We start from the raw sequence: 113,619 nt of genomic DNA, 5'->3' as shown, positions 1-113,619 counted from the left end.
CGCATTCTATTTCAGGTGGCGGGGATTCCCAAGTTGCGGCACCAATAATGGGGCCCTCGCACTGGACAACAGGTTGAATTGAATACATAACAAAGCGTGTCGCCGCTCAATAGTCAAATGCTGTATACACTCAACGTCCTCAACCTGCCCGTGTTAAAGCAAGTGCAAAAACAAACAAACAAACAATCAAACAAACATTCGTACATTCCCGCGAATAATATTATGAATGAAGCGGATGCGGGGGAACAGCAATGAATTTTCGAATACCAGTAAACGCTATTAAGATCATGACAGAACCATCTCACAAATGCATTTCTTCACATATTTCTACACACTGACATTTACAAAATTACACCAGTAATTGATCTCTATAGGGATCAACGATTTTTTTTCTTTAAAGGACATGTTCACCTTCATAGACATGTGGGTTGAGTGAAATTTAAGCAGCAATATTAGTAGAACACATCAGTGAGAGTTTGAGGAAAATCCGACAATCCGTTCAAAAGTTATGAATTTTTAAAGTTTCTGCTCAGTCATGGCTGGATGAGAAGACTACTATATCTTGTGATGTCACATGAGTACAACGGTATAAAGAAAGTATGAAGAAAATTCACCTTATTTTCACTTTTCTCGCATAACAAAAGAGCACTCGACTTCTCTCTTTCAGAAGGCAAGGGAAATGATATTATCCTTAACATACCCGGTACATCAGTAACAAGTCTAAGAAACGTGCACTTTATTCAAAAAGTAAAATTTTGTCAAATTCTCTTTTTATTTTTATTATATCGTTGTACGCATGTGACATCACACACTGTAGTAGTCTTCTCATCCAGCAGTAATTGCGCAGATACTTAAAAAATTCATAACTTTTGAACGGATTGTCGAATTTTCCTCAAACTTTCACTGCTGTGTTCTACTAATATTGTTGCATTCACTCAATCCACGTGTACATGAAGGTGAACTTGTCCTTTAAAGGGAAGGTAAACCCAAAGAGCAATGTGGATTGAGTGAAAGCAACAACATTAGCAAAGCACATCAGTGAAAGTTTGAGGAAAATCGGACAATCGATGCAAAAGTTATGAATTTTTAAAGTTTTGGTGTTTGAACCGCTGGATGAGGAGACTTCTAGAGGTTATGACGTATGAGTGGACAGCAATATAAAGAAAATATAAAGGAAAATCAACAAAAATTCACTTTTCTAGCATTATGAAAAGGCACTTGCCTAACCGCTTTCAGAAAGCAGGGGGAATAATTGCTACCCTTAACATATGTCAGCATCAAGTTGATGGAATTTGTGGTTTTCATGAAAAATGAATTTTTGTGAAAATGTCTTTATATAGCCTTTATATTGTTGTCCTCTCATACGTCATAACCTCTTGTAGTCTCCTCATCCAGCAGTTCCAACAGCAAAACTTTAAAAATTCATAACTTTTGCATCGATTGTCCGATTTTCTTCAAACTTTCACTGATGTGTTCTACTAATGTTGCTGCTTTCATTCAATCCACATTGCTCTTTGGGTTTACCTTCCCTTTAATTCTTGTGACGCAATATATCCCGCTTGTGCCGAAAGGGTGGGTTGGGTGGTGGTGCGTCGCGTTAATGGGAACACCACCCTTCGTCCAAAGCCTATGTATATGGGGTGGCATATGTAATGAAATTATCACTGATTCCAAAAGAAAGTGTTTCAATAGAATTGGAGAATAGTATATAAAATGAAATAAAGTAGCAAATGGAGGATGTACATAAATTGATGTATGGAAATATAAGAATGTACTCATGCACTAAAAAAAAAAAACAAAAAAAAAAAACAAGTGAAAATGTTCAGTCTTGAAGAAGTGAATAACAGAAAAGAGTGAGTTTTGGGTCAGTGAAATGGGAGTGAAATTTGAGTGAAAATGTTCATTTTCACTCATTTACCTTTGAAGTGACCTCAGGGATCACTCAAAGATTCTAGATTTTAGATCACTCCAAAATAGTGAAAATGACAATTTTCACTCAAAATTCACTTCTGTTGCACTCTAAACTCACCCTTTTCTGTTATTCACCCCTTCAAGAGTAAGCATTTTTACTCTATTTTCTTAGAGAGTATGTTGAGAGATACAGATCGAGAGATGTTTATCATATGTCATTCTATATATGGCTTTCAATAGTACACTCTTTCAGAAGCTGCCCTTGAATCAAATAAAGCCCATGTCTGGCAACTTGCTGGTGGTGTTGTGAGGCAAGGTCACACATAGAGAGAGAGAGAGAGATAAAAAAAATGGATTTGTGTATGAGCGCGTTGTGAACCTCACCCACAATGTTAATCTACTACAAAATGTGATTTCCGTCGTAGTTTTCCCCAAAAAGAGGAAGCTATTCTTCAAATATTTCATGTGTATCAACTTAAACTCCACACATTTTTTGTGCCCCATGGTCACGCTAATCAATTCACCAGAGCTAGTCGGCATCCATGCTTTCACTATCAGCCTCTGATGGTAAACAGAGGCTGTTTTAATCAGAGTAAAAGATTAGAAAAAGGGACTTCACCTGCTTCTCTTCATACCTTTCTGAATTTTGTTGACCTTGCTGTTCATTTCTGTCTCTGTATACTGTACCCAGTAATATCTTGGTAGCATTTTTCTTCAAAGTTTTTATCTTGGCACTAAGCGCTAGCTTTGTTTAAAATCATATAAATAAAAAAGCTTTGTTTAAAATGTTAAGTTATTGCTGTTAGAGATTCATTATTTCAAGCATGTGAACCTCTCTTACACACACACACACACACACACACAAACACAGACACAAAATGCATGCTTGCAGCTTTACTTAATCATTTTTTCAGAACTAAACATAGGTGAGAAGACTGGTAAGATTCTCTTTCTCACAACTTTTCCAACTCAATTTTCCTTTTAAGCAAAACTGCAATGCCTTTCATTCATTAAAGTATCATGGCATAGTACGTGTGCCTGGTTGATACCGTTTCATCTGGGGCAAACACGAGGGGTCGGCATCATTTGCCTGTTTTCTTGTTTGCCTGAAACTCAGCGGTGAAGAATCTCATGGAACCTATACTTTATAATGTAAAATGTGACAGCAAGATTGCCCATACTGGTTTAACTCTTTATTGATCCAAGTTTCACACATTGAAACCTTAAAGATCTATAGTGTGATGAAGTACAAAATTTATAATGAGAATCAGCATTTGTGTCTGCATGAGCTATACATACATTCTTATAACCGTACATACCACACTCATATAACTACATTCGGATTATGTTTATTTCAGGGAAAAAAAAAACCATGGTGATGATAGGTTTTCATGTTTTGACAACAAAAATCAAAATCAAAGTACATGTACATGTCAAGTTCAAAGTGGTCAGAAACACATGAGCCCAATTAAATTCATCAGTTGCTATGATAGCAACTCTTGCTAGAGTGGCAATTGTCATGGTAACGACAAGAATCCAGCTTCCTGATTGGCTGTTGCTATAATTATGGAAGTTGCCATCCCAGCAAAAGTTGCTATCTTATCTTTTATGAAATGGGCCCAATGGGATTGTAGCAAAGTGAGTGAAAAGACGAGCAATCTGCACCAGTTTCCTTGGTGTTCTTTTGTGTCATGGTTTGGGGGGCCTTTAAGTGGAGTTGCCTATTATCTAATGTAGGAAAGGAATGTTGATGGTAAACGAGGTTGTGTGTGGGTAGAGGTTTGTGTTTGGGGACCAATGAACCATGGCAAGACCATTGACAATGTCACAATACTACAATGTTATTGACATAGAAAAAGGGGTGTTATACATATTTTTGTTAATAGCAACCAAAGTTAAAGTCAATACAAGGAAATTTGTGACCGTGCATCACAAAACCAACCAATAGTCGCATAACACAATTTTACGTGGAAACTCAAAACAGATGAAATTGGCAAACCTAGCAAATAATTCTCTAGGGTGTTTTTTTTTTCCTCTATGTAATTCTTAAGTTTGGGATCATAATGTCATGGACCTTGTAGGGTCCATGATAAAACAAATTGAAAACTTTTTTCAGTTTTTCTGGAACTTTTTCTTGAATAATGTGATACCGTAAGTCATCCTTGAAGCCCCCTTTATTTTATTTTTTTTTTGAAAACCCTCCACACGCTCTTTACTTTCAACTCTAATCAGCTTTGAAAGGATGATGCTACTGTAATTTAAGTTGTTGCTAGTCATGACAAGAATATTGGTTGATGAGTGTGGGCAATCAAGCTTAATCCAATAACATCTTTATTGTGTTTCCCACTGAGTTTTTATATCCTGCATGTTTTCTGTTTCATTCATTGTACAGAGTACCCCTGGGTGAGATTATGCATTTGAATGGACCCTGAACTTCAAAGCCTCCATTCTCAGTAACAGTTTTCATAAGGGAGTAGTGTCTTTCAATTATTTAGATAGGTTTACAGGAGAGTCCATTTGTGTTGAATATAAGTACATCGTAATCTAAAGCTCAGAGTCTGCTTCTCCAAAATGTACCCTTAATTAGAAATCCATGTCTAGTGACTTTGTTGGTTCTGTGATGCAGGGTCACATTTATTGTACATGTACATCCTTCATGATCCAAGTATCCATGTATGATCTATACATTGGCCAATTCTTGCCCAGATATTCTTAAAATACATTGGCCAATTCTTGCCCAGATATTCTTAAAGGTGCGTAGTCCTGGTAGTGTAGAGGCCGCTGTTGATGATACTGCCGATCACCGTTAACATTGATACGAAGATTACCGAAGTTGAGCTGTCATCAAGAGTAAAGTGCGTAGGTGTTGCTAAGTAACGTTGCCTTCCTTGTCTTCTCTGCGCATCGCGCAGTCTGTAGTAATGCCAGGGTGCGTGCATATGTGCTTGTTATTATGACATCACAAAAGAAGTTTGCTAAAGGTGTCAACCCCCTCAGCCGAATCATGAGCCGAACTGTGATCGGACCACTGACTATAGTGGATCGGACTTCTTCGGACTCGGGGAAGTGGGCCAAAGCGTAAGCGCTAAAGAGGAGTCGATAGCTTAGGTCTCTATAGGAAACTTGCGCTGTGCGCCCGCGTATGCATTTGCCTAAAACACAGGGACCATGCACCTTTAAGTCCACCAGAATTATGATTTCTACATCACATGATTTTCACTCAGCAAAAATTATAAGAAAGAGAATTCTAGATGCATGTTTTTGTTTTCTGCCAATAAGTAAACTCTACATGATGTGACCACTAATTGTTACGAAGTACTGTACAGATCGAATTTCTTGCATCTACAAGGACACACACACACACACACACACACACACACACACTATGATAGGAATTTACAAAATTTGAAATTATTTGAAAATATTGAACAATTTCATCACACATGTATAAGCACATGCTTTTGTCGGCACATCTTCAAGGTGATAAATCATAAAGAAATTGCAACCATGCACATGTCATTTCTTTTCTACAAATCAGCCAATCTTTTTATTAATATCACAGGTGACCAAGTTTATAGAGGAGAACCTTGTTATAACAAGTAGCCAGGGACCAAAGAAATTCCCTTCTTATTACAAGTTTCTTATCATACCAGAGACAAAATCAAAAGAATGTCAAAGGAATTGAACTACAGAGCAAAATTACCTCACGACATCAGGTATCTCTTTATATCCAACCTAATTATAACCAGGTTTCACTGTATGCTGTACACAAACTATACACAGTATCTGCGAGAAGATCTACATGTAGCTGTAGCTTTGGAGTATTGTACATACAAAAGAAATTGAAATGTGACGAGTTCAGTGGCATGCTATTCCTACTGATAACACAACCCTTGTTATATTCCTATTCTCAAAATTCTATATGTGTGTGCCAACTTTTGCTAATGATGCATGTCATCTCACAAAGTTGTAAACTTCAAGAACAACTAAAAGTATAGTATACATGTACACATTACATTAGTCTAATTATTTGACATCAACATAAACACTTGAATGTACCAACAAGCATTTCTATGGCAATGCCTGAAAAATGACTTTGTCTTGCCAAATAAGTTTGCCAGGTACTGTAATCTGTTCCTATATTTGTATTTAAATCAACACATCAATTGTAATCAAGTACATACAAAATTTTCACAAGCATAGAATAAGTCTGAAATGAAATCATTACTTGCTACTGAAAGAAAGACTGCTCTTGTGTTTTATGCTGGTTCATGTTGTATGGTATAAACCATTCAAGCACAAACACACACAATGCAGATTTTTGAAAGCTGCCTTTCCTACTTTAAATAGCTCTTCTCCACATTGATTTCTACAATTTACACATTTTGTTCCATGAATATCAGAATGTGACAGTCAATTCAGCAAGTACCCCACTACTCTTTTTGCCATTATGTTAACACAATCAACTATCTCATGAACATGTTCCTATATTGACTTTTTTCTCTGCTTTTTTTTTCTTTGTGTACCTTCACATATCTTCTTCCTATTGTTGCTTTTATTAAGGGGAAACAGCAAGACCATACTTGCTTACTTATACACATTCTTTCTTACATAATACCATCAGTGCTATAAAAAAAAAAAACAACAAACACTGTGACTCCTTAACAAAGAAGTAAACAGATGTCAAAAAAAAGAAAGACATGGTAACATGTAATAAAGAAGTTAAACAACTCACAAAAGTCCTATTATTCCTGAAGTTTTTAGCAGAGAGGACAATGGATCATAAAAGTGACTCAATCAAGTGAAAATAAGTACAAGTAAAACTTATATGTCAAAAGGAAATACACCATGTCTTCGTGTTGGAATATAACATATGGAATGAGGTTTTTACAATCAATATGTACGTCTATGCCTTCTGATAAGCTTGTTATATACAGAAACACTGCAAACAGATCTACAATCCAAAATGATTGAGAATGAGTTGTTGTATGTAAACTATGACTATACATGTACGATGTCACAGTTAATTATGATACATTTGTAGGCATTAGGTGAATGTCTCATGTAAATAAGTGTTGATCATTAGGAATACGGTGGTCTCTGTTTCATCTAAATTTCTATAAAAGCAAATCCACTAAACTTAGAAACAATTAAAGTTCATGCTATTCTAATTATTACAGTGGCATTGCAGATATATAGCACAATTTCTTGCAATGCCAGTTTCATCCTTTGTATAAAGTCATATGATACATTCAAAATTACTTGTACATATGTATATATGTGGTTGTGTGTCAGTAATACAGAAATCAGGATGATTAATTGAACTATGATGTGTTTGTTACAAACTTAAATGTACAGTTGTCCTCATGAATGTAATTGAATCAGGAAAATGCTGCCAGGCAGAAATGATGAGAGAATGTAAGAAAGAGTGATTGTTTACATGCATGCAATTTATGTGAGTATGGTGTGTTCTGGCCTATAGAGGGCGTCCCCTTCAGCAGCAACTGCCGCAGCAGCAGCAGCCCTCCTTGCTTGACTCTATTTTGTCTCTTGTGTCACGCTGATTAGAGTAGAACATCAAATCTGAATACATCTGCTGTACCTACGCTACAAGATTACACTTGCTTCATTGACATGTACATCTAAATGAGTGCCAGTATGTACACTGTACATCCTCTTTTGTGAAAGCAATTCACTTTTTCACAAGCTAACTTTTCACTGGAACCTTAAAATTATTGTTCTGAATTATATTTCTTGAGTAACTTTAAACACACAAAAGCAATGGAGCTGGTAGGAATGTTAGTTAGTGGGTGTGATGGTTCATTTGAATTCCTCTGCAACTTTGAAAATTCATATGTTGAGAGAAAAGCACCCGATATATTTGCCACAATATTACAAGGTCCATATAAGCACACTGCTGCATCTTGCAAGCTCCAGTCCAAAAATGATAATGATTATAATAATTAGAATGAAGTGTGATTTTGTCATTGCAATACTGAAGATACACTCCTCTGACATGCTTTGGGTTATGAAAATTGTAGGGTCAGTATGGTTTCACCAATACATTCTTTTTTTTAATCCCAGCATTAATCACACTGACCTTTCCTGCGATGAATGTTTTCATGATACAGTTGTATTGCTCAAATAAGTTCTTCCTGGACAATATATAATTTAACATACATAACTTGTAATCCATTGTGTTTTTAAACATAAAACTGGAAAAAGGGAGCAATACAAATGAAATACATGTATGCAGATAAATGAGGGTTCACATCAATGGGGTGGGAATAGAATTTGTTGTGTATTCCTGCATGCTGACATCAGTCAGGGAATTATTAAGGCACTCCACTGGCAAGTAAACTTCTAGAAATTAGCCACACACAAATGAAATATAACAATTTTGTCTGTTTGCAGAATGATCATACTAATGTCCAATCTCAAGTTACAAGTCCTATTCAGTCTGTTACCCTCTTATAATTGAAAAGAATTGACCAATTGCAGTAGATATAAAATAAAACTACAATTTGTCACACAAACCAAAAAAATCTTTCAAAATATTGTGACAATAAAATTCAGAATTTTGTGTCCTTCATCAGCTATACAAAATTCCCATCAAGTAATTCGTAAAATTTGTATGCAAGATATTTATAATGGTGATAGGATGAAGGCATTTTCATTTGTTAGATTGGAAGACTCTAAGATTTCAGATTTCAACTAGAGAACACATGTCTAATATGTGATTTTGTCCTTGATTCATACCTACCTGCATCATGAATGATTGTATTAATAAAAGGCAGTATTTCAGATCATATTCTCAGTACACATTGGTAGCCCAGTCTACCTATGTCCATTCAATCCTGATGGCACTTTGTGCATCACTAGGGGGAGAAGTATATCACTTAATCAAAATTAACTGTTGATTTTAGTTTTAGTAGCATATGTATGCTAAGATTTCTTATAAATATTTTCCATTTTATAACATCAAATAACTTGCAGATAGACATATGACTTTCAAAATATAACAATTATTCTGGACAAGATTTCTCCCTGCTTACTGTACTGTAGCAAAACACAAACCTACAATGCAAAAACATTATTATTCATTAAGTGCCATTCAAACCTCTTTTCAATTAATCCAGACAGAACAAGTTGATAGAGGATTATTACCAAGATATGACATTACCACAAGCAAATAAAGTAACCAGTGCATCAGGCAGCAGAATTAAACAAACAACCAACAAGGAATGTGAGACACAGTTTACTGTTTGTAAATTCGACCCATTGGTAAAGACATCTTCATGTACTGATTAACGGAACAGCACATACACTTGTAGTTCCAAACAAAAAAGTAAGTGGTGTCTTCTTTACTAAATTGATAACTCATGTCTGCCATCAATATTGTGTGTGTGTTAGAGTGTTGGGGGGGGGGGGGTAAGGGGGTTACGGATCTGATCATTCAGAATCTGACAAAGAGGTATAAGGCTAAGAAATTCTGCTGGAATAAAGTCATCTATTTTACCTGAGCTCTGTGCCTTAACTCCTTGATAAATCTAAATTGATGAAATATTCAGTCACTATGCCACGTGGCCCCAGAGAATTGATATGATTGGTATTCAGTCACTCTGCCATGTGGCCCAAGAGAAGAAAGTAATACGACAGACAAGTCCACTTGTCTTGTATGCAGCTTGCAATCAAATCCAGCTTCTGTCATTAATTGCTAGGTCTCAGTCCAGCAGGTATGAGGGCAAGACCACAAGATGTCAGGAGGTTACAGCTACTCAAGGTCCAATCCACTGTGAGGGTCCCATCTTACAGAGGAGAATTTAAAGGCATCACTGTGTCAGTATTCATTTTCTACCTACAGCTAGTATGCCCTCTACTCGTCTGTTTATTACTTTTTAACCCCTTGGTGTAACTTTATTCCAGTCCTTGTCGATAGCACTAATTGTTATAGAATGATGAAGTAAACCCTTATCAAATGATTGATTGACAGCATACATGTGACCAGGCATTTATTTCACCTAACATCCAATTTTGCTTATGACCAGTCATAAGGAAAGTATGACCACTCATGAGCACTTTTCATGATGCGACAGTGACTGGCTGGGTGAGATTTCCTTGATTTAGTTACGCACAAAACTGACTGCTGCGTGATTTAGGGTGGATTATCAAACAACAAGGATCTGCTTCATCATTTTATAAAACATATAAAACACATCACTTTGTTTGGGTATGGCATCCACACTCAGTTCCTTTGAAACAATCCAAGCACAACACTATCGGCAATTGCCCTGGGTACGTTAGACTGTTCAAAAGGTACCTTGCCCTCACTGATATATCATTTGTATATTAGAGCATTCAGATTAAGAACTCAACCTACAACTGGTATACTCACTCTGGCATTAGGACTGGGTGAACTCAAAATCTGTACCCATAGTATTCATTGTAGCGATAGGCTTGCGCTACTTCCAAGGCCTTTGCCAGGTTCTGTGATTTACGTGACTGACGGGCTCGCTTCTTGGACTCGAGAGATGTTGCCCTTTGGAAGGAATGGGCCTGGCGCAAACTAGCATTCTTAGACCGCACCCATCTGCAATAGAAAAGAAGTAAAAAAATAGGCATACAACATAAGTGATGACTATTATTTGAAAGATTTGTTAGTTGGGAAATTTGTTATTCAGAAGGTTCATTATTCCAAACGTTTGTTATTTCTGAACACACAAAGTCCATATGCCTAGATGTTTGTTGGTCCAACAATGAAAGAGGATTTAATAATCCGAACATGCGTAGTGTTAGTCTGAAGGTTCAATGGCTCAAAATGAAATACAGTTCAGACTAAAAACCTTTTTTTTTCTTCATTTTCAGACTAATGAATTTTCAGAATAATGAACTTTCAGAATATCAAATTCTAAACATTAAGACATCATACTTCCATTGGAATGTACCTGTACTCAGTATCATTACATGTATGGCAAGTTTAAAACATTGTAAAAATATTCAGAGCTTGCCAACAAGATTCAATCAAAACATATGGTTGTAAAGCAGGAAGCAAATACTGCCATGTTTAGAGAGAGTAAATTAGAATATAGAAGACACTGATAATATGCAATCATCAATTTTCTTTTACATAATCTGAACTTTAATACCCCAAAGTGTCTCTAGTCACATAAGTGCATATAGCCACATAAGACATCACTACATGGGAACCAGGTATCTTTCATGTACAGAAAGATGTTGGAACATTTCAATGCATCAGAAGAATTCACCTTTTTGCTAACAAAGACACAGGAGCTGATTTTGAGCCATTTGTCATGAATTTTGTATGATGTGCTGGAAAACACAAATCACACTCACATGTCCCCTGACTGTCCAACGTAATCTTAGTTTGAATCTGAGAAGTGTGATAGGGATTTCAGCATCCAGTACCTAAAATCATCTAGTACCTAATATAGAAAAAAGCTCCCCCCCCCCCACCCCATCCCCAAATGACAAACAGGTAGTACTCACTGTTTAAAGGCTCTCTCACAATCTTCTCTGCTCCTGAGGAAATAGGCTTCTCTCTCCTCTGCAGTCAAACGTTGCATTACAGCTTTCTCAGCTTTCTTCTGATCTTTCTTCCTTTCCATCCATGCAGTAAAAGCTTCTTCAGGAAACCTCTCTTCCTGTACATATGAAAGAATGGAGGAGGCTAGAATGTCAGCCACATGATTAAGGAGGATCAATCCAGGAATATACATGTATTTGACAAATCATATCAGAAAACAACAATGTTGGGATGGTATCTCTGACTAATAAGGTCTACCCTCCTGAGATTTTTTTTTTTTCTCATTTATCAATTTTACAGTAGTTAAGAATACTTTTCATGTGCATGCCTGAAAAATAGTGAGGAATAGATAATCATAGGATCTTGTAGCATAAGATCTTCCTGAGAAACTGATCTAGATTATTATCAACACCATAAACGTATTAAAGATATGTGTCTGAACTTGGAAGTAAAACTGCTTTGATAAGTTTCAAACTTACTTTATTTTCCATCTCTGCCTTTCTTCTTTCTTTTTCCTCCTGTCTACGTTTGGCAGCTTCGTCTCTCTTTTTCTCAAGCCAAGCCTTGAATACTCCGTCACATGTCTCTTCCTTTTCTCTTTTCTCCCTTTCTTCTCTCTCTTTTTCCTCAGCTGCCTTTTGGGCCCTCAGCCTTGCTTGCTCCCGACGAAATTGTTTCTGCTCTGGGGTCATTCCATATCTTGACCTTACATTCCCAAAGGGCTCTTCATAAATGGCAGCTTGGCGCTCCTGTCTGTCATATTCCTTGCTTGTCTTAGCTGACATAGCACGAGGTGGTGTTGACCTCTGATGCCTCAGACTTGAGCTGCCTCCAGTTGCTGTTGCCGGGCGGGGTTTTTCTGGTGGCTTTGGCTGTACTACAGGGAATACAGTTTTGTTTTCACTTGGCTCTGACTGAACTCCAGGCAGTATCACACCTAAGCTTTCCCTTTCTTCTGGACTCAAGTCTTGAACATTGACATAGAAGAATTTCCCTCCTCGCTCGATCAGGACATGTTCATCATCTCCTAAATCTTTCCCAGTGCTCTCCTCAGAAGAGTTCAAGCTTGGATTTCTATTACTCTGCTGCTGTGGTCTATCAAGAAGTCTTAACTTTTCCAACTCAATATCATTTGGATCACCACTACCACTGACAACATTAGTACTCTCCACATTAGTCACTGTCTGATCAGGTGCACTGGATTGCTGAGAAGTTGAATCCTCCTTGTTCACAGGATCTGTTGTTTCAGTTGCTGCAGCATGTTGTACCTGTTCCTGCTCTTGGTGACTGCTATTTTCTGGTGTCACACTTCGCCCATCCCCCTCAGTTCTGTTTGGCAAACTCTCATTATTATTTTGTGATGGGGTCTTCTGGTCTGCCTCATCACTTTTGATTTCTTGCCTAGATATGCCATCAGCTGTCTTGTCGGTATCTGGTAGAATGTTCTTGATGCTGTCCTCTTCCACTGTCCTCTGGGTTTGGTTTTCCTCGCTCTCAGTCTCTTGCTGCTGAGGAGATTTCTGGCTAGTTTCTTCAGCTTCCTTGATGTCATTTTGACCAGACTCTCTCCCATTCTCTCCAATGTTCCCATCTCCTCCTTCACCATCCAGCCTCCCTGCCTCTTCATTTGCCATGGCAACCTCATCCTCAGTGTATTCTGGAGGAGGAACTGCCATGCTGACAACATTCTCATGAAAGAACACTTTCCTGTTCTTCTTCTCCTCTACAGGTCCTTCTTTGGCTAGTTCCTCATTGAGTTGTTTAACCCTGGCTGCCACATCATACTCTTCCTCCATGTCATCTGGGGAGTTGGATAGAAGTTCTTCCCGTAGTTTGCGTAACTCCTCATCAATAGCTCGCTGTCGAGCATCAATATCTCCTTTTTCAGCAGCATCCTGAGCAAATGAAGGAAATAGGCAGTAATGAAATGACTACTTGATTGACATCAGGAAATTAACAATCACATTAAAAAAGCCATTCTGTAAGTCCATTAAAGAATGACCTTGAGTTTGAGAACTTTGATGAGCATTATAATTGGCAATCTTTGCTATGGGACTTCAGCCAATTAATACATCACATCATCGCTGCTTTTTTGTTTTATTTTATTTTATTTTATTTTATTTTATTTTATTTTGTTTTGTCTTGTCTTGTTTTGCTTTTTCCTCATGGATTGGGAGGCTCCCAAAACATCTTATTATTTCTAACTTTTTGACATACCATATATTCCCCTCTACTGGTCATTCCTGGGTCCTCTGGTGCCACTTTTAACAATATCAAATAAGGTTGTGTGTTTTTTTTTTTGTTCGTTTTTTTTTCTTGTTGTTCTTCTTCATTCAGAGTAATCCTTGTAAAGTTTTGATAAAAATTCATGTGTCTACTCAAGATTAAGATAACATTCAGAATAAATGGACATACGTTGTACAGTGTAATTGTGTACTGTCTGCTGTTCAATCTATCCACAACTGTATTGAAGCATGATACTATGTGATAACAGTGACTCGCTTGAGTCTTTAGCTTGAGAGAGCCAAAAATACTGACAATTTCTCTTCTTTTTCTAGACTATACACTGGAGCCATGCTTCTCAACCAATGGGCAGCAGCCCACTAATGGGCTGCAAAGCTTGCACATTGGCTACAATGTTGGCCAAAATTCAATAAAAAAAAAAGACTCATGATATATTGATCCAAACTGTAATACAATACTGTACATGTATGAGCCTCCAAAAAGTATGTAGAAATGTACATGTCTTGTAGGAGCCTTTAAGTGGGCCTTGGGCTACAAAAGGTTGAGAAGCACAGCAACAACAGGATCCATGACATTCCAGCATAGAATGAAGAGTTTGCTCCATCATTCAAAAGAATATCAACATTGAAGAACTGATACAATTTTCATGCAACAGACCCAAAATGCATGATTGTACACACCTACAATGTATATTGTAGAATATCCACACTGATGTTGGAACTTTTTACTAGTCCACAGCAAGCTTGTACATACCATGTACGAGTGTTTCTATTATGCTGGTCTAAATTATCAAACAATCACAAGACCTCATGTGATAAAGAATAGAAAAGATTCAAAAGGCAAATTTCTTTCACAATACATCTTTGTCCCAAACTACATGTAACAGCAGAACTACATGTACAAAGATAATATCCTCACAGAATCCTGACAAACTTATTTTTAGAAGGAAAAACAAATTGCCACAAAATGCTTACTTACACGGTAACTTACATTGTATCTTTACTATCAAAACTGACTGTAACAAAGAAAGGGGCTTTTGTTTGCATTTTAAATCCAAAAGTGAAGCATTTGGTTATGAGTTGTAAATTGTAGCAGCATGAATGAAAGATACTTGATATTGATTTAATACTTTGTTGTTGTTTTTTTTAATTAGTGCTGGTATTCTACTTGGAAATCTGAATTCTTTGCTTCAGTGACACACAAGATAGAAAATGACCTACCATTTGAAACATGTAATACAATGTACTGCATACGCCGAAAATTTCGCGAGGTTTTCATTTTCCTGAATTTCGCAAGTCAGGTGCTATTCGCGAAATTAAAGACACGCGAAAATAAAAACTCTGATCCCAATATGAATGTGACACACACCTTCTCCATTCAGCACCGTGCTTCACTATCGCAAGTTTAACCACTTGTGAAATTGTCGGGAAGTCCTAATTCATGAAAATTAAGACTCGTTAAATGGCATATACAGTATTTCCTCTTTGAATGCTTACATATGTAGGAAGTGCTCGTAATCCCCTGAAATGTGCAGCACACTGTTCATTTCTGACTGAGACCAAGTATACATTGCACATCACTGGTTGGCATGTTTTGTTTTCTTTTCTTTTGTTCTGTTTTGTTTTTTGGCTTTCCTGAATATTTAAACATTTTTTAATACAAGGTCGTATTGCCCCAACAATATGCAATGTAATAAGCACTTTCTATTGCCAGGTGTTAGAAGAACAATGTTTAAAACAGACATCGTAACAGGGTCTGGAACTGCATCTAGTCATCATGGATTTATTGATCTGCATTCTATGAGTTGAATAATCTGTTATTCTCACAGGCTTTCTCAGCATTTCAGCTATTTGTATGGGCATGGTAATCAATCATTGGCCAACATTTCATTGTGTGCATTTCTGATTTTCATCAACCAAAGAGATGCATTTTGCTTTGGGATAGCAGTCTTTTGGTTCTCATTACCATGCTACAGTGTCATAAAGATTAGATTAGATTTACATGCAGACTTCCATCTGGGCAAGGCATGTTCCGCATACTATAACCAATGCCTGGGATAACCCATATATCTCACTGCACTATCATAAGGCTGCGTTCACATAGAAGTATTCGCTATTCGCTATTCGCTATTCGCTATTCGGGCACCGAATAAACCATCACCCGCACCGTCAACTCACCATCCCATGCAGTGAGGATTTCTTCCTCCTACATCCCAGCAAATCTTGTTAACAATTTCTAAACTGCATCAGAACGTCAGTCTACATGCTTATTTTTGCTAAAGGGCAAATCCAGACCAAAAGTGTCACTATTTCATAAACGAGAGACGGTATACGCTGCAAGAAAATTGAACAAGCTCGATTCCCACTTTGCTATACTTTTTGCAGCTATTCGTACTTTCGAATAGTGCCCTCTTATGTGAACCGGTGTGAGGAAATCCTATCGTTCGATTCAAGCTATTCGCGTGCCCTCAAAAAACGAGCCCGAATACCCGAATAGTATACTTCTATGTGAACGCAGCCTAATGCAGCCAGTCTTCCATGAAAACAACCCAGTGTGTGTATTTGGAATGGACCACCTCTTCAGAATAAAGCCCTGCGCTATGGTTGTGATGGATGAATGAATGAAGTGAGATCTTTTTACATGGATTATGACTCATTCATACACAGGACCTCAATTTTTGTGAGTGCTATTGGAGGGACAGAGTGACTCGCCTCAACTACAGACTGTACAGAAGAGATGGAATGATAACATGTCACAACATTGCTCAGCAAGACTCACTAGGCTTTGAATCTGAGCCGCCTGACTGCAAGGCAGTACGCTACTGCCTGAGCCACTTTGCCAAGATGTGAAATACTGTACACTTACAACTTACATTACTTACAATTATAATTAATAAACATCCCTAATAATTTCATGCACTTTGGTCTGACAAGCAATGCATTTATTTTTTTTTCTATGATTGTTTTATTATGATTATAATCATTATTATTAATATCATTATTATCATCATCATCATCATAATTATTCATACATCTGGACTAGGCGTCTTCATAGGGCAAGGTTTTGTTTTTCAACATGTGTTTCACACTGCTGTACAATTGTACATAGTTACAGTGCAGTAAATTAGCTATTTCCATACGATCAGTTCTGCTGGGTAATATTTGAGGTGTACATTCTTTTCACTCCCCAGGATAAAGTGATATTTCACATTTAATTTTCAAGTGATAGTAGGTAAGAGGATAACAAAATAGATTTGCCTTAATGTTTTTTTATCAGCAGTAATCTTGAGTGCTGGGATTAGGAAAGAATCATGAAGGAGAACATATTCCCGAAATTTGACTGGATAACTTTGAATGTTGAATTTACAATGACTGATTCATTAGCATCATGCATTTTGTTGGAGAATTAAGAAACAAGAAGAATACAATAACATCTATTACCTCTTCATCATCCAGTTCCTTGTCGACAAGCCTTTCCAGCTCCTCATCTGTCTGAGGTTCATCCAGGGCACCATTTTCTCCGGATTTCTCTCTCTCCATCTCAGCTTTCTCAGTGTCTGCCATTTTTTAGTCATCAACGTCTGGAGTGGAAATTTAGCTCAGCATACATGTACCAGCGATGTCATCCCAAGGGTGAAAGGTACCATTCCTGTGTCAACATTTAAAACACGGCAAAACCGATAACTACACCAGTAGTACGGCTACACATATACTACCGTACATGTATCAAGGTATTTTCGACGAAGTTTAGGTTAGCATAGAAAATGTGAAGGGGAGAGAGGAGAACAAAATGAATGAATGAAAGAATTTGGCTTTGAGCTGCTTCATTGTGCATAAAATCATCTTTAATTTGTATGTTTACATTGTATTAATGGTACTGATTGATTACAGGTTTAAGCACAATACAACCTTAATATCACTGCCTACTGTATTGGGTTAAAATTGTATTTTCACTCATATCCATGTGCAGTTATCCTACTGACTGACCTTTTTTTTTTTTCAATTGGGATCAGTAATGCTGTACACTGTAGTCTGGACATGTAAAGTTTTCTGCATTTTGTAAATTGTATTTCACAATGGTTTTTGTGATTTTTTTTTCTAGTCTGTTTTAGAGAGTGCACTGCACAACATAGATCTAGGCAAGCACAACTGGAAGTGAGTAATTAATAAATCCAAATGCTTGAAACGCACTTGCAGTGTTTAACTTGCACGAGTTTTGAACATGTTTTAATTAAGGCAAAACCCTTCTACATGTACACCATGGCGTGGTTCCATAGTGTATTAACACAACAGAACTGCTGTAATCTACGCACAGCCAATGTAAATGATGAGATTGTCAACTGCTGCAGAGATTACTACTCAACCAAGCAGTGGTTTATATAGGCCTACGTTGTATCTAGTAGTAGTGCTGGTTAGTCATCAGCCTTTCCTCTCATCAGCTTCTAAAGTTACTTGTTACTTGTTGCAGTAATCCCATTCGCAGCTCCAAGGAAGCTATGTTCTTGTTATATGTAAATGACATTCCTGATATTATTTGTAACACTACATCAGAAGTCAAGCTATTTGCAGATGATACCAAAATTTTCTCGTCAATTCGCTCTCCATTGGTTGGTAAAAATCTACAAGCCGATCTGGCAAGACTCTTAAAATGGTCCCAACAGTGGCAACTACCATTTAATCAAGAGAAGTGCAAGGTCATCCACTATGGTCGAAGTAATCCTCGTTAATATAAATTACTACATGTCAGACGAGAATACACCTATTCCCGCCGTCGAAGTTGAGACAGACCTTGGTGTAATATTTGACAAACAATTGAAGTTTTCACATCATGTGGATAGTGTATGTGCTGCTGCAAATCGCAAGCTTGGGATCATCAATAGGACTTTTTCTAATTTGGACAGAACAGGCTTTATGCATTTATACAAAGCAATCGTCAGACCCAGGCTTGAGTACTGTTCAACTGTGTGGCATCTAGTGTTGAAAAAAGACATTACAAAAATAGAAAAAGTGCAGCGTAGAGCAACTCGCCAAATACAGATGCTACAACACCTGAGTTATGAGAAGAGATTACAACATCTCAAATTGCCATCTCTTGCCTACAGACGCCATAGAGCAGATATGATTCAGATGTACAAAATAATGCATGGCTTAGATGATCTTGATCCGGCACACTTCTTTGACCATCCAACTGATAGTAGAACCCGTGGCCATCGATATAGGATTGCCAAGAAGAGAGTTTACTCAAAGCTTAGACATGGATCCTTTTCTCAGAGATGTATTAATGAATGGAACAACCTCCCATCTGCTGTGGTGGAGAGTACATCAATTAATACTTTCAAGTCCAACTTGTTGAAATTTTGGTCGTTAAGGAAAGACCAATTTGACCCAGAAGAGTCCTTGGCTTTGCCTGTCCATGTTCATCAACTGCTGTACAGCGCCACTGGGCACTAGACTTGTGTCCTAATCTGGATTCTTCGTCCTGATGATAACGAGAGGCAAATAAGTTATTAACTTTAAATGCCTACTCCAAGGTATATATCCAAGGTATATATACCGGAGTTCTAGAAGAGAAGCTGCTTTCATTTCTTTTATACTCATAGTTCAATCATTAAATTCATACTGCGACCGAATGTTTGTCTCAATAATAATGAAAGCAAATTTAATTGCTGATTTCAGATTTTAATTATAATCTAAGTAGGCCCTAGGCCTAGTAAGTTATGCACAAGTTTGTCAATTGAAGTCCCGGCCCATGGGTACCCGGGGATGGCCGGGACTTGCAACCAAGTTGGGCGGGGATTTCAGCATTTTTTTCGCCCGGGTGGGTCGGGAATAGACCGGGCTTTGTAGGGGGAAATTCACTTAATTTGCCCCGGTGGGCAGGGGATGTACCGGGGTGTTGTCGGGGGAAATTCAATTATTTTGCCCCGGTGGGTCGGGAATGGACCGGGGTTTGTCGGGGGAGATTCACTTATTTTGCCCCGGTGGGTGGGGAATAAACCGGGGTTTGTCGGGGGAAATTCGCTCCAACCAAATGGCAGGCATTTGGGGTGGGAATTTTGGCCGGGATTGAGCCAGATTTTGCTTGAGAGTTGATTATGACTTGTACCATTTCCAGTACGGTAATGTGACCATAAATTATTTCGCTCGACTAGCAATTCCCCGCTATTGAGGACTCCGTAACGTTGCCCAAAAGTTGCGTAAACGCATGAATCACGTAAAGAGCCTAGCGCGAAACATCCGCGATTTGCGCATTTCATGAATTTTTCTGACGTGGAACCTTCGATCGTATTGTCCGCGGATGTGCGCCGGATCGGCGCTTTACGCGATTCCACGCGGGCGGGCTCGGTCACACTGCCCAAAAGTTGCGTAATCACATAAATCACGTACCAGTAACTAAGAAATTTGGTTTTGTGTGCTTGTCCGTCGAGAATTTTACCATTTTCGCTGATTTACGCAATGAAAAATCACCGATGAATTGCGCAAGAACTACGGAAAGATCACGCAAAAATATAGTGCCACAATCATACGTGAGTTGTTAGTGATACATTAGTGATTCCTCGATCAGTATTTCGTGAGTATTTACCGTGTTCTGTTAGAGATACATAGGCCTACGCCAATATTTTTTTTTCACTGATTTTCAGTGATACGTAGGTGTTTCAAGCGCGAAACATGCGTCATTATTTATAGTCTGCTTTTTTGTCAGTGGAGAGTCGTTGGTGAACGTGATAGCGGCAACATTTTTGCGAACAATCGCTGATATTCCACGCATATTTCGCGCATTGTTCGCGTAAGAACCACGCAAACTACGCAAAAATTACGTAAAACAGCGCAATACTGCGTAAAAATTTTTACGCGAAGCCGAGTTTTGAGCTCCTCAAAACATGGAACTGCGTAAAGTGCCGATCCGGCGCACATCGGCTGACAACTACTAAGGTTCAAAATTGTATAGACAAACTCATGAAATGCGCAAATCGCGCATCGTATCGTGTAAAATAAGGCTCGAATTTCTTACGTGATTCATGCGTTTACGTGACTTTTGGGCAGTGTGACAGGTCCTCAAAAGCCAGGTTTTTGAGCAGCTCAAACGCGCGAAATATGCGTGGAATATCAGTGATCGTTTGCGAAAATGTTGCCGCTATCACGTTTATGTGCGATTCATACGCAGTTAATTGTGATAAAGCGCAGATTATGCGTGATTTTCCGTGGACCTCTGTCATCAGGCGTCGCGCACAATCACGAATTCGCCCTTTTGGGGCCTTTGCGTGCCTATGCGCTGATTTTTTGAGTGATATTTCCGTAGTTCTTGCGCAATTCATCGGTGATTTTCATCGCGTAAATCAGCGAAAATTCTCAACGGACAAGCACGCGCAAAACCAAATTTCTTGCGTGATTCACGCAAACTTACGCGACTTTTGGGCAGTGTGACCGGGCCTTGAGGGTCGGGACTTGGCCGGGGATTTCTATACAAATATGCCCGACTTGTCGGGGACTTGGCCGGGGATTTCTGCACAAATATTGCCCGGACTGTCGGGGAATTGGCCGGGGATTTCAACTTCAATTTTGCCCGGCCTGCCGGGGACTTAGCGGGGGATTTCCGTAAAAATTTTGCCCGACCTGTCGGAGACTTGGCCGGGACTTGGCCGGGTAGTGTAACATGCAAAATTGCAAGTGGGATGCAAGTCCCGGCCATCCCCGGGTACCCATGGGCCGGGACTACAATTGACAAGTGCATTAGGGTCTAACATTAGACCTAACGTTAATAGTCTCTAGACTAGTCTAGAAGGCCTATTGTTGGGTAACGTTAGTCATTAGAAATGTCTAGATCTACCAAGATTTTACATGAATTGTGACTATGACGTCGTCATGAATGAGTAGTAATAGTAATGACACTATCTCCTTGAAATTACAGCTATCATTTATGGCGCATGTTTATGAACATACTAGTAAGATAGCATACACTTGCCACAAGAGTAGGCCGTAGGCGTACATTGTAGGCTACATGGTAAACTTTACATCACATTTTTATTTATAAATGCGTTTAATGAGCGAAATTTCGCATTACGCAGATAGAAGCCTTCGGGACTACACGAGAGCTGTCGGGCCGACATTTTGCTATTGCACACTTATCAAAAATTCGTCTAAAATCGCCATGATGGCATACAGTATTGCTGTAAAACAGTAATCATTCACATGAACTTACCTTATTGTATGATATTCTCTATCATATCCTAGATTTAAGCTTGATCACTGTCCAAAATAATCAAATTTCGGTCGTCACTCGGACTTTGCTTTCACGGTTTCTATGGAGGTCGTCCAATCAATGTTTATGGGGCAACGCGAAAACGTACAGTGTGATACTCGAATGCATTGAGCTGAGCTCTGCTGCGAGCCGTCGCGACGACTCAGTACGGCACACACACACACGACACACACACAACAACTCAAACGTTCACAGCGTGAAGTGAAAACTGTGGACACACAAACCGACGATGATGAAGTGGGCAGACAAACTCTGCGAATACTCGTAGCGTGTTTGAAGTTTGAAGTTTGAAGTTTATTTGAACAATTTCTAGCGACCCCTTTCGGAGTGTGAGAAATTTACAATGTCTTTGTAACAGTAAAATACAACAAACATGATGATAACATATATACATACATGTATGAACAAATATAATACACTGTAAAGTACATTGAAAACACAATGCAAAGGGATGCCTGACACAAAAAGGACATCAAGGTACCCATGTACACCCATTATGTGTGTATCCATAGCATACATAAAACATGTATTCATATAATTATGCATTGTGTACACACAAACAACAAAATTTCCAGGTCCAGAAGACATCGCTGTAACAAGCTACCACTGCAGTTCTGTAGTGTGCCATATTTTAAACAGTCGTGTAAAAATAAAAGGTGTAACAGTGCATTCAGTATCTAAATCACTCATCAATTATACCTATCATATACCAAGTAAATGTCAGGTGAATTTTGTTAGCATGATACATGTACCAGATGCAGAATGCAGTACTGTTTCATGTCATTTCTGCCATGAACCTAGGATGGAAAGTTTTAACTAAGGGCTTGGGAAAAGGGGATGATGACACCCACCTGAATAGATATTGACATACGGTGACAATATTTATCTTGAGATTATGAAGTCAAAGGCTTATAATACCGCGATCTCTCTCTTTTCCCTAGACGTGTTCATACTGACATAATAATGATAATGTTAATTATTCCCCGACTTTCTGAAAGAGGTATGTCAAGTACTCTTTCTTTTTTTAAAGCCTATTCTAGAAAACCGAAATTGCGTCAAACTTTCTTTATGTATTCTTTACATCGTTTTCCATACTTGACGTCACAAAGTGCGTGACAGCACCGAAACTTTTTTTTTTAGTCATACTTCAAAATGTTGTAACATTCCTATTTTTTCTCGATTTTTATTAAATGTTTATTGTTGTGCTTCTCAAATTTTATTCTTTCTTTTCAGACTAACTTTTGACTGGCCAGGAATTGCTATGAAAGCAAAGTTCAGTCATTAATTTATGTATAGTGAATTTGAAAGTTGATCATCATAGACTGATGGTCTCATTTGACCATGAGCATGCTACAAAGTCTGGTATAAGACTATAGCTTTGATCTGCATGCTCTATACAGAGGACCTACATGTCATGGTTGTTACTATACCCCATTTCTGCATTATACCACGCATCCTATCACTCTTGATTAAAAAGTGTAAAATTGATCAACATTCTGTATGTTGTCACTTCCCAAACATTTTGTAAAAATTAAGTTTAACACTCAGAATGTTTGATTTATCATTGCTGAAATGGTAGTTAAACATTTTTAGTGTTAAATTTGTTCACAAAAATGTTCACAAAGGTTCGCGGAGTGATATTTAAAACGTTGGGTTTATCAATACCATTTCATTGCTTGAGTGGTTCGAGGCCTGGTTGAAGAGGGACAATGTGGGCAAAGTCATTGTTCAAAGACTTCCAAGCCTTATCCAGGGCAGGATTGGAATCCTATACGGGACCTGTTTAAATGAAATCCATACTTAACCACATTAGACCTATTATCATTTTTTTATACTCCAAAAAGGAGAAACGAGAAATGTAATCCGGGGGTTAAGATTTAGCTTTCACCCTCTTTATCTCCTAACAGTTCTCCTGAAATGTCACCTTTTCACGATGCTTTTGCAAACCCTCTCGTTATGTTTCATGTGCATGATAATCGAAAGCGAAATACAGCCACGTCATATCTTTTAGCTGACATTTTTTTCTTGTACGGTCCCTGCGTAAACTGTATACTATACGCCTCGAAATGAGCTCCATCACAATGCATTGTATACTGGACAGAACTCCTATTGGCCTAGATTGCTCTCTCATCAGCACAAAGCAACAGCCGCCGAATACATCCGAATATATAAGTTAATGAGTACATGCTAGTCCGACATTGTTTCATTTTCAGTGGCATTGAACTCAATGAATTCAGGCAGCCTTGATGGCTGGTCATATCACACTGCCAGCCTAATGGACTAACTATGATTGTATGCATGCCATATAGGCTACTGACTCGAAATGACATCGTTAATCATTTTTGGACAGTGGAATAAAAAAAAAATGATAATGATTTGAAATTGTATCAATGCTATCTATACGCGATAATCGCATTTGTATAGGCTAGTATAATGTATAGTGGACGATTAGGAAGGATAACCATAAATCATCTGTCATAATAAGAGAGGGGGAGGGGAGGAGGAGGAGGAGGAGGGGAGAGGGAGAGGGAGAGGGAGAGGGGGATATATACAGATAAAGGGGGAGGAAGGGAAAGAAACATAATCAAAACACTCTGAATCACAGTGTGGTGCATGTGTGTTTGTTCAAGAGATATGGGCAATATGTACAGTCATTTGCAGTTTGTCTATATTGCTCTCTTAATTTTATATTTTTATACATTACCAAAATGGCACCATTATCAAAAATTAACATCTTATTAAAAGATACCGAGAACGGAGCAGGGATACCGTCTCCAGAAACTTAACCTCGGCAATGCATGTCTCCCCTCGTGACAATATAGGCCTAAATAGATATGTGTTCAGAAACTTCCTAGGCCCTGTAAATGCGTTTCGATACAGCCTCTTGATGTGTGCATGAAGATTAACGCTCTTTGGCGTAGTTTGACATAACGACAGGTTGATTGTTTCACATGCAGATACTTGAATTACAAATTGTTAATATTGTCAATGATGCATCATCATGCGCATCTGTTGCGATTCTATAATGGTAACATTAGGCCTACTGACAGGGATTTAAATGAAAATTACGAATTTGAAGGAGACAGTGATTGTGCTGTGCACATATTATATGAAGAGTTTGTTCGCAAAAACCGATAAGTCCATTTTTGAAGATTTTAAAGTACGGTCACTGTCATAAAGTGCAAAATAACACCTTTTAAAGGATATATTGGTCACTACATAAGGTACCGTGGTTATGGTTAAAAGAAGCATAAAATTTTCTTATTATTCTCTTTTATTTTTCTTGACCTTTAAACGCAATCTCCATTTGGCAAATCTATGGACTCATCGGTTTTTGCGAACAAACTCTTCATATTTCAAATGTATTTAACATGTAGTTTAACTCTTGTGTGATTCAATTTGACCTGATTTATAATGATCTAGAGTTACAACTGAAATTATACGAATATAATTTTGGCGATTTACTTCATGAAGAAACAATAATGTCAAATTAGGTGAATCATAATAATGATTTGTCTATATATAAGACTGCCTTCAGCTGCCAAAAGGCATGTCAGACTATTATAAACAAAACATCACATTTGACAGTTTTCACTGCAAGTATAATGTTACAAACACAATGCGACTGATGTCAGATTGATGCTAAACGTTAATTATTTATTAAAACAAACATTAATTATTCAATCGTTAAAATAAATGTTCCAGGACTCGACATTAGCGGTAGCCCGGTGACCAAGATGGGCAACTAAAAATTGGCGTATAGGGCCACCAAATGTATCTTTTTGTGGCCTGATTCAAAGATTCAAAGGATTCAAAATGGATTGTTACTTTTGCTTCTATTTCCGGCCATACATGGCCTAGCCACAAACTTCTTTGGGCTACCAGACAAAAAATTCAAACACTGTTGTTTGGTGCATGAGATGCAACGTGGAAACATCCTTTTCGTCTACTCAAACTTCATAATCATGAGTCTGTGGAATATATAAAAAAAAATAAAATCACTCATTTAATTTTGTAATAACGTGTGGATCAATAATCGATGCATGGGTACGTAAGCCTTTGTAAGACAAAACAATCAGTCATTCATTTCCGTAATATCGGTGAGCGCACAAAAAAAAAATGATGCACATGCACATTGATAAACTTCATTATGAGGACATAATCAATAACAATGTGGTTCACATCGGATCATACCCCCACAATATGATATAACACCCCCCCCCCCGAATTCCTTGAGTTATGTATTAAATTTGTTTATTATTTATACTGCATTAAACATCCAATCTTTCGGGGCCTGTACGGTGGAAGGGATAAGAGTTTTCAAAATGGGATTACAGTAGAGACCTTTAATTTTTTTCTCGTATTTTAGTGATAAATCATGTTTTTCTGCATATCAGATTGCAAGACACGTGTCTGAATGAATATCAAAGAAGTATATTTTTTCTGCAATGTATTGGAGTAGGCTCTACAGGTCATGTTATGTAGAAGTACTATTTTCCAGTGACAGTGATTTTCACAAGGACAATGCGAACGGACAAAAATCAAATTCTATACGCAGATTTATTGTATTTAAATGTATAATAATCAGGTTAGGCTCATATACAAGGATCTGCGGATATCCTGGTTCCACAGCTTATAGCTTGTGTTTGAATTGAACAAAATATTTTCCAACATGCATTATAATTTCTTATCCAGACTTTCATTATATGAACGACATGCGATCACGGAAAACGTCGTTTTTAAGCTTTTATTATCATATTTTATGTCTAACTCCTTATCTTTTTGACACAAGACCGCCACGTGGTTTGAACGTAAGATACTCCAGTAGCCAACTTTTTTTTATTAGCCGACCACTTTATCGATTATCATAGCTGCAAACGACGTTGTTCAAATTTATGTGAGTGACTCCATGATAGTAAAGCATGCGCGATTTAGTTTGGCCGTGCGGGCGTTGATATCCGCTTGGATACAAATGAACTTATTGCATTAGAGCCTTAAAAAAGAAAGACAAAAAAACAACGAATGAATACAAAAGTTTTAAAAAAGTAGACAAGCACTGATCTCGGAGAGCATTACCTCTGAGAGGGCGATAAGGGCACCATTTCATGAATATTATTATGATGGCAACTGTTGCTGGAACGGCAATCGTTATAGGGTAACGACATAGTATTGGCTGTAGATTGATTTGGGATACTGGAGTATTGCCATTCCAACAAGAGTTGCTTCCGGTTTTTCATTTCCCCTCTCCCCTTGATGGAGGACTGAAGGTCAAATGTACCTGTACTTTGCTGGCTTTTTTCTCTTTTTCTCTTAGGGTGTTCTCGCTAAATTATTGTTCTTGTTTGTGTTATATGTATACCATAATTAGAAATGATTTATGTTTGTATTCCAATATAGTTGAAATCAATAAAACATATAAAGAAAAAAAATAGAGTTGCTATCCTAACATTTTTTATAGAATGGGACCCGGTCATTACCAAAATTTAATCATGTGATTTTTGTGTCATTATAAACTTTTCCTGAAAATTTAAACCTAGCGGTTCGTAGATTTTTTTTTATTGTTTTCCCCCACAAACAGATAGATAAACAAACATAAGAGGGGAAAACTGAAAAAGAAGAGAGGTACTAGTACGTACGCGTGTAAAGGGAAAGTCTTAGTAGGCCCTCTACGGTCATGAATCTATAATTTTTTGACCGCCATGATCGGTCGGCCACCGCAAGTAGCTTCTATTTCCGCCTGCAGTGTTGGGTGTAACTTCGAAACATCCGCGTATCAGTCGCTGAAAGTGGAGGAATTTATTCGCCCTGGAAGTGGTGGCTATATTTGCACAATACAGTGAATGGTAAGTATTTTAGATCAATGATTACATTACGGACTCGTAAATGCAATTGCACCTCTAGCTTTAGCTGAAATGTAGCTGCTGCTTGGTCTCTCTCTCCCCAGTGCCAGTGCGCAGGAAGGGAAAGCTGCAGTGGAGTGTAAATTACAGTAGAGGGTACGTACTCAGCTCACAGTACAGTAGTAGTCGAGCCGTCTATTCGCTCGCGTACTCACACACCCACATTTATACATTGTACGATACGATACGTGACACCTTCCCGTGCCGTGCCGATGGCGATAGCTAGCGTATAGCGTTGCCTGCATCCATCTGTGAGATGTACAAATGTAAACTAAAAAAAAAAAAAAGTATGGTGTGCAAGAAGTGTGTAGTGTACATTGTAATGTAGCTTTGTTTCGTGCCAGTGACAAGTGTAGTGGGTGATGCATGGTGCATATCAGTTAGATCTAAAACTCTAGAAAAAACTAAGTCTAATGCACTTGTCAATTGAAGTCCCGGCCCATGGGTACCCGGGACTTGCAACCAAGTTGGGCGGGGATTTCAGCATTTTTTTCGCCCGAGTGGGTCGGGAATAGACCGGGCTTTGTAGGGGGAAATTCACTTAATTTGCCCCGGTGGGCCGGGGATGTACCGCGGTGTTGTCGGGGGAAATTCAATTATTTTGCCCCAGTGGGTCGGGAATGGACCGGGGTTTGTCGGGGGAGATTCACGTATTTTGCCCCGGTGGGTGGGGAATAAACCGGGGTTTGTCGGGGGAAATTCGCTCCAACCAAATGGCAGGCATTTGGGGCGGGAATTTTGGCCGGGATTGAGCCAGATTTTGCTCGAGAGTTGATTATGACTTGTACCATTTCCAGTACGGTAATGTGATCATAAATTATTTCGCTTGACTAGCAATTCCCCGCTATTGAGGACTCCGTAACGTTGCCCAAAAGTTGCTTAAACGCATGAATCACGTAAAGAGCCTGGCGCGAAACATGCGCGATTTGCGCATTTCATGAATTTTTCTGACGTGGAACCTTCGATCGTATTGTCCGCGGATGTGCGCCGGATCGGCGCTTACGCGATTCCACGCGGGCGGGCTCGGTCACACTGCCCAAAAGTTGCGTAATCGCGTAAATCACGTACCGGTAACTAAGAAATTTGGTTTTGTGTGCTTGTCCGTCGAGAATTTTACAATTTTCGCTGATTTACGCAATGAAAAATCACCGATGAATTGCGCAAGAACTACGGAAAGATCACGCAAAAATATAGCGCCACAATCATATGTGAGTTGTTACTAATGTTAGTGATACATTAGTGATTCCTCGATCAGTATTTCGTGAGTATTTACCGTGTTCTGTTAGAGATACATAGGCCTACGCCAATATTTTTTTTTCAGTGATTTTCAGTGATACGTAGGTGTTTCAAGCGCGAAACATGCGTCATTATTATAGTCTGCTTTTTTGTCAGTGGAGAGTTGTTGGTGAACGCGATAGCGGCAACATTTTTGCGAACAATCGCTGATATTCCACGCATATTTCGCGCATTGTTCGCGTAAGAACCACGCAAACTACGCAAAAAATGACGTAAAAAAGCGCAATACTGCGTAAAATTTTTACGCGAAGCCGAGTTTTGAGCTCCTCAAAACATGGAATTGCGTAAAGTGCCGATCCGGCGCACATCGGCTGACAACTACGAAGGTTCAAAATTGTAGACAAACTCATGAAATGCGCAAATCGCGCATCGTATCGCGTAAAATAAGGCTCGAATTTCTTACGCGATTCATGCGTTTACGTGACTTTTGGGCAGTGTGACAGGTCCTCAAAAGCCAGGTTTTTGAGCAGCTCAAAACTCGGCTTCGCGTAAAAGTTTACACACTTCTAGGCAGTATTGCGCTGTTTTAGTTTTTACATAATTTTTGCGTAGTTCGCGTTGTTCTTACGCGAACAACGCGCGAAATATGCGTGGAATATCAGTGATTGTTTGCGAAAATGTTGCCGCTATCACGTTTATGTGCGATTCATACGCAGTTAATTGTGATAAAGAGCAGATTATGCGTGATTTTCCGTGGACCTCTGTCGTCAGGCTTCGCGCACAATCACGAATTCGCCCTATTTGGGGCCTTTGCATGCCTATGCGCTGATTAGTGATTTTTGAGTGATATTTCCGTAGTTCTTGCGCAATTCATCGGTGATTTTCATCGCGTAAATCAGCGAAAATTCTCAACGGACAAGCACGCGCAAAACCAAATTTCTTGCGTGATTCACGCAAACTTACGCGACTTTTGGGCAGTGCGACCGGGCCTTGAGGGTCGGGACTTGGCCGGGGATTTCTATACAAATATGCCCGACTTGTCGGGGACTTGGCCGGGGATTTCTGCACAAATATTGCCCGGTCTGTCGGGGAATTGGCCGGGGATTTCAACTTCAATTTTGCCCGGCCTGCCGGGGACTTAGCGGGGGATTTCCGTGAAAATTTTGCCCGACCTGTCGGAGACTTGACCGGGACTTGGCCGGGTAGTGTAACTCCCAAAATTGCAAGTGGGATGCAAGTCCCGGCCATCCCCGGGTACCCATGGGCTGGGACTACAATTGACAAGTGCATAACGTTAGACAACAGAACACTGCACTTTTACTTCACTAATCGCTAATGTTAGGGTGTCTGGTAGATTTTTGCAACTGGAGAAATACAAGTCATTTCACACAAAAACATACATATCCATAATGTCCATAGTTAACATACCTAATACATGTGCAAAATTTTTCACCATAATCATAAATAATGCACTTGTCAATGTAATGACACACCCCACTACCCCCGGACATGGGTGCGTCATGGTCATTTTTTGACTGACCACACAGGGTTTTTGACGGACACCACAGTCACTTTTTTGTCGGACAAAATGCTGCAAGTGACGAACACCACAGTCACTTTTTTGACGGACAACACGTTGAAAGTGACACACACCTCGGTCACTTTTTTGACGGACATCCTCGGTACATTTGACGCACCCCCGTAAATACTGAAATGATTTTTGCATACGTTTTTTTTCAAGCAATTTCATTTTCTTTTGGTTCGTAAACATAATTTGTAAAAGTTTCGGCAAGTTTCCCTTACCATGGCCCTGTAAGCACCGTACCGTCATTCACCGTACATCACGCTGCTGCTACGATGTTCCGTACAGTAGTATTCTGTGCATGCAATCCATACATGACAATCACATGTGTGCAGATGCGCTGTGTGTGCGCGGCCTTTGCTAGTCCGGTGGATGCATACTGCTGCAGCGCAGGTACACACCACGCCACAGCATTCCCGCGAGTAACTACATATAGCCCAGTCGCTGTACGTAGAGATTCGCACCGCTAACAGCGTCGCGTGTCTGCTGGTCGGGCTATCCCGCGAGCAGAAAATGGCATGCGGCAGGCAGTTTCTTCTGCTGCCGCTTCTTTTACTGTCAAAAATTCGCCTTTGTCACCACAGAACATCATTTAGACGCACATTGTATTGGAATGTAAACAAACTTTCTTCGATAGCAATGTGTGTTGGTGTTGCATCGCAATATGCAATAGGCACTTAGAAGCGTTCGACAGTAAAGGTTGAACTAAGTTGTTAAATCGCTGAACAGTCCCTGGTTTGAGATCGAGTATGCATGATTTCATGGGTTTGTTGGAGGGAAAATGTAAGGAGAAAGGGTGGCTTTTAAATTATTTGCTTGCCAGATTCTGGCAAGCATTTTTCCCTCTTATTCCAAAACGCTTCCCGACTTTGATTTTCACTTGCCATGGGAAAGCGCTCACTGTAATTTCACTCGCGGTATGTGTATCCGGTACTGGTAGCGTGCAAAAATGCGTGCAGTTTTCCATAGCCAAGTGACGTACCATGACGCACCCCTCGGATCAAAATAATGCGTGTTATTTTCCATAGCCATGTGACGTACCATGACGCACCCCTCGGTCAAAATTTTGACCGACAATGATGGGATTTTGACGCACCCCTCGGTCAAAAATTTGACGGACAAAGCTGGTAAAATGACGAACACCTGCGTCACAAATTTGACGGACCAAGCGAGGAAATGACACACCCATGTCCGGGGGTAGTAGGGTGAGTCATTACATTGACAAGTGCATAATGGTGAAGTTAAGAGCAAATAAAAACAGGGTATTTTTCATCCTCACGCTGTTAAAACCTTGGCGAAAAAGTGGGTCGCAAGCGCTACAGCGAGCTACCTGTGTGTGTGTGTGTGTATGTGTGTATGCGGCCGATCAGTGAGCAGCTGCAGGAAACTGAGCTGTCGCTTGCGATAGCTCTTTAACACACATCACACATAGCACACTGTACATTTGGATACAGTCACACTCACAAATCATGTACCGTGGCTAATCAGTTTGAAAACGGAGAACATCTAGCTCTAGACTCTACTAAAGTTCTATCTACTGGTACTAGTATTAGTTTACGGTATTATGTGGATTGGTAATGTTCTTATCGTTGTTTATTCATTTTTCGAAAGTGCACTCGTGATGCTCGAGTCTAGACTGGTACGGAGAAGTCGATTGTAAATGTCCGCTTGCCAACATACGTACTGTACTACTGTGGTAGCTTGCGGTACTCTACAATAGGGCATGCAAAAGATTTCGGAAAACTTGTATTTGGTCATTCATGCAGGTACGAATTTCACGCGAGCTGCTTGCACCTGCTCTCGACAGTTGGCTACATTTTCTTCGAACCGTGTTCGCCAAGCCAGCTGCCCTGGCCGCCATGCTGCCGACAAATCGCGATGTTCTCCGCTCAGCTACCCGCATTTTACCGGTGGGGCTAGCTACGCCTAGCGCCTGCGATACGACCATGTACCATAGTGAGCACGTATGAACGCACGCAGCGCGCTAGCACACAGGGGTATGACAACACAATTAGGGGGAGTGGCTTCTGCGCTGGTTACGCGTTTTAGCTTACCGCTGTGCGCTCATTAACCTCTCGCTCGAGATCCGCACGCTCAAGCAGCTTCTCAGCGCTATTTGCGAACATGATTTGTGCCGTGTTTTGCTTGTTCTCAGCGAGAAAAAGTTTTAATATTGGCGTAATTTCAAAGCTTAATTTCTCAAGATAGGATCATCATTTCGTCATGAAATTTGAAATAATGTCTTAGACATGATTCGAAATGTCGGCGGCACTGCGAATGATGGGCAAAGGGGGCGCTGTCGACCATGCGGGCGGTACAAACTCTGCAGCGCGCACAAAAGAGATCGACAAGGGGTGTTGACCCCATCAGCACACACGCCGCCCTCGCTACGAAGCACTTCCGGTTACGCATGTGCAATTTGCATCGCTCAAAGCTAGGGTAGCGAGCATCATGAACGCGCGAGAGGGCGCACTTGCTTTGGTGACCCTCGGAGCCATTGCGCGTTTGGCCACAAATAACACGGTGGATGCAGCGAGGGCTGGTCGGGAGTGAAATGGAGGGGCGCATTGATCTCGGCTTTTTCCAACATGTTATCAGTCCCCTTCATAGGGTTATGTACAAATCGGATCGCTGCGACACTACCTTGCAAATTTCCGAGACGACACTCTTCAAAGCCAGAAATTAGCTTTAAGAAACGCCTGAAAATCGAGGCGTAACTAGAAATTTAACGAAAGTTTATGTGTTATGTGATATTCAAGGTTGAAATGAGGTATGTGTCCGCCTGGAATGAAGTGAAATATGTGTAATTTTTAAAATTTCAGATCGTACTGTAATTTTTTACAAGGTCATGATCGTGGTGACATCAAGCGCTTTATAGTACAATAAACGTATGAGCTTACCCTTGTTAATTGGTCATGTGGCCAATATCGAGCAACTTGGGGTTTGGATTTCCGCGGGCGCGGAAGTTTCACCGTGCGTACGTCTGTGCAGTCTTATGTATTATAAGTCGCCATTCGTTTGTATGTAATCCTGACTGAAATGATAAATCGAATGGATGAGAAGTTGTTACATAGATTGTAATCCTATTTTGACAAAAGACATAAGTCTGTTTACATATCTATGAAATTTGTCTGTCTGTACATGAAATTAAAAAGGTTCGCGCCGCCGTTTTCTCAGCCCGTCTACTGCTCCGTCGGCGCTACCAAGTTTGTGTCTGGGGGTCGCTCGCTATGCGTCAATGGCAATGCACATTGGCATGCATGCATGCTACAGCGCGCTAGCAGCCGACACATTTTTCTGCGCGCGTATAACGGATGCAAATGATGACGAAATGGTTACAAAGTGCGTGTGGCCTGTGAAAGCATGCTAGAATTAAAATTAAAAAATCATTAGAAAAAAATTGACTAAGTTTGTGAAGTGACAGTGTCAGAGATGTATTTTGGAGTACGTAAGCTTCTTATACGTGAAATTTCAGCATTAGTGAGTATGATTTAGTTTCTTTGTGATGGTACCTAGCTAGGGAAGATTTATTTTGAGTCACCCAGCGATGATCAGCATTCCGGTTAAAATTTGACTTTTTTGCTCAGTGTATGTTGCATGAGGACTCACTATGGATTGATATACCATGTTCATAGTCCAAGCATTTCAATTCACGTGAGTGATTCGTAAAATTTGTGATAAGAATGTTGAAATTTTCAACAGTTTTGTGGTTGTGTGTCCGTGTTCGAGGGGTTTGTGTATGGGGTTTAGTACTACCGTCAGACGCTGTGCTAGTGCCGGCATCTAACTTCATACACCAGCAGAACTTCTGCAGAAGGTCTAGCCCGACCAGACTAAACATTGCTATAACTCAGCTGTTCCGTCGACTGTGAAACACATAAGGCTGGTGTAGGAGAATTCAATGGTGCTGAATCCAAAAATAGTAACAGTATCAGCGAACAAAGTGAGGCGGGGCCTACAAGTCTTAGACACGTACATGTAGTTACACGCCATGACTCATAGTTATGGCGCACACTTACGCGAAGCTCCAGAACAGTCGAGTCGGTTTTGCATGCATAGGTACGATTGTTCAGCCTCCGCACAGCATAGCGCACCGCCGGTACGTAATGTGAGTACATGTGCGCGTCTCCATGCAATCTGTAGACCAAAAGCTACAGCGATGCACATGCACCACTGACTACTGTGTGCGCTATTACTCTGCCGCGCTGTTAGACCGACGTTTATACGTACTGCATACTGGGTATCGGTCTCGTAAACCCGTGTACAAATCGGTCTGTGTCCAGAAATATGTTCCGCGGAGACTACACTGTACGTCTAGCTTCACGGAATCCTTTCTCATAGAAGAGAATCGTGAATGTAAAACGTCACGAGTAAAAATTCCTCCGGACCAAGAAATTTTTCTGTATGCAACCTAGGTTGCTCACTTTCCGTGTTGTATTTGCCCAGCTGCTAGTATTTAAGCGTAAGTGCATGCAGTAGGGTAGTTAGCGCGATAGCGCAGTACCATGCATGTACTGCTGGCATGCATACACAATGTATATTATGACATCACAGAGAAAACCAGTGCATGCGAGTGCAAGTGCGTGCCGCGGGGGATCGAAGCGGGCCTCGCAGCTAGCTGGGTAGGTGTGCTAGCTGACAAGGATGCGCGCTTAGCCTTAGAAACATGCACGCTTTGAATGTGATAAACGCAGTGAATAGCACCGCCCACTGGAGTACGTTTGACAGTGAATTTTCATTACGCTCGCGACCCACTTTTTCGTCAAGGTTTTAACAGCGTGAGGATGAAAAATACCCTGTTTTTATTTGCTCATAACTTCACCGTTACCCATGATTATGGTGAGAAATTTTGCACATGTATTATGTTAACTATGGACATCATGGATATATCATATGTTTTTGTGTGAAATGACGTGTATTTCTCCAGTTGCAAAAATCTACCAGACACCCTAATCTGAATGTAGCTATCTCAGCTCACAGCGATCAGATTAAGTATGGTATCCTTAAAAAGATAATACTTGTTTTGCCTTTCTCTCAGCAGCCGAGTCGCGGAAGCGCAGCGATTGATTGAAGATTGGGGTTGTTCGTGTTGTATGTATTGCGTGTGCATGTGTGCGCGTACATGGGTATGAATTGATGGAATGTATTATAATTAAATGTGTATTATTTTGCAATTAATTAATTTGTATTATTGTTTGTATGAAAAGAAAAAAAAGATTGACAAAATCAAACTAGACTCGGAATTTGTCAACACTGACAAATTAGGTGATCCGATCTATTCGGAAATCAATGATTTGAGTCCTGATCCCAACAGGCATGACCATACAGGTTTCATCTGTGTTTAGGGGACATTGGCCGTGTGATGTTTGGATTCTCATTTAGGAAAGGGAGTCATACCGTATCTGCCATCTTTGGTACCAAATTCCGTATACACTATAACGAAGACACAGAATGAAGTATATTTGACCTTTGACCCACCTTTGCACTCCCAAAATGGCATCTGAGGAAAAAGTGGTTATTTTGCGAAATGATTCTTGCGACATCGTCTATACGTGTGCAAAATATGGCAAAGATAGGACACATATTCACCAAGATACAAGATAAAACATTTATGACCTTTGACCCTACTTTACATATACCCAAGATGGTGTCCGATCAAGTAGTTGCTATTTTATGAAATAATGTACATGACATGAACAAACATGAACTAAACATGTGCAAAATATAGGGGTGATAGGGTATGTTTTTCTTGAGTTATTGCAAAGAAAGTTGCAGAAAGAAAGAAATATATCAATACATCGAAGATAAGCTTTAATTTCAACCAAGTTTTTGACGTGATCCTGACACGGTATGAAAAAATGGAGAGCACATCTGTGATAGCGCAAAGTCTCAGCTACAACATATTAAAATCTGGGAGAAATTCACCAAAGGGTAAGTGAGCTAGTGCTCGATAAAGACAATCATGTCAATTTTCACATCTAGAAAAATTCCCTCCCATAGAGATAACACGTCATAACGAAGATAAAGAAAGAAGTATATATGACCTTTGACCCCACTTTACACAGACAATATATCATCTGAGCAAAAAGTGCTTATTTTGTGAAATGATCCTTGTAACATGGTCTTTGAGTGTGCAAAATATGAGAAAGATAGGACATGTATTCACCAAGATACAGGATGAAACATTTATGACCTTTGACCCTAATTTACATACCCAAGATGGCGTCTGATCAAGTAGTTGTTATTTTATGAAATAATGTACATGACATGAACTAAACATGTGCAAAATATGGTGGTGATAGGGGCTGTTTTTCTTGAGTTATTGCAAAGAAAGTTGCAGAAAGAAAGAAATATCTCAATACATTGAAGATAAGCTTTAATTTCAACCAAGTTTTTAGACGTGATGTCGACGTCATATGAAAAAATGGAGGGCACACTTATGATAGCCCAAAGTCTCAGCTACGACATATTTAAATCTGGGAGAAATTCACCGAAGCATAAGTGAGCTAGTGCTCGAAAAAGATAGTCATGTCAATTTTCATTTCCAGAAAAACTGCACTCTCATAGAGATAACACGTAAACTGGTCAAATTTGACAAGGTTACTTTCAAACCATTTTTACGAGGTGATGCCGTCATCCAATCAAAATTGTGTAATTACATTAATGAAAGAACATTAAATAAGCTACAACATACTGAAATCTGGGTGAAAATCGGCAAAGGATTAGTGAGATAGTGTGAGTGACCTTGAAATTTGATGACGTCATTTTGAAAATTTACTTTCTTTATTTTATTAAGAAATTTGATATCTTTTAATCATTATCCCAGCATTGCCAACCCATGAAATGACATGTACAATTCATGAACAAGAAAAAAAAAAAACAATTATGAACAATGTCAAACTAAGAATTAAATTCATTTATTGCGTTAATTTTTAACCTCCTGTCTGTATTTCTTTTAAACTAACTACTTTTATCCCTCACTGCTCGACAGAAAAAGAAATTATATCAAACTAAAAATTAGACTTATTATGTCGCTTTAAATATTTCTCTCCTTTTCTATATAGTTGCTTTTCTGATGTGAAAAAAACAACAACAACAAACCTCAAAACAGCCAATGGAAGGCACCAATATTGCCAAACAACAGATTTCCAAATAGTGGAAAACAAACACATCTTTTTCTATTTTGTTTTTCTCTAACTTGGTCATATTGTACCTACACCAAATGTTGGTGAAATAATAATATTTCATTTTTGTGCGTCATTCTTTTCCATGTTTCCTTCTTTTTCATGGCACAAAAATCAACGCATTTTCTGTCCTTGACAATAACATTTCACTCAATTCAAGTAACATGTCAGCAGCATCTCCACGAGTTGCAATTCTGCGTGTGTCGGCGTGCTGTTATATTTTGTTTAGCTGAAAAAAAAAGAAGAAGGATGTGTTTAATACATGGGTGTGATTAATACGTGTACCCTTGTTACCCAAAAGTAATGATATGTTTAGTAACTCATAACTATGTAAATTTTGTACTTTAATCTAATCTGTATAATTTTTGCTATGTTGTCTTAGGAGTTAACGATTTTGAAAAATTTACAACTTGCCTGAAAGCAATGATTTATTGCTTCATCCGCACACATTACGTCACTTTTCTCCACTTATGCCCTACATACAATGTATGTGCAGAGGGTATTCATAGTCTGGGAGCTAGCGACCACTCAATTTACCCCATCAAGCCCAAAAGGTTTGACCCCTCAGAGTTGTTGGGGCCACCCTCCTCATTCACAAAATGCGCGTCAGCCTGATCCCTGAGGGTGGGTTCGGCCCCCAGGGACCCCCCTAAAAGGGCCCTTGGCGGGTGTAATTTACCCCATGGAGCCCATGGACCAAACTTGGTGTAAAAGAATGTCCTATGGGTGTACATCATAAAAATATAAAAACTGACAAAATATCTGGTTGGGAAAGGGGTTGCCAGACCGCTAGTTTGCAGGCACAAACCCTTGTTGGTGGTGAATGAGTCTGCGCCAAGACTACACTTTCCCATAGGCCCTGTACTGTAGCATCTCCCAACAGTCCGAGGGACAGTGTCAGTTTAGTGCATGTAGTAGTCTTGGCGCAGACCCCTATACTCCTAACAAGGGTTTGGCCTATATCCTGGGACCCAGGGTAGTATGGAGGCACAAATTGACCAGGCACAAATTGACCAGGCACAATAGAACACACGCACACACACACACACACACACACACACAACTCACGCGCACACATTTATGTTCCGCACATGACTCTATATACATTGTACAAGTACACAAAACATGTCACTTGAATTGGTAATCTAATTCTACAGCCACAGCACCTGCACATAATACAGGTCAGACCTAATTAAAGATGTTCATACTTTTTGAATGTTTTACATGGATACTATCAATGAACCTTCAAGCAAGAACTCGAAAGCAAGATCTCAACCGAGATGTAGTTGTTATGTTTTACTGGCCACGCAGCCTGCTTATCCTTCATTATGTTTCCATATATTAGCATGTATGTCACAAATAGTTTTTGGAAATGCTGAAACAAGCCCTTTGTTGTCTACCCTATATAATATGATGCATGACTTGATTTGTAATTGCCAGGGTCAATGACAACTAAATTATACGCATGAACTGCATTATAACTGCATAACTATTCGTGACACCCTGAAGGTAGTGAAAGTTGATTTTTTTTTTTGGGGGGGGGGGGGTGTAGGCAAAGTATCTCACAAATGAGTTGATAAAAAATGTTGATATAAACATGTTAAGAGAACACAAGAACAATCATGTGGATGCTCTCAACATGCATGCTATAGTTTAAAGAAATCAAGCTAGCATTTCATTCAGTTGGTAATTTGATGTTTCAATTTTGCGTGTAATGTCAAGGGTTAATGACAATCATAATATGCTATCGTTGCAGTATGTGACACCATAGATTGAGTTTTGTTTGTGTGGGGATGGAAAATTTTAAGATGATTATAGAAATGAGGAGTTGACAAAAGTGCTGACATAAAGAGAACACATCAAGACAGTTAGTTAACACTCTCAACCTGCATGATAGAGCTTAGCGTTTCATTCAAGTGATGATTCAGTGTTTCAACTTGGTGTGTAATACTGGCCAGGGTCAATGGCAGTGCAGTTTGCAGTATGTGATACAATTGAGTTTCATTTGTGTTGGGGCTGGGAATTATTATAAAGTTATAATGTATCTCCAGAATTATCATAAAGTTATAATGTATCTCCATTATAAAGTATCTCCAGGAACAAAAAGTCCGGCGACAAAAGTGCTGAAATAAGTGTTCTATAGTAAACCTTATTATTTAATGTTTCAAGGAAGTTCAGGAATACATCTGATTTGGAATTTATTAAAATCAAATAAAGGAAATACTGGCATGAATGTTGTAATCCTTGCCATTTTTCGTGATATCCATTAGCCAAAACCTCCAAAAATTTTTTTTTTTTAGGTTTTCAAAAAAAAAAAAAATCATGTAAGGATTGAGAGTTGGTTTTTGCATTTTAAACATAAAATCATGAGAAAAAAGAAGTACTCCAAGCTGTATCTGACTTCCTTTTGTTGACACGAACTTTATAAAAGTTATATTGAACACTGTTGATAATATGGTTTACTTCAATGTGCTATATAACTGGTCTTTAGTGCTTTTGTGGTTGGTCTGAAACTGAAGTCTCTACTCACAACACAGGGTTCATTTCAGCATTTTCTGAAAAGCTATGGTGTCTCATGAGGTGAATACATAATAGATGCAGGGCCAGTATAACATAATACAACTTCACACAAATTCTACATTCTCTTAAGTGTTCCTGCTTGAATGTACATTAATAGCATCCATGTAAAACATTCAAAAATAGTGAATTTCCTATAGGTCTGACATTTATTATACATGTGCAAGGTATCATGGCTGTAGAAACCTGTGAGATGTGTTTTGTGTAAAGGTATGTAGGTACATGAAGAAATATGTGAACGCGTGTGCGTGTGTGTGTGTGTGTGTGTGTGTGTGTGCATGTTCTATTGTGCCTGGTCAATTTGTGCCTGCAAACTACCCTGGGTCCCAGGATATAGGCCAAACCCTTGTTAGGAGTATAGGGGTCTGCGCCAAGACTACTGCATGCACTAAACTGGCACTGTCCCTCGGACTGTTGGGAGACGCTACAGTACAGGACCTATGGGAAAGTGTAGTCTTGGTGCAGACTCATTCACCACCAACAAGGGTTTGTGCCTGCAAACTAGCGGTCTGGCAACCCCTTTCCCAACCAGATATTTTGTCAGTTTTTATATTTTTATGATGTACACCCATAGGACATTCTTTTACACCAAGTTTGGTCCATGGGCTCCATGGGGTAAATTACACCCGCCAAGGGCCCTTTTAGGGGGGTCCCTGGGGGCCGAACCCACCCTCAGGGATCAGGCTGACGCGCATTTTGTGAATGAGGAGGGTGGCCCCAACAACTCTGAGGGGTCAAACCTTTTGGGCTTGATGGGGTAAATTGAGTGGTCGCTAGCTCCCAGATTTTTTTTTTCATTTACGGATTGAGCTACAGAGTACAGTGTATGTGTTTTGAGCTGAGTGTAACATTGCTCAAAGCACATATGTTGTAAGAGGCAGGAGGGGCCAATACGATAATCTACAATGCGCCATCTTATCCTTCAAAGTCCAAATATATATGTATACATCCATGCTAGAATCTTGTGAGAAAGGAGAGCACAAAAAGTAAACAGGTGTACGATCCAAATACATGCACAATGTACCTGCCCATTTTCATTGCAATTTCATATATAAAGAAATGAAAACTCTAGTACTTGTGAATAGCAAAAACAGAACCATTGTGTACACGTATTAGATTCCATTCATTCTATTCAACTCTACTTCATGTCATTGAATAGAATGGTTAAACTTGCATGCTCATGCTACAGTAGGGTGTCTGGAGCATTTTTGTAACTTTTGAAATTCTCTGAAAAACGAATTGTGAACTATTTTATATGAAAGAGGATTACAACATTAAGAACACATTTCAAATTTCATGGCGAAACGATGTTTCTTATCTCGAGAAATTTAACTTTCAAATCACAGCAATATTACCCCACTTTTCTCCGAGAACGCTCCAAAATGTGTCCAAATCAGTACGCCGGAAAGTTGCATTCGCGTGTGGATCTCGAGCAATCGGATAATGAGCGTACAGCGGTTAGAAAATACGCGTAACAAGCGCTGAAGCCACTCCCCCACAATGTCGTCACACGCATGTGGTGTTTGTGTATATGTGTGTGTGTGTGTGTGTACACATTTGTATGTGCTCGCTACCCTTACCGTGCCACACAGCGCAGTTGTTTACACTACAGACCCACAAAACCCCCCCCCCCCAATCATCGCGATAAAGCTAGCGCGAAAGCATGCTCTTGTCGGCGTGCGAGAATTATGCGCCAGCTAGCCGCGCAGTGCTACCTTGGGCAGCTAGCCTCGCAATCGCGCTGCAGTATCAGTACATTAGCAGCTCGCGGATATGGGATATCGCCACGCACATGCACGCACCGTGACCATGCATGTGAGTGATGCCAGCGCTGTACAGGAAGCATGTCGTCCAGCAGCTTCTTGCGTGAAAATGATGCCAAATTACCACCATCCATAAAAGCATTAAAGAGCCTACAGGCTATAGTAATCTTTTGAAAAAACCTCGATTTGAAGTTCAGTAACAAATATCGGTATTCGTAATAGGTCTACTCGATCGTACTCACAGTTTCCCGTTCAATCGTGTCTTCTACGCGTAGGCCTGGGAAGAAATTGCTCATTTACGATTGAGCTGTGGCTCTACGGCCTACGTATGCATACAACTTATTTGTTTGCGATAACTGCCACATCGGCTGTCTGAGAAAAGCGAGAGTCAATGTTGTCAATAGTGTTTTGTTTGTGACTGTGGTTGTAGTTATTGAGTCTACACGAAGGCACGTGGCATTTAGCATTGTCCATTTGTAAACTGTGGTGTGGAATCGGTGTGTATAGTTAACATCGTGCGTTGCACAATCATGCTGTCGACCGGGGTAGCGCGCGCTGTAGCAACACAAGCTAGCTAGGTCGACAGCGCGTGCCCGGCTATGCCATGCATGCCTGCTGCGTAGCTGGCATGTTCCTGCTGCTGCGCTGCCTAGCCTGGCTGCGCTGTGCAGCGATAGCGAGTAGCACTGCATGCACTAGACGGGGTCGTATGTATACGTATGTACACACACACACACACACACACACACACACAGGCGTTCTACATACACACATCATACACACGCAATCCAGCTTCGCGCCGCGAACGCCATGTGGCTGCGTTGCATGTTGAATTTAAATATGCATGACCCCAAATACGCGAAGTTACCATGGATCCTTGCATACGAAGCCACGCCTTGAACGTTCGCTAGAGCCGAAAAATTATTGCAAGGGGTGCTTTCAAGGCAAAAATCCACAGTCGAAGACGTGGAGCTAGCGAAAAACTAACCACACCATCGGATTCAGCATATCCTAAACTACTCACATGCTACACCTGGTGCAAGTACCGAAGCAGATGCTGAGATATGGGGATAAACGTGTTTCTAACGACATTTACACCTATTTATTGGCGGATTTATGTACCAGCGCTCTAATACATGATGGAGACAAACTCCTTCTTTCATATGATACCAAATTTGTTAGGATTTGAGGTCGGCATCGACTGTGGAAAACTCAATAAAGGCGAAATCCGGCTCAAAATCGCTTGCCAAAATCGGCGCACCTCGCGTTTGCGCGGCGTCCTATGGGAGTTGCGTGTTGTGAGATAGGGCGCGCAATGGTCCGAAGGTAGGAAGGGCACGATCCGACACCCTAGTTACAGATTGTATGTTCGAAACCATTGCTCTCATAAACATTGAATATAATGCACTTTGACCACTGAGCTACAGTATATGAAAATAATGATTTTTTGTGAGAGGCATTGTACAACACTGTACTGTTGAAGATATGCAGTATTTGATCAAAAATCTGATTGCCACTTAGAGACAGTTTTTGCTTTTGATGGACAGATCCTGAGGATGCCAAATCATTGAAATAATCCACACAAACATGGACCATTTTTATCTAATACTTTTTCTCATGATCCTAAACCTGCTCTATTTTTGCTTTGATACAGTGTAATACAATAATGATAATGATGATCCACAGCATTTGTATAGTGCCATACACCCCCCTGTTGTAGAAACATTCAAAGGTGCAGACTCTTTCAAGAGAGTTTAGAATAGCAATTGAATGCGTGGTGAAAAATGTGAGTCTTGAGTGAGGCTTTGAAGTGATCCAGTTTGTCAATTTCACAGAGAAAAGATGGGAAGGAGTTCCATAGGCGAGGAGCGGTAGAGGAAAATGCCTGTCTCCGTATCCCTTGAGACGTGTGATGGGCATTTGGAGAGTAAGGCCAGATGAACAAAGGCCAGGGCGAGGCTGCCACCTCTTGATTAGGGAAGACAGGTATCCTATGGCCAGACCATCAATGGCCTTAAATGTGAGCAGTAGGATCTTGAAATCAATTCTGTTCTTGATGGGAAGCAGGGAGGTGGGATGTCCCCACCTCCCTGTGGGAAGCCAGTGCAGCTCAGCCAGGACAGGGGTGATGTGATCATGAATACTTCCTCAGTCCAGTGAGCAAACAGTGCCACTGCATTCTGTAGGGCCGACTACTTGAAGTCTGCTCAAGGTTGCAGATCATGGAAAGCAGCTAGAATAATGTATTCAGTAAGCAATTTAACACAATGCTCATGAAAATTGACAGAACCTCTCTTTATGTGGCAGTATGAATAAATTTTGGAATAAAAAATGCATTGTCAGATGCTTAAATTTGGGTGTACTGTTAATATGAAATTCAACAAAAGATCTTCAGTTTCAAAGTTTAATATCAATGAAACTTGTACACAGACTATACTTTGGTCATAATACATTGTATATTGGAATACTGCCACCCAAGAACCAGTATTACAATTGGAGAGATGAAAATATAATTGTTTTAGCCTCTACAAGTTCTATCAATATCTGTCAGCACTACCAGTATTTCTTTCTAGTGTGGAGTGTAATAAGACTGAATTGTCTAGTATATCTGCCTTAATTAATTGTAGGTGATCCGAGTATCCTCTCGGATCACCTTCTGTATCTGTACGGATTCTTTGTTGGTTCTTCTTCTTCTTTATTTCTGGACAAAAGTTGTGTATCTACGTACTCAGAAAGTACTCAGAGTATCAACTTCAAACTCATACCATATATGTATCATGTCCAAAGACGACAATTTATAAAATCATAGTGATCAGTCGACCGTGACGTCACTATGACGTCATTATATGAAAACACATTTTCACTCCTATCTCATTAATGGAATGGAATTTTTCAATGAAATTTACGTCACATATAGTTCAAGTCAAGCGCATTCTACTCATATAATCAAAATTCATATTTTCTCTTAAAACATGCGCGTACGCGCGCGTTGAAATATTTGTATGCTCAAATCGAGCTCAAATTTATTTTGCACACGTTTCAGACCAATCGGAGCATTTTTTGAAAAATTGAAAAAATTGGACGGACGCGTACGCGCGCGCACATATACGCACGCACAGCTCTTATGCAATAGAAATTTCCCATTTTTTCACATTTATCGGATGCCTATAATGTCAAGGAATATTTCTACCAGTTTCAAGTCAATCCGACTCAATATGACGTCACACGGGCCCGTCAAAGTTGAAAATTCCGCGCGCGCGTCATGGTGATATACAGTGCAACAATGCAAAAAAAAACGCCAATTTTGAATCCGATTTTACTCGTCAGGATGGACGGTGACCCCCCATTTTTTTTACATATTCTGAAAGCTGATGAGTTTTACATGTCATTTCATGGGTTGGCGATGCTGGAAAAATGATGAAAAGATATCAAATTTCTTAATAAAATAAAAAAAGTAAATTTTCAAAATGACGTCATCGAATTTTAAGTTCACTCAAGCATATCTCACTTATTCTTTTGTTGATTTTCATCCAAATTTCAATATGTTGTAGCTTATTAAATGGTATTTCAGTCATATAATAACAACATTTTGATTGGATGACGGCATCACCTCTTAAAAAGGGATTAAAAGTAACATTGTCAAATTTGACCAGTTTACGTGTTATCTCTATGGAGTGCAGTTTTTCTGGAAATGAAAACTGACATGACTATCTTTATCGAGCACTAGCTCACTTATGCTTCGGTGAATTTCTCCCATATTTTAGTATGTTGTAGCTGAGACTTTGGGGCTATCGTAAGTGTGCCCTTCGTTTTTCATACGGAGTCGGCATCACGTCAAAAAACTTGGTTGAAATTAAAGCTTATCTTCGATGTATTGAAATATTTCTTCCTTTTCTGCAACTTTCTTTGCAATAACTCAAGAAAAACATACCTATCACCACCATATTTTGCACATGTTTAGTTCATGTCACGTACATTATTTCACAAAATGACAACTACTTGATCAGACACCATCTTGGGTATGTATATTAGGGTCAAAGGTCATAGATGTTTTTATCCTGTATCTTGGTGAATACATGTCCTATCTTTCCCATATTTTGCACACGTAAAGACCATGTTACAAGGATCATTTCACAAATAACCATTTTTGGCTTAGAGGTCATCTTGTCTGTGCAAAGTGGGGTCAAAGGTCATATGTACTTTTTCCCTGTATCTTCGTTATGACGTGTTATCTTTATGGGAAGGTAAATTTTTCTAGATGTAAAAATTGACCTGATTGTCTTTATCGACGACTAGCTCACTTACCCTTCGGTGAATTTCTCCCAGATTTTAGTATGTTGTAGCCAATTTAATACTCTTTAAGTTTTGTTCAATCAAAGTTTTAATCGGATGATGTCTTCACCTCGTGAAAATGGATATAATGTAACCTTGTCAAATTTAACCAGTTTACGTGTTATCTCTATGGGAGGGAATTTTTCTGGAAATGAAAATTGACATGACGGTCTTTACGAGCACTAGCTCACTACTCTTCGGTGAATTTCTCCCAGATTTTAGTATGTTGTAGCTGAGACTTTGAGCTGTCGTCGAGGTTCTCTCTATTTTTCATACGACGCCGAGATTACGTCAAAAAACTTGGTTGAAATCAAACTTATCTTCGATGCATTGAGATATTTCATTCTTTCTGCAACTTTCTCTGCAATAACTCAAGAAAAACACCCCCTATCATCCCCATATTTTGCACATGTTTAGTTCATGTCATGTACATTATTTCATAAAATAACAACTACTTGATCAGACGTCATCTTGGGTATGTAAATTAGGGTCAAAGGTCATAAATGTATCATCTTGTATCTTAGTAAATACATGTCTTATCTTTTCCATATTTTGCACACGTAAAGACCATGTTACAAGGGATCATTTCACAAAATAACCACTTTTTGCCTCAGATGCCATCTTTGGCTGTGCAAAGTGGGGTCAAAGGTCATATGTACTTCATTTTGTATCTTCGTTATAGTGTATACGGAATTTTGGTACCAAAGATGGCAGACCTGACTCCCTTTTCTAAATGAGAATCCAAACATCACACGGCCAATGTTCCTAAACACAGATGAAACCTGTATGGTCATGCCTATATTGGGATCAGAACTCAAATCATTGATTTTCGAAAAGATCGGATCACCTAATTTGTCAGTGTTGACAAATTCCAAGTCTAGTTTTCTTTTTGGATTTATTTCAAATTATTCTCTTCAGAGAAAATTTGCTTTGTAAAGTATCATGAGGTTCACTTTCTACATGTAGTAATATGAGTTCCGACGAATGTAAATTTGTGTTAAAAGGTCGCTACAACATTCATCTGTATTTACCCACCAACACAAAATGAGAAAGAGAACCTGTTACATGTACAGTGCATGTATAATATTTTCATCAATGATATAAAGCGATGTACAATGTACACGGTTCTGGGATCCGGTTTCATGAAGTCATCACATGAATGTCTTTTACATAAATCTCAGATGGCACAGTTGTTCATAAATGTTACATTGTAGCTACAGTACATGTATGAGAGAAGTAAAATTTTGTCCATTTCATGAGTCTCTCATGCTACTAAGTGTGACTTATGAGCAAAAAATCTCTCATACGGGCTGTACATTTGTACAAAGACTTTCATGAAATGGACCCCTGGAGCTTGTCATAAACCGTTCAGCATCCTGTACATTGAGTAGAATACTTTAACTACTCTTTCAAATATCTTTAGAATGATTGTTATTCTGTACATTGTACACTACTTCACACTCCAACCTGAAGCATGTGTCATGGCATATGATGTGTCTCAGCATCAGTGTAGGACTCTGCCTAGCTGAGAAGGTGTCCTTGTGCCTCCTTGTCCCATCTTTCATCTCAGTCTCCTGTGGCAAAGGGCATGAATACCCCTCAGCAACGCAACATATCAATTGCAATTACAATTTAGGGACTGACGATGAAGTAGTGTAGCAACCGTCAAAACAGTACTGTAGAAAGGAAGCATCAAGTCTTCTTTTACGTCAGCCCAAACTTTGCCAAGAAGTGGGGAGAAAAAAAAAAGGCTAGAAGCATAGCCTTGTACTCCTGGCTAGGAAAAACGTACATCATGGTGTTGGGGATCCAGAGAGCTAGAGAGTAGCAAGTGTGATTTTTTCTCTAAGCCTGCCCAATACTGTTGATGAGGATGAACAACTTTTAATGTTCCACAGCCGTACGTGATTCCTTTAATGGGGGTACCGTATTCTTTTTGTTTTTGTATGGTTATCTGCAATCACAGTGCTTCTTTTTTTTTCAGACCAAGAAAATATCAGATCATGTCATATTGTATTTTAGTTTTTACAATGTGCATGTTGATAATTTTGAGTGCAGACTTTTGTCATTCATTATTTCATAAGCCCAAACCAGTAGTCTTTCTTGTTTTATTTTCTGTGACTGATGAATTCTTCCAAGGCAAAACGGAAATGAAAGACTGAAGATATCACTGCCATCCAAGTCACTCACAGCGAGAGGCTCTGAAGAATTCCCTCTACCTCACCTACATGTAATGGGAGTACAGCATGCAGTATTAAGACTCCTCCATCTCTCCCCCCTTTCTTTTCCCTCTTCTCACATCACCTCATGCCTGAGCAGGGACTTGTAATCATGCTGTACCCTACAAGATGCCTCTACAACGTGTGTGAAATAAAAGACAATGTACTGAATATTTAGCTCTTACCAGTACCTTCACCCTTATGGCTCATTTCAATTTGCTCTATCATGTATCCCCTACAAGGCACCAGAGAGAAATCTCTACTGTAGGTTAGCTATCTTGAATGCAGTTATGAAGATTACTCCAGTCCATATAAATACTCACTGTAATACTGTAAAACACAATATTTTGCGGCATATAATTTTTGCGAATCGGAGTCGATGGCCTGTTTCGCAGCATGAAATTTTCAATGCATAGTGTAGACAAGAACTTTCAGGTGCATTTAATTTCACAAATCTTGGCTCTCATGAAATTCGCAAATCTAAAATGCACGCGAACATTCCTCATTTTATAGTATGCTAATATGACGCAATTTAAGGATTGTTTGAGAAAGGGGAGGTAGCCCAGTCAACTGTTAAAGGTGCTATGCTGTCCAAAGTGCTCTAGTTTCACCAATGTAAATGGACTAGTGTAGGAGTCTGCTATTGTACATGTATCCGATGTGGTATTTACTTTAAAGTGATGGAATTTCTATTTGCTGGGAAATGAACTGTTGCCTACCCTGCAAGGTCAAACTATTGTGTTACCCCTCAGAATGAATGCAGGAATGCCCATAAACATGCAATCAATATTGCTCAATTCATACCCATTCTTCCCTCTATACATCAACAAATTGTATTTCATCATGAAAAAAAAAGAAGCTTTGTAAACACAGGAAATAGAACATAAAAAAAAAAAGATTACAGCGTCCACATGATATTATGGTCGTCCTGATATCAAAGAGAAAATGATAGTTAGATTCATACTGTGCTGGCTTAACTTCAAAAACACTACCCTCCAAATTTCCTGGATTTGATGAAATCTTTATTTTTTTTTTTGTGCTTTGTTTTGTTTTTGTTCTTTTTACTTTACTTTTATTTTGAAAGTCAATTTAGGTACAGTGGATTTTCCTATGAAGAAAAGATGAATATTGTTCATGTCAGACACCTTGTTGGAACTGGAAGTGTTAAGATATTGAAAGTGTGTGTTCCTTTCATTCATTTGGCGTCGCCCTGGCATGGCCCTGCTGGAAGAGAGGACAACACTTTGTTCCTTATAAAGGTCTCAAGAATATACCTGTCGGTAGCATTGTACACATCATAGAGTAATAACAATTCAAATCGCCCTCCGCGATTTGCGTTTGCATAAACCGGTATGCAGCCAAAATGCATAATTTGAATCGTGTTTTTAGTGATGCATCATCAGAATTGTGATTCAAGTTATGCAGTCTTGGTACGTGTGAAAACAGTCTCAGCCTTGATTCGTGAAGTTCAGAGTTGTGATCTAAACAAGAGGAAGGAAAGCACATGATTGAAAAACAGAACTTTCTATTTTCTCCTACTTAATATTGTGGTTGTGGATGTGCATTGGGGAGTCCGAGTGTGCACATGACTGTAGCAAACATGGACTTTGCTGCCTTTCTACAGTACCCTTCAATCCCATACAGTGTACTCCAGACATGTACAGGTACAATGTCCAGACGAGAGTCAGAGTACAACACAATGTATTTTCTCATTGCTTGTCTGCCTATGGCACATATTCATTACAGGGATTTTCCTGAGTAACCATACACAAGGAAGTAATTAACCAACTTGGCAGCTCTATTATACAACTCAATCCTTGCCAAATACCCTCTCTACTGAGTATCAGTCACAAATGGCATTTTAAGTTTGGCTGACATTGACTAGTACAGTGTGTGATACAAAGTTTAATTTGGATGTTCATAGTCATCCATCACTACTACATGTACTATGGTTCATTTATTAGTGTTGAGTGCATTATGCTCCAGATGTTGCCTCTGTAATGTACAATTTTTGACATTATGCCAATAATGTATGGAGAATGCAGCCCTTTCCATATGATGCTCCTACATTGTTACATAAGAAGTGAATGACAAAATCTGAATTATAGTACATCATAGAATTACAATAAATATCGGAGCAACTTGGTCAGTCAGGAGTTGACCATGAACATGAACGGCCTTTCCACTTGGTCGTTCATGAGGTGGTCAAGATGAGACCTTTCCACTTTAATAGTCATTAATGAGCCAGTTACGATAGAGCTGTTCATCTTGTTTATTACATGTACTGTATATTGTATCAGGATTACATGTATTATGCTGGTGTGCTTCGGATAACTCCTCATGCTCAGTCCATCATTCACATTGTATGTACATACAGCTATGGCCTCAGATCATACAGTAGATAATGAAGACAGTACCTAGTGAAATCTGCACAGATTCAGGGTGCTACATAACTTTATTTCACCACTTGCCCAGTCAGGCAAGCAGATTTTCAAATTTGATGCAAAACACTTGCCCAAATATCAATTTTACTTGCCCGAAAAAAGCCCAAAATATAAGAAAATATAGAAAGTCATGTGTACAGGTAAGTTAAGGACTTAATAAAATACAATCATTTGAATAAACAGCACACATTGATTTGCAAGCTTAAAGGGTGTGTACAGTTCTGGTTGAGGTGAGAATTTCGCATTTAACGTTTTGGGAGATATTCAAAATCCACTTTATTTGATGAAAATCAGTTTTGGAATGGCCGAGATATCCAAAAACAAGGTGAAACAAAGATCCTAATAAAAGGCGTGGCCTGTCACCTTTTATTATTATCACTTTTTTGGAAACCAATTTTCATCAAATAAATGTTGAATCCTTCTTAGAATTACATGCTCTTTCATATTTCATAAGAAGTTTCTCACTTAGGAATGTTCAAAACATGAATCCCCACCTCACCCAGTATTGTACAGTTCCTTTAAACGCAATGTTATGGAGTAACAAACTTGGTCCGATCAAGTGTTGCCTTTGCATTGCTTTGGGACTTCTTCACGTACAGTGTTAGTGTGGGAAAGTTGCTAAAATGAAATATTAAGTGTGTTGCGTCACTTAACAGCCATTATCTTTGGGCTTCTGTATGGTTAATTTTGTGGGCTTGTTGGGGGATTTAAGTGAAAAAAAGTAGCTTCAAAGTTTTTGCTTGCCCAATTCGGGCAAGCATTTGTTCTTATTGTTCAAAACACTTGCCGGAATCTGATTTTCACTTGCCCTGGGCAATCAGGCAAGTGCTTATGTAGCACCCTGAGATTATAATAAAAAGTACCACATTTGTAACTGATAGAAGCTTTTGACATTACAGAGCTAAAGCATTGTGGTACTTCAGCTTTTGTATTCTTTTTACTAATACTATAAATACCAAATATGTTTGTTTTTATGCTTTGACTTTCACATGCTTACTGTATATGGATATGTGTTTTATGTTTTTTGAAACATGGCTGTTACTCATACCACACTGTTTTGTTCCCCCTACCTTTTACAGGTATGCATTGAACCCAGCCCAGGGAGCTCCAACCAGCCAACATGCCTCTAATCAAGAGAGAGGTTGAACCTGTCTTGGTTAGCAGGGTGGACATCGGCCGAGAAATCTCCAATGAGCTGGAGTGTGTCACAAACTTCACATTGGCCAGTATTATTCGCCAGCTGAGTAACCTAGGCAAGCATGCAGAAGACATCTTTGGGGAGCTGTACCGGGAGGCCATGGGGCTGTCACACCGTGCCAACACACTACAGGATCGCATTGATAAACTCTCCGACAAGGTTACAAAGCTGGATGCCACTAGAGATCAAGGTAATACTAACATCACACCTAGAAATACAAGACACTTCTATAGTGATTCTCTGTTTACCAACACAAATTATTTTCTCCATTTACCAAGCTACAGTTGAGTCACACGACTTTTTTTTTCTAATTCAGACTTTCAAAATTTGTAAACCATAACAGCTTTTTTGGACAAGTCCTGTGCTAGCCTTTTGTCAAGGCCCTCTCGCTGTATGGTGAAGAGAGCCCGGCTGAGTGGGGTTGCGCGAGGGCCTTTTGAGATCTGCTTCGCATCCTTTTGTTAGCCCTTTGAATTACCGACTTTTGCTCCCCGATTTCGGGAGCAAAAGTCGGGGTCCAATCAGCGTGTCTGTCTGCTCGAACCCGATTTGAATAGAGCGAATGCACGCCGCTGCCGCAGACCTCACAGAACTCTACACACAGAGTGTGTAGAGTTCCGTGGCAGACCTCCTCGGGTGGTCAGTGATGCATGCGAACAGGCATGACCACCAAGGCTGAGGATGCGGGGAGCGCGCCATTCCATTGGTTGACCGGAAGCCATTAAAATGAGTATTCAGAAGGGTTCACGTGTCATGAATAATAATGTGTGAAGCAGATCTCAAAAGGCCCTCGCGCTGGCGCGCTCGGCTGGGCTCGCTTCGCTCGCCCATTACAGCGAGAGGGCCTTGACAAAAGGCTAGTCCTGTGCAGACAATTGTATGTTTATTATTAATGTTTTTGTATTATGTAAAATTTTGAATTTCTTAGGGCTAGCAGATTTATGTAATCTGTAATAGTTAAACCACATCTTCATAATTGTATACTTGTCTATCTTGGCCTATGAAGTCCAAATTTGTGCAGGAAATGGAAAAAAAGTATCGTCTGTAGGGATTTGAATGGGTGGTCACCTCAGTTGCTTTGGTACACTAACTTACTTCCTTGTACTAAAGTGAACACTGTTATGCATGAAATAAATGAGAATCCCTCAGATATTTACATACAATGGATCCCCATTTGGCGTGGCCAGGGATTGTAGTGTGATGTCATCAGCAGCACTCATTGTACACCAACACGAATATTGTACGCCTGAAGAAAGAGTCCCCTCTACTGTTACAACCCTATGATAGTCAACAAGAACTGCAATGACAGATCTATGCAAAGGATGACTTATATTATTTTGATCACTATTTTCAAAGACACTGAATTTCAACAGAATATCGTGATGAGGTCTAAATGTGTTTCTGCAATGCATAATTTACCTTGGTACACTTATAGTACATGTATGTAGAAGGCTGAATGTGCAGTGCACAAATTGTACAGTGTAGAGTGTCTCATTCATATTTTTCTTTCTCCAGACCGGAAATCCAAGTTACACAAAGATTCCTGCTGAACAAGCATGATCTAAAAATGTTCATACATTTATACAATAGTATCTTGTGCATCACATCCTGTATCTATGGGTCACTTACAAGTACCGGTACAAATGTACCTGCATCCTTTATGTGGTTTGCTAATGTGGACATTTTCACAAAAGTAAAAATTTACTCTGTGTAATTTGTAACTCAGTGGAATATTTAACATATTAAACTATTATGGATTAGAATAAATAAACCAACAATCCATGGTGTTGCACTTCCCAGTGGCCCCATGTTTTTGTCCGTTGAATATTGTCAGCACACATACAGTACAGGTATGATACATTAGTATGCATACAATCATCCCAAACTAGGCAACATTTTCACCTCAAGCCCATTTTCAATAGGGAAATATTGCACCATTTTGTAATTTTCTATAGTTTTCCCTTCCATTCTCACTACGGTACTCTGAAAAATGATGATATCCCACTTGAGAAGAGATGTGAATTTTTGTCACTGCGATGTGCTCAGTGCATGCATTCATTATGCTCAAGAGTCGGTGGCCAACAACACTGGCTGCAGTATACACCGTAGAAGCAATACAGTAGGCTGGTTGGCTTCACAACAACACTGGCTGCAGTATACACCGTAGAAGCAATACAGTAGGCTGGTTGGCTTCACAACAACACTGGCTGCAGTATACACCGTAGAAGCAATACAGTAGGCTGGCTGGCTTGCTTCCATTTCACTTGTTGCCATGAAGTGGAAGTCACATGACAGAAAGCGGAGAAGGTTCACACTGCAAATTGTGTAATGCAGTTTAAGCAAAGGTTTAATAAAAAGTCATGCACCTGTGTGCAATTTCTCTGCCAATATTTTTGGTGAATTTTGGCAAAGTTACTTGTAAGATTTTTCTAATGTTTGTCATGTTTTCCTATTTGTGCGAATGACCCTCTCTACTGGGTACAGTTATTTCCTGAAAAAGAATGTTAATCCTTTCTAAAACAGGTCATGTGCCTATAAAGGTGTCTCAGTGATCACTATGGGCAACTATATCACTGGAGGTACATTGTACATGTATCAAGCAGCAAGTGATGATGCACAGTGTGTACATTGCACATTGTACACCCTGTACACATGTACATTACTTCTGATACTGTATAGACCTTATGCATATGACGTCACACGGTCTTACCAACTGAAGGGCGCCCTCCCTCAGAGGGCAAGCAATGCGTTGCTAGAGCGTGCTTTTACACGCGAGGCAATGGGCATTTACACACAACATCGGTGTTTCTTTTACTGTCTTTTCTATTGCATGTAATCTACAGTGTACAGCCCTAGATCGGGAAATTCAAGCTTGTATAGCAAAATCGACATTTGAGGTATGCATTGCACTCACCAGGTTAATGATATATCCACCATTTTGGCACAATTTTCATGAAAAAAGATGCAACTACCAGCGGTCGTAACAGCTCATCAACCTACGAATCCGTTAGCCAATCACATGTGAGGTAGATTTCTACGTGTTTTTTTTTACTTAAACACGTACCTCGCATGTGATTGGCTAATGAAATTCAAAACGGCGATGTTGCAGTATGGATACAAATTTCTGCGATATAATCTAGGAATTCTCTAGTTACTGTGAGTATTTCGATTGCACAATGTGAGAAAATTATCCTAATATTGCTGCATAATGTGTCATGTCATACATGTCAAACTTGTTTGATGGTAAAAAAAAAAACTGCCACTGGCCTGAGGACTGGCGGCGAGTGAGGCGATCGCCGCTAGCGCGCATAAGAAAAGCACATAGGTAGCTGCATGCCTGCATTGTCAAGGACTTCGCTTGCCCTCTAAAGATGGCGTCGCGAGAGGTTGTCAGTGAGTGATGACGTAAATGCATAAGGTCTATTTTGTGAGCATTGTACAAATATTCTGTTTCATACAATGTAGGTAGGGACTTCTGTAGCAATTTTACAAGTGTTTGAATTTGTGATCAAGAACCTCAGAGACAAAATGAGAAATACTACACACCTGTAGAATCATATCCCACATAAAGAAAAGAGTAAGTCAGAAAATATATGTTTGGCTTTTCTACAGGTACCTTACAGTTTTGCTGATGTACAGTTGTACAACTGTACTTGTAGCATTAAGCCAGCAGAAAAGTCGTATTCAGGTAGTTCATGGTTTATTTTGAAATCTTATAGAATGGCCATCAGTCATTGTTATAAGTTACATTGTACACTGTACAAAAACATACGGTGAATTGTTGGTGTGTTCAGGAAAGTCACTTAAGAATTTAGACAGCCTTGCTTCCGAGGATCAACTTTCCAAATCAAGTCGTTGAGAAATAATTCCTTCATTATGTTTTGCATTAGTCCTTAGTACTGCTGTACAAGTACAGGATTTGCTATCAAGTCTCAAAGATCACGAGAGTTTATCGTAGTAGTTTTAAGAAGGTTGCTATTCTTGAAGTCTACAGCAAGCTATGGAATGCAGGAAAGAGCTGTTTGAAGCAGGAAATGGAAGCTCCAGCGTGTGCTGCTCTCTCCCATCTAAAAGGGAAGGCACCAAAAGAGCCCTAAATGTCATTGAAGGTGACATGTGTAAATGTGATTTCCTGGTAGATGATATTTTCTGACTTAGGAAGGAAGGCTGTCTAGGAGAAGTCGTATCTGGTAATTATTGCAGTTTGAGGCACATTGCAGATTAGTGCTCGCTGTTCCTGTGGGGCTGTGTGCATTTTGATCATTCCAATGTGGGCTATGATTGCTATTGATGGTGCATTGTCTCCCTTGAAATATCCCGTTCAGAGTTTACCGGTACTCCAGTACAACGTGCAGTACAAGCTGTACAATGTATAGTGTGCTCCACCCACAATGTACAACTGTACATACGCTTTCCTGGTTATGACATGTTGATTTGAGGCACACATCATTTAATTAGTACATTTACTTGAAAGATTTCCCTTGCTACGTACGTAGTGTAGTGGGAATATTCAATTTGTCTAGCTAGCAGCACAAATCATTTCTAATAACCTAAAAACAGTTGATACAAGATGAATACATGCAGTGTACTGTACATAAAGTATGTAGGTGCATGGTTTATTTTAACAATATTTCCTTTTCATGATATAATTCTTCAGCATATTAACATTACTGTACATACTACATGTAATTACTACATTGTATGTACATGTACCTTGTACAGTATGATGTCGCATGTTGAAGAAATGCCTAGCTTAGAATTTTTTCCTTTAATTGTATCCCCCTACTGATAAAAAAAAAACAACAACAACAACACCAAAACAAAAACAAAATCAATGATATTTTGATTCATATTATTGTTCTGATGATACAGGAAGTACACCTATCAGTTTCGTTTAAAATTGTACAGGATGTCCGAAGATGATATTAAAGTTTGCTCTTTCGTGTACAGTGTACATATTGTTCATGACATTTTCTTTTGTATCAAAGGTACTGTATCAAGGAAAAGCCACCTTCTTGCCAGATCTGATTCTGTAAATTTTATACATAGGTGTAAATATTATGTACAAGTGTACACATTGCAAGTTCGGTGCTGGTGGTACAGTAGTGCTAGTGCTGACCGGTGATAAAACCGAACTTGAAATCAGTCAGTGTTGGAAGGTTGACCTAAAAACTTATTTATGATGTATTTCCGGTTGCTGGTGCTGGGCTCAGTGTTGAATGTCGTCTGCTGAACTGAGCTCCCCCATTTGTGATAGCAATTTACAATAAATGTACATGTTTCGTTTTGTTTTTTTTCCCCATTGGCTAACACTAGCCCCTACTAAGGCGTGGGGATTTGCGATTATCATCTTTGTCATTTCAAGTTCGGTGCTGTTGTTATAGCATTGCCGAGAGAGACCCACATTCACTTCCATTAGATGCATGTTTTACGTTCAAAGTTTAGATGCTAATGTGATGGTCACCCATACAACGTACACAAACACTCTAGACAAGTCCACAGTTTACATAGATCTGAGCATGGGAGCAAAATTAATTTGTTGTATTATAAAGACAGGTTGGAATTTGTGGTGTTTTAATCTGTCTTCCTCACTATGTGAATAAAATTAAGCAGTCACGGCTACCTTAATCTTTTACTGTTTGACTGTAATCACACACAATCACTTTTTTCGTCACACAATTCCTGTGGACTTTGTGATGGTTTGATACCAATACCTTGTGCCAGGGGATTGATAATTGTGATTAGTATCGTTGTGTTAATCTGACCGTCAGTGTTGGAGCTCGATAAATTATAAGGCAGTTGTTTTTAGGAGCTAGCACTAGCACTAGCACTAGCACTACACCGAACTTGGGATCACTCATTGTGTGCCTGCAGATCTTTACACATCTACAATGTCTTGTTATTTTACTCTTTACATTGAAGAAACTGTCGCAAGGCCAACCAGCTTAGACAAACTGCCTGCAATAATTCAGTTTAACTGTATTTATTTCAGATAGCCCCAACAGGCAGTGATTACAATGTAAGTATATGTCACGCATACGTACAGCCCCTGTACAGTGTAAACACTGTATGTGCCACACTACAAGTAGTTGATCAGTAGGCCTTCTCCTTGAATTGCTGAAAGACAAAGTACATTTGTATACATTTGTAGGCCTAAAAATGTAAAAGGCATTTTGGAGTTAATAAAATTCTTCCTCAGATCTTACTTCACCAAAAAAAAAAGAAAAAAAAATATTTATATACTTTGTAGGCCTACATGTGCTTGTAGCTCACTGAAGTTCCATTGTGTAACTGTATGGTACAGTAAATTATTTTGCTTAAATCTACTTTTTAGTGATGTAAAAGAGGAATTTCTTCTTTAGTTTGTTAAGACTTTATAATTGCACTTGCCAGTTGAACCAACAGGGTATAATTACTGTATGATAAAATCTCCATTCTTATAGCACCAGTGATGGATAGTTGAAAAGCTGTTCCTACAGGTACTGCATGCAATGCTACAATTGTAACAAACGGTTTACTAGCAATATCATGCTACAATGGTACAATATATAGACATTTACAGTTGTACCTCATTGTCTGTCTGTACGAAATACAAATACAGTGTACATTGATAGAAAATATTTTGTGTAATAATCCAAATGAACATGAAGAACATACATTGTAATTGGTCTGTCATTAGGCCTATACCGGTAGTTTTTGTTGAAGATGTATGATTGTAAAGTGTACATGTGTCTAATTGTAGTGCAGTTGTAGGCACATTTTGTATTGCTCTACAGTGTAATTGATTTCTTCGCACACTCTACAAGGAGCACAATTGTTTTCCAGCACTTTGAGCATCTATTACAGTAAAAGGCGAAGTTGTTGTTGTTGTTGGGGCCTTATGTATTTCCTGTTTGGTCTACATGTATCTCCTCCCGAGCCGTCGGCTCCAGGCCCCCGAGACCGGTGCCGTCGGCAGCGGGAGGGTCTCTTACATACATGCCTTCGACTGGGTTTCGTCCGCGCTCCGCCTCCGTGTCGACGTTGAGGACGAAAAAGAAAAATTAATTAGATAGATGCATAATGCATTTTTGTGCATGACGACAGAGCCGAGCGTTTAAATATTCACCGATCCTGCGCTGGACTCCTGCTTTCTCGATCGTCCATCTTTTAGCTTGCAGAGACAGTGGGGATACTAGAGATGATGGCGTGCAGCGAAATCTCTGTCATCTTCCAGCGGACACGCACGCACGCACACATATACTCTCGGGTACGGTATGCCAGTGTGTGGCCTGCGCCTGTGTATGTATTGACGATGGTTACACGAAACACTATCTGCGTGCACGTGATTGGACACTCATTATGGTATAATACACGGCGCGGTCATATAAGTACAAGGGCATTTACGCACAGCGATGTCGCCATTCGTGTGCCCAAATGAAAACAACGAATGCTGTTATTTAATTTTATTTTGCACAACTGCAGGATACTATGCAACTCAGGTACGTCATTTAGTTTACTCTCAAGTCGGGTATCATTGTACTCAGACTGTTCAGGACGGCTAAATATCCACTTAAATTTTGTCCTTGCCGATCGTACCCTTCCATATCAGAGTACACGCGCCGCTGTTCATTCGTTTACTGCATGGCTGCTGTAAACATGAATATTCATAAGACGAGCGGACGTGTGGGAAACCCTCGCTTTGCTGACCGCCAATTTTTGAAGTTACAAGTGGACATCAAATGTGTGGTTCTATGTTGCATCAAGCCAAGTTTTGGTGATAAAAATAAAAAAGAGGGAGCAAATGACGACAAAAATATTCTTCTTTCTCCTATAACGTTGGAAAAGAAATATTTAAGAAAAAATACGAGGCCCTGAGACCCATTCCCACGGGTGCGTACTTATTAAACCTAATGACTATGATCTCCCCCTCCCCAATTATATCACTGATGATAATAATGATAATATGATGATAATAATAATAATAATAATAATAATAATAATAATAATAATAATAATAATAATAATAATAATAATAATGATAATGATAATGATAATGATAATGATAATGATGATAATAATAATAATAATAATGATAGTTATAATACTAATAATAACAATAATGATGATAATAATGATGATAATGTACAGTCTGAAGCAGAAGAAGAAGGACATTAATGATTACATTGTATGATAATAATGGTAATAAAAATGTACAGTCTGAAGCAGATAAACGGGTGGTTCTATGATCCATCAAACCAAGGTTTGGTGATAAAAACAAAAAGAAGAGAGCAAACGAAGACGAAAATATTTTATTTCTCTCAGCACAATAGTAACAAAAACACTAGGGTCTGAGTATATGAAGTAGTCCTACTCAGCAATGTTAGTGCAGTGAAGCAGTTTTGGACAGTTTGCGCAGGACTGTCTTCAGAAAAGCTTTTTATCAAGAGCAGAAAATGGGGGAAACAGATTTGTACAATTCTTAACAAATTAACATTTCCGCCTCCCTTGGTTGATCATCCCTATATTATGACTCTACTCTCTCCTCTCCCCTAAATAATAATGATAATGTTGGTAATAATGATAATGATAATAACAATAATAATACACTGAAATAATGATAGTAATACAATAGGCCAATGCAAATGAATGGGGAGGGGGTGCTATGATCCATAACTTAAGAGTGGGTGGAAGAGACACAGACAGGTACTGGATTGTTTTGATGTTTAAAATGAAATAGCAATGATAATGAAGCTATTTGAAACGTCTATCAGTCGTAGAGTAACCTTGACATGACGGGAAAAAAAAGACATTCACTATCCTTGACCGATAAACTTTTTTCCTTAATTCCCTTGATTCATCCCCATGTCAATGAATAATATAAAATAGTAATAAAACCGAATGACTATGATCTCCCCTCCCACAAAATAACAATAACAATAACAATAACAATAATAATGATAATGCTAATCATTATGATAATAAAAACAATGAACAGTATCAATGAGATAAACGGGTGGTTCTAGATCCATTAAACCAAGTTTTTGATTATGAAAACAGAAATGAGGGAGCAAATGAAGACGAAAATATTCTTTGTGTATTTCTTCTCTCATAACGTGGTTGAAGAATATTAAAGGAAAAATACGAAGCCCTGAGACCCGAGGATTCCCACGGGTGCCTAATACTTATAAAACCTAATGACTATGATCCCCCTCCCCAAATAACAATAATAATTATAATAGCAATATAACAATAGGGGCCTAATAAGAATAATAATATGATAATAATGATGATGTTTAGTCTGAAGCAGATAAACGGATGGTTCTATGATATATCAAACCAGGGAGGTGACCTCCTGATCAAACCAAGTTTTGGTGATAAAAAACAAAAAGGAGGGAGCAATTGAAGACGATCAAAAATATTATATTTTTCTCTCATAACGTGGGAAAAGAAATAGGAATGAAAAAAAAAATGCTAGGCCTTGAGACCAGCCATGGATTCCCTCGGGTGCCTGCATGGATGCAAGAGCAGGGGGTATAATTAATATCAAAGTCATAGTGTCAATAGTATCTCCCCATTTCGACGGGAAGAATCTGTGGGCAGAACTTCCGGAGAATCTCATGAGCGTTTTTGGTGATTTTGCCCTGAATGTTTGTTTTTGGGTTTTGTTTTGTTTTTTGTTTGTTTGTTGTTGTAGTTGTTGTTGTTTTTTTTTTGTTCTACGGGGGTGGAAATGTGTGTGTGTTTGGGGGGGGGGGGTTGGTGATCATGGGTAGAAGAGATCAAGCACAAGTAACGAAAGAATGAGAAAAAAATTTCTTTTTATTTCATCAATAAAAATGTGCAAAATCGTATCTGTGAGAAAAAAAAATAAAACCCCTCAGACCCGTGGATTTCCACGGGTGCTGTTAGTACAGGTAGGATGATGTATATATTCAGTAAAGTGTGCAAGGGAGTACCAGTGATCACTAGACTGAAATACATTGTGATGTATGATCTACTGTATGCCATATAATAAGCAAGTCTAGATTTTCACAAATTGGGACTTCCCTATGATTTCTCGAGTGGTTTAATTTGCAATCGTGGAGTACAGTACATTACTGAACAGAGAAATGTAGGCCTACATATTGTACAGTATGTGCATGTCACATCGGGATCGGAGTCAATATTTTCGCTGTGTCTTTAAATTCGTGAATAGCACCAGACTTCAGGAAATTCAGGAAAACAAAACCTCTCAAAAGGTTAGTAGGGCCAAGGAGGTTCTCTCATACCTCCTTGGTAGGGCCTACAGTATGCACACATTTATGCTGCAGTTGTACAAGTGGTGGCAAATTAATGTTGATTACAGTGGATCTGCTTGCATCATAGGCTGCGTTCATGCGAAACTAGAATTGCGTTTCTAAACACGTTCATGCGATTTTTCCATTTAAATTTTTAAATTTTTAAATTTTTTAAATTTCAAAACGCCAATCTGAAATGCAGAAAAAAGGGCGTTTTGAATCATGATTCTGCCAGAATCACGATCGCCGAAACCGCACGAACGCAACCGTGATTTCAATCATGATTCTATGACGTCATTGTGCGCTGTGCGCATGCGTGTCTCTTGGGGCATCCCACAGCTTCTTGTTCTGTTCGCTTGCTTGTGTACATCTTATGAATCGTGTGTTTCGATACCATACTTGCACTTGTTTGTTTACATCGCCATACACCGATTCTTTAGTATCTAGCTGTTTAATATAATAATACATGTAATTACTGTCCGATTGAGTTGATAATAGTAATGGCTGCAGCGCTGTGTCTACCAAGGGAAAACAATTGGAGAGACAAAGAATGAAGAGTATTCCTCGATCTGTGAGCAGAGCCTGAATGCCACAGCTTATTGGAAAGTATTCACCGAAATAAAAACGTAAAGGCCTAAAACTGGCTGATCAGTTGGCATAAGGAGGCGTACTGGCTCGAGTTGCAGAGACATGGTCAAACTGCGCAGTGCGCTGCGCAATGGCAAAGGATGAGCAGAGCCAGAATCAGTGTTGCAAAAGCCCGCATGAACGCTCTTCCGCTGAGACCGTGATTTGAAACGCCATTTTGAATCATGATTCATGTTTGTGATTCTGGCTATGAAATTTGCATGAACGTGGCCATACATGTAGAGTACAAGTGTACAATTAGGCTGTACTACGGCACTCATATACATGTACACCTGGGTATTTAGGGCTATTTGAATACACAGCAGTTGATACATACACAGACCTACAGTACATAGTACATGTACAATGTATGTGTACAGAAGGATTCTTGTTTGAAATGTCAGTGCTCCAATGTTAGAACTATCATATCAATCATATCAAAATTTTGTCATGCATACAAACTGTGCAAGGTTCACCTACAATGTACATACTACAATTTGTACACTGTGCAGCTGTACATTGTTCACTCACGAGTGTACAAACTACAGTATGTACAATGTATGATTGTACAATTGTACGTGCATACACCAGTTGTACATGTACATTGTCAGTGCAGTACTTGTAAGTGTGATCACGTACAGTGTACACACATGTTCACTGTACATACACCCCTTGGTTGTATCTCCCTGGTTACTAGTATATTTGTAGGCCTACATGTACAATGTATACAATTGTAATGTGCAATTTACAAAATGTACTTTGAGTACAACTGTGTACATGAAGGTCAGTATGAGGAGTATAGACAAAGTATAAAAAGGTGTTTAATGTACAGTTGTACAGTAATGACATTGTAACTTTACATTGCTCTGTTTAAATAGTCACTTACATACGTACAGTGCAGTTTGTATTTTATGAAAACTATCCATACTTGACCTGAGACCACAGTATCGGATGACTCATCAACCTGCTTAATGACTCAGGTGACGTAATGCTCTCGTCGTTTAATTAGCTCTCAGTTTGACACTTGATTCTCATCGTACTAACACTGTACAGGAGGGGTGGGACCGCTGTAGATCTCGCTGGACCGTGACTGAATACAGTTTGGGTCTCTTCCCCATCCCCACTGCTGCACTAGGATGCTGGAATGTGTGATTGTGGTCATGTGACCAATTGCGTACATGTATTATCATCTTGCCTGTTTCCTGTCCCCTCTTTACATGTACTATAGCTTGTTGCCAGTGGTAATGGCTGATAGCTGTAATTGCAAAATGAAAACATCCTGCAGAAGAGTATGATAAGCTATTAAAATGTCAATAAAACCCCACCCAATACATACATGTATGTGTACATTATGTATGAAAGTAAATATTATTTGTGTTTTTGCAGAGTGTACTACATGTAAGCTTTCTGAATTAGTAGAATATAAAGACCCGGCAGCATTGGGAGAAAAAGGTGGCCTGATTGAATCTATCTTCATTTGCTGCCCACTGAAATATTAAAAAAACATGACTAGTGCAGACCTGCTAGAATAGAATTGCCCTCAGCGAAAACACAGTGTACACAAACTATGTACGTGCATCAAAATGTATTCAGCTCTTGGTACACATACACTGTACATACAAGTGTACATACACTGTATATCATTTGACTCCAGTCAGGATTATTTGGCCATGTGTGTACACTTTTCTACTTGCATAGCTTGTTCTAAAGAGACATTGTAGAATAGAATTTCATTGTATTGTATGTTTCTGTTCAACATCTTTTGTATCATGATTTTCACAATTTTTCATAAATCCTGCCATTGTCGGGATCTGGGCTGTGGTTGTACTTGTAGGTTTTGTGATTTTATTTTCCTGAATTTTTTAAACACACAGATAAGATTCACTGTAGGGTACATTGTACATGTACATGTACATTATGTATGTTCAATAATTTGAAATTGTTTTACAGCTGTCAATTATCATTTACATCTACTGATAGTAATGAGAATAATTTCATTGTTAAAGTACTGTAGAACATTTGTTGCAATTCTCATGGAACATCATATTGTCAATTTTTAATAGTGTTTTAACCTTGGTACACTTTGTACTTTGTTGAATGAAAAGCACCACGAATTTTCAACATTTCATCTCAGATGATTTGGTTTTAGTGTGTCTGAAGAGGAGATTTCTGTTCACATAACATAAAACAAAGCAACAGATTGGTTTACAGTTTTAAAAAAAAAAAGGACATCAAGACAGTTGATTGTTTATTAGTTTGCATTGATTCTTTGTGACAACGTACTTTGAAATAATTATTCACATTTTTGGATTATGTCACTTCATGGAATGCACACGTACAAACGTACTTATCAATTATTTGCCTACACAAGTTATGATCATGATTTTGCATATACGTGTACATGTATTCTTCAGGAATTAATATGCAGAAGATGCATTTCTATGTGACTGTGTTCAAGACGTACCAAATACATTTTAGTTGACTACATGAAAACTGGGGGAGTTGATTTGTTGTACTGTAATAATCTGTAGGCAAATCATTTTCAATAATTATCTCCTTTTCTTTTTGGTCAAAGATGTGGACAAATCTGTAGAGGACATGCTGCCACTCAAATTGTTCAAATTTTTCTGATACATGTATGTACACTGTAAGTGTCCACACTTTCACAGAAAGTATCTGTTGCTTTGACTTCAGTGATGTACAAGTGTAGTTAACAGCTACACTGTAGATGTGAGTAGATGTTTTCTTTCAAAATATTTCATAGTATCATTTTTTTTTGTTTTGTTATCATGTTATGATTTTGTTCATTTACCAGCTTTGCTCTCTGATCTCCACTCTCCATTCCACCCTTCCTTCTCTCATACCCTTCCTCTCCATTAGTCTCTCTTCAAGACATTCACATGCGCAAAGCCTTCAAAAGTTCATTGGCCCTTGATACTGAGGTGGTATCCTCACCCACCATGCCGTCAGCTATGAGGGAGACCTACATGAGATGTGAGAAGCCACCCAAGCTTTCTCTACTCAACCAATTCAGGTAGCTGGGACTCACTGTATGATGGCATGTCATCATTCTTTTATTTGCAATGCAAGACATGGGAGATTTCTGCAGATGGTGTTCATTATATTAGAACTCTTATTTCATGGGAGAACAGAAAGACTTCTGGGCAATGTCAAGATTCTTTTCGTCCCACAAAATCTAAATTCTTCAGATTGTATACAAGTTAATTTAAGATAAAAAAATCATACAAAACTACTGTGCAAGTGATGAAATATATTATAGTATAACTGGAACTGGTATTGTGTTCATTTGCACATAATATTGCAATTATTTTAGTGTTCTGATTTTGCACTGTTCAAGAAAATGAATGCAAACTCTATCATTAAGAAATGTATTAAGTGGTTTTAATGATTATTCTTTGTTTTGATTAATTATATTGTACCTTGATCGCTTTTTCTAATTTTGTTCAATCAAACAAAAGTTTGATGCACTTCTTGAGAGGTTTAAGAACTCCTGAACAATGAAACCAAGTGTATGGAGCACTCCCATGTCTAGTATTGCTGTCACATAGAGTTAACAATGTTTGTCCTCACAACATGCATGTTTGATCTTGAATAACATTGTCTGGATGGTGAAGTTTCATTGAATTTCCTCAGTACATTTTGCATGAGAATGCCATCCATGCAAAGCTGGCGTTCCATGATGAGGTGAGTTGTCATGGCAATGGTGATAAACACACAAATGTTTTACAAGGCAGTAGCCATGATGTTCAAGTTGTACATGTCTTAATCCCCCTGCTGCCAATACCCTCAGGAATAGTTTTCTATGATGAGGAGGCCATGCCTTACCAGAACTCAGAGAAACCTGACACTATGTTGCTTGGACTTGAAACACGTCCAATTGCTCTTCATGAGATGTATAGTAAAGCTGACCCCACTCCAGCACTTCAAGGTCTTAATCGGTTCAGGTAAAGCAGTCACAGTGCATGTGATGGGTAGATATCTGATTCACTGGGAGAGTCAGATCTTGATAACATTTAATGTTAAATGATATGTTTTATTAAATAGAGATGAATTACATGTTTCCTCCGATTTTCCAAAAGCACTAACTTTGTGACAACACAAAGGATTCTATGTAAATATGTAAAGTTTTTTTTTTTTTTTTTGAAAACTTGCTGCAGAGATCAAACAATGACTTCAGTTTGAAAATACATGTATGTGCTCTCAGAGTGTGAAGTTCACTCCCAGTGGGCTATTAATATCTAATCGAAACAAGCAAACAGGCGAGCAGATAAACCAATCAGGTATAGAGTAATGATTAGATAAGACACAAACGCAGCATCTTTTTAGTGAATAGCCCATGATATTGAACATTATTGAGTTTATGAACAATACAGATTTAAAGTTTCAACAAAGCACTAGAAGTGTTTCAAGTTCTTAATGTGTCTTCACCCAGCCAGCCATGTTTGATGTGTGTGAAATGTGGTACAAACAGAACTCCTGTCCAGAATGTCTTGACTTACTTTGATTGGCATTATTTGACTCTGCAGGGAAGATGGCAAGGATGGCTTGAAGTTCTACACAGATCCCAAATTCTTCTTTGAGAGATGGTGTAATGAACAACGAAAAGATATTGAAAACAACATCCGCAAACGGAAGAGAAAGCGGGTAAGTGATAGGAATGCTGGCATGACTCTTTGCTTATGGCAAGATTTTTCTACCTCATGTTCATGGCATCGACTTTTCAGCATGGACCTTTCCTCTCTCGATCTTTTTTAATTGTGATATCAGCATTCCCCTTTCAAATGTGTCAAATGAGAAAGTCTATGAATAAAACTAAGCTGAGGAGTTACGAGTAGCAAACCAAAAGTAATACAACATTCATCTGGCAATGCTGTTTGGGAGGGTTATTGTCATTTGATTTGCTGTTTTTACTTACAAACAACTTGTACTTTGAAATGTAATAGAGTTCGTATACAGTTTGTGTACATTGTAAATGGTATCACTTTACTCTAAGTCCTATGTAATGTTGCTATTCCATGTTATGTGGTTGTGTATTGTCTGAAGTTTTTAAAGGATAAATAACTTACTGTATTTGGTCAATGATAGCTTGCCTCCAGCAAACTAGTGTGGAAAGACACAGCTGTTACAAGCCATTATCTACAGAATGATATGTTTAAATACTTCTATACAGTATGTCCAAAAAAAAAAGAAAAAAAAAGAATTACAATCAAAATTTCGCATTGATAACACCCAATATGATTAAACTGTCTAAATGCTATTTCAGGGTCTTAAAATATAACATCTTAGCTCTATTTTGCAGAAATCCCTATTCAATTTGGTTAAGCGGTCACAGAGAAATGTGAACTGTTGTAAAGCATGTCATAAGTCTGATTCTTCCAAGTTTAGCACTTGGATGCTCTTCTGTTTGAACACAATAGACAGAACTTGGAGGGAAGAGATTCCTGATATGCTCTACAAATTTCCTCATTTGTCATTGGCCACTGAAGCAAATCGAATGGGTATTCTGTAAGATGTGGGAAATGAGTTATAGTTTCATACCCTGAAATTGTATTTGGATTGATTCACTATTTTTAAAGTTATCATTGCAAAGGGTCCCGTTGTAATTTTTTTTTTTTTTTTTGACATACAAATGTGTACAGTAGTTCTACTGGGGCCTGTTTCATAAAACTTGTCATCAGTGACAACTGCCACATTTCTATGACAAATTTGCTCTCAGCCAATCAGATGTAAGGATTTCAGTAGCTTGTCACATCTATGACAACTTGTCACTGATGACAAGTTTTATGAAACAGGCCCTCATTTTGTTTTTTTGAACCTGATGATTCCCCACAACAGACACAGGTCTGTCCTGGGCCCCATTTCGTAAAACTTGTTATCAGTGACAAGTTGTCATAGTTGTTTATAGGCTACTAAAATCCTTGCATCTGATTGGTTAAGAGCAAATTTGTGATAGAAATGTGGCAGTTGTCACTGATAACAAGTTTTATGAAATGGGACCCTGTTCCGTGTGAGAAATCAAAGTATAAAAAGACAGGCTTGTAATGAGTGAATTCAGGAATGGAAAGTGAAAGTACAGTGTATATGTTGATTTTGTGAAAGCATCAGGATATGAGACAGGAAGAATGCTAGTCACAGAGTGTTTGTTTCACACTTTCCCTAGACTTGGTCCTTACTTGCTACAGATTTATTTATCCCTCACATATTCACTCACATTATACAGAACTCCACTTTTTTTTTTCCTTTGGTAAAATTTATTGGCACTTGAAGCATGTGAATCAAGCTCAGATTTCAGTTTAAATAGGAAATGAACATGCTGGAATGGATGAGTATTGGCACCAACATGCCTTTACTTTATGAATGTAACCAGGGAGGCATTATAAAAAGGAGTGGAATCTCTTCACAATATGTGCAAATTTATGCGTAGGTTCTATAGCATGACAAAATGTTGAAATTCTGTGTGGAACTTGATGGTAATATGGTGTGGAACAAATCCTTCCAGCCTTTCTTCAAATCTTCTTGTAGCAAATACCTCAGGACTGAAAAAAAAAGGAATATTAAAATATCTTTAAAAGTTAAAGATAATAAAAAGTTTTGGTACCTCAAAAGTGTCCTTGAATTTCCTTGTCTTAGTTTGTGTTTCAGGTTAAAGTACCTTTCATATAACTAACACTGTGAGACTTACTCGCCCCAAAGTGCTCTCATGTCTTAGTAATCATGCAATTAACTGCGATCAGCAGCCCCATACGCATAGCGAACAGCAGTCCCATACGCATAGCGTAATCGGGCTTCGCATTGTAGCATTCAGGATCATGACAGATTTAGTATCGCAGGGTAAATGTCGACTTCAAATCCCATAAATTCTTCAATATGAAGACTTACCAATTAAGTTGAAGTATTGAAAACAGGCTTCGGGCAACGTTTGGTTCTGCCTATAGTCCCTTTCTGTTCGAATTGATGACTGAATGTGACTCGGTCGACAGGACCTTAGGAGAGCTACATACAGTACACTGAATACTACAGCCAGTGCATGCGAACACATCACATGCACACGAATTTCAAATCCATGAACGGATAAGATGTTTGTGTGCGCATGCGCTGGCCATGGTATCCAGTGTATGTAGCTCTCCCAAGGTCCTCTCGACCGAGTCACATTCAGTCATCAATTCGAACAGAAAGGGACTATTGGCAGAACCAAACGTTGTTCGAAGCCTGTTTTCAATACTTCAACTTAATTGGTAAGTCTTCAAATCGAAGAAATTTTTGGATTTTAAGTTGACATTTACCCGCGATACTAATTCTGTCATGATCCTGAATGCTACAATGCGAAGCCCCATTACGCTATGCGTATGGGGCTGCTGGTCGCAGTTAGCTAAGCGTACAATGGGCTGCATGCTGCTGGTCGCAGTCAGTGGTTTCGTACAATATTTATCGACGCTGTACAGCGTCGGCTCTGGTACGAAACCATTATTGCATGATTACTAAGACATGAGAGCACTTTGGGGCGAGTAATTCTCACAGACAACGTACTTTAACCTGAAACACAAACCAAGACAAGGAAATTCAGGGAAGCTTTTGAGGTACCAAAACTTTTTATTATCTTTAACCTTTAACCATCTTGTGCAAATTTCTGGATAATTTGTTCTGTAGGTTTAGCACTTTAATGTTAAATCTTCAGATTAAAGAAATGGGCTAATGGGTGTTTCTGCGTGTTTAGCAGCATGTTACAAATTTTTTTTTTTTACTATTTTTTGTGGGCATATCCTGTTCCCTACACATTTTGCTGCTGAAAGTGTTAAAATGGATCAAAAGGGGCCTTAACTTTTAACCCTAGCAGAATCTTTGTCAGCGGTAAAATGACAAACAGGCACGGAAACGTAATGCCCCAGTCACATAGACATCCCGGATCACCCCGGACCACCCCGGATCTGATCCGGGGAGAGATCCGTGTTGACGCCGGGAGGCCAACACGGCAACTTTTGGAGGTCAAAAACATCCGGCGTCATCCGGGGATTGCCGTGTTGGCAGAGCAGTCCGGGGTGGTCCGTGTGGCTGCCGTGTAGCTGCCGTGTTGATCCGTGTAGATGCCGTGTTTGTCCGTGTAGACGCCGCGCTCTTCCGGCCTTATCCGTGTAGCTGCCGTGTTGATACCGTGTGTACAGTCATACCAAAATCCCGGATCTCCCCGGATATTATAATAATAATGATAATAATAATAATAATAATAATAATAATAATAATAATAATAATAATAATAATAATAATAATAATAATAATAATAATAATAATAATAATAATAATGATAATAATAATAATAATAATAATAATAATAATAATAATGATAATAATAATAATAGTGATAATGATAATAATAATAATAATAATAATTTGATAAAACGGATAGCGAACAGCCGCTTACTGGTTTTGTTGTAATGGGGAGTGATGCATACTTAAACAGAAGTGCTGCCTTTTGTCAAAGCAATTAATCAGCATATAGTGCAGAACTTCTCTACAGCACAAAGCATGGTTGCAAAGGAGAGATTCTACAATTTAGTTTCTTCTCCTTCTCTACCACTTCTGTTTTTAAACAAACAAATGCAACAATAGCAACAATAATACAGTCAAACTCGGATACCTCGACGTCGGATAAGCCGAATATCACTTACCTCGGGGGCAACATGAAAGTCCCGATTGTTCCTATGGAGTTTCCGTGTATTAAAATTCGCATAGCTCGAAAAAGATAACTCGAAGTTCGGTTACCTCGAAGGGAAATCTAATGTCCCGATCTTAATTAACTTATTGTTTTTCCCAGCATGTTGCTCGAATCGAAATTGCAAGCATCACTCAGCATCTCCGATTAAGCGCGCGTGGACCGCGAAGACATGTCACAAATGTTTTCACACTCGATTGTAATCTGATAATCGCGCGCCCAAAGAAATACCCGGTACACAGCTGACAAGAAAAATCCCCAACACCTACCAACACACGTACATGGTATGCACATAGCACCCGTGCCAATGGAGTGCTTACGAAAGCACTACGCGCTGTCCCATCATCTGCTTTTCTTTAACCACTGTGTTTTGATTTTTGATCGAGATAGTCATACCGTGCGCGTAGATTTCTCAACCGTCGGGAGCACCTGCTTACGTTTTTGCCATTAATCACGCTCCACTGTCAAAACATCAATCTTCTGCGTATAGTGCCTTTTTTAGCTATTTTTTTTTTTGCCTTTCACGAAGTTTGTTTCATTTATTCTTCCCCGAGAACGCAAGCACTGAAACTTTTTTTTTTTCTTCCAGCAATGCGATTATGAAAATCTGGAAGTATAGGCCGATCACAATGAAGAATAGAATACACAGGGCTCCGCACTAACTTTTATCGGGCCACCAATATCATTGATTTTTATTTTCTGGTGGTCGAAAGTAAAATCTGGTGACACACAAAAAAAATCAGGAAAAACATTAGAAAAACTAAATCGGTCCTACTAAACATAGAAAATTGATATTAAGCATTACTGAAGTGATACAGATGCCCATGTCTAAAACAAATGAATAGAAAATTCAATCATCTTACTCTGTTTTTGACAAATAGGCGTGGAGATTATTATAAAAGTTGATGCCTATATATTTAGGAGGTCAAAACTTACGTTTGAAATGAGAAAATGGGAGCATTTGCTGACATTTGTTAGCATCCGACATTTGTTTTAGCATTGTAAAAAGCCGAAAGTTACCGTTATTCATTTTTAAATGTAAAAGCAAACAACCGACATTCATTTTAGAATCATACGGAGTTTAATGCTATCCTAATCCATTTCCAAACGTGAAAGCAAACATCCGCTATTTGTTTTAGCATCTAACTGAGCGGATTAATGCCATTAATCATTTCCAAATGTTAAAGCAACAATCTGTTATTTATTTTTGCATCGTACGGAGCAGAATATTACCGTTATTCATTTCAAACATCCGACATTATTTCATTATCGAATGGAGCCGAATGTTACTGCTGTCCACTTCCGACAGTGAAATGAATCATCTGACAATTATTTTATCATCGCACGGAGCCGAATGTTACTGTTTTTCATTTTTGAACGTCAAGGCAGACATCAGACATTTTGGACCATCAAGCGTATAGCTGAATGTTACTGATATTTATTTCGAAATGTACCATAGCAAATATCCAATATTTTTTTATCATCGTATGGGGCAGAATGTTACTGCTATTCACTTCCAAACATGCCAAACGTAAAAGCAATCATTCGACATGTATTTTAGCATCTTCCGGAGCTGAATGTTATTGACATTTACTTTCGAATGTAAAAGCACACATCCGGCATTTATTTTATCAGCGTACCGAGTTGAATATTATTGTTATTCATTTCAAAACATCAAAGCAAACATTCGACATTTATTTTAGCATCTTCCGGAGCTAAATGTTATTGCAATTTACTTTCGAACGTCAAAGCAAACATCCAGCATTTATTTTATCATCGTAAGGAGTTGAATATTATTGTTACTCTTTTCCGAACGTCAAAGCAAACATCAAACATTAATTGTACCATTAAACGCAGCTGAATGTTACTGATATTCATTTCGAAATTTAAAAGCAAACATCAGACAGTTATTTCAGCATCGTATGGACATGATGGAGCAGAATATTACTGCTATTCACTTCCGAACATAAAAACGATAATCTGACATCTATTTTGGCATCTTCCGGAGCCGAATAATATTGCTATTTCCTTTCGAAAGTATAAGGAAACATCCGACATTTATTTAACCATCGTACGGAGTTTAATGTTATTGTTTTTCATTTCCAAACGTCATAGCAAAAATTCGACATTTATTTCAGCGTCTTCCGGAGCCGAATGTTATCCTTATTCATTTCCGAACGCAAAATCAAATATCTGACATTAGTTTTAGCACCATACGGAGCTGAGTCTTATCGTTTTTCATTTCCAAAAGTATGAGCAAACATCCGACATCTATTTTAGTATCATACCGAGTCGAATATTACCGTCATTCATTTCCACAATTAAACGCAAACCTCTGACATTTATTTTAGCATCTTACGGAGCCGATTGTTACCGCTGTTCATTTCAAAAGTAAAGGCAAACATCCGACTTTTCTTTCTTTTTTTTTGGTGGCGCGATCGGGCCACCAAAATCTTTATTTCTGAAATCTTGATTTCATTTCCAATTTTCACTCAATTCATTCATATAAAAGTTTATTCAATTCCAGTTGACAAGCATGCAAATAATCAGCAGGCACTGTAACAGACACCATGTTGTACATCGATAAACGTCGAACATCGATAAACATCGGATAAGTCGAAGAAAATTCGACGTACGCGTACCTCGAAATTCGCGTACCTCGAACCATTTTCTTCAGTCCCGACGAATTCGAGGTATCCGAGTTTGACTGTAGTATAAAGTAGGTCAACCTCTATAGGAGAAAAAAAACAAACAAACCCAAACACATTTATGGGCAGGTGTGAAAGCATACCATGTCTGATCTTAGCTCTTAGCCTTCATTGCTCCATATTAAAATCTGTGTCAATTGTTTCACTAAGTTTCACTATAATTGAGTAGCATGAAATTTTGGCACAAAGGGTAGTGTTTTGAGAACAGTGTTTGAAAAAAAAAATTGTAACAAGAGTAAATGTAAATGTATATGATAAGATACTGTGACACAATAGTGTGCTTTCTTTTTGATACTAAAGACACTGAAAGTACCATCTGTAATACACTTTTCTAGCTTTGGTATCATTTATTTACTGAAAGTAGTTATTTGTTGTCCGTGTAAGGGAAACATTTGTCACATGAAGTTCATTCATTTTACCGTTCAAGTAGGTCTTGATGCTATTATGAGACTTGCATTTGTTTATCAGTTCTATTTCTTCTTCATCATCTTTGTCTTTCTTTTCTTTGTACAACAGAAAAAGCCTGCAGCAGAAAAAGGCCAGCAGCCAAAGGTCCCAGTCAATACGCGTAAGGCTCGCTATCAGATGTATGCTGGTGGAGTGGAGTTTGCAGACAAAAGACCATCACAAAGTATATCAAACAGTCATGTCTCTTCCAATGAGATTGATCATGACCAAAACAAGCCAAGGATTACACACTCGGATTCAATCATTTCCAGTACACCCTCTGACGACTCTGGTATCAATGGGCAGACACAGAGAAAGAAAGCTTCCCATGGGCCGCCGGCCCAGGGACCACCTCCACCACCCCCTGCTTCACAGCAGCCCTTACCGGGCCAGCAACCCATGAATGGAGATGTGGTGCTTAGACCGGTCAGACCCGCACCCGCTCGGCCAGCCAGCCAGCAACAGCAGCCGGCAGCTCAGATCCCATACAACATGCCACCTCCTCCACCTGATGTGCCTCACCACAACTCCCTCAGCTCAGCAACATCTGGTCACTCCAGCATCGCATCGAATGACCTACCGCCTCCTCCCCCTCCCCCACAACCTATGGCAGTCAACAACCAAGTTCCTGCACCACCTCCACCACCTGTCTCGGCTCAGCCTCTTCCAAACAACATTCCTCCTCCCCCTCCCCCGCCTCCTTTGGGGGGTCCAGCCGCACCCCCTCCACCGCCCATTGGAGGTATACAGAATAAGGCACCTGCGCAAAACAACGTCCCAATACCACCACCACCACCAGGCCCAGCACCAAGCTTTCAGCTTCCTGCAGCCCCACAGACACCATCACTGAACTCGGAGACACCAGCCGTCAACTCGCCAAACAGACCACCACCTGTTCAGGCCAGTGATCCAAGGAGTGATTTACTGGCAGCCATCAAAGAAGGTCAGAGCTTTGCCCAGTTAGAATTTTATTTTTACCTTTTTCATTCTCAGACACCTTGTCAGATAGCTTACTCACACTAAAGCTGCTAAATATCAAAATATTTTGAGCCTGACAGACAGAAACTCAAAACTGTAGTAAAAAAGATGTGTGCTCATTTTGTATGAATTTTTGTGCGCTGGAGTATCACAGGAGACATTTATACTTTCAGGTCGTCTGTCTGTCTGTCCGTAATCAATTTTGTGGATGACGTATTAACTTAAATACTAGTTGAGGTATCCAAATGAAACTTGGCATATGTTTGAATGAGTGGACGAATCCTGTGCCTATCAACTAGTTGAGTAAAAGGTGTCAGAGGTGAGGTTAAAATGCTAAAATTACTCTATTTACTGCTGAAATCACACTATTTTCTACATACTCTTGAAATGACTTACTTTGTACATTTGATTGAAGCTGAAATATACACTCATCGCTATACAATGCTTCTTTGGGGAAAGATGTTGTCCAAGGGGGTCAAAGGTCAGTTCACTTATATAAAACTGGTGTCACACATTGTCTGGATGTACTGCAGAAGCATTGGGAGAATAGTGCAATATAGCAGGGGCGTACCAGTCACCATAGCAACATTTCTAGTTTGTGTGTGTGTTTGTTTGTTTGTTTGGTTTTTTTTTTTTTGGGGGGGGGGGGGGGCGAGGGTGAGAGGGAGGGTGGGGGAGGGTGGTTTCATGTTCATCAAAGATGTACATACTTGTGTAGAATCATCCAATACCTACACTCAGTATACCAGGATCACTCCTGCAATTGTCATCATCATGGAACATAGCAGAACTATGATAATGCTTGCAATTCAGCTTGACAATAACCATATATCCTGAAAGGTGGAGCTTGTTATGGGGCATGTCAACCTGTTCTTTCAAGGATTCTCACTCAAAAACTTCAGTCCAGCTCTCAGTTAAGTTAAACAAGAATGCTTATGCTTTGGAGATTTAAATGTATCGTCCATTTACCCTTGAAATAAAACAAACATTTGTTACACTGAACTGGTAACTTGAGCATGATGATGGTATATTTTATTTCACATATCACCTACACACAAATTGTTCTTGTTGAATTTTATTTTTTCTTAATTTTTGGTGGGGAAATTTGGGCATTTGTGGGTGGGTACCAACTCAGGCTTTAATAAAAGCACACATTTTTCTGATCCTCTATATTGTGATGTCACCATTGCAGGTATGAAGCTACGGAAGGTGGAGGTCCAGGAAGAAAAGCAGCGTCACAGTGAGCCAGCACCCAACAGTGTGGAGGCCATCCTGAGACGACGTATTGCAGTAGAGCTCAGCTCAGATGAAGAGGACAGCCAAGTATCCAGTGACTATGAAGCAGAGTGGTCAGATGAAGACTAAGACGTGTGACAGCCTCCACTCTACACACCAGCCTACAGTGATATCGTCTCATGCCCACATTCATGTCACTATGGATTAGTCTTTCATCAGACACACAACAGCCTCTGTGTGGGTATAACACGCATTCTCAAGCATTCACAGTGACAGGTCTCATGCATTTGAATGACATCATTTTGCATGTTGTAGAGTGGCCATTAAAACTAAACTGTAAAACCTCTCATCCTGGACTGGGGTGGAACCAGAACATATTCAATGAAGCATTTTATCCTAGGCATGTAATAAGCTGTCACTGTAATTGTGGATGTGTCACTTATTCTATCACTGCTTTTACTATTGCAATGACGGTGATATTTCCTGCATATTTGTTCACATACAATTCTGTGATATTATGGGATAGTATCCCATCAGATAACTGCCTTGTATGCACTTGAAACGTGTAGGGTAGAAAGCTAAGCAGAGATGGAGTGCATTGCAAAGTAGAATTAGTGGCACATCAGTGTCAGCATACAAGTACACGTAATTCATGTATTTGAAGAGTGTTTTCATGCAGTCCTTTTTCTCAAAGTCTGATGCACACAAATGTGAATATATAAAAGCTTGATCTTCGTGCTGAGAATTTTTTGGAACCTGCAAAGATCAGTAGAGGAATATAGTCTCACTGAGTGGGAAACTGCTCAGCTTCATTTATTTTGGGTATGTTGAAATGATTATTTTTAACTCTTGGAAAATATTGAGAACTCTCATCAAATTGAATTTAAGGAAAAAAGACAGTAAATCTAATGTATGTTTATGTAACTTTCTATGTAAATTTTGTGAAATATAAAGTATGTATCTTGATTATGAATTGTATTGTAAATACAAACTTATATTTACACATTTTGGTGAATCTTTTTGGAAGGAATTTTGTACATTACAGAGAAAGTGAGTCAGAAGCAAGATACATCTTGTAATGGTAATGCCCATTGGTCTTCACATGTTTGATAATTCATGTAATTTCCATATATATATATATATATATATATATATATATATATATATATATATATATATATATATCAGTTTGATCCTGTTTAGTTTGTCCTGTAATCGTTGAAAGAGATGTGTAACTTTTTTAGGAAGTCAAAAGAGTTTTATGTTACACAAAGACAGGAGTATTAGTCTGTTCACATACTGAAGTTTTCACTGTTATTACACACATATGCATCTACATGCTGCTTGCACACTCACTAATATACAATTCTAACTGATATGATAGCTGAAGCAGGCAAAACCTTTTATGGAAGAGAAGAAACAAAAACATTAAAATGTTGCCCATGCAGGTTTTATAGTTGATGCTGGCGACAGCATTACGTACGGCAAATATATTGTGGACATTCAGTCTACATGAAAGAGTAGTCTTACCAAAATCTGCTGTTGTATTCTATTGCCTGTAAACAATCACACATCATCATGTAGACCAAATCTTGAAAGGCTACATATATTACTCAGATGAAGTATGGGAGGCAAAAGAGGCACCAACTACATACAGAGTATTAATTGCACAAACAAATGCTATGGAGTTTAGTTAATTCTGAGGAAAAAAGAAATAATATCAAAGGTTGATAATTTTCAACAAATTTATTTCTAGAGCCAGAATTTGAGGAGGTATTTTTACTTTAAAGCAGAAAAGTGAATATTTGACTATTTTTCTAAGTACAAGGTTTTCATGAGAACAAATAGCTGCAATCATAATTGAGTCTGGCCATATGGGAAGCAGGGCATTGTGTGCTTGAAAATTTCTGTCCACTCTTGTGTCAACAGTGAAGGTAATTTTTTTTATTTTTTATTTTTAATTTTTTTAGGTGTAAGATTCAAATGTGTGGAACTAGTCCAATGAACAAAACCTAGTGTGAATGGGGGATTGATACAGTATTAACACCTTTCATACTAAGATTGCATGAAAAAGCTTGTACTCCCTTGTCTCTGCCATTACTGTGACTAGTCAGCCACCCTCATCGTACCACGGGGGTGTGAATCACCCCCCCCCCCTACATACCAGGGAGGTGTGAATCAGACCCCTCCTCCCCCTCCCCCCTCCCCCTTCCAATCATACCATCCTCTACACCCATTCTTCTCTCTTCTCTCTACTCTCTGTATTCATGCATTAACAAGGCATGTATATAAATTGACTACAAAATGTCTACACTGTGTATTACCATACATGTATGCCATGCTTCCAGCTGTTGTTCTTGTAATATAGACTTAAAGTTACTTCCCTGTGTGTTCTTCTTAGTGTTATTTTATAAGAGACATAAATAAGCTGAAAACCCATTTAAACATATATTTTGCTTTTGATCATGATATTGGCTTGTGAAGATATTTCATATATTTGCAGTTATTCAATGTATTTGTATTTTCCATGAGTGGAGCTGTTATTTGACCATTTTAAGCCTAAATATCATAATCTTAGTCCTTCTTAAATTCTGTGCAGCTTCAAACAGACATAGACACGTTCATCAAGCGTACTTGTCATTTTCTTGCACTTTCACAATCTGTTGAGAGCATGGCCTTCCTGACCTGTGATTAGTCAGGACTTGATATGTTAGTGTAGATCCACTGAGTAGAAATTGTCTATTTCATTTATTTAGTTGAACACACAGATAACAGATGTGTTTGTGGCACCTACCAACATATTTTTTTTTCTGCTAATTTTGTCCTTGCCTGTGAAACACATGGCATGCTATTCTGTCATTGACTTGAATTGAATTGACCCCATGTTGACACTCTGCCAAGGGCTGGAAACAAGGCTTAAAAGGAGGTTGATCTATTTTGCCTGTTGTACTACAGACTTTGATTGTAGAAAAGGAACTCATCTTATCCAACCTGACAACACATTCATGAATATCTTTGTGGCTTAGTCTACGAAGAGACGTGATAGTAAGTGAATCTAAATCATCTACCAGAAAAATTGCCCTTTAGACTGAATAACAAGAGAACAACCTGTTTTTTACCCTTTTCTTTTTCAAAAAGGTTCCATTTTCACAAGAGTATTAATGTGGAATGGTTTAATATGAATAATGAAGTAATAGTGGTCACTTTTCATGTGTTGAAAAAGACAATATCCACTTAAGGGAGAGATCACAAAAGGTAAAGAATGCCTCATGGGGTGATCAGTCATCTCACACTGGGCTCCATAGGATGCTTGTCAAGTCTCTCATAGTGACAAGTATAATCACAAGACTAAACTTGATTGTAATAGGTGCACTCAGTGTTTATACCAACGATGAGCAGAGAATAGTTTCTCATAAATTATCATAATTACCCTAATTCAATTAACTTTTATGGCGTACATTTTGTTTTGTTTTTTACTTTATCTTCATAGCCAAAACAATTAGTGGTACCAGATGTTGTAAGTTACATAAAGTAGTATGCTATATTGAGTTTATGTTTCTTTATACAAGTTAATGTTGATATGTTGATTTAAGCAATAAAATGTAACTAGTTTGACAGAGTCATCGAATATTATGTTGGTTCCTAGAACATTGCATTCTTTTTCACAAGTGTTTCGCCTCATATTTAGATGCTGTTGTGTAGTGATTATTTGAGGGTAGGTCATTTTATCATCTAGTCTGGGCCCTGTGATTTGATCAGTCCATTCTCATTCATTTTAAAGTGCTAGATGATGATAAATAATCTTGACAAATAGAGCAAAGAAAAAAAAATCTGATCTTTCCAACATTTTATTCAAATACCTACAGAATTATTGACACTATTCTGTCACTGTCTAATCTTATCTACTTTGGCCATCTCCTCTCTGGACAGCGTTAATCAAATCCAAAGCTTTAATGACTTTTTAATTTTCTCATTTGCTTGCATATTTTTGTGAATACAATACCTCTCTACTAGTGCTTCATAAAATGCCTTCCTTAAAATAATCATCAACTTGAGATAGGTCAGATTACTCATCTAAACAAAATCTTGTATTGGTTTCTGGTATGAGGAAGTACACTGTCTAGCCAGATATAATGGTTCTCACCAGTCAGTCAAGTAATCTCAGGCATCTTAGTTACCGACAAGTACAGGTAGAGCCCTAACATTTTCATCATTGAGGGACAATTTTCCCCTAGAAGGTATGAAGTGTTTACATGGACTGCCAGCTATTCCTCCAGGGGATATGATAGGAGAATGCTCCAGATTCTGTGTACATCTTATAAATGCAAATGCAATTTTCAGTGCAACCTGTAATTTTCTGAACATTTTCATCTTTTGTTTCTTTTTTTTTATAGCCAGTATATATCTGTATACATAGTGTGCTGTAATAATGTGCATTGTACATTCTACGGTGCAAGACCGATGCACAGCATTCAACTAGCCTAGTATAATGTGTGATGTGAACACACACAGAGCGATCCTCTTTCATACTCACCAGGTCATTTGATACACGCCATCCATGGTCATAACCAGAAACAGCCACTTATGTCTGTAGTGCAAGTCTTAACATACCACTGCTTGCGTGCTTGTTCAATGGATTTTGTTTTGTTTCTTTCTTCCTTCTAATTTCTCTATGGTATATGGAATTCATTTATGCTAGCTGTTTGTACTATCATGCTATTGTAATAAAATGAGACTAACATGGGGAATGTAAAAGTGTGTGTCTTCCATTTGTAAAATACCTGTATTGATCAAACCTATCAATACAGGAAGAGATGAAATGAAGAATGGTTCAGAGTTATTGTCTCTGTGTGTGTTTACATAGCCACATGTAAACCACCCACACTTTTGTCTATCATTCCAGGGGCCTGTTTCATAAAGAGCGGGGTTTAGATTGATTTACACTCAATATATCAAGCCTAACTCGGTGAATTGCACATATGATCAATACTGATCGTAAGTTTGTTTTAGAAAAATACCTGTGCTTTTTGTAAAGCACAGATTTGATAGCATATCAAGTGCAACTGTTTTGAATTTCATTAGTGGTAAGATCAATCGTAAGATTAATCTTTATGAAACAGGCCCCTGTTCAGGCAAATCCCATTTGAACTACCACTGAACAAAATTTTATTGCAAGATTTTCCCAGATACAGATTTTAATGCACATCAATCAGCATAGACATGGCATGTCCATGCAGAACTCCAGCTAATTTCAGAAACATACCAAAAGATTTTGATAGTGCACATGAGGATTTTACCTGTAAAATTGTCATTATTCCTGTTACATGTATTTGCTTTGTCAGGCAATTGCAAAATAAAACAGGAAGTGAGATGGAGTACTTCTCAATATCAGCTTAAAACATTCAGAACCAAGCATCTCATACATGTTACACACACACACACACACACACACACACACAAACCCACAAACGTGGCATATAGTGCAGGCTATATTCAGTCAACATTCCACAAGTCAAAAAATTGGCCAAGGTACATGTATGAAGAAAAATTCTCTCCTTGATAGATGTAAACATTTGTAACCCTTATTGTACCAGGGATCTCAAACAGTGTGTTCAGTGCTATGAGGTTTTCTGTGCTAAACATTACTCAAAGCACACAAAGGGTCAAACTCTATTGTGTGAGTAAAAATTTATGCAAGTTAAAGAATTTTTAATGGTCCCTTTAGATTTGATTATGGCTAGGTTGGCTGCCACTACATGTTTCATGTCTGTAGCATGTAGGACAATTTATGCACATGGTTGTAGGAGAGGATCCTAATAGTTAGGACTGATTCTTTGGCTATGACAGAGATTCTAACCCCAAGCACCTGATCTAGAGATTCTCCCGATTGAAACCCCTAGCAAACGGGAGACTCCAACTTGATGTGCGCGAAGATGTATCTCTCCTGCAAGTGGGGCTTAATACTGTATATCATGACCATCTGTAGTCATACATGTGCCAATTCTGGGTGTCTGTCTTGGGATTTTGTCGGGAGAAAATTCTTGCAGTCTTAGCTACAGTATCTTTAACAGGGTTTGCCAGTCTCGGTGGACTCCCATAATAACAAAGTCCTCAGAACGAGCAGTTTTCTTTCGTTATATCGAAATTTAGTTACGTGTATAACCGAACAAACAAACAATAAAAGTACATGGAATGGATAATGCTGCCGCCTGATTTTTTACTTCGTAGCAACCGGAATTTCTTTATAACTGTGTTTGTTATAACGCGAGTGCACCGTATTGTGCTCTGATATCCACCTTGTGTTGTTTTTTGAGATGGTATTAAACTACGCCATACTAAGGGACTGTATACCCTTAGAGTCGATGATAAAAATTTTATCGGCCCTTCTGTCATGACTGGACTTGTGGCAATTTGCAGTGCCCAGGGGAATCACACTGCAAGTCAGAAGCACTGTGGCTCCTTTGGGTTCAAACATGCCACTCACTACCTGTAGGACATCAGGCCCCATTCTTAGTCCAAGGTGTATCTAAACAACATAGAAATAACTTCAATCACTGTGAACCAAAGGTTACAAAACAATATGAAATTTATTTCTACAATGTTTCAAAAACATTTCTACCTAGTGGACATTATTTTTTTTTCATAATCCACATAACACTTCTGTACATAGTCCCACTGACAATGATCAAGGTACACAAACAGTAATTTTCATGTTTAGAACATAGACTTCATCATATAGGGTTACACAGTCACATTAAAACAAACCACCAAAACCTCAACATGCACTTAATAGCCTAAGTAGACTGACAGTTGTATACCAAGTAACAGTGAAACAAAACGATAATGATTTAAAGGTGCATGGTCCCGGTGTTTTAGTCAACTGCGTATGTGGGAGCACGGCGCAAGTTTCCAATAGAGACCTATGCTATCGACTCCTCTTTGGCGCTTACGCTTTGGCCCACTTCCCCAAGTCCGAAGAAGTCCGATCCACTGTAGTCAGTGGTCCGATCACAGTTCGGCTCATGATTCGGCTGAGGGGGATGACAGCTTTAGCAAACTTCTTTTGTGATGTCATAATAAGAAGCACATATGCATGCACCTTGGCATTACTACAGACTGCGTGATGCGCAGAGAAGACAACGAAGGCAACGTTACTTAGCAACACCTACGCGCTTTACTCTTGATGACAGCTCAACTTCGGCAATCTTCGTATCAATGCTAACGGTGATCGACAGTATCATCAACAGCGCCCTCTACACTACCAGGACTATGCACCTTTAAGATATGACAAGAGAGTCCTCTGCAAAATACAATGTGAATTCATTAAATGCAGAAGTTCAAGGTATCACCACCAGCTTAAAATGTATCTTTTCTCTTTATTTCAAAGGGCTATGCAGCCCATCATAAAAATGATCATGTGTGGATTGGTAGGCAGGTGGGCCACCCCTAAAAAGACTGGGCTATTTTGGTGGTTCGAAAGACGGGGGGGGGGGGGGCTAAAGGGCCCCCCTTAAAGATCTCGGCCGTGGATTGCGCGATTGCCACAGAAATTTGTACAATGGTAGTGTGCGATGTAATCTACAAGATCGTATATTTAAATTTTCCAAAATAGTCTTCTTTATTTTATTTTGATTAATTATGCTAATTTATGCGAGAAATCACTCTTTGATCTAAATCAGTAAATAAAGCTCCAAAAGTGCTCATTTTTGGTCTAATTATTCTTTGTGGCATTCTTAGCAAATGTACTTGAATAAAAATTCGGTATCAAAATTAATTTCTTATTTATTTTATTGTTTTATGAATTTCTTATGTATTTCATTATTTTTTTGACCTTTTGTTTTTGTTGTTTTTTTAACAAAATTTGTGGCAGACACTTTTTGAAGCATAATACTCCTAAAACAAATTAATTTTAGCTATTGAGAGTAAAAATAAACATATTTATATGAACCATGTGAAAAACCTCAATTTGCATCGACTTTGTACACAAAATCACATTTTTGAGCCATTTTTGGCCTCACGTGCATGTACAAAAAATGATGTAACTTCATAACCGTACCCCCGGGCATCACAAATTTGGTGTCAAAATGTGCGGGAAACTCGAAAGAAAAAAGTCACAGAGCATCGCAGCGAGAGCATTGCGTGTTGCAGAGTAATCGCGCGAAATGTCGAGGGGGGGGGCTTTTAGGCCCCCCCCCCCTTCTTTTTAAGGTTAATAGCACCCTGTTCATTACAATGAATGAATGAAGTGGGATCTTACGTGCATGGGTTGTGACTCTCTCTCACACACGGGATCTCTATTTAATGTCCTATCTGAGGGACAGAGTGCTTTGCCTCTTACTAGAGTGGAAGGAATGCTTGCACACAACATTGTTCAGCTGGACTCGGGAATCGAACCTGGGTCATTTGGATTGGGAGGCACACGCGGTACCCACTGAGCCAAACTACCACCCATGTAAATGGACAACAAATCCAAGACACAATGTCCAAGTTTAGTTAATTTCAGGAAGTCTTTACTCTGCCCATGTGAGATGGTAACTGTGATGTCATGGGTGCATCATGCCATTTCTTTTGCTTGTTTGGTTTGGTTTGTTTAGGTTTTTTTTTTAGCAGGTCATCAAACACATTTTGTTGGAAATAGGGAGAGTTGTTGAGCCAACTCTGTTTACAAAGCATGCACAATGATTTGTCACCAACCACCTGATAAAAAAAAAACAAACAAACAAACATGGGGAATTGGCATTTTTGTAGACTTTGGTGACATATCCAATGGAGAAGAGTGGATCAAGGGCAGTACATTTACCAACTTAGGGTGGTGTACAGATTTCAATGAATTGAATTACAATTTTCACAGGGCAGATATTTACAAGAATTGTCCACGTCTGTCCACATTTTTACAATCCATATGATTTTCTGACAATTGTGCCATGTTAATGATGGCAAACTGCAATGTATCATCTCAAATGGAGAGTGACTCTCTAGTTGACTTGACATGATACCATCACCAGGCTGGCGATTATTTCTAAGACTGAATTCTCATCTCTTCAATCATAATGAAAGGTGATTATCGTTGTTCATGTCATACAAGCACTAGAAATGTCCATTGTCATGCAACAAAAACTATGTATCCCCAGAATTGTTGCAAGGGCTAAGTCTCTGCCATACATTATAACCTGATTTCACTACAATAAACATCTGTATTAAAAAAGAAATCAAAATCCTTCAAGAAATGTGGCTACTAGAGTGCACAAGAGCAGATCCTCAAAATCAAGCTTCTTGTGAATAAAGACAGAACAAGTGAGGGCGCTATCAACAAAAAGAACAGGCAGCTATGATACACCTCAATACTAAATTTGGCAATGATTCGTCTAGAAACGTGGCCATTCTTGCACACAAAATGTGACATGGCGGCAACAGCTGCGGAGTACATAACCCTTTTACATCCAAAGTATCCTCCAGTACAAAGTACATGTGCCAAGGGATTACAACAATCCTCTCAATTACAAGTACCAATTAGAAATAATCCATGAAGGATGATTACTGACTGATGATGATCACAACTAATTCTACATGGACTGAGAAAGAATCGGTCACATACAGCATGATGGCCGAGTCTGAAGGGTCTTACATTTTTCCACTGGACAATGTACAGGTAAGGTTCTACAGCTTTATGACAAGTCAAAATCATCCAATATTGTCAATATTGATTGATTGCTAATTTCTGTACATCAATGTCATTTCTACAAGGCTGGTCACATGGGTGTAATACTCCAGACATAAAAAAAAAGCAAAACATATGCATTTGTGCCACTGCTACAACAAACTTTCAGTTGACAACATCATAATCAACTTATGTTGATTATAATGTTGATTATAATCAACTTATGTTGATTATGATGTTGATTATGATATGTGTGAGCTTATATTACCTCGGTATTAAGATACCTAACACACTAAAATTCATCACTCAACAAACCGTTCTCCTTGGTCACAGTGGAATTTTCCTCTTATTTGAATTGGTACTGATCCCAAATACTGGATGAAATCAGTGCAATTTCTTTGTCCCCAAGATAACCTTTTTTAAACTGAGTTTCCATCAGTAATTTGACGTAAACAAACGTTTTGTACATCACATGGTGCTTTGACAATAATATTCTGAAGTACTCTGCATTTATGGGGATGTGGGTTTTTAAAGTATACATTTAGCTGAGACAGTCTCTAATAAGATAATCCCAGTGATACACAAATACATCCTTTACTTCAAATTTATGTTCATCATAAATGAGGGTGCAATAATGGCCCAAAATAGAATATCCACGTAATAATTGTGGACAGCTTACAGATGTACACACCATAAATACTTCATCATTTCCTGTGCAGACACAAGTTACCCAATACAGTATTGATACCAATGGATCTACAAAGAAATACAATCTTATCTTAACAGCTTTCTATAGTGTGTCATGTGAAGACTACTATAAGCAGTAGCTCAAAAATCGAACTTGTACATGCTAAATAGAAGCAGCCATCATTCAAAGCTATCTCCTTCTTTCTCACGCTAACACGATGAAGATACACATGTAGCACTTCCAATAACTGCCACGTATCTATAGAAACAAATGAACTGATTGCTGTAAATGTACATGTCATTCACCCTCATACCTTCTTACCTATTACTAGCTGACATGAACTTTGTCCTCAAAGTATCCATGATAATGAGTATTCTTGAACACTGACTTAAACAGCAACTAAAGGATGCAATGGTGCAAGTATTTATTTCACTCAATCTGAAATAGCTAATATCCTGATTTTATTATGTTTTAGATCACATTAACTGTCTGCAATCAAGAGTCAAATCATCTGCAAATTACCTAGAAAGGAAAAACAAAATTGCAGTTTGCATTTTGTTTCTGTTCATTACAACAACAAAAAAGGGAAAGAAATCACATCTGATAAAGCTATATTTATGTATTTTGTTGGACTGAACTTGACACAGAAATCCAAACCCGAGTACCCCAGCAACTGCTACAGCTTACAGGAGACAAACCTACACACCCACTGGTCACTGTCGGTATAGTGCCAAAAACAAAGCAACAAAATGAGAGTTAGCAATCTGAAATTAATTACAATCTGTGGACTTAACTGTCATTTTGCCCACATTAGAAGGGATCACCTCTCGAGAATAAAGATGGATTGGAGATGAGTTTTCTCAGTAGCATGAACACAATATTGGGCCAATTATATGCAGACAAGTGTATTAAAATTCATCAAACTAATTTGCTATCAAGAAGAATGCTCAGTCACTGAAATAATCTGTATTAAATTCCTGTCAGCACATTACCATTTGCTCTAAGATGTGGTGCATGGCAAAATGTGAAATGTTTCAACTGAAAGGCAGAGTACTAATATCAACGTTCACATTTACACAAACATGCAATATGTTTGGGTTTAGTTTTGTATACACAATTACAAAAAGAAAAAAAAAAATCAATGATCAAAATCCCCACCCCCCAAATAAAAACCCTAAAATTATGGTGTGTGTGTTTTTTGTTTGTTTGTTTGTTTTTTTTTCCATACAGATCAAAGCCACAGCATGAGAATGTTGTGGTGAAAAATCGGTAGTATCAATTGACTATAGTACTCTTAGCAGTTGGATAATTTAAATAGTGATGAAGATGGTGATGAGACAATACGATGGACAGAGTAACCACGGTAATGATGACAAGATGACAATGGTGAGCTGGAGGACAGCCATGACTGGAAGATGGTGATGAGGAGGATCAAGTTGATGAGATATAGGTTGACTCGTCGGTCACTGAAGATCACATGGCCAGATAGACCACAATCGGACAGTGGTCACTCCCAAAAGTCTGTGTCCTCATAGCATGGTCACACAGTTTGGGTACTAAAGCCTTGGACACCACAGCATAGTCCAGTCGCCTGGGTGAGTAAACCATAAACAGTACAATTAGTGTTAATCAATTCCGGCAACAAATGCCATGTGGGAATAAACAAATTAACAAGATAAGATAACACACACACATCTACATACCACAAAGCTTCCAGCCAAATGACATAGAAGTGCTGCATGGATAACAATAATGTACAGACTTACATAAACAACATTCACTGACCCGAATTCACACTCACACACACACAAAAAAAAAAACCCACAATGAACAGCACACATGTATACCATGGGTCCCATCTGCTTTAGACAAAATGAAACAGTCATGCTATCAGCTGGTGATTTTCACTTTCTCTATACTACAAATTTAATGCAGGTGAAAAAAGAACTTGATGTTTTCATATGAGTAAATTCCAAGGACTTTTACAATTTCACATAATGGCATGGTCTTTGTGGCGGGGAAAATAGACTCAAGACTCAATGCTATTTTGTGTCAGGTTTAAGGTAGCTACACATGATCCAACCACAAAACTAGCCACTCTCCTTCAATTAGTACAATCACAAATAATATTTCACTGACATGTAAAGCTGAGGTCAACTTCTGCTTCTTTTCGCTCAATCTTACCATCCCACATTCTTTGCCCGACAGTTTCCCATGTAGGTCCAAAATGAGTAGACATCTTTTCTGTCTGGGTAGAGATGTCGAAAGGAATCCACGAAGCCTTCATTCAGGAGATTACTGAAACCCTCACGCTCCTTGTCAGAGAACCCCGGGGTCTTGTTGCGGTTGCTCTTGGGGTTTTTCAGATCTAAAGAGTGAAACAGATTTGATAGTTCATAGGAACGATAAATAGAAAACTGATTTATTTCAAGGGTTATGTCTCCTGCTCCAAGACTGCATTGAAACTCAACATTCAATATCAAACATGTCAAAAAAAGTCACTGATATCGCTCACAAACTAACAAAGAGAAGAATAAACATCCAATGGCCTGTCTCCTTTTGAAGAATGTTGAAGATGTATCTGTAAGGTAGTTAAAGTGTGTTTTTAATTTTTTTTTTTTTTTTTTTTAAGTTATACTTTATGCTAAACAGGAATTATCTTGGAATTCCTTCAAGGCTTTCCTTTACTTCAGTAACTAAGACAAGAGGAAAGACAATCTCTACGGCTTAGTATCACTATGTGGTCTTGAAATAATATACATATAAACTTTGCCTTGAGAGTTTCTGGTTAAAACTATGGGCAGAGGTGACTCCAATATAGTACTATTCACTGGGGGGTGCAAACCTGAAGTGAAGAGTTCTGTTGGAGGCACCGGGGCCAATACTTCTAACCCGAAACTTGACATTAGAATTAGGAGGGATCCTACAGTGACCTGAAGAGGTGCACAATGTCAGGCTTGTTTTGTGATATCACAATTGTTTTGTGAGAAATCATTACACATCACAGAGTGACAGTGCAAAGAAGCCTGCGATGTTAGACTTGCTTTGTGATGTCACAATTGTTTTGATAGAATGATAGAAGTTGTTAATTTCAGAGTGACAGTAAAAAGCAGTGTACGATGTCACGATCGCTTTGTGATGTCACAATTGTTTTGTTAGAAATTGTTACATTTCGAGTGACAGTACGAAGCAGTGTATGATGTCAGGATTGCTTTGTGACATCTCACTTTGCAAACAGTGCCCTATTTGGAAAATATTGTCATAAACAATGACATCATTTTCTAAATAGTATACCATAAAGTGCGAGACAAGCCATCATTCTGAAATAGCTGAAAATACATAATCATTATGATCATGTAAAGCTCTCTCAACCAATCACTAGGGGACTGATTTTTTATCCAAAACATAATTATCACTTTGCTTTGTTCTATGTTACAAGGTTATGATAGAGCTGGCTTGTGATGGCTCATTCAAGTCAGAAAAAGAAAACTGTCACAAGTTGGACGTTTTACGAAGTCTCTCAATCACAATTCAGTAATGCTGTCTCCACAAACAGCCTGTTGGTGCAAACTGCAGAGTTTTCTTACCAATTTCCTCATGAGCGACATTCATATCCCCACAGATGATGACTGGTTTCTTCTCATCAAGTTTTTTGAGATATTTCAGGAAATCCTTGTCCCACTGTTCCCTGTAATCCAACCTATAGACAGTGGTGAACACATTATATCACTATTCATTATTACCTGGCTGATCACACTACATTTCACACTGCAAAGAATGTTTTACATGAAGTCATTTAAGGGGGAAAGTAGACACATGGCATTAATATCAATATAGACACTTTTGTGTGCAAATCATACAAAACATATGTATTGTAGCACATCATTTTGTTACCTTGAATAAATATCTGATTCAAGAGGATGCCCAATAAAGTGAACTAAACACTAAACAAAAAGTAAGTTCCCCTAAAACAAACCTCTGTAATTATTGAATCAGGAACCTTTGAGGAAATCTGAATACATGATTATGTAGCTGTATTTCTCGGCTACCTTTCATGTGAAATTCAGTGGATATCACTTGGTCACGCTTGAGTGAGCATGACTTAAAGTCAAAATGGTCACTTTTTGAAGTTCACAAGGCCAATTTTGCAACTTTGATTTGGTGATATCGAAACAAATTTCAATTTTCCAGGATAAAAATGCATGCAACGTATAATTTATGTGCTTCTTATTGTACAATGTGACTTGTGCGCAAAATTTCATGGTTGATTGAACACGGGTGAAAATTACCAAAATGGCCGATTTGACATGTTTCTTGCGGTAATTTCTGTCAATTGAGGTTGAATTCGTGTGTTGAATAGTTTTTACACACAATTCACGTAATTTCACGGTTGAATGAGCACATTAAAAACAAAGAAAAATAACAATTTAAATTGTGCAGTAAGAATTGCAATAATTTGCTCACTAATATCAACTGTATGATGCTTTTTTCATATTGTGCTAATACCCACACGCATATCAGTGACCACCTGACATTTCAGTCACGCTTCAATAAGCACGTGAGGCTGGAAACCCTTTTTGTACCCTACATAATGAAATATTGGCATTTTGGCCATAATCCCCATGGTAAGTTCATGTGAAGATGAGGAATAATGTTTTTGAAAGCTAACAATGGCTTATGCACGCAGTGTGGTTTATTTTATGGTTGAATGACCACATTATGAAACAATGATTTATCTTATTGAAATCATCCAGCAGGTGTTGCTTTAATATTCTGCATTTAAAATCAACTGAAAAACATTTCATTATTGCGTTTTACGACCGATATAAATGTCTCAGTGATCCTTGGCATTCCTTCAAAATTTTACACGTCAAAGGGTACCTGGGGCCGGAAACCCCCCTTATAATCCATGGCTACCTTTGATTAAATATTGAAGTATTCCTGGGAAATTGGTCTGCCTTTAGTTTGATGACATTCCCTTGTTGGGGCAGAGATGAGAAATTATGCAAATTAAATCTCTGGGCCTTTGTCCTCGCTACTGAATACTGATTTTGGCATTAAATTCTTGATGTCTTTGTGACGTCATGAAGTCATGCATTAACTCAAGGGAAAATAAATGCAATTGGTCATTGACATGGTACCAAATTTCACTTTTGTTAAACATCAATATCCTCCCTTGCTGTAAATATGCACTGAGAGTCTGGAGACAGATATTGATTGTGGTGAGATAGTGGCCTTTGTTGTTCATGTGGTGTTGATGATTGTGATGGTAATGATAGTTGCTTAAAATGTTGGTTGACTATTATGCGATCGTTATGGCAATAAACACAGATTGGGTAGCATCTTCATTCACTTTTTAGGCTCTATCCGCTAACACCGCTGAATACGTCTTCATAAACAAAACAAATGTAAATCTTATGATAATTTCAGCCACGAAAAATGGTTTTGACCCGCACACTTTGCTCATCTTATGTGCTCACTAAAGCATGTCACCATGTAATTTTTTCATTGAAATCAGAATAATTTCCCAACATTGCAACTAAAACATAAAAAAACAATGAATACTTTTTATTATATAGGGTAAAACGGGTTTTCCAGCCCCACATGCTCATTGAAGCGTGACTGAAATGTCAGGTGATTGCTGTTTGCACAGTGCCATTAAACACAATACAAAAAGCATTAAACACTTGATTTCAGTGCACAAAATTATCGCAATTCTTACTGCACAACTTAAGTTGTTATTTTTCTTTGTTTTTAATGTGCTCATTTAACCGTGAAATTACGCGAATTGTGTGTAAAAACTGTTCAACATACGAATTCAATCTCAATTGACCGAAATTACCACGAGAAACATGTCAAATCGGCCATTTTGGTAATTTTCACCCCGTGTTCACTCAACCGTGAAATTTTGTGCACAAGTCACACGGTACGATAAGAAGCACATAAATTATACGTTGCATGCATTTTTATCCTGGAAAATTGAAATTTGTTTCGATATCACCAAATCAAAGTTGCAAAATTGGCCTTGTGAACTTCAAAAAGTGACCATTTTGACTTTAAGTCATGCTCACTCAAGCGTGACCAAGTGATATCCACTGAATTTCACATGAAAGGTAGCCGAGAAATACAGCTACATAATCATGTATTCAGATTTCCTCAAAGGTTCCCGATTCATAAATTACAGAGATTTGTTTTAGGGGGAACTTACTTTTTGTTTAGTGTTTATTAAAAAAAAGAAAAAATAAAGCTTTTATCAAATAACTAGAAATGTCGCTATGGCGACTGATGCCTCCGCCATAATGCATGATTCTCCCAATAGGCGTATAGTACAATGTCTTCACAATGTGTGATCCATGACAGTTTCACATAACTGGCAAAATATTGAAATGACAGGTTTGTCAGAAATGTCTTGAACTGGGTTTGCTATAATTTTCTTAGAGTGCAGGTACGCATATTTGGGGAATTTTGGAAAGTTTATGCATTGAGTTATTTCCAAGGTACGAAGAAAGAGTGTGATGACGATACAAAACAGATTTTTTTTTTTTTTTTTTTTTTTTGGGGGGGGGGGCATTGAAACCTGGCCTTTGACCCTTAACCTTTGACCTTTGACCTTCTGGCTGGAAATTTCCCTTGAGAATCTCAATTAGGTAATGCATGTATTAAGTTTTGAAACTAATAATGCAAGCATTGCATATACTAGTATATGAGGGAAATAGTAAAATTTTGAGGAGTTGACCTTGACCTTTGACCCCTGACTATTGACCCATGACCCCTAAATTCCCTAGATAATCCCTGCCAGACAACTACAACGGTACATGCATATGTACCAAGTTCCACAAAGATACATTGAACCATTTGCGAGAAAATATTGCAACATTTTCACCTAACCTTTGACCTTTTGACCTTTGACCTTATGACATGAAACTCTCTCTCTGGAGAATCTTTACGCAGTAGTACATGTCCACACCAAGTTTCAAGAAAATACCTTCGGGCATTGCATAGATATGGGGGAAATTGCAACATTTGTAGCATTTGACCTTGACCTTTTGACCTTTGACCTCTTGCCAATGTCACTAAAATCTACTCAACTAATTGTCCCATCACCCTTGGACCAAGTTTGGTGAAAGCTGCTTCATCCAGTTTTGAGTTATCACGTAAACGGATAAATTTTAGGATTTGACCTTGATCTTTGACCTTTGACCTCTGTCCGATTTCACTGAAAAACTAAGCAAGTAATTGTCCCATCATACATCATCCTCCAACAAAGTTTGGTGAAATTTGCTCCATCCAGTCTTGAGTTATCGCGTAAACGGATACAATTTCATGATTTGACCTTGACCTTTGACCTTTAGCCAATTTCACCCAAAATCTAATCAAATAATTGCCCCATCATATTTCATACTTGGACCAAGTTTGGTAAAATTCCAGTAAATATTACTTAAGTTATCGTGTAAACGAAAGCGGACGGACGTACGTACGGATGTACGTACGGACGTACGGACAGACGGACAACCCGAAAACATAATGCCTCCGGCACCACTTCGTGGCGGAGGCATAAAAAGAATGATGTTTCACCAATTTTTGGAAATTTGACAAGTCTGAATACATGAGATTATGTCATGTCAACCGCATAGAGAAATCACAAAATTCATCCAGTCAAATTTCATACAAAACAAAACACTCAAATATATACACACAATATAGTAATAGCATCTATTTATAAAACCTGGGAGTAACAATAAAACGTTTGTTGGACTTAACATGTATTCCATTAATTTTTTTTTTTTTCTGTTGGTTCTACAAATGGTCATCTTGTGTTTATCTAACAGATGGCATTTGACTGCATCCTTTGTGCAGAAATTTTCACTCATCTACATTTCTTTGGTGTCATGCTTTATTACTATTTCTATGTTGATTTCTTGAAAATGAAATGGGTTGAATCAGATCTGTTGGGGATCTGTTGGGAGATAAAATCAAACTCACCTTACAAGCTTTCTTCCAGAATTGGGTACATCTGCAACAGTAAAATTACAGTAGAGGAAAATTTGGAGAGTCATAAACATATCAAACCAGAATGATGGAACACTAGTTCTCTTCTTCAAACACATCTTGTATGGAATAAACACACTGTGTACAGAGTACACACAGATCTGATCAAAACCCATTGAAGATGGACTGATTTTCCTAAAACATTCATTTTTCACTTATCCCAGTCCAAGAATACTAACAAGTCTTAGACGGATTAAACTAATTGACCGACTAACACAGTCAATCCTCCTCTACATCCCAAACTTTAACCACATAGTCTTCTTTAATTGCACTCTGACTCATTAACACAAAGTAGGTTTCATTTAAAGATTTTTCTTCAGTCTAATGGAATTAAGCTACAATGGGTTGACTGCATGAAACATTTCTCTATGTTAAATGGGTTTGTCAAATACTGGTTAGTGATTGGCTAAACACAGTCATGTGATGGAGGAACATTGGTTATGTTCGCCCATGGGAGAATATTTTTGTAATGTTCTCCCATGGGAAATCATTTTCACGTAACAAATGACAGAAGGACCCGCGCAGAGTGAATTTGGCTCTGCGCGAGCGATCGAGTACGTTGTGATGGTGGTTGACGTTGACGTATTTGACTAAATAACATAATATAACAGATGATGACTTTTCTTGTCGGGAACATGTACCAAACATTCCACCCTCAGGGTTTGAAATGCTATTTCGGGAGGTTATAAGTCCCTCGACTTCGTCTTGGGACTTATAATCTCCCTCAATAGCATTTCTAACCCTTCGGGTGGAACATTCGGTATGTTCCCTCCCCCGCCAGTCATCATCTATATAATAACTACTCTTACTGTATGTAATTATCAAACATTTCATTATCATATAACACATGAATCAATGAAATCCCCAAACAAATATAGTCCTGAGGTTTAAAAAAATCACTCATGCAAGGTATTAAGATCATAGCAATATCAATGCAATAATCACAATAACTGTATTTTATTTGTGTCAAAAAATTATAAGCAAATGTACTATAGTCTACATTCAAGGAATACTGACTGCTACAAAACTTACAGACACCAACGAAGTAGAAGGAATCAAACTCAGCAGTAATCAAACGACCTTCCTTGTCATGCTCCTCCACACCTGGAAAGGGAGGGGAAAATAAAAAATCTTTGACAAGATATTTGTTGAACTATTTTCAGGATGGTTAAAGACATAATTTACCATCTGCAAATGAAACAAAAACCTAGCATTAGTGCTTTAAAATATTTTTAAAATGTGAGTTAGGGATAGGAACAACCACTGTAAAAATTTAAATCTGTATAATTGTATAAAGTATTGTTAAATACACAAAATGTGAGCAATAGTTATGATAACATGCTTCCAGACTAAACTGTCTACGATTGCGGTTTATTGAGAAAAATACTGATATCTCCTTATATTTTAGGCTTTATTGCAAACATTTTATATGGTAGGATGTTTTGTGATACAACAGACCTACACATAATTACATCATAATGTGACATCTTGAACATTTCCAAAATCACTGCTTTCAATGGCAAACCGCACCTTTAAAGGGAAGCAGTCCTCACGAAATAAAAAAAAATATGTTGTTGTTGGTACCTCCAATGAACTACTTTCACCGAAAACAAACTTTCAAATCACCAAATAAGTTCATAAATTTTGGTTGAAAAAGTGTGAATCTGCATGGTGAATATGCTAATGAGCAAGTCCTGGCGGAGAGTCAGACGTCACCGAGGCACAACTCTTCCCAGCCGTGTTCTGCTCGTTATCCGTACGCTCCCTAGTTACCCGGATGCATGAAGACGTCGGTGGCTACTACTGGTAGTATTTGACATTGTTTCTACGTTGTGTGTGTGTGTGTGTATGTATTGTGTATTACATTCGCAAAGTACACGTGTGGACGGTACAACTACAGTCAACCTCGCGTAAGTCGACATAATCGGGACTGAGCAAAACACGTCGACTTACGCGAATGTCGACTTACGCGTAAGTCGACATTTTGTCGACTTATAAATGAAAACTAATTTCCCCTGTGCATATTAAGATTTGAAGAGTTTGTTTGCAAAAACCGATAAGTCCATATTTGCCAAATGGAGATATTTGCGATGAAAGGTCAAGAAAAATAAAGAGAATAATAAGAAAATTTTTGCTTCTTTTGACCATAACTTCAAAAATATACCTTTATAATTATGTAGTGACCAATATATCATTTAAAAGGTATTATTTTGTACTTTATGACAAAGATCGTACTTCAAAATCTTCAAAAATGGACTTATCGGTTTTTGCAAACAAACCCTTCATTTGGATCACGATGCGGATCGCTACCCAAATCTTACTTTTTTGCCTCCAAAACATACCTACTGACATCAGCAACAATACTGTTTTAGTTCATGCAAAAATCTCGCGCGGGTTAGTAACGACAACGCACAACTCCCAAATCTCTAGAGAGATTTTGTGAGAGCGGGATCGGAAACCTAGGCCCGTTTCTAGACACTTTACATTTTAAACTTGATTTGAAATATCAAACGCAAATTCCCCCAAATTGCATTAAACTTTGCGATTTAAATTCAAGTGCGTTGCTGCGAAGATATGCGTGTGATTTCACATGATTCTGTCAAGATAATTTTTCAGTGCCGACTGAGTTGAACTATGTGTGATTTTCCTTCCCTAAGTCGCCATATTTGTTCTGTTTAAATTTGTATTGCCATACTCTGAAAATGATCTGAAAATGAATTGTTCTCACGCTCCGATTCGCAACATTACCGCTCTGTACAACGCGGGCCCGTCTGAAATAAAAAGAAGAAGAAACGTTTGATTGAAAACGACATCTTTCGGACTACTATAACCTTCGTAAAAACAAACCTCTTTCTAATTCTCTTTTACTAATTTCACTTATGGACTGAGATTTAAACCTTCGGCATTGCGAACTTTAATAATAATTCGTTGTCATTTTTTCATTGACATTTTGTGACGCAGCATGCGTTTCGGCAGTTTGAAACGTGTGGATGTTGCGATGTCTTTCCCCTGCAAATGCAGACTAAGTTCGGTCACGGCGAAAGTTCCGTTACGAAATAAAAAAATAATGCGAGCCTTTTCAACCATAATGCACTTCCGCAAATTTTTATGCGTTTAAACGCAGTTTCTAGTTTCGGACAAAAATCGCAAGTCTTTTCTGCAACGCTCTTGCTTTTTAAATACAGCGTTGCTTGTGATTTGACGGACTTGCATTTGATTTTTAGAGTTGCGTTTAAACGCAGTTGAGTTTAAATTTCATACAATTAATTTCTAGTTTCGTATGATTATCAAACGCAAGTCTTTTCAGCGTTCCGTGTGATTTGATGGACTTGCATTTGATTTTCAGAATTGCGTTTAATTTTTCTTACGAAATGAAAAATAATGCAAGTCTTTTAAACAATAACACACTTCCGCAGATGTTTAGAGATGCGTTTAAACGCAGTTTCTTATAGTTTCGTAGAGCAAGTCTTTTCTGCAACGCTCTTGCGTTTAACTACAGCGTTACGTGTGACTTGATGGACTTGCATTTGATTTTTAGAGTTGCGTTTTAACGCAATTGAATTTAAAAAAGTTCCCTACAATTTTCTAGTTTCGTATGATTATCAACCGCAAGTCTTTTCAGCGTTCCGTGTGATTTGACGGACTTGCATTTGATTTTTAGAGTTGCGTTTAAACGCAGTTGAGTTTAAATTTCATACAATTAATTTCTAGTTTCGTATGATTATCAAACGCAAGTCTTTTCAGCGTTCCGTGTGATTTGATGGACTTGCATTTGATTTTCAGAATTGCGTTTAATTTTTAATTTTGCTTACGAAATGAAAAATAATGCAAGTCTTTTAAACAATAACACACTTCCGCAGATGTTTAGAGATGCGTTTAAACGCAGTTTCTTCTAGTTTCGTAGAAAAACCGCAAGTCTTTTCTGCAACGCTCTTGCGTTTAAATACAGCGTTACGTGTGATTTGATGGACTTGCATTTGATTTTTAGAGTTGCGTTTAAACGCAATTGAGTTTAAAAAAGTTCCCTACAATTTTCTAGTTTCATATGATTATCAACCGCAAGTCTTTTCAGCGTTCCGTGTGATTTGATGGACTTGCATTTGATTTTTAGAGTTGCGTTTAACGCAGTTGAGTTTAAGTTTCCTACAATTTTCTAGTTTCGTATGATTATCAAACGCAAGTCTTTTCAGCGTTCCGTGTGATTTGATGGACTTGCATTTGATTTTCAGAGTTGCGTTTGATTTCTTATTTTGCTTACGAAATAAAAAATAATGCAAGTCTTTTAAACAATAACACAACTCCGTATAGATGTTTAGAGATGCGTTTAAACACAGTTTTATAGTTCCGTACAAAAACCGCAAGTCTTCTCTGCACCGCTCTTACGTTTAAATACAGCGTTTCGTGTGATTTGATGGACTTGCATTTGATTTTTAGAGTTGCGTTTAAACGCAATTGAGTTTAAAAAAGTTCCCTACAATTTTCTAGTTTCGTATGATTATCAACCGCAAGTCTTTTCAGCGTTTCGTGTGATTTGATGGACTTGCATTTGATTTTTAGAGTTGCGTTTAAACGCAATTGAGTTAAAAAAAGTTCCCTACAATTTTCTAGTTTCGTATGATTATCAAAGGCACGTCTTTCAGCTTTCCGTGTGATTTGATGGACTTGCACTGGATTTTCAGAGTTGCGTTTAATTTCTAATATTGCTTACGAAATAAAAAAGTAATGCAAGTCTTTTCAACAATAACGCACTTCCGTAGATGTATAGAGATGTTTTTAAACGCAGTTTCTAGTTTCGTACAAAACCGCAAGTCTTCTTTGCAATGCTCTTGCGTTTAAATACATCGTTGCGTGTGATTTGATGGACTTGCATTTGATTTTTAGAGTTGCGTTTAAACGCAATTGAGTTTCAGGTTCGTACAATTATTTTCTAGTTTCATATGATTATCAGACGCAAGTCTTTTCAGCAACGCACTTGCGTTTAAATGCAAAAGTTGCGTGTGATTTGATACACCTGTATTTGATTTTTTTTTTTAGTTGCATTATTAGTTGCATTGTAATAAATTTTCTAGAAAGGACCCAGGTTTTAATACCGCTTCAAAATAATTAACGTCAGAATATTCAGATCTACAAAAATATTTCATGTTCGGATAATGAATACCTACTGGGACATAGTTAAGTGTACAAAATTTTTGCGTTTTGAGAAAAACGAGAGGGAGAAAAGGGGTAAAGTGAACTGCCTTGGGTACTACATGTAATACTCCATTGTAAATGAGTGTATGCCCTTTCTATTCTGGCATACAAGACAATGGACGCATGGCGCGAACGCTACCGCGCCGTACACTATAGCGAATTACCGAGTAGAAATGCTGCGCATCGGAGCGGGAAAACAACTCTTTTTCAGAGAATGGCGTTAAGATTTTGAGCGAAAAATTATGTCGACTTAGACGAGGGAATTAACACGTATTTCAGCTCAGTTGGCACTGAAAAATCAGGTCGACTTACGCGAGTTGTCGACTTATAAATGTCGACAAAGACGAGGAAATTTTCAAGGAATAACAAAGGCAAAAATCGGGACTTTTTTATTGTGTCGACTTATGCGATGTCGACTTAGGCGAGGTCTACTGTATATCTACGGTAGATATCCCGTACGCGGTTTGCCCTTCACACTTTTCCAGTCTATCACAAGCGCAGCTGCAGCCCTGTCGCCGCTCATGCATGTTCTAGTACGTACAGATTGTAGGTAGACACGGTTCTACACATTTTTTCTGTCCCAGACCCACAAAAGTATCATGAAAGGTGAGCTGTATAGCTGGGAAATCTCGGTACAACGATGCCGAACATAAGAAACTTAGGGCCTACAAAATCTCGATATCGTGTTGTGACCTACCTGTGCGTTTACCATTTGAGAAGCGATGTTTTTACATGGACCGGCAGGCTGTGGCCCTCGGTTATAAACCGAGAAAACTCCTGAAGCCAGATACAATCCCGACCATTTGCTCACATGAGTTATAAAACAGAAACACCTCGAGCATCGACTTCGAAGAGAACCGAGGGAAAAAAGCGTAGAGAGGTAAGGAAAGTGGCTAGCTATGTTTCATTTACTGTGGGGCTGCAGCCGGGGTTGGACTGCAGTACAGTGCCACTGAGCTAGCTGCTGCCAGTGCCGACTGGACATGCACGGCAAAGAGGAGCGAAATCATATCCCTACGACCCCCTGTGTTTACCCTTCCCGGCTCACGTCACAGTTATTTTTTCGAGGAAAGGCGATATCTGACTACTTACAGAAATATTGAGATACAAACAATATTTTCTTTGAAGAATTCGACTCTCTCATGCACAGGTTATCTTTGGCAAAATCAGCTAGACGGAGTACTGTGTACATTAGTATGGTAAGAATTCGCGCATGAGAGTGGTTTCTACGCTAAGAAGTATGCAACACGGACGGAAGCTAGAAAAGGACCGCGCCCATTTGATGTCAAGTTCATTGTATATTTGGTTTAAAAATACAAATAAATTTATGTTAACAATATCAATTTTTCATGAATTATATATATCTAAGCTTAAAATGTTTTGTTTGAAATAATAAAACCACAAACTTTCACATTATATGATAAAATTGCAACTAATCATTTCAACACTTAAATTGGTTTTTAGAGGCACGGCTGTCAACTTGGTGAGTAGGGCATGCATGATGTACCATCTTTTTGCCGGCTCTTACATGGTCGCTTGCAGGAATTATTTTTCAAAAATCGCGTACGGAGACAGTTTTTCATTTCCACGTGTATAAACTGGTGAAAGGTTATGTTTTTTACTCTTCTTAATTATTATTACAGTGAAAATCTCAGGACTGCTTCCCTTTAAGAATGAAATACTTAAATCACAGTACCAATGATCATTCAATCTCAGATACACTTTGGGGGAAAAAAAAGCAAAACAAAACAAGCACACACATAACATGACTGACTAACAAACAGCCAACATATGACACACCACATGCTGAATGATTGTGATATCTGAACATGGTTTTACACATTCATTCTCTCCAGTCATATACATTGCACTGACAACCACAAATTTATCAAAGAGAATGAAACATTTTTACAAGGAAATACATCAATTTCAACTAATCAAAATATAACTAGAAAGGTAACACTTTTACAATATATGATGTGTCATTTCTTTTCTTGTGCTGAAGTTGAAAGTTGAAAGGCTCACAATAACTATTAAACCTTGGGTGAGTCACAGCACAAATTCACCTTACAGTATTAACTCAAGATGACAGAATGACAAATAGAAAAATGGAAACTTCTGTGAGGTGGAAACAAAACACAGTCCATTATTTTTAGCTCACCCATGCCCTTCATGACTGAGAGTGGTTTTTTCTTGGAGTAGACTGCCACACCAGAGTAACCTGCCTTCTCAGCTGCATTATAGGTAACATGGTAACCTTCAATGTCTGCTTCAGGGGGTGGCTTATTAGCATCAATCTTGGTTTCTTGGGCTAGAAAGATGTCTGGGGACTCCTTGACTACGTAGTCAATACCTCCTTTCTGGAATGAAACAGAATGAACACAAAACAGGGTCTTGTTTAAAATACAAAGCTTTACTGATACAGCAAAGAAAAACAACAGCCACAATAGAAAGATGCAGTATGTACAGTAGCTAAAATCCCGTGTGTCAATACAGGGCTGCAAGCAATGTAGGAGCTTTGACACCTGAAATGGATAGTTCTTGCTCAAGGTCAATATTTTGTGAAAAGTTGCCCTATTAAAAATTTAGAGATTTGCACATGAAGAGTAAAAGGGAAATTCTACCAAAATATTGACACCATTTCTACTACACTGCTCCCATTGTCTTACCAAATATTGTGTAACCTTGAATCTAGTTTCTTGTGTGATATACACATTAACCTGTTGTTTGATACACATGTACCATAAAGTTTATCTTACAAGCAGCAGTTTTACAAATTGACACTGTTCCCAAAGCACTCAGATGTCAAACTCTCGGCCACAGCAATACACTGCTGTGAATATCTCTGACGACTACATCAAATTGATCTACAACAGTGTATTAGATACATTTATCACAGAATTTGCCTCTGATCTCTCAACTTTGACCAAATTGACAAAAATATAAAGCCTCAAAGTAGCCTTCTACTACACTGATTCAATTAAAATTCATAATATGCTGCCAGAATCACCACTCAACATTTTGTATTCTTTGTATGCCTTTGATATTGTTTGTTTGATTTAGAATCCATTTGAATCAATCTTTGAATTACATTTCACAGATACACCATATCTCAGCAAGATACCTCACTTCATTCTCAAGCTTTACATGTATCACACAAAGATGACAAGAATACACAATGACAGAGAATCAGAATGTGTATGGAACCATAAAAAGGCAGAAACATTAATCAAAGTCTGGACTTTGTGTGATTTAATCACACATGCTTAACTACTGGATAGTTTGTCACTCATCACTGCTTTTTAATACTATGAGAAAGCGGCATGTTGAAATCAAACTTAAAGGTAGGGAATACCATTTGCATGCCTTAAATAAAGAGTTGTATAAATACAGTGGTATGTTGAAGAGAGTATCATTTTAGAAACTCCCATAAAGTATTGAAAGTGGAAGGTAACATTTAGTACATTTTTATTGACCGTTAGATTTTGAATTGAATTTTTTTCGGGGCTCACCGTAAATTCCAGTACATTACTGGGCTACCTTTGCAGACCCATGCACTGCATATGTGTCCATCATGTATATTTTGTGAAGAAAGTTCATCAAAACTTACGAACATTTCTATATACATTCTTGCCACACACTCTATACATCAGCTCTTACACTTTTAAAATTGTGTTTATAGATAAAAAAATACAGAAGACTGCAACAAAAAGGCTAAAGTGTGGCTGACACACAGAACTACTGAGTAGTTGAGTTTTGTGCATTATTCAAATTGTAGATAACTGTTGACTTCCAAAATTCTCAGCAGTTGCCTAAACAAGTCCCCTGAGGTTCATATTTAATGTTTTGCTGCATTTTGGGAGGTCTGTAAAAGGTATCCCCTACCTTTAAAGTTTAAAACAGGCTTGCTGGAAGAGCCTAGATACTGATGGCTGTCTTGTGTGTGTTCCAACTCAGTAAATTCTACTAATGCACTTACATTGTCTCATAAAACACCCAACAACACTAAAGTATATAAAAAAAGAGCATCTTAGTACCGGACATATTTCAGTTCATTAATCTGTTCTATGTGCCAGAGTTCTAGAAGGATACTCACCTTTATCCAGGCCTTCATTCCACCTATGTTCCAAGCAGAAATTTTCAGGTTGTATGCTCTGAGACAAGAAGAGAAAAAGATAAATTTGATCAAGACTACTGGATAATCACAAACACTGACATTCAACTTCCCTTCACAACAAAATATTTTCCAGACAAAGCTCAGTTTGGATGAGACAAGATATAATTTGTGAAAACCAGTTCTTATCACACAAATTATGCATTCACAAAGTAACACACTGTATGAAAATGTTTGACATCGAGCAGTCCCATACAGCCATATCATGTGACATCTGGGTCTTGTATCTTTTTAAAGCAGAACTGGCTGTATGTTGATTCCACAAATAATAGCCATTGAATAAAAAAATGGGTACAATCAATAGCAGGTGTTATGATACTGAACTAATTAGAACTGAAATGAAAGCATAAAACTCTTTGAATGATGCTTTTAATGACAAAGTGACATTACTGAGGAACAAAGTGTTACTGTTGTTGTGGGTGTGTGTTTTTTATTTTTATTTTTTTTACTTCATTGACATAATAAAATTACATGTATACTGTATGTAGGTAGTTCAGTGAATTAATGGCTATCATCAAAAATTTAGAAGTCTGATCAAGCTGAACTCACTGTCCAGTCTCAGATTTCTTCTCTGTGGTGTAGACTTCTTCCTTGGTTTCCTCCTGACCTGTAGCTGTCTCCTGCTGACATCAAACAAACAAGTCACATGAACAATGTTTCTCATTAAATCACAACATAGCTTAGCATGACATGGCAAAACGGAGCTTCTTAATTTCTTTTACTGTTTGCAGATTACAATTAATAAGCATTTCACATCTCAAATTTTGTTGGTTGCAGTTTTGTGTTTGCATTTCTATGCAATGTTGAAATATCCTTGTGCTTGATATTCTGGCTACTAAATGTTAGAACAGTGCGAACATTTAGTAGCCAGAATATCAAGCACAAGGATATGATGCAGTGAATCTTGATGAAATGAATCTTACTTGGGTGGGGGGGATAGGTAGACATGAAGGAAGGTGTCTTTCTGGGCCTTTATAAAGATAATGCGATCTTTAACCCTATATTCTTACTCTCAATTCATTTTGAATGCAAACAAGGGAAAACTGACCAGAAATGTACCGTATGTCCAAAAAAAAAAAATTACAACGGGGCCCTACGCCATGATATCTTTAAAAATATTGCATCAATCTAAGTACAAATTCAGGGTGTGAAACTATAACTCATTGCCCACATCTATCAGAAAACCTCATTCCATTTGCTTCAGTGGTCAAAGAGAAATGAGGAATTTTGTAGAGGATGTCGGGAATCTCTTTTGTCCAAGTTCTGTCTATTGTTCACCCACAAAATCATCGAAGTGCTAAACTTGGAAGAATCAGACTCATGACATGCTTTACTACAATCCCCATTTCTCTGTGACCGCTTGACCAAATCGAATGGGGATTTCTGCAAAATAGAGCTAAGATGTTATATTTTAAGACCCTGAAGTAGCATTGACAAAAAAACAATCATATTGGATGTTATCAATGCGAAAATCTGATTGTAATTTTTGTTGGACATACTGCAGTATGTCCCTCAAAAATTACAATCAAATTTTTGAAGTGATAACATCCAAAATGATCGACCTGTCTATGTGCTACTTCGGGGCCTTAAAATATAACATCTTAGCTCTATTTTGCAGAAAACCTCATTCAATTTCGTTAAGCGGTCACAGAGAAATGTAGATTGTTGTAAAGCATGTCATGAGTCTAATTTTTCCAATTTTAGCAATTCAATGCTCTAGCGCGTGAACAATAGACAGAACTTGGACAAAAGAGATTCCCGACATCCTCTACAAAATTCCTCATTTCTCTTTGTCAGTTGACCACTGAAGCAAATCGAATGGGGTTTTCTGTAAGATGTGGGCAGTGCGTTATAGTTTCATACTCTGAATTTGTATTTAGATTGATTCACTATCTTTAAAGATATCATTACGGGGGGTCCCGTTGTAATTTTTTTTGGGACATACTGTATACATGTGTACATTTATTTAGTAATTCATACAAGTAGGTGAAAAATTCAGCAATCAAGTTGCACAATTTTCACACAATTTATCTTTGTAATTATTATGCAAGTAAATGCTTTCTTCTTTTTAAAATTCTGATTTTTTCACAGTTCAGTTGCATCATTGTAGAAGTCCTTTTTACTTGTAAATTGAGGAAAGGTGGTGTTTGGTGTATGTTTTAACAATACATGATTAAAAAGTAGGCAATGCTTATGCAAATTACAGATGATGAATATTCACTATCAACAAAATTCTGATTGTTCTTGTTTCTTTGTTTCCCAATTCTCATGAATTTCATTGTTTTTTATTATTTTGGGGTTTTTATTTTTTTTTTTATTTATTGTTACATGAATAGTTTGATAGCCAAGTGTTGTTTTCAGAGAAAACAGCAAAAAACAATACAAAACAAAATGTGAAAACACAAACTTCTAAAAGCCATAGGCCTACATTGTACTCAGAAAAATCATTGGAAACTGCTATTTTTGTGAAACTAGTCACATTGTTTTATTTCTGTAACCAAAACACAATTGGATGTTCCGAAACAGGGACTTAAATGAAAGAAAAAAGGCATAAAATTTCATTATGACTTCTGATATTGAGGGATAGAGTGCACAAATTGTCACAGCATAGACCTACCAGGTGTCAGCAAACCACAAAACACATATAGAACCATCTACTACCAGTACTAGGCCTAATCTCACATCACGGTAACGAAATACTGTCTAAATTACCGACTGGCAGTGAACTAAACATGCCAATTTTGAATGCTTTGCTTACTGTGCTATTTAAATGTCAGACATTACCTCTGGTGCCGTTTCCTTGGCAACCTTCTTGGCTGGCTCATCCTCTGCTCCTCCATCTGTGTTTGCCTGCACAGAACACATAAAAAATTATATTTCATAAACCAAAACAATGTCAACATGAGTTGATTTTAGATTCGTCCTGGTCGGGGGGGGGGGGGGGGGTACCATTGACCCTTGATTCAACTATAAGCTATCATACAACATCTAAAAAGAATGTAGGTATCCAACTGGTCGATTGCCCATCACGTGACATTCAGTTGCAAGTACCATCACATGCTGTGGCTGTCAGCCGTGCAATTTTGTTTGAGCAAAAATGGATAGCACATGGCTGACGTTACCCATTTCCATTGACTCCCATGTTAAACACATGACTGACTCATAAGTTTTTGTTCCATCGCACAGCTCTGATCTCACAATAAATAAACATTTGTCATGCATGCACACTCAACAATTACAAGTGTGCTTACCAGCCCATACTTTTGTCTCTCAGTTTTGTAAACAACTTAAACCAATCAGTTTTGCATACATACGTACACGGAGACTGTGTGGCTACTCATTCGTCTTTCACGGAAAATGGTTGTCATTTCTGTGCTAAATTCAAGAATCTGTGTGGACCACATCTGTTGATGTTCGAGGTGTTGTAATATAGATCTACAAATAGTGTATGGTCTTTACTCGTGCAATGGAACAAGATTTCACACTCAGTGAAGATGAGGCACACTATTTAACTCGGCTTCATCTCATTGAATAGAGGCTCTTTTAAATTACTAGTATTAGAGTGCCTGTATCTTTTACCTCCTGTGATAACTTTACACAGCCTTGTCACTGTACACAAGTGTCGCGACAGGGCTGTACCGACCGGAGGCCACGTAATCTTTAAATTCTGGGGCGCCGACACTATTCTGAATTTACTACACCATATTTGTTACTCAGACTATGTAAAATGAAAACTTTATCTATTTAGCTTCCGTCTTTAGCTATCGATATTGACATACAGATATCACAACTTACCAAAAATGAAGCCATTTTTAATCGTATACGCCGCAGAAATCGTAGAAATCGCAGTAATGATTCGAAATGTTGGTGCAGCACTGCAAAATGGTGGGTAAAGGGGGCGCTGTCGACCCTGCGGGTGTACAAACTCTAGCAGCGCAATTTGCATCGTTCCAAGCTGGGAAAGATTTTTTTATTATCGCCCAGCGATGATCACAGCATTCCAGGTTAAGATTGGACTTTTTGCTCAGTGTATGTTGCGTGAGGGCTCACTACGGACTGGTGATATACCATGCTCATAGTCCAAGCATTTCAATTCACGCGAGTGATTCGTAAAATTTGTGATAAGAATGTAAATTTTCAACAGTTTGGTTGTTGTGTGGCCGTATTTGAGGGTCTTTAGTAGATTGGTGCTTTGCACGGCGTCAGGTTGGGCTACTCCTGTGAAATCTTGTACCATTGCACTCGTGACCATTCACTATCTATATATCCACAGGCACTAGTCTAGTCACCCTTGACCACCCCCCCCCCCATTTTTTGTTTTTGAGGTTGTTTTTGTTTTTGTTGTTTTTTCTTTAGTGTGTGTGTGTGTGTGTGTGTGGGGCCGGGGGGGGGGGGGGGGGAGGGGGAGGGTGCACACACAAATAGACAAACACTCAAAAAGCGTTCTGCTAGGTACATAGCGCCCTTGACCGACAAGTATGTCTAATTCTGCGAAAAACTTCTCATTTATAGTAATGACATTTGCTGGGTCAGTTTTTCGCTTCTTAGACAGACACCATTGATACATACGCTATTGTGATGGTTTCAATCGTTTTGATTGAACGCAACTTCGACCCAGTTCCCCCCGCATAAAAATGGTTATTATCATTTTTTCCAGCTTGGTATTCAAACCAATCTGGAAAAAATTTATCCAGGATTCATCAGTAAACATTTTGACTCACCTCTTCTACTGTTTCCTCCTGTTTTCTGGTTGTTTCCTCCACTTCTTTGCAGCGCTCCCCAATTCATCGCCGCCTTCATTTGAAAAATGACCGCATGAACATCTATGGCAAGCCAAATGCTCCAAACAATCACTATATCGGTACACTTACGTTTATTGACTAAGGCTTGTGCCGAAAGGGTGGGTTGGGTGGTGGCGCGTCGCGTTAATGGGAACACCACTCTTCGTCCAAAGCCCCCCGGTTTTGCCGAAAGGGTGCGTTGGGAGCGTTTGGTCGCATCACGTTGACTGGAACCCCACCCTTCGTCCAAAGCCCCCCCCCCCCCCCCCCCCCCCCGGTTTTGCCGAAAGGGTGCGTTGGTACTTTTTCTCATGTAATATTAAAAGACGAGTTTTGAATTTATATTTAACCTTCAAACAACCATTTCAAAGAGGCTATCGTCTGGATCTAATATCTAGTTCGTCCAATGTTCATTTGGTCCAATATCCATTTGGTCTAATATCCGTTTCTGTTTTACATTACAGGGCATGGATCATGTGGATAATCAGTGGCTTATCTATAGTCCAGCTGCTGGGGGTGCTGGCCTGGCACCATGGGGGAGGGGCGAGGGACCCTAAACTTTACCCTAATCTTATTTCATGTGTATGAACATTTTTTTTTTCTCCCTCAATAGGCGTGTCTTCATCAGCCCGAAGTTCAAACTAGCGGGACATTTTGCGGTCTTAGAAAATAGCGCGATAGAGCGAATGTGCGTCTTCATCAGCTCGAACAGCCTAATTCGAGAAATTAGTCCGAAAAATTGACGCATGCGCACTTTGCATCATTACTCTGCCTAGCTCGCTGTCCGAAAGTGGATTTCCCGCTCAAAATCTCCTACAACACCGTATGTACGATACTACAACCAGGGGGGTGAGCAGTACAGCAAATTCTCTCCAAAGGGATATTAATAACGCTACTCTTCTGTCCAGTGACACATCTTATATGAAATGAACGAATTGCAATGTTTAAACAAATCCAAAATACACACAATCTGCAAGAATCTTTAGCTAGGGTAGAGTGGACCAGAAGAAGAAGTTTACAAAAAACAGCTAGCATGCACGGAATCACCTCACTGGTTTTAAAGATGTCAAAAACAGTAGGCCTAGTACACACATGTGATCCTTGAATACGCCGTGAGTGTATGCACGTTACACAATCACTAGCTTGTACATGCGCTTTCGATAGCCAGCTGGCTAACCAGAAGCGTGGAGGGATCGAGAAAATTTCGGGCTGATGGAGACGCACCCGAAATAGCGCGCAATTTCACGAATTAGCGCTCTAGTTCACGAACTAGACCAAGATTTCGGGGGAAAATTTCCCGATCAAATAGCGCGCTATTTGCGTCTTCACCACACAGATAGCGCGCTATCTTGACATCGGACTAGTTTGGTAACCGCAAGATAGCGCGCTATTTTGAAACTTCGGGCTGATGAAGACACGCCTAATGAAGGGTCAGAGGGTAGTCCGTAGTCGTAGAAAAAGCCCCCCCCCAAAAAAAAAAAATATATATATAATAATAATAACCCAGTTGGTCATATAGACGAAATGATGATTGGACCAAATGGTACCTGATTAGACTAGGAGGCTGGGTATTAGACCAAATGACAATAAGATCAATGGTTATTAGACTAAATGGGTGTAGACTAAATGATGATATAGACAGACTAAGGCTAGACCAACTGGGCAATGGACCAAAATTAATGATGTGTACACCAAATTGGATAAATTTGGTTTTATTTTAGACCATTTGATGATTAGACGAAATGGAATTAGACCAACTCATAATAGACCAAATCGGTATTTGATGATATAAATTGGTGTTAGACCAAAAATAGACCAAATGGCTATTATTAGACTAATTGACTGTAGACCAAATAGTAATTAAACCAAATAACAATTAGACCAAACAGTAATTGGATGAAATGATGACCAGACCACCTGGTTATTAGACCAATTGATATTAAACAGTCTATTAGACCAACTGGCTGTAGACCAAGTGGTAATAGAGTGTAAACCGATCCGGACGATAGCCTCTTTGAAATGGTTGTTTGAAGGTTAAATATAAATTCAAAACTCGTCTTTTAATATTACATGAGAAAAAGTACCAACGCACCCTTTCGGCAAAACCGGGGGGGGGGGGCTTTGGACGAAGGGTGGGGTTCCAGTCAACGCAACGCGACCCAACGCTCCCAACGCACCCTTTCGGCAAAACCGGGGGGGCTTTGGACGAAGGGTGGTGTTCCAGTCAACGCAACGCGACCCAACGCTCCCAACGCACCCTTTCGGCAAAACCGGGGGGGCTTTGGACGAAGGGTGGTGTTCCCATTATCGCGACGCGCCACCACCCAACCCACCCTTTCGGCACAAGCCATTGACTAAAGTACTAGTAAGTTGTTCGAGTGCTAAATTTAAAGGAGACCTCCAAATGATTTTCAGATTTTTACATTTGAACAAGTATAAATTAGTTATACTGAGGACAGAGTTTCAGAATTTGTGATGATTGGGATGAAGAATAAGAATATTTTCAAAATTTAGAACAAATTGCAATGAACAAGGATGATGACATGGCAGAGTCACCAAAAGAATGTATGAGTTGGGGCTCAAGGAAGCAGAACAAAAGAAGAAGGCATGCATAGATTATACACAGGTGACCTCGCAAGCAAGCGGTATTGTAATGGAATTACACTGCTACATTTCTGAAATATGTGAACCTCCTATGTCATCATCCTTGTTCAGTGTAATTTGTTTGAGGTTTTTCAAAGTATTGTTTCTCTGCTCAAGAACCAAAATAAATTCCAGAGATTTATGCATGGAGTTGTCGATTTTTGTACTACATGATGTGAAATTATGAAAATCGTCTGGAATGTCCCTTTACGTAATATTGTGAACGAGCATTTGGCTTGCCATAGACATTCGTGCGGTCATTTTTCAAACGAAGGCGGCGATGAATTGGGGAGCGCTGCAAAGAAGTGGAGGAAACAACCAGAAAACAGGAGGAAACAGTGGAAGAGGTGAGTCAAAATGTTGACTGATTAATCCTGTAAATATCTTTTCCAGATTGGTTTGAAAACCAAGCCGGAAAAAATAATAATAACCATTTTTATGCGGAGGGAACTGGGTCGAAGTTGCATTCAATCAAAACGATTGAAACCGTTGCAATAGCGTATGTGGGCCATTCTCAGATTAAGTGTTCAATTCCCTGTGAGTAAAACCGAAAAATCAACCACAAAGAAATACATTCAAAGATGTGTTTTCGGTAACTTCAAAACCGGTCAAATATGAAACAAAAAGTGGAACATGCTAAATGATGGCCATTCATTGAGTAAAAATGAATTGAAATAGAGCATCATATATGATTTTTGATCACCAATCAGATACGTTACCACAAATTTATATGTTGTAATGGACTCCTAACTTTGAAATAAATTTATTGTTTTGATCCAATTTCTGTTCACGAAAAGACATCTGTCCCCCCTAAAGATATTGGGGTTTTTCAAGAGGTAAAGATGTTGTCATCCCTTGCTAATTGGTAGAAATTATTTCTGTGTGGAAGGTTGAAATATGTTTTTTGCTGAAATAAAATATAATCTTAAGATTCACTTTGTATTTTTAACAAATTTACAAATTAAGTTTCGAATCCCACAAATCATGCAAAGGGAACGATCCGATCTGGAATTTCCACAGGAAACAAATATGAATTGCTTTCCTGGGGAAATAACTATTG

General features: G+C 38.6%; 3 protein-coding genes across 4 annotated transcripts; 1 reads left to right on the top strand and 2 right to left on the bottom strand.

The window, feature by feature from the left end:
- Positions 1-5,430: 5,430 nt before the first annotated feature.
- Positions 5,431-22,010, bottom strand: LOC140242537 (uncharacterized). 2 transcript variants are annotated; one of them, XM_072322276.1, is made up of 6 exons: positions 21,899-22,010; positions 17,140-17,347; positions 11,935-13,350; positions 11,419-11,573; positions 10,307-10,501; positions 5,431-9,719 (listed from the first exon to the last, which is right to left on the bottom strand). In XM_072322276.1, the coding sequence occupies exons 2-5, from the start codon at positions 17,260-17,262 to the stop codon at positions 10,330-10,332; spliced, it is 1,866 nt and encodes a 621-aa protein (XP_072178377.1). In that variant the 5' UTR covers positions 17,263-17,347; positions 21,899-22,010; the 3' UTR covers positions 5,431-9,719; positions 10,307-10,329. The 2 variants fall into 2 exon arrangements, with proteins under 2 accessions (XP_072178377.1, XP_072178376.1); XM_072322275.1 differs by having other exon boundaries at positions 5,431-10,501.
- Positions 22,011-27,707: 5,697 nt separating this feature from the next.
- LOC140242597 (uncharacterized) lies at positions 27,708-78,499 on the top strand. Its single transcript, XM_072322348.1, has 6 exons — positions 27,708-27,801; positions 52,275-52,583; positions 66,160-66,313; positions 67,827-67,944; positions 75,232-76,105; positions 77,333-78,499. Exons 2-6 carry the CDS (start codon positions 52,316-52,318, stop codon positions 77,503-77,505), a joined length of 1,587 nt encoding a protein of 528 aa, XP_072178449.1. The 5' UTR covers positions 27,708-27,801; positions 52,275-52,315; the 3' UTR covers positions 77,506-78,499.
- A 10,440-nt stretch (positions 78,500-88,939) lies between these two features.
- LOC140242802 (exodeoxyribonuclease-like) lies at positions 88,940-108,000 on the bottom strand. Its single transcript, XM_072322558.1, has 9 exons — positions 107,920-108,000; positions 105,685-105,755; positions 105,058-105,115; positions 103,123-103,321; positions 96,804-96,875; positions 95,706-95,736; positions 91,310-91,422; positions 89,907-90,090; positions 88,940-89,313 (listed from the first exon to the last, which is right to left on the bottom strand). The coding sequence occupies exons 1-9, from the start codon at positions 107,998-108,000 to the stop codon at positions 89,196-89,198; spliced, it is 927 nt and encodes a 308-aa protein (XP_072178659.1). The 3' UTR covers positions 88,940-89,195.
- Positions 108,001-113,619: the final 5,619 nt, after the last annotated feature.

This window comes from Diadema setosum, chromosome 19, assembly GCF_964275005.1.
Source record: "Diadema setosum chromosome 19, eeDiaSeto1, whole genome shotgun sequence".
NCBI lineage: Eukaryota > Metazoa > Echinodermata > Echinoidea > Diadematoida > Diadematidae > Diadema > Diadema setosum.
The sequence above is the reverse complement of the archived record's forward strand: the minus strand, read 5'-3'. Positions and strand labels throughout refer to the sequence as shown.

Coding starts and splice junctions, on each gene's coding strand:
- LOC140242537 (XM_072322275.1), bottom strand. CDS start 17,262: ATGGCAGACACTGAGAAAGCTGAGATGGAGAGAGAGAAATCCGGAGAA. Junction 13,351..17,139: donor AGGAACTGGATGATGAAGAG/GTAATAGATGTT, acceptor TCATTTGCTCAG/GATGCTGCTGAAAAAGGAGA. Junction 10,502..11,418: donor TGTGAGAGAGCCTTTAAACA/GTGAGTACTACC, acceptor TTTCTATTGCAG/ATGGGTGCGGTCTAAGAATG.
- LOC140242802 (XM_072322558.1), bottom strand. CDS start 108,000: ATGTGTTCTGTGCAGGCAAACACAGATGGAGGAGCAGAGGATGAGCCA. Junction 96,876..103,122: donor CTCAGTCATGAAGGGCATGG/GTGAGCTAAAAA, acceptor CTCCCTTTCCAG/GTGTGGAGGAGCATGACAAG. Junction 95,737..96,803: donor CTTCTACTTCGTTGGTGTCT/GTAAGTTTTGTA, acceptor TTACTGTTGCAG/ATGTACCCAATTCTGGAAGA.
- LOC140242597 (XM_072322348.1), top strand. CDS start 52,316: ATGCCTCTAATCAAGAGAGAGGTTGAACCTGTCTTGGTTAGCAGGGTG. Junction 66,314..67,826: donor TCTCTACTCAACCAATTCAG/GTAGCTGGGACT, acceptor TTGACTCTGCAG/GGAAGATGGCAAGGATGGCT. Junction 76,106..77,332: donor ACTGGCAGCCATCAAAGAAG/GTCAGAGCTTTG, acceptor TCACCATTGCAG/GTATGAAGCTACGGAAGGTG.